Source organism: Nicotiana attenuata, unplaced genomic scaffold, assembly GCF_001879085.1.
Source record: "Nicotiana attenuata strain UT unplaced genomic scaffold, NIATTr2, whole genome shotgun sequence".
In the NCBI taxonomy this organism is placed as follows: Eukaryota; Viridiplantae; Streptophyta; class Magnoliopsida; order Solanales; family Solanaceae; genus Nicotiana; species Nicotiana attenuata.
This window is the reverse complement of record NW_017671891.1, coordinates 60,327-204,505: the sequence shown is the minus strand read 5'-3', so window position 1 is coordinate 204,505 and position 144,179 is coordinate 60,327. Positions and strand designations below refer to the sequence as shown.

The following is a 144,179-nucleotide window of genomic DNA, read 5'->3' as shown; positions in this document are numbered from 1 at the left end:
GGTTTTGATTTTTTCGATTTTGATTTATCGATTTTGGGGGCTTATCGATTCGGTTATCGATTACACCAATAAGAAAATTTGCGGGATTCCACGGAAAGTATATCGCTATAAACGCGCCTAACTAATATGGACAAAAAGAAACTAAAATAAGACGAACACCATTTATAATATAAAAATTGTGTCAACAAGCACATGCAACAAAACTAAAGTAAGGGATCAAATGTATGCCACCAACACTCCAACGGCATAAAAAAACAAAACAAAACAAAACACATCATCACGGCTAATTCTGTTTTCCATTAATTTGAACTTCATTCCCTTGATCTTTAAATATGATCATTCCTTAAATGTGGTAGAGGAAATAATAGGGTAAGGGACTTAGGGTAAAGGAAAGGGTATAGATTAGGGAAAATAATATTGTATAGCCGCTTTCAAAATAGTAGCGGAATATATATACATTCTGTATGTTATATTAATCTACACAAATAGGTAATTACTCATTTAACAAGTGTCTACAGTCTAGGGGTGTGCATTCGATTTATCGATTCGATTTTGACCCTTATCGATAATTACTTATCGATTATCGATTTGTACATATGCTTATCGTTATCGTTTCAATAAGGTTTCGATTTTTTCGATTTTGATTTATCGATTTTGGGGGCTTATCGATTCGGTTATCGATTACACCAATAAGAAAATTTGCGGGATTCCACGGAAAGTATATCGCTATAAACGCGCCTAACTAATATGGACAAAAAGAAACTAAAATAAGACGAACACCATTTATAATATAAAAATTGTGTCAACAAGCACACGCAACAAAACTAAAGTAAGGGATCAAATGTATGCCACCAACACTCCAACGGTATAAAAAAACAAAACAAAACAAAACACATCATCACGGCTAATTCTGTTTTCCATTAATTTGAACTTCATTCCCTTGATCTTTAAATATGATCATTCCTTAAATGTGGTAGAGGAAATAATAGGGTAAGGGACTTAGGGTAAAGGAAAGGGTATAGATTAGGGAAAATAATATTGTATAGCCGCTTTCAAAATAGTAGCGGAATATATATACATTCTGTATGTTATATTAATCTACACAAATAGGTAATTACTCATTTAACAAGTGTCTACAGTCTAGGGGTGTGCATTCGATTTATCGATTCGATTTTGACCCTTATCGATAATTACTTATCGATTATCGATTTGTACATATGCTTATCGTTATCGTTTCAATAAGGTTTCGATTTTTTCGATTTCGATTTCGATAACAAATAATCGATTCGATTTATCGATAAACCGATTCGAATGCACAACCCTAGTTCCAGTAGTCTGGGAGTTCGCTGATGTGTTTCCTTCTGATCTTCCTGGCATGCCACCGGATCGCGATATTGATTTCTGTGTTGATTTGGCTCCAGGCACCCAACCTATATCTATTCCACCGTACCGTATGGCTCCGAAAGAGTTGAAGGAGTTGAAGGAGCAGCTTGAGGAGTTGCTAGCAATGGGGTTTGTTAGGCCAGTGTATCACCTTGGGGTGCACCAGTGTTATTTGTGAAGAAGAAGGATGGGACTATGCAGATGTGCATTGACTACCGCCAGTTGAACAAGTCTACCATCAAGAATAAGTACCCGTTGCCGCGCATTGATGATTTTTTCGACCAGTTGCAGGGTGCTAGGGTGTTCTCTAAGATCGACTTGAGGTTAGGGTACCATCAGTTGAAGATTCGGGACTTGGATGTTCCGAAGACTGCATTTCGGATGAGATATGGCCATTATGAGTTTCTGGTGATGTCCTTTGGCTTGACTAATGCCCCAACATCATTTATGGACTTGATGAACAGAGTGTTCAGGCCTTATATTGATTCCTTTGTCATCGTCTTAATTGACGACATCTTGATATACTCCCGTAGCCTGGGGGAGCACGAGCAACATTTGAGAGTAGTGCTTCCACCTTGCGAGAGCAGAAGCTATATGCTAAGTTCTCCAAGTGTGAGTTCTGGCTAGAGTCAGTGGCATTCTTGGGGCATATTGTGTCAGGAGAGGGTATTAAGGTGGATCCGAAGAAGATTGAGGCAGTTCAGAGTTGGCCACGTCCTACTTCAGTAACCGAGATCAGGAGTTTCCTGGGGTTAGCAGGTTATTACAGGCGATTCGTGCAGGGTTTTTCATCTATTGCATCATCTCTGACCAGATTGACCCAGAAGGGTGCTCCTTTCCGTTGGTCCGATGATTGTGAGACGAGATTTCAGAAGCTCAAGACAACTTTGACTACAACACCAGTTCTTGTGTTGCCTTCCGGTTCAGGGATGTATACGGTATATTGCGACGCTTCACGCATTGGCTTGGGTTGTGTATTGATGCAGGAGGGGCGAGTTATTGCATATGCCTCCCGTCAGCTGAAGATTCATGAGAAAAATTATCTTGTGCACGATCTGGAGTTGGCGGCGATTGCCCATGCTCTTAAGATGTGGAGGCATTATCTGTATGGGGTGTCATGTGAGGTTTATACTGATCATTGCAGCTTGCAGCATCTGTTCAAGCAGAGGGATCTCAATTTTGAGGCAGCATAGATGGCTTGAGTTACTGAAGGATTATGACATCACCATTCTTTATCATCTGGGCAAGGCAAATGTGGTCGCGGATGCCTTAAGCAGGAAAGCAGAGAGTATGGGTATCTTGGAATTCATTCCAGCGGAGGAGAGGCCACTAGCTTTAGACATTCAGTCCTTGGCTAACAGACTTGTGAGGTTGGATATTTTAGAGCCCAGCCGAGTCCTTGCGTGTGTTGATGCCCAGTCTTCATTATTGGGGGAGATCATGGCCCGGCAGTTCGATGATCCGCATTTGGCAGTTCTTAGAGAGACGGTGCTACAGGGTAGTACCAAGGAGGTTTCTATTGGCGAGGATGGTGTCCTGCGACTCCATGGTCGCCTATGTGTTCCTAATGTCGATGGCTTGAGGGAGAGGATTCTAGCGGAGGCACATAGTTCGCGGTATTCTATACACCCAGGTGCTAAGAAGATGTATCGTGACCTGAGGCAGCACTATTGGTGGCGACGGATGAAGAAGGACATAGTGGTTTATGTGGCGAAGTGTTTGAATTTCCAGTAGGTCAAGTATGAGCACCAGAGGCCAGGCGGCCTACTTCAGCAGATGCCCATTCCTGAGTGGAAGTGGGAGCGCATCACTATGGACTTCGTAGTGGGATTGCCCCGGACCTTGCAGAAGTTTGATGTAGTGTGGGTCATTGTTGACAGGTTGACCAAGTCGGCACACTTTATTTCGATTGTGACTACTTACTCTTCAGAGAGGTTGGCTCAGATTTACATTCAGGAGATAGTCCGGTTGCACGGTGTGCCTATTTCCATCATATCAGATAGAGGCCCTCAGTTCACTTCCCATTTCTGGAGAGCCGTTCAGAGTGAGTTGGGGACCCGCGTGGAGCTCAGTACAACATTTCACCCTCAGACCGACGGGTAGTCAGAGTGGACAGTTCAGATTCTGGAGGACATGCTTAGGGCATGTGTGATTGACATTGGAGGACAGTGGGATCAGTTCCTGCCTTTGGCCGAATTTGCTTACAACAATAGTTATCAGTCCAGCATTGAGATGGCCCCTTATACGGTCGGCGATGTTGTTCTCCAATCGGGTAGTTTGAGCCCGGAGAGGCTAAGTTGTATGGTACAGATCTGGTGAAAGATGCCTTGGTGAAGGTGAAGCTAATTCAAGAAAGACTTCGCACGGCACAGTCCAGATAGAAGAGTTACGCGGATCAGAAGGCGCGTGATCTATCATTCATGGTCGGCGAGAAGGTTCTCTTGAAAGTCTCGCCAATGAAGGGTGTCATGAGGTTCGGGAAGAAGGGCAAGTTGAGCCCAAGGTTTATTGGCCCATTTGAGGTGTTGAAGCGAGCTGGGGAAGTGGCATATGAGCTTGCTTTACCTCCCACCTTATCGGGAGTCCATCCAGTTTTTCACGTGTCTATGCTTCGGAGGTATCATGCCGACTGGTCCCATGTGTTAGATTTCAACACAATTCAGCTAGACGAGAGATTGAGCTACGAGGAGGAGCCAGTTGCCATTGTTGATAGGTAGGAGCGCCAGTTGAGGTCCAAGAGGGTTACTGCGGTAAAGGTCCAGTGGAGGGGCCAACCAGTCGAGGAGGCGACCTGGGAGTCCGAGGAGGACATGCGGAGCAGATATCCACACTTATTCGGAACTTCAGGTATGAATCTAAACCCGTTCGAGGACAAACGTTTGTTTAAGAGGTGGAGGATGTAACGACCTGACTGGTCGTTTCGCTTTTTAGAACCCGTTCCCCTAAATTGGACTTCCTGCGCTTGCCTTAGCTAATTTACGACCTGCGGGGATGGTTGGTTCGGAATTTGGAGAAGTTTGGGTTGAAAAAAGCACACTTGATTCTTTAAGATTTTCTTAAAAGGCTAAATTTGACTTTGGTCAACATTTTTAGTAAACGGACCCGGACTCGTGATTTGACGGTGCCGGAGGGTCCGTAGGAAAATATGGGACCTGGGCGTATGCCCGGAATCGAATTCCGAGGTCCCTAGTTCGAGTAATGAATTATTATTAGAAATTGTTAAAACTGAAATTCTAAGGATTTAGTGAAATTTGATAATGCTTGATCATATTGGTATCGGGCCCGTATATTGGTTCCGGAGCACGGTACAGGTCTAAAATAACATTTAAGATTTGCCCGCAAAATTTGGTGTCAATCCGAGTAGTTTAAGCACGTTTCGGCACGTTAGAAGTGAATTAAGAACTTGAAGTTCATAAGTTTGATTCAATTGGTTTTAGGGGGTGATTCTTAGATTTAGCGTTGTTTTGGGCGTTCCGAAGGTTCGAGTGAGTCCGTTTCATGATTTCAAACTTGTCGGTATGTTCGGGCGGGGCCTGGGAGCCCCGAGCGTCAATCAGACGAGGCTCGAGTGAAGTTGGAAAATTTGGGAAGCGCTGAAGCTTCAGGTTGCTCTCACAACCGCACCTGCGGTTGGTCAGCCGCAGGTGCGAGACTGCAGAAGCGGTAGCTCTCTCGCAGATGCGGCCAAGGCAGGCAGCCAAAACCGCAGAAGCGGCTCCTTAGCCGTAGAAGCGCCTACGCAGAAGCGGCTTCAAGACCGCAGAAGCGGTCCCAGCTCGCTTGGCCAATTCCGCAGATACGGCCTTCCTCTCGCAGTAGCGGGACCGCAGATGCGGAAATCACTGAAGCAGTGAACTTCATTTAATACGGGCTCTAAGTCATTTTGGCCATTTTTCACTCACCCATTGGGCGGTTTTGGGAGCTTTTGAGAGGGGATTTCCACATAGCATCTTGAGGTAAGTTCATCCTCCTTATTTCTAAGTTTAATACTTGAGTTTTGGGTAGATTAACACACCAATATTAGGAGAAATCAAGGGGTTAGAGAAAAACCTAGGGTTTTGATGAAACTTAAATTTTACCACGAAATTGGTTATGGAATGGAGTAGAAATCATATATTATTGATCCTTAGGTTATAGAGAACAAATTCCTTCAAAATATTTTGGAATCCGGGTACGTGGCCCGGGGTCGGATTTTAGGAAACTTGTGTTAAGGGTTGGGGAATTACTTTAGTAATTAAAATGCGTACTCTTGAGCTTGTATTGACTAGTTCCTACTTCGTTTAATTAGTTTCGGATCGTGCGGTTCCAAATTGATGGTTTGAGCACGTTCTTGGTATTGGAAGTACGCTTTGTAGCGAGGTGAGTCTCCTATCTAACCTTGTAAGAGGGAATTGTCCCCATAGGTGTAATAATTGAATAATTTTCCACTAAATGCGGGGGCTACGTACATACTAGGTGACGAGAGTCCGTGCGTAGCTACTATTATGCTTAAGTCCGGGTAGTTTAGGACCCAAAACATGCTTTATGTGATGATCCTGTGACTCTATTATTAATTTGGGGATTTCTTAAATCATGTTGAATGTGATAGATGGCTCTAATAAGAAGAACATCTTTTCTTGGCCCTTAAAAGAGAAATTTGATATTTTCGTGAGTAATTGCTCTCCTGACATATATTCTTGTCTGTCTGTTGTTGTGTTTAAATACATTTGACCACGTCGTATGGATGATTCGCGAGCGGGGTAATAGATGCATTTATGGTTCGCGTCGTTCGACCCTCCGGCAGTGCACACTTTATTTTTATGTTGGATCAGGCCGTACGACCTCGGTACTACTTGCGTATGCTTATTGATTGGTATATTGCTGTGGACGGAACTTTGTTATATGCCCTGAAATGTAAATGGTTAACTATGATATCATCTAGTAAAGGACCAGTTGCCTCATGCTGTATATTGTTAATCATTGTGCTATTCATGCTTAGTATATCGCTTATCATATTATTTGACCCTAGTAAGTGTCATGTCGACCTCTCGTCTCTACTTCTTCGAGATTAGACAGGATACTTACTGGGTACATATTGTTTATGTACTCATACTACACTTCTGTATTTACTTGTACAGGATCTGAGGCAGGTACCTCTGGTTACCAGGCTGGTGCATACCCTTGATCCGGCAGAGATTCCACGGTGAGCTGCTCCCTTCCTATGCCGTTCAACAGCCCGATGGAGTCTTTTCTTTACTTTTGGCTGTCTACTCTAGTTCAGACAGTAGGATTGTGTTATTCTTTTATATATTCTACTAGTTGCCCACACACTTGTAACACCAGGTCTTGGAACACACATTAGTAGACATTTCTTTTGGGAATTGTATAATTATTTTGGTACATTGCTGATTATCACTTGTTTTTTACTTCAAGTTTAGAAATTGTGGTACTTATTTTGGTAAAGTAAAATGAACACTTATTGATTTTTTCTGCGTTGGCTTGCCTGACAATGGTGTTGAGCGCCATCACGACCTATAATGAAAATTGGATCATGACAATCATGATCCAAGTTCTCCCTCCGTGAACTGTCATGACGGCATCTAGTCTCTACGACTAGGTAAGCCTAACAATTTGCGGAAAAAGGAAATAAAAATACGAAACTAGCAATTTACGGGTAACATAATGAAGAAGTTTAAAATGCCGCTCGGCATATACAATATCACTCTCTCAAACTGAACAAAACACTCCCAAAATTCGGAATCTCATGAATCACAAGCTAAAGAAATACACAGTGTTCTAACTCCAGAAGTCTAAGGCAAAGTAAATACAAGAAGTCTATAACTATGGCTGAGCAGAAGAACCTGGATCTGCACACGAAAAACATGTGCAGGAAAGGGCGTGAGTACACCACGGCGGTACCCAATAAGTGCCAAGCCTAACCTCGGCCGAGTAGTGACGAGGAAGGTCAGTGCCCTACTGGTTATATAAATATAATAAGGTAAAATAATGTGAAATGAGACAATATAATTAAAGGTGCTAGCAGTCAATAAAGATTAAATCACAGAAAGAAATAAACTCAATACACAGAGATAGCAACAGGGGATCTTCCAGGATAACGTCCCGTAGTCCCAAACGTAAATGAACAGAGGATCTTCCGGGATACCGTCCCGTAGTCCAAATCGTAAATGTGTAGAGGGGGATCTCCCGGAATACCGTCCCGTAGTCCCAAATATAAATGTGCAGAGGGATCTCCCGGAATACCGATCCGTAGTCCCAAAGTAAACAGGCATGGGGATCTCCCGGAATACCGTTCTGTAGTCCCAAAGTAAATGCGCAACCAAATCAATTTGCACAATAGTCTCAGCCAGGACGTGTACAATTCTAATCAATTTAGCATCAAAGAAACAGGTAATTCCTACCCTAAACATGCTATACATTATCCAAGTAAACAGTTTAAAACAGATAAGACAGTTAAGGCACGTAGACTGCTTTCCTAAGCTAAGCAGGAGACTACATGAACTAGTATTCTCAGTTAAAGGAAAAACACAGATATTTACTTAATGAAAACGGGAATTTTCAACAATTAGCACATGTACGCACTCGTCACCTCACGTACAAGGCATTCATATAAAAATCCTAAGGGGAGTTCCCCCACGCAAGGTTAGGCAAGCCAATTACCTCGAACCAAGCTCAATCAATCCGAAATCACGCTCTTGCCACGAGTATCCAACTCCGAGTGGCCCAAATCTAATCAAATCAATTTCATAATGTAAATATAACTTCAAACAACGAGTTTAGCTAAAGGAATCGAAGTTAAGGTAAGAAAATAGAAAAACGCCCAAAAATCCTCCCCGGGCCCACATCTCGGAATCAGGTAAAAATTACGGATTATGAACACCCATTCACTCACGAGTTCATTCGTACAAAAATCATCCCAATCCGACGTCAAATTCTTACTCAAAACTCAGATTTTCCATTGGGGAACTTTTTCCCCCAATTCCAAACTTCTACCCTCAAATTCAAAATCTCTCAAGAAATCGCCTTCAACCGAGCTCAAAATCGATTTTTAGAAGTTATGAACTCAAACCCTCGATTTCACTCTTTTCTGCCCAGCGATTTCCGCTTCTGCGAGGGGACAACCACACCTGCCGTCCCGCTTCTGCGGCTCAGCCTCCGCACCTGCGGAATTTCATTAAGCCTCCAGATTCCACACCTGCGCCCCTTTACTCGCAGATGCGGTTCTGCTTCTGCGGTCCTTGAGCCGCATCTGCGACAATAGATCTCCAAGCCTCAGTCCGCATCTGTGGTTGCCTAACAGCTTCTACGACACCGCACCTGCGGTCCAAATTCTGCAGGTGCGAAACCAACAGGTTCAACAAGCTCAGAAAATTGCCTAAGTCCAAATTCAATTCCGTTAAGCATCCGAAACTCACCCGAGGCCCCCAGGACCTCAACCAAACATGCCAACCAATCCTAAAACATGATACAAACTTAGTCGAACCCTCATATCACATCAAACAACGCTAAAACCACGAATCACCCTCCAATCCAAGCCTAAAGAAACTTGAAATCTCAAGAATGCCGAAATCAACCAAACCGTCCGATTGACCCCAAATTTTACACCCAAGTCACATTCAACCCTACGGAACTATCCCAACTTTCGAAATCAGATTCCGACCCCGATATATAAATTTTACTATCGGTCCGGAAACTTAAAAAATTTAACTTTCGGCATTTCAAGCCTAAATAAGCTACGGACTTCCAAAACACAATCCGAACACGCCCATAAGCCCGAAATCACCCAACGGAGCTAACAGAATCGACGAAATTCCATTCTGAGACCGTCTTCACACCGTTCGACTACGATCCAAATTCTAAAGCTTAAGCTTTCATTTAGGGACTAAGTGTCCCAAAACACTCCAAAACTCAAAACGAATCATCCCGAAAAATCATAATAGCAGAAATAAACACGGGGGAAGCAGTTAATAGGGGATCGGGGCGTTAATTCTCAAAACGACCGGCCGGGTCGTTACAATGTCGTTTCATAATGTATCGTATCATATTGTATTGTATTGTATTGTTTGATGAATACAACATTTGGATAGATTGCATCGTTTGTCGTTGTTTGATAATGTTACGCACCAACAATATGAAGAACAAAATTGCAATATTACTTAGAAAAAATAAGATACATAAAGAATTATTATATAAAAACGCAGGATAAATGGTAAAATATGATTATTTAATAATTAAAAAGGGCAAGATGAGAGGAAAAAGCAACGCAACTATGCCACCACACCAACTTCGTCGTTACATAAAGTGGCATTTTTCGTCACTACATAACGATGAATTTGACGATACTATACAATAAAATTAAAGTAACAATCAAAACAAATATTGTATTTAAAGAAATAATACGATACAATAATAGGTAACAAATCATCCAAACAAGCTGTTAGGATACAAGGAGTAAAATTAATTTAAAGGGAAATTTGCACTTTTACTCCCTCAAATATTAACAAATTATAATTTTGGTCATTGTAAGAACATTTAACATTCAATTAATTAACATATAATTTTGATGGCCCTACTTTTGAATCCTCACAAATATCATGAATTATATGCCATTACATCATTTGACTAGCCATATCGGATGTTAAGTTTGGATTATTATTCCATATTTGATGATAATATTGTTCTAAAAATAGTCAATTGTAACATATTTTCATATTTAAAGGGACCGACAAACACTTCAAATAAATTGAAGGTTAAAGGTTTTTGTTTTATATCACAAGGACCAAAATAACCGAGGCACCAAAAGTGATATAATTCCTAAATTAGAAGGTACTTCCTTCGTCTCAGTTTATATGCATAATTCCTTTTTAGTCTATCCCAAAAATACCTTTCTATATTTAAAAATAGTTTATTTTTAAAATTCTCATTTTACCCACAATATAATGATTTATATGCATACAAATATTTAAATTATTTCAGATCATAAATTTGAAAAGTATTTATTTCCTTTTAAAATTTCGTACTTAATCAAACAAAACCACGTTAGGACAGAGGAAATACAAAAATGTACTTCCTTTGTTCCAAAAGAGTAAAGTTATTTGAAATGCGATGATCAGATTTCCTGAATTTCAATTTTAACTTGAATATTGTTTTTTTATTTTTAAAATAAGATTAAGACAATTAAACTTTATGAAAAATTATTATAAATCAATTTCTTATATCTCAAAGTATTTTAAACATTGATGAAAAAGTTGTAGTAAAAGAAAAAATTGTCCAACTTTTTAAATAGGAATTATGAGAAGTGGAGCTAGCTTATAGTGTGCGGATTCGGTCGAACCTAATCACTTTTGCTTAAATATTGTATTACTAGAAAGTTCATTTAATATGTATAAATATTTAATTGCGAATCCAATAACTACGACAACTTCGAGTTATGTGACAAATTCAAAACCCATATACTTCAAATTCTGGCTTCGCCTCTAGGCATAATATCATATAACGTAAAGCATAGGAATTATCAGGTAGTAAGCATTTTTATTTTTACATTAAATGATTGAATTAAAAAAATTAGAATTTTCTTTTTTTGACAAAAAAGATGTCTCTAGTAACTGATTGGATAACTAAAATATAAAAATGAAAACAGGTATTAAAAAATTGAAAGACTAAAGCATCCTAAGAAAGCAAGGATTTTTTATTATTTTAAAGCAAAATTTTAGAGGTCAAGCACGTTGTGACGACGTGCTTTATCCTTTAGTTCCCTTCCAAACAAGATTGCTAATAATATTTTAATTTCACTTTAACCAATAATTTATTATACATTGATCTTCTAGGTAAGCAAAAACTAATTAATTACGTGGTTTTTTTTGGTTAACAAGGGAAGTCGCGGTCGTTATCTTTCGAGTGCGCACATGGTAAATCCCGCTTCTGTATATTAACCCGTAAACCACACAAGACGGTAAATCACAGTAAGCAAACCCCGTACGACGGACTGACCAAAAAGGTATGCAAGTAGATTTCGAACCCTAGATCTCCGATTTGGGAAGTACCATGCTCAACCAACTAGATCACCCGGAAGGGTAACTAACAACTTGTTTGGATTGTTGTTGCCTATCGTTTCATAATGTATTAATTGTATTGTTTGAAGAATACAACATTTGAATAGATTGTATCGTTTGCCGTCGTTTCATGATGTCACGCACCAACAATATGAAGAATAAACTTGCAACATTATTAAGAAAAAATAAGATACACAATAGAATTATTATATAAAAAAGTAGGGTAAATGATAAAATGTGATTATCTAATAATAAAAAATGGCAAAATGAGAGAAAATAGCAAGAAAACAATATCACCACACCAAATCCATCGTTATATAAAATGACATTTTTCATCGTTACGAAATAATAAATTTACCGATAAGATACAATAAAATTTAAAGTACTCCCTCCGTTCCAGTTTATGTGAACCTATTTTCTTTTTGGTCCGCTCCAAAAAGAATGAACCCTTTCTAAATTTGGAAATAATTTAGCTTGAACTTACGATTCTGCCCTTAATGAGAAGCTTTTATAACCACACAAATACTATGGGCCCCTTTTTGACTTGTTTAGGACCACAAATTCCAAAAGTCTTCATTTTCCCTTAAACCCCGTGCCCAGTCAAACAGGTTCACATAAATTGGAACAGAGGGAGTAATAGTTAAAACAAATATCGTATTTAAAGTAACAATACGATACAATACAATAAGTAACAACTATCCAAACAAACTGTAATTAATTAACTATCCAGCTGAAATATTTTAATACAATATGAGCAAGATATGTAAAAACCAAAAAAAAATTAGAATCCTAAGATACAAAACATGGGACCCACTTTCTACCTCCAGGGAGTGGACCCCATGATTTTTGCAGAAGGACCACATAATGTTAGAAAAAAATAAACACAGAAATTAGAAATTACTAGAAAAATATGAAGAATTGAGAATAGTTTGTGTCCCTTTCTCTCTTTCTTCTTCACATCTTTGTCCACCGAAATAGCATAAGCAGCACACTATGCTCTTCTTCTTCTTCTTTCTCTTTGAGAATCTGAAACCATTATTTACTTGTAAATTTATACAAAGTTTTGAGCTTTAGATCCTTCATTGTATCTCAGTTGCTTTTGCAGGTAAAAATGTCTTCTTTTTCTATTTCATATTTTCAAGATTTGCTTGTTTTGTTTAGCTTTCAACTTTTTGTTCATAGTTTTGGACACCCTTTTGCTTAATCTTTAGTGGGGTCTCTTTAGTTAACCTTCTTTGCATTCATTTCTATGTTTTTTTTTAGCATTATTTATTATTGTGTGAATTTATGTGCTTTTAGATTTGTACTGAAACTTGCAAGTTTTAATTTTGGTTCCTTCTAATGGGAAAGTAATGTTTACTTGCTAAAGTTTTTGCATTTAGTTCTTTTGGATTTTTTGATAATTTGCTTTTCTTGTTGTTTTCTTCATTTTTGTGGGGTTGGTCGTTTTTTTATTTTCATTTTCTCTTGTAGAAATGGTGGAAGTTGAACAATAAATTACTATATTGAACCTATTTTTGTTAAAAGTTGTAATCTTGTTCTTATTCTGAGGATTTTGATGTACTTCAATTATAATGGATCTGTGCTATTAAACTGAATGTATCTTAAAAGCTGAGTAATCACACGCGGAGCCAGGATTTGAAGTTTACGGGTTCTGAATTTGCCATCGAACTCATAGCTCCTCTTAGTTACTGATTTAGCAATTAAATATTTATACATATTTATGGATATTTTTTAGTACAAATACAAGGTATAAGCAAAAGCTACTGCCGATGCTCTGGCTCCGCCCTGTGGCTGAGTTAGGCTTCTAAGAACAGTTTGAAAGTTGATTAAAAGTTAATGTATTCACTGCCTAAGAGTTCTTTGAGAAATCTAAAACTCTGTTAAGTATTTAACAACATCCATTACTTTATTTATCTGACTATGATAGGAATGATAATAAAAGTATATTCAAGTTCTTGACCGAGCGTCTATAGTTCTGTTCTCTGTTAAATGAAATGCTTGATATTCATCCATCCAAGTATCCTCATGTTTTATACCTCTTCTGTGTGTTTATTCTTGACATTTGTTTTCGCTATGATTATGATTATTTAAGGAATACAATAGCTGGTATTTTACTTATTTTATAATAGGATTTAACTATCACTACAGGTTGAATAGTAGATTGAAATTAGAAATTTGGATTGCTTTGAGTGAAGGCTGAAGCTCATGTACGGTTGTAAAGGTTGTTGCTAGTTGAATGATGGTTCAGCTTAGACTTTCAAAATTACTCCTTTTACCTTCTGATTGTTGAGTGCTTGTTGGTTGTTCGATCAGTTCAAAGCGATGGGTTCATTTGCTGGTAGTTGTGAAATAATTGAGGCCAAAGATGAGCTGGATTTTTTCCAACATTCTGAAAGGTCTCGTCGAGTACAAGAACAGGACAGAAAGCAGAAGCCTCCTTTGGCTAGAAAAGGACCTAATAAATTCTTAGAAGATGATATCAATCAGCTTTTTGAATCTATCAATCTGAGATCATCAAAGAGTCTGGATTTGTCAGATCAAGTAATAAGAAGAGATGCCTCAAAAAGGCCAATGAAGGGTGGCGGATCTCATTCTCCAGGAATAGGATTTTCAGAGCCAGTCTCTTTAAAGCAGGCATTACGAGGTTTGTGCATTTCGCAGGCGGCAGAAATGGCCGCGACGAAGCGGTTATCCAAGCCACCGGGTTTACAAGATGAAAGCACATCAGGAATATTCGACAAAGTGGCCCATTACCGCCAAGAATCATATGTTAAATCAGCAAACCATAGTCCCCATTCTTCGCCACGACTTGTCGTTAAGCCAACCATCTCAATGCGCCAAAATCACAGAATAGTGCCAGCAGAAAGCACGTCTAACTCTTCCCAGTGGACGGCGCATCAGTACATTGGAGAGCCCAAGCTACAGTCACCAGGTCAAAGCACCCTTTGTTCTCCTAAATATATTAGTAAAAGGACTATTAAAAGTGCAGAATCCATTGCCAAGCAAAATGAGAGAATATTGACGCAAGGAAATGTTCCGAACTCAAGTAAAAAGGTTTCTCAACAGCTTACAGAAGCCAAGTTGACGTCACCAAACCAAACTGCTTTATCTTCGACTACACTTGTTGATAAACCAGTCATTATTTGTGCGGAGTCAACTGTGCGGCGAAAAGAGAAGATGGTTCCAGCAGAAAGCACGTCAACCACTTCGCAAAAGGATAATGCATCTGCTTTGAAGCATCGTGATATTAAATCTGTTCGAACTGTGTTAATTGAGGAAGAAGCCGAAATTTCAGCAACATCCTCATCTTCATTTACCTCTGGTAATGATGCATTGGGTTCTGGACCAAAAAGTTTGCAACATAATTCTAATAAAAGTGTGGTTACATCATTTAGGATAGCAAACAAAGCAGCTCCTAAGCTGAGACTGAAAGCCAGGTTACAAAACGTGTCTTCATCTAGTGCCACGAGAAGCAACAAGGAGTCTAAATCAAACAAAAGCAACTCTCATGCTGTAAAGCCAACAGCAAAACCAGCAGTCAAGAACAAGACCCTTGTCAAGAAAGTGAAACCGGAAACAACAGTAACATCTGGTACTTTTAACCTGACCTATGAAGTAAATGGTCCAGTGGAATCACCGAACCAAGAACTTATCTGCCAGAAATGTCAGTGTTCTCTCAAGAATGCGGTAAACGAGTCTAGTAAGACACCTGCAACTCAAGGTTCTGGATGTACAACCACTGAAGCCCGTGAAAATGGAAGTAACTGTCATACTACTAAACTCAACAAGCCGTCAAAGTCTAGAGAGCAAGGGGACTTTTCACAGAGCTCAAAGAGTAGTATTGGTGATTACAGTTGTAGCACAACGATCAGTGATGAGAGCAATCTAAGTGGGTCTAGTACTGGGAATAGGCCACACATGTCTAAAGATGGCAGGTGGGCGGCTATAAATCAGGTGCGGAAACATCACGGATTCGTAGGGTTGAGTCATTTCAATTTATTGAAGAAGCTTGGTTGTGGAGACATCGGCACAGTGTATCTTGCTGAACTGCTGGAAACTAACTGCTTGTTTGCAATAAAAGTTATGGATAATGAATTTTTGGCAAGAAGGAGAAAAATGCCCAGAGCCCAAACTGAAAGAGAGATTTTGAGAATGCTAGATCACCCTTTTCTACCAACACTCTATGCGCAGTTTACATCTGACAATTTATCATGCTTAGTTATGGAGTTTTGTCCAGGTGGTGATTTGCATGTCCTCAGGCAGAAGCAGCCGGAAAGATATTTTCCTGAACCAGCAGCACGGTATGATATGCTCCAAATTAATAAATTTTACTAAAAACTACTATTATAAAGCTTTGGTAGGAAAAGGTTTATTGTTTGATGAAGTGGTAGAACAGGTTTATTTTCAACATAAACATAACATATGTGCATTTGCGAGGGGTGGTAAATTGTATAAACTAGTCTGAATTTTTTTCTGGAATAAGTGGAGGGGGAGGAATAAGAGAGCTTTTGAAGGGTTGATAATATATTTTACATGTGAGGAGTAGCCTCATGTCTCTAGTTTCTTTTTGGTGCACCAGCGAGGTTCTTGTTTGTATAGCGATTGGTTGACTTTTTGTAGAGAACCATATTTTTGTCTTGGTTTCTCTACTTTTCGTATACTACTTGTATACGGGGATTTCTCCAACATTGACAAAACTACTTACCTTATAAATTTTTCTGTGGTTTAGGCGTTTAGCCTTACAATGTGTAGAGGCTTATTCACACGGCAAATTCTTTATTTGATGGCCAGTGTCTTTTGTTAGGTATATCGTCCTAGACCACCCCCCAAACCAAAAAAGGAGAAAGAAAAAGGTGAAAGTTGAACTCCACATTTCCTCCAAAAAAAGATAAAAAAGGAAAGAAGAATGAAGATTAAGAATTCGTTTGATCGGTAATTATTTAACTTCTCTTAGATGTGTGTATTTAGTTTATCTGTAGTGAATCCTAGTTAATTGATTAATGTAGCGATGCTGTGTCAAAATCCAAAATCTAGGTTCTGCAGAAGTTAGATCACTAACTTTTTGGGGATGCTATATTAATTTGACATGGAAAGAGAGAACTTTCGGACTGTTATTTTTAAAATTGTCCCCGTCAATGACACTGTCTTTAAACAAAGTGGAAGGAGTATTGTCAACATCAACGTGCCAATACTCATTTCCTATATGGCAGGACAAGCATAAACTTCTTTCTTCTATTGACCATGTAGGCATGTACTTCTCAAAGTTAACATTCTCCATCTATTTGGATAAGTGACTTAACATCTGTCCTTTCTGTAAAATATGTTGTTGGCGGCCAGATAGATCAATCTACTGATGTGTTCGTCTGTCAATTTTGTTAATCTTTTGGTTTCCACGTTCCTCTATCTAGTCATCAGTGAGTACTTTCTAACTCATGGTAATTGCAGGTTTTATGTCGCTGAAGTTCTCCTTGCTTTGGAGTATCTGCATATGCTAGGAGTTGTATACCGGGATTTGAAACCAGAAAACATACTGGTCCGAGAAGATGGTCATATCATGCTTACTGATTTTGATCTCTCACTCAGATGTTCAGTTAATCCGACTCTTCTAAAATCATCTTCACTCGGGGTGGAGGCTCCTCGGATGTCTGGTCCATGCGCGGGTTCTAACTGCATCGATCCATTTTGTTCTGGACCGTCATGTCAAGTTTCTTGCTTTAGCCCAAGAATTTTACCTGCCACCGCACGAGCAAGAAAGCTAAAAGCGGAAGCTGCATCCTTTAGCAGATCACTGCCTCAGCTTGTGGTAGAGCCAACAGAAGCACGGTCCAACTCATTTGTTGGTACACATGAATATTTGGCTCCTGAGATAATTAAAGGCGAGGGACACGGGAGTGCTGTTGATTGGTGGACCCTAGGTGTTTTTCTTTACGAGCTTCTATATGGGAAGACACCATTTAAAGGTGCTGGAAATGAAGAAACTTTGGCCAATGTTGTCATGCAAAACCTCAGATTTCCCGATAGTCCGATGGTTAGTTTTCAGGCGAGGGATCTAATCAGAGGGCTTCTTGTGAAGGAGCCTGAGAATCGATTGGGAACGGGAACAGGAGCTGCTGAGATTAAGCGACACCCCTTCTTCGACGGCCTGAACTGGGCATTGATAAGATGTGCTATTCCACCTCAAGTACCTGATCTTTGTGACAATATTGGATTTGCAAAACCAGCTTTTCAGGAGAAGAACAAAATGTTTTTAGAGTATAATTCCAAAGAGCATTTAGAATTTGAGCTGTTCTAGTGAAGCTCTGTCTCTCTCTGTGGTTTGGACTTTGGATGTATCCTCTGCATCCACCCCTTGTAATTAAATGTCATATAAAATGCTCAAAACATGGAAATTTTCATCTGTATTACAAGAATGAAAGTTACATAGCATCCCAACTAATGTTTCTTGTCTTGCAACTAAATTTTATGCTTTATTAATTTTGTCAATTTGAAGTAAGGCAACTTTATGATTGTAGCCAAGACAAGAATGTCATGAATGGTGCTAGCAACCTGAAGCTAATGCTTTTCTTATCTCAAGTTGACATTTTATTGGTAGAAATAGAAAAAAGTATCTACGATTGTAGTGATATAAACAAGAATACTCATTTGAGTCACATGAACATGTATATACAAATTACTGGTTCTGTTCTGGAATCAAAACAAAAACTAAGCTCCGAATAAGTTAGTGTCAGTTATATAAATCTTCACTGATCATATTTCTTTATTTAAATTTATCTTAGACCAACACTAACAAAATAAAAATAAGAAAGTACTAAAAGTTCTCTATGAGAAGTGTTGAGAAGTGTAATTAAGAGCACATACGCATCCCTAAACTAAATAGATACTCGACTCCAATTCTAGCTCTCTGAGAATTCGATCCTGACCCAAAATCGGGTAAAAGCTATTGCGACCCTCTCTTGCTACTTTTTAGTAGTGCGGAGTTGGCAGCGATCACTTTTTGGCGCCGTTGCCGGGGAGCTAACGATTTTGGCTATCTACTTAGTTAGGTTTGTGTATTGTTCTTCTTTCCTTCTTTGTTACTAATTTGTGTGTGTGAATACTTCAGGTACCAAATGGCTTTAAATGCTAATGACCCTCTTGGAAACGTGCTTGCGGGGGAGGAGGTAGATGACATTGGACAAGACGAGGTGCCTCTTGTACCTCCCGGACCACGACGAGGTCGCCAGGCCAATGCTAATGAAAACGTTCCAGATCCTCCTCCGCCACCTCCAAGAGCGGTTCTTCGAGTGCTCCCGAACCAAGGCTATGCAAGTGCTATTGTCCCACCCAGAATCCGGGCGGGCAATTTTCAGATAACCAATGTGATGTTGACCTTACTTGAGCAGCGTGTGTATTTCACCGGCGCTGCGGATCAAAATGCCTACAAACATCTCAAGGGGTTCGTGGATACATGTTGGGATAGCAAGCAGACGAATGTGTCCGAGGATGCTCTTAGGTTGAGGCTTTTCCCCTTTTCACTTCGGGGGAAAGCATCGGATTGGCTCGAGAGACTCCCCAACCATTCCATCACTACTTGGGATGAGTTGGCTGATAAGTTTATTGCTAAATTTTTCTCACCTGGGCACATGGAGGCACTTCGAGATGAGATATTGGCCTTCAAGCAAGAGCCCACGGAACCTTTGCATGAGATTTGGGAGCAGTATAGAACGATGGTGAAGGAATGCCCCAATAATGACATGACGGAGAATATGTTGCAACAAACTTTCTACCGGGGCATCAACACTACAAATCAATGCATAGTGAATCAACTTGCTGGGGGTAATTTTATGAAATTGACGTATGATGAAGCTTGTGCCGTTCTTGATGATATGGCGGATACATCCTCCGCATGGCAAAGTAGGGCCAATGTTCCTCAAGGTGACCCTACGGTTATTCATTTGCATAAAGAATTACATGACCGTGGGCAAGCTATAGCGGAGTTGACAACTACTATGAACCAATTGGCTAAGGCACAGTTGCAACAAGTCCAAAATCCTCGCCAAGTGAATGCCATGTAAGGTGTTAATATGCTTGTCAACAAGAGAAGGCAAAGAAGACAACACAACCAAGGGAATGCTGAGCAATTTGATAATGATTGTGATGGGTTTCAAAATGATGGCTATGATGAACAGAGTGAAGAGGTTCAATATGTGAATAACTATCAAGGCCAACGGGATAACTCTTCAAACCAACAACAGTGGCGACCCCAGGGCAATCAACAACAAAACAGTGGTAATTGGGGGAACAACAACCAAAACAACAACTGGGGCAATCAGAACAACCATCAAGGCAACCAAGGGAATTGGAATGGTAATAACAACAATTGGGGCAACAATAACAATCAAGGTGGATGGAACAATGGGAACCAAGGAAACCGGGGGCAAGGCTTTCAAAGGCCCCCAATGTACCAACAACCGAACAATCCACCCCCTTTCCCTTCTCAAGGTGCTAGTTCTTCCAACAATGATATGGGTAGAATTGAAATTATGTTCGAACAAATGATGAAGAAGAATGCGGATTCGGATGCACAGTTGGCTTCCCACAATACCTCTATCAGAAACTTGGAGGTGCAAATAGGCCAAATGTCTCAATCATTGAATACTCGCCCGAAGGGTGCTCTACCAAGTGATACGGTAGTGAACCCAAAGGGTGGGAACAACCATATTATGGCGGTTACAACAAGAAGTGGGAGAGGTGGTGATGTGAATGCCTCGAAACAAAAGCAAGTTGTTGAAGATGATTTTGAGTTGCAAGAAGATGCGGTTCCTTTGGTAGTTGAAGATGTGGTTGATGACAATGTGAACAATGAAGTGAGGATTGACATTAATGAAACCGAGGTGGAAACTCAAGAGGCCGTGAACCCGTCTAGGGAGCACGTAATTGACATGCCGGAGCCGGTTGTGCCAAAAGCCAAGGCACCTTTGCCTAGGCCACCTCCCCCCTATCCTCAAAGGCTAGCCAAGCAGAAAAGTGAGAATCAATTCAAAAAGTTCATTGACATGATGAAGAGCTTATCCATCAACGTGCCTTTGGTGGAGGCTTTGGAGCAAATGCCTGGTTATGCTAAATTCATGAAGGATTTGGTTACAAAGAAAAGATCAATGGACTGTGAAACTATCAAGATGACCCACCAAGTTAGTGCTATAGTACATTCAATGGCACCGAAATTAGAGGATTTTGGTGCTTTCACTATCCCGTGCACTATTGGTACTGTAGACTTTGCCAAAGCTTTATGTAATCTTGGGGCAAGCATCAACTTAATGCCCTTCTCAGTTTTCAAGACTTTGGGTATTGGGCCTCCGAGGCCAACTTCCATGCGATTGCAAATGGCAGATCGATCTATGAAGCGACCATTGGGTATTGTTGATGATGTGCTCGTCCGGGTGGACAAATTCATCTTGCCAGCTGATTTTGTGATATTGGATTGTGAGGTAGATTATGAGGTCCCGATCATATTAGGGAGACCTTTCCTTGCTACGGGAAAGGCTCTAGTTGATGTGGAAGCATGGGAACTCACTTTCAGGGTAGGTGATGAAAAGGTAGTCTTTCATGTGTGTAAGTCAATGGAGCAGCCCAATTGTACCGAAGTGTGCTCATTTATGGATTTGGTCACGACTGTGATAATTGATGACACAAGTGCAATGATTAATGTTGAGGATCCTTCGAGGCCGTGTTGTTGAATCTTGATGCCAATGATGATGCGGGCAGAGTGGAGTGTGTCAATGCTTTACATGGGATGGGCTCTTATTCCTATGAGCCTTGAAAATTATCTTTGGATCTTGAAAACCGGAAAACTCCACCAACAAAACCTTCAATTGAGGAACCCCCGTGTTGGAGTTGAAGCCATTACCTCCACACCTCAGGTATGAATTCTTGGGCTCTAATTCAACTCTACCAATTATTCTTTCCTCTTGTCTTACTAACATACAGGTTGATGCCACATTGGCGGTGCTTCAAAGGCGAAAAAGGGCAATTGGATGGACTTGGCCGACATTCGGGGAATACGCCTCGCATTCTGCATGCACAAAATCATTTTGTAGGATGATGCAACACCCTCCTTGGAGCATCAAAGAAGATTGAACGAGGCAATGCAAGAGGTGTTGAAGAAAGAAGTGATAAAATGGTTGGATGCCGGGGTTGTGTACCCTATTTCCGATAGCTCGTGGACTTCTCTGGTGCAATGTGTATCGAAGAAGGGTGGGATGACTGTGGTGACAAATGAAAACAATAAACTTATTCCCGCTCGGACCGTTACCGGATGGAGGGTATGCATGGACTACCGGAAGCTAAACAAGGTGACCCGCAAGGATCATTTCCCTTTGCCATTCCTTGACCAAATGCTTGATCGCTTTGCGGGGCGTGCCTTTTATTGCTTTTTGGATGGATATTTGGGGTATAATCAAATCTTAATTGCTCCGGAGGACCAAGAGAAGACCACCTTTACTTGTCCATATGGCACCTTTGCTTTCTCTCAGATGCCGTTCGGGTTGTGCAATGCTCCGACGATATTCCAACGATGCATGATGGCTATTTTCACCGATATGGTGGAAGACATTTTGGAGGTCTTTATGGATGATTTTAGTGTGGTTGGTGATTCCTTTGAAGAGTTTTTGGGAAATTTGGATAGAGTTTTGGCCCGGTGTGAAGACACCAACCTTGTGCTAAATTGGGAAAAATGCCACTTCATGGTTGAAGAGGGCATAGTGTTGGGCCATAAAATTTCAAAGCATGGGATTGAAGCCGACAAAGCCAAGATAGATGTGATCTCAAGGCTTCCTCCCCCCACTTCTGTCAAGGGGGTGAGGAGTTTTCTTGGGTATGCGGGGTTCTACCGGCGATTTATCAAGGACTTTTCGAAGGTAGTGAATCCTCTTTGCAAGTTGCTAGAAAAAGATACCAAGTTTGTGTTCGATGAGAGATGTATGGAAGCATTTGAGCTTCTCAAGCTTAAGTTGACCACTACCCCGATCATTACCGCACCCAATTAGAGCTTGCCTCTCGAGCTCATGTGCGACGCGAGTGATGTTACGGTTGGGGCAGTTTTGGGTCAAAGAGTGAACAAAATGTTTCATCCAGTGTACTATGCGAGCAAGACTATGAATGAGGCTCAAAGGAACTACACGGTGACTGAGAAGGAATTATTGGCTATTGTGTTCGCCATGGAAAAATTTTGGCCATATCTTATGGGAGCCAAAGTCATTGTGCACACTGATCATGCAGCTCTTAGATATTTGATGACAAAGAAAGACTGTCTTATTACTTCAAGAGTTTGATTTGGAGATATTAGACCGGAAAGGTAGTGAAAACCAAGTGGCGGGTCATTTGTCCCGCTTGGAGGAGGAAGGTAGGCTGTGTGATGGCCTAGAGATCAACGATACATTCCCCGATGAGCAACTACTTTCTGTGTCGATGTGTGATATGCCATGGTTTGCGGACATTGCTAATTTCCTTGTGACTGGCATCATCCCGTGTGAGCTCTCTTCTAACCAAAGGAAGAAGCTCAAACGGGATAGTTTAGACTTCTATTGGGACGAGCCATACTTGTTCAAGATTTGCACCGACGGAGTCATCCGGAGGTGTGTACCTGAGGAGGAGCAATTTAGCATTCTAGAGGCTTGTCATTCCTCCCCCTATGGTGGCCATCATGGAGGGGCGAGGACGGCTTCGAAAGTTCTGAGTTGTGGTTTTTATTGGCCAACCTTGTTCAAAGATGCAAGTGATCTAGTAAAAAGGTGTGATCAATGTCAACGAGTGGGCGGGATTTCCAAGAAAGATGAGATGCCTCTAAACACCATTCTCGAAATTGATATCTTTGATGTATGGGGTATCGATTTTATGGGCCCTTTTGTAAGCTCGTGTGGAAATATCTACATTCTTGTAGCGGTTGATTATGTCTCAATTGGTTGAGGCCGTGGCCTTGCCCAACAATGAAGCTAGGAGTGTGGTGGCATTTCTGAAGTAGAGCATTTTCACAAGGTTTGGTACGCCTCGGGCAATTATTAGTGATGGAGGATCGCATTTTTGCAATAGAGCTTTTGATGCCTTGCTTTCCAAGTATGGTGTCAACCACAAAGTGTCTACGCCTTATAATCCTCAAGTAAGTGGCCAGGTTGAAGTGTCTAACAGGGAGATCAAGAGCATTTTGTCCAAAACCGTCAATGCCCAATAGGACCGATTGGTCTAAAATGTTAGATGATGCTCTATGGGCTTACTGGGCCGCTTACAAGACTCCAATTGGTATGTCTCCGTACCGGTTGGTGTTTGGGAAAGCATGTCATTTACCAGTGGAGTTGGAGCATAAGGCCATGTGGGCCTTGAAGAGGTTGAATCTTGATTGGGACATAGCTGCTAATCTTCGGGTGGAGCAACTCAATGAGCTTGATGAATTTAGGTTCCATGCCTACTTTAGTTCATCCCTGTATAAGGATAAAATGAAATACCTTCATGACAAATACACTCGGGGCAAAGAGTTCAAGGTGGGAGATTTGGTGCTCTTATTCAATTCTCGTCTAAGGTTGTTCCCGGGAAAGCTGAAGTCAAAGTGGAGCGGACCATTTGAAGTAGTGTGTAACCCCGTTTGGTGCTCTTGATTTGAAGAACAAAAGTGGGGAAGTCTTTAGAGTGAATGGGCATAAAGTAAAGCATTATTTGGGGAAGTTTGATGATAGCCATGTGGTGGCTCTTGTGCATTTCAAATGATTGGATGGTAACATGCGTCGTGCCGCGACGTTAAATCAGGTACTTCTTGGGAGGCAACCCATGTGTTTTTCTTCTTGTTTTTATTTGATTTTCATTGTAGTGTAGGATTGATTTTTGGGCTAACTGGTTGTGAGATGTTACAGGATTGAGTTGATGCAGTGCAAGACATAATTGACAAAATGCACAGGTCTCTGAAGTTTACAGTGTGGCCGCACTGGTAAAGGGTGATGTTAGGACTCTCTGAAGTTTGCCACCTCGACCGCAGTTGATTTATTGCGTTCTGCGGTGGACCACTGCGATCGCGGTCCATTTTGTGTGGACCGCAGTGGATTGCTAATTTGAACTGAAACAAAACAGCCCTGTGCGGACCGCGGTCCATTTTGTGCGGTCCGCACTGGTAGGTGAGAATGGGCCCCAGGGCTTTTCTATAAATAGACCCTGAGGGCCTCTTTTTACTCTTTTCGCAAACTTGAAACTCAGAGAGTATAATCACTGTTCACTACCCTCACGTGCTCGTAATTACTCGTTGGAACTTATTTGCTTCAATTCATCTCATAATCTGGTACCATAATCCCCTTTTTTCTTGTTTAATTTTGTCAATTTCATTTAATTTTCGTTTTTCTTACCTTCTATTTCTTCTCCCTCTCGTACTTTCTTAATTGTTAAGTTAGGTTAGTTTAAATTTTGAGTCATGTGGAATTAGTTAGCTTAATGGACTGGGTAATCACTTAGCAACACTTATTAGGTGCNATGGGAGACCTTTGTGTGTAGCAGGTTGGACCCCACGACACATGACCAGACCCTTCTTCTTCCTCGGGCTGTGCTGGTGGCTTCTATCATGGCAGGGTACCCCATTACTGTGGGGAATGTGATGTCGAGGATTATCTCCATCGTGGGTGCGGAGCATGACCGGAACTATCCCTTCCCCAGCACCCTCACTATGTACTTCCGGGACTTGAAAGTGGACAAGAAGCCCTTCGATGTCAAAGTCAAAGCGAAGGCTTCTTTTTCCTGGTATAGCATGTAGGGGGATGACAACCCCCAGAGCAAGAGTTTTAAGGGTACAGCTACTACTACAATTGGCCAGTCTGAAGAGCCAGTCGTAGTAGTGGCTCCTGCTGAGCCTACCTCCACTTCCACAGCTGTCCCTCCTGGTCCATCCACTTCTACAGCCATTCCTGTTGGCCCATCCACCTCAGCAGGCCCGGAGATTCCATCTTCCCGGGCCTATCCTATTACTGCCCACAGACTGAGCCAGGCACTATTGAGTATCAACAACTGGATGCAGACGGCCTCATCCAAGTTGTCCATTTTGACCACCACCGTTGAGGCTCAGTCGACTCCTCCAGCTCTGCAGGTTCCACAGTCAATAGAGGATGCACTCAAGGAGATACTTGACAACCAGAAGAAGATCCTTGACACTCAGGCAGCGCTCTCCAAGGCAGTTGATTCACATAGCAAGGCTCTCAAGGAGCTTGCTAAGGAGCATAGGAAGCCGAGGAAGACACGGGCCTCCAAGGAGTCCGTGAAGGAGTTGCGTGCAGATGTAGACAGGATGAAGGCAGATCATCTGCCTTTAGACTTATTGCTCCAGGACCCAGCACCAGCAGTTCATCCACAACCGGAGCAGTCTTAGAGGCCTCCCAAGAGGAGGAGGGTGATTCCCAGAGCAGACTCAGATGCAGTCATCCAGTTGGCCGACCCTACGGAGGCTTCCTCCAGTCAGCCACCGGATGTATCTCAAGAGCCTGTCCAGGTTCAGGCCCAGGTCCCAGCATCAGAGCAGCAGGCCACAGGGAACCAGTCTGAGGTTCCCAAGCACATTGAGGACCCAGGGACCACTCAGGAACCTACGTAGACAGACAGGCCTTAAGGAGTCTTCTATATCCTTTCCCTCTCTCTTTTTGTTGCTTTTTTTAGACTAGTTGGCATTGGGGACAATGCCAGCTTTCATGTGAGGGGGTAGGCCCTACTTTTTGCTTGATGGATACATTCGGATGACTGTATATATTTTTGATATATTTCTGTGCTTTCTTTATCTTTTTATCTTTGGTCTGTATATAATTTTGATATTTCGTTACATTTATCGCATTTTGATTTCACTTTGGTCTGTATATAAAGTTACATCTCATTGTATATATTCATCCCATCCATTGTATATTGAAATTCCTTCTTGTATATATTCATTCTATTTTCCGCAAAATTTTTCGTTTTTAGCTTTTTATTTGTGATTCGTAGCTTTTCGTTTTTGAAATTTGCAATGAGCCTTTGGTTTTTTTAATGCCACGGTTCATTCCAAAGGTGGAGGGTTGTGTGAACCGGGTGGCTCTTCCCAATGATAGATGGCATGACAACCTTCTTAAGGGTTTGAGTCCGTTTTTCTTTTTGTTTTTAGTAATTAGTAGTTAAGGGTGCCTCAAGCAAAGCTTCACTTGGGCCTAGCACATTTGCCTTTGATCTTATGGTCAAAAATAAATTGTTGTGTTTAGGATGGTGAAAGTCGTGACCTTGAGACTCTTGTGTTGGCCAATAATCATCAAGTGGTTTTTCGGGACCATCGTGAGCTTAAATCTTATCTAAGGTCGTTGTGGGCCCCCGACTCTATGTCTTTAGCAATCTCTTAGCTTGGTGGTGAGTAATTGAATTACAAGTCCAAGTCCCGAGCCATTGGTCTAGAACTTGCCCTGAATGTTTGTTGAGGCGAAATCCTAGGTGAATTTTGACTTGAGACATGATTATAGGCTCTCCTTGATCCAAATGATAGTTTGAACAATTCCATAACCTACCAGTGATATGATCCATAGTTGACCCCTTTGAGCCTTAGACCTTTTTGTTTCATGAACCATGATACAAGCCTATACCCGTTCTAAAAGATACCCTCTCTTGGCACCCGATCGTTCCTTTAGCACATGGAAAAAGTATAAGTTTGGGGGGGGGGGAGAGACGAGGATTGCAACAAAGTGGTTAAATGGCACAAAAATGAAGAAAAGGAAAGGCAATGAAGAAGAAAGAAAAGCAAAAAGACAAAAAGAATGTTCAATGTGAAAAAGAATAAAAAGGGATTCAAGAAAAGCAAAGAATGAAAGGTGTGGAAACTTGAAAAAGGAGAAAATGTGTGAAATGCCTAAAAAAGAGTGACAACGTGTCTCTCTAACCCCTTAGAAAGAAGTGAAAATGACTCAAAGAGTCAAGTGAATGGATGCCAAATGAATCAAAAGAAGTGCTTAAGGGAAGATGAAACCCACTTAGACCAAAACATTTCCTACCCTGAACCGAAAGCCTTCGCAATGTCTCCACAAAAGCCCTATATGCTCTTGAGTTGAATGAAGCCTACATTAGTGGATACTCACATAAGGGGCAAGCATATGGTACCTAGAGCCGGACTTGTGACTTTTTCTTGAGAGAGATGAGTGAATTCCCATTATTCTCATTCTGAGTGCCACTATCTTAAAGGTGAGGATTGCTTAGGGAAAGTTGAGGATGTGTGAGTTTGGGTTCCACAATGACCGAAGTAATTGAAAGAGTTCTTTGATGTGTTGAGTCAACTCTTGATGCTCTTGTGTCGCACTCTATCCATGGTGTTTTTCAAAGAGTGAATATTGTTAATGGTTCATTTGTATTGAGGGCAATTGTTAGTCCCAATTGATGCTAGTTAAGGTAACTTTAGGATAGCTGAAAATTTCTTGGATTTTTCCTTAAGGGGTGGGTCTTATTTTGTTTGCTTGAGGACAAGCAAAAGCTTAAGTTTGGGGGAGTTGATAACTAGGGAATTTGACGCATTTTATACTCCTTCTTGCTTATGCTTTGATCAAATATTCTTACAAAATAGTCCCAAAAAGGCTACAAGTTGTGCTTGATTGCAGGTTTGATCAACAAAAGTGACAAAATGTCAAATATCGGCTCAAAAGGAGTGAAACTTGCACAAGTACCAAAAACAAGGCAATCTCATGCAGAACAGTCCCAGTGCGGTCGCACACCACTTTGTGCGGTCCGCACTGGAAGATTCAGAGAGCTGATTTCCAGGCTTCAAGGCAGTTCGGCCGCACCCCATTTTGTGCGGTCCGCACTGAAGGCACCGCGGCCGCAGTCCATTCTCTGCGGTCCGCGGTGTGAAGATTCAGAGAGATCACTTTTTAGAGTTTTAAGCCATTGCGGTCCGCGGTCAACTTTGTGCGGACCGCACTAGAAGCCTCCGCGGTCGCGGTCCATTCTATGCGGTCCGCGGAGTCCAAGTTCAGAGAGATCAATTTTGAAGGCCAAAGCCTAGTGCGGACCACGGTCCATTTTGTGCGGTCCGCACTAACCCCGTAGGGGCAATTTTGTCCAGATTTCTCAGCTTAGTATAAGTAGATTCTTTTTCCATTTTTAGGGTATCAGATATTGTATTACGTAAGCTGCGCTCGTGGGTCGACTTTTCTTAGCTATTTTGGGCACTTTTACGTAGTTTTAATCACAGAATCTTTGTATTTACTTTAGTAATTAATTAATATGTCTTTCTCTTCATCTATTTCTCTGATTTTCTCTTCAAGCATGAGTAGCTAGACCCACTAGCTAGGGTTGTGGCTCAACCCTAGTGTGGGTAATTGATGGGTGTTGTAATTTAAGGTTAGATTGACTATGGGTGTTTGTTATTTGGGTCAATTTTATGGTTTAATTTATGAATTAGTGGTTGCAAACACTAGTTTGTGCTAAGTTGACTTGAGCTCTTTTTGAGAAAGAGAGCCTAAGTCTTCAAAAATTGACTCAACAAGGAATTGGGATGGACTCAAGAGATTTGATAGTCCCAATTAAAGGGTTAAACCTCGAGAGAGTAATACCCGACTTGAACCCTAGTTGCTTGGACAAATATGCATACCCAATTGGTCTTGAGAAAGTCAATTGGACAAAATCACTCTTTCTACCGAGAGGTGTAGAGTGGGTAGTATCGAGCAACGGTTATAACATATTCCCCAATCATGTCAATCGTGCCTTGGATGCAAGTACCCGTCAATTGGCCACCTAGGTAAAAGTCCCAACCCCAGTGCCTTTTAAACCATTAGATACAACTTGCAATATTTAACTCTTAGCTTAATTTACTATTTGTAGTTTGTTGAAAGTAGAATTATAAAGAAAATCCCAAAAATGTTGAGAAGTGTAATTAAGAGCACATACGCATTCCTAAACTAGATAGATACTCGACTCCAATTCTAGTTCTCTGAGGATTCGATCCCGACCCAAAATCGGGTAAAAGCTATTGCGACCCTCTCTTGCTACTTTTTAGTAGCGCGGAGTTGGCAGCGACCACTCACCCCAATGTGTGCGGGTGGAGGTGTAATCATAATCGCAACACCATTATGTGCGCGACATAGCATCCGATCTCGGCCTGAACGGCTAAGCCGTCTCACCACAATGCCGTGTGGGTCGACATTATATTCCGCTAGCAATCATCTTATCCCAATTAAGGGAAATAATTTCATCACATCAATACATGAATTTACCCATCAATCACTCCTACACCGGCACGTGTAGTTTCGGGGTTAGATTGTTTCCACCTACCCTTCCTCAATGACTAAAAGTACTCCCAAAAATATTTTTGATTTTCATACAAGGGAAACAGAAATACAATTGCATTTACCTCATAACCTTTCACACCGTATATAGCTTCATTGGTTTCGACCACTTACAACATCATTATTTTATTGGCTCTCTTGGCCATACATATGATTCTTCATTTGTGGCACGATGGCCGTATTTCAGATTCCACACTTTCATATTTTTAACTTTCAAGGATCATCATCATAAACATCAACATATACAATATTCCGAAAATCACAACTTTAAGTTCATTAGTAATGAAGGTTTTAAACACAACAGTTTCCTTTCCAAAGAAATGGAGCAAGATGGTTAGCAATCGAAGCACAAGTTAAAATCATAAAAAAGTGACACACCATTTATTCTTGAAATACTTTTCCTCAAAAGGGCAATGCAAAATTTCAACTCATGAATATGTAAGAGCTTAAGACACATTGTAAATACTTACAAAGCATAGCATTAGTTAAAACAACCACATTTGGGCATGACTTGAGTACATAAGCTTTTAGGCAGATCTATTTTCGAAGTCAATTTGGAACAGTTGGATCAAGGCTCATTTCATAACCTTTCTCACATCATTCATTTCATTGGCACCATTCGCCACAAATATAGCTTTCATTATTGGCACGGTGGCAACACTTTATATCTTCAACCCACTTCTTTCACTTTCCAATATCTATATAGGTTATCAACATCAAGGCATTTCAAATCAAGACTTTAGGTACACATATGAGCAATTAAGAGTCTTAAGCACATCGAGTTTTTCTCACACAATTTGGCATCATAATTTTATTTGAAACACGACACAAAGCCATAACATTTTAATACACATATCATTCTTGAACACATTCCTGAAGGATAACATAATGTGATAGGAGCATTCAGAATGCGTTTTGAATACAACTTTCGACACTCTGTTTACTCGGGATAATCGAATTTATTAGGAACAACTAGGAATATGGAATTAGGAACACTAGCCAACCATAATTGGAACTTACGGAAACATCATGGAATTCAATTCTAAGAGAGTAGTTTAGTCAACATACCTTACTTGAGCTTTTCTTAGATTACTACACGTCCCAATACTCTTAGCAATTTTCCTCTATAGGAAGATAGCGAAAATCGGATAATAATTAGATGGATTCTCATGACATAAGTTCTTGGAAATTTTGTCAAACACCTACTATGCAAAATCATCTACAAAGCTCTACAACGACAACACCTTCCTCCCTCAACCAATTTCAATAAGAAACCACCCAAAATTGTTCAACAACCCCACATACTACTTCCTAATGTCATATGCATGGCCTATCTCTAAACCACAACATACGTAAATCCATAACTTCTTGCATAAAACTTAGGAGAGTGACTTACCCGGATAGATGATGGTTTAGGGAGTGGCTTCCATGATTCTTGAAGATTTTGGGCAAGATTGGATGAATAAAATTGCTAGGGTTTCTCCCTCTCTGTCTAAGATACTCTCACTTCTCTCTGAAAAAAATAAGATTTTATCTTGTAAAATGACCCCTCTAAGGCCTTATATCAAAATAGGGCCAGATAAGAAAATTTCAAAAAATGACCCCCCGAAGTCAATTATGTGGTAGCAGAATCGATATGTGGCTAGCAGAATAGATATGTGGGCAGCTGAATCGATTATGTGGCAAGTAGAATAGATATGTGGCTAGCAGAATGGTTATGGGGCCAACAGAATGGTTATGTGACCAGAAGAATAGTTTTTAAAATTTGCCCATTTTTCTGTTCCACTCCGCGACGGATCTGCGGTCCGCGGAGTGATTCGGCAGTCGCATAATTGATCGCAGAAATGCCATTTTTTGCAACAATTTACCTCTAACTCCCTAATGCATTGTACAACCCAAAAAGTCCGTACCGTGTCTCGTTTTCTAAAATACTCAAAACTATTATCCTACCTTGGCACCACGAAACCTTAAATTCTTTGCCAGAACTTTACGGGGCCTTACAGCCGGGGCCCATGCAGAAGGCGAGGGGTATAGCACAAAAAATGGGAATCGGGAGGAATTGCAGATTTATGGTCTTAAAACGCCAAAAAATAAGAAACGGTCATTGAGAGACAGTGACTATTATTCCTTAGGTCATTTTTATGGGGCCGGTAAAATTTTAGGCAATCCGGGTCAGGTTGTTCGGGCCCATGCGGAAGGCGTGGGCTATAGGATACGAAAATCTAGGAATCAGGCAGAATTCTAGTTTACGGTCATGGGGAGGAGGTGACTATTGTTCTTTATGTAGTTTTTGATGGTCCGGCAAAATTTTAGGCGATCCGGGTGCGGTCATCTGGACCCATGTAGATGGGGTGGGCTATTGCACACGAAAATTAGGGAATCGGGTAGAATTCCTGTTTTATGGCCCTCAAAACTCTAAAAAAATGAGCAACCGTCATGGCGAGGCGGTGACTATTGTTCTTTAAGTCATTTTTGACTGGACGACAAAATATTAGGCGATCCGGTCCGGTCGCCTAGGCACATGCAGAAGGCGTGGGATATAACACACGAAAATCTAGGAATCAGGTGAAATTTCAATTTTATGGCCCTAAAACGCCAAAAAGGATGAATGATCATAGCGAGACAGTGACTATTGTTCCTTAGGTATTTTTGCCGGGCCGGTACAATTTTAGGCAATCCAGGTCCGATCGCCCGGGCTAATGCAGAAGGAAGGCTTGGGATATAGCACAAAAAATTCTGAAAATCGGACAAAATTCCAGTATTAGGGCCCTAAAACAGCAAAAGACGAGTAACGATTATGGTGAGACGATGACTATTGTTTCTTAGGTCATTATTGCTGGCCGACAATTTTTAGGAGATCCGGGTCTGGTCGCCTGGACCCATGAAGAAGACGTGGGCTATAACACACAAAAACATGGGAATGGGGTGAAATTCCAGTTTGAGGATCCAAAATGCGAAAAGAGGAATGGTCATGGCGAGGCGGTAACTATTGTTTCTTAGGTCGTTTTTATGGGCGGTAATATTATAGGCGTTCTGGGTCCGGTCGCCCGGGCTTATGCAGAAGGAAGGACATTAGAATACGAAAATCTGAAAATCAGTCGGAATTCTAGTTTTTTGGCCCTAACGCCAAAAAATGAGTAACAGTCATGGTGAGGCGGTAACTGTGACGAAATGTTAGGTGATCCGGGTCCCGATGCCTAGGCCCATGCGTAAATCGTGGGCTATAGCTCATAAAAATATGGGAATCGGGCGAAATTCCAGATTTTTAGCCTGAAAATACTAAAAAATGAGTAAAGGTCATGGTGAGGCGGTAACTATTATTCCTAAGATCGTTTTTGATGGGCCGACAAAATTTTAGGCGATCCGGGTCCGGTCACCTGGGCCCATACAGAATGCGTGGGGAATAGCATATGAAAATCTAGGAATCGGGGGAAATTCTAGTTTTATGGCCCTAAAATAGAAAAAAAGAGTAACGGTCATGGCGAGGCGGTGTTTATTGTTCCTTAGGTCATTTTTGATGGTCTAGCAAAATTTTAGGCGATCCGGGTTCGATCATCCGGGCCCATGCAGAAACATGTGCTATAGCACACGAAAATCTAGAAAACGGGTGGAATTCTAATTTACGTTCATGGAGAGGAGATGACTATTGTTCCTTATGTCGTTTTGATGGTCCAAATAATTTTTAGGCGATCCGGGTCCGGTCACTCGGACCCATGCAGTTGGTGTGGGCTAGTGCACACGAAAATCACAGAATCTGGCAAAATTCTAATTTTATGGCCCTAAAACTCAAAAAAAACGAGCAACTGCCATGGTGAGGTGGTGACTATTGTTCCTTAAATCATTTTTAATGGGTCGGAAAAATAGTAGGCGATCCGGGTCTGGTCTCCAACGCCCATGCAGAAGGCGTGTGATATAACACACGAAAATCTAAGAATCAGGTCAAATTTTAATTTTATGCCCCTAAAATTGCAAAAATGAAGAACGATCATAGTGAGACAGTAACTATTGTTCCTTGGTCATTTTTGGTGGGCCGGTAAAATTTTAGGCGATCCAGGTCCAATCTCCCGGGCACATGTAGAAGGAGTGGGATATAGCACATTGAAATCTCTAAATCGGGCAGAATTCCAGTTTATGGCCCTAAAATACCCAAAACCGACTAACAGTCATGGCGAGGAGATGACTATTGTTCCTTAGGATGTTTTTGCTGGTCCGACAAAATTTTGGGCGACCCGAATCTGGTCGTCCGGACCCATGCAGAAGGCGTGGGCTATAGCACACAAAAATCTAGGAATGGGCGAAATTTCAGTTTTATGGCCCAAAAACGCCAAAAAAGAGGAATGGTCATGGCGAGGCAGTGACTATTATTTTTTAGGTCGTTTGTGATGGGCCGATAATATTTTAGGCCCGGTAACCGGGCTATGCAGAAGGCGTATGGCGCATGAGCATCTGGGAATCAAACGGAATTTTAGTTTTATGGCCCTAACGCCAAAAAATGAGTAAGGGTCATGGTGAGGCAGTGACTATTATTCCTTCGGTCATTTTTAATGGGTTGACAAAATTTTAAGCGAATCGGTCCGGTCACCTGGGCCCAAGCAGAAGGCACGGGGAATAGCATACGAAAATATGAGAATCGGGCGAAATTCAGTTTTATGACCCTAAAACGGCAAAAATAAGTAACGATCATAGCGATGCGGTGTGTATTGTTCTTTAGGTAGTCTTGATGGTCCAAAATATTTTTAGGCAATCTGGGTCCGGTCGCCCGGGGCCATGCAGCAGGCACGTGCTATAGCACACGAAAATATGGGAATCGGGTGGAATTGCAGTTTTATGGCCCTAAAACGCCAAAAAAATAAGAACAGTCATGGCGAGATGGTGACTATTGACCTTAGGTCATTTTTGATGGGCCAAAATAATTTAAGGTGATCCAGGTCCGATCGCTTGGGACCATACTGAAGGCATGTGTTATAGCACACGACAATCTGAAAATCGGGCGAAATTCCAGTTTTAAAGCCTAAAACGCCAAAAAATGAGTAACGGTCATGGCAAGACAGTGATTATTTTTCCTCAAGTCGTTTTTGCTGGGCTAGCAAAAGCTTAGGCAATCCGGGCCAGGTCACCCGGGCCTACGTAGAAGGCATGGGCTATAACACAAAAAAGTTTGAGAATCGAGCGAAATTCTAGTTTTATGGCCCTAAAATACCAAAAAACAAGTAACGGTCATGGCGATGCGGTGACTATTGTTCCATAGGTCATTTTTGATGGGTTGAAAAATTTTAGGCGATTCGGGTCAGGTCGCCCGGGCCCATGCAAAAGGCGTGGGCTATAGCATACGAAAACTTAGAAATTGGGCGGAATTCGACTTTTATGCCCCTAAAACGCCAAATATGCGATGCAGTTACAATTATTCCTTAGATCGTTTTCAATGGGCCAGCAAATTTTTAGGCGATCCGGTCCGGTCGCCCGGGCCCATGCAGAAGGTGTGGGCTATAGCACACGATAATGTGAGAATCTGGCGGAATTCCAGTTTTATGGCCCAAAAATGCCAAAAAAGAGGAATGGTCATGGCGAGATGGTGACTATTGTTTCTTAGATCGTTTTTGATGGGCCGGTAATACTTTAGGCGATCCGAGTTTGGTCGCCCAGGCTTATGCAGAAGGCGTGGGCTATAACACACAAAAAATTAGGAATCAGGAGGAATTCCAGCATTGTGGCCCTAAAATGTCAAAACACGACTAACGGTCATGGAAAGGCAGTGACTATTATTCCTTAGGTTATTTTTGGTGGGCCGACAAGATTTTTGGCGATCTGGGTCCGGTCGCTGGGGCCCATGCAGAAGGTGTGGGCTATAACACTTGAAAAATATGAGAATCGGGTGGAATTTCAATTTTATGGCACTAAAAAGCCAAAAACGAGTAACGATCATGGCAGGGTGGTGACTATTGCTCCTTAGGTCATTTTTTATGGTCCGGTAAAATTTAATGCGATCGGAGTCTGGTCGCCCGGGCCTATATAGAAGGCGTGGACTATAACACATGAAAAATTTGGGTATAGAGCGGAATTTCAGTTTTATGGCCCTAAAACGCCAAATATCGAGTAACGATCACGACAATACGATGACTATTGATCTTTAGATCATTTTTGATGGGCCGACAAAGTCTTGAGCAATTCAGGTCTGATCGCTTGGGCCCATGCAGAAGGCATGGGCTACAGCACACGAAAATCTGGAGATCGGGTGAAATTCCTATTTTATGACCCTAAAACGCAAAGAAATGAGGAACGATCGTGGCAAGGTTGTAACTATTGTTCCTTAAGTCATTTTTTCTAGGACGACAAAAGCTTAGGCGATCTGGGTTCGGTCGCCCAGGTCCATGCAGAAGGTGTGGGCTATGGCACATGAAAATTTGAGAATCGGGCAGAATTCTAATATTATGGCTCTAAAACGCCAAAAACGAGCAACGATCATGGAAAGGCAATGACAGTTGTTTCCTAGGTCATTTTTGATGGGCACGACAAAATTTCAGGCGATCCGTATCCTATCGCCCAGGCCCATGCAGAAGGAGTGGGCTATAGCACACGAAAATCTAGGAATCTAGGAGAATTCCAGTTTTATGGCCCTAAAATGCTAAAAAATGAGTAACGATTACGGGGACTATTTTTTCTTAGGTCATTTTTGCTGGGCCAGCAAAATTTTGGGCGATCTAGGTCTGGTCACCCAGACCCATGCAGAAGGCGTGGGCTATAGCACACGAAAATTCGGGAATGGAGCAAAATTCCAGGTTATGGCCCAAAAAGGCCAAAAAAGAGGAATGGTTATGACGAGGCGATGACAATTGTTTCTTAGGTCGGTTTCTATGGGCCGGTAATATTTTAGGCGATCCGGGTCCGGTTGCCCGGGCCCATGCAGAAGGCATATCATAAAAAAATCAGAGAATCGGGCAAAATTTCAGTTTATGGCCCCTACGCAAAAAAAACGAGTAATGGTCATGGCGAGACGGTAACTATTATTCCTTAGGTCATTTTTGAAGGGATGTCAAAATGTTAGTCGATCCGGATTTGGTCACCAGGGCCCATGCAGAAGGCGTGGGCTATAACTCACAAAAATAGGGGAATAGGGTGAAATTCAAGTTTCTCAGCCTAAAAATGCTAAAAAATGAGTACGGTCATGACGAGGCGGTGACTATTGTTCCTTAGGTCGTTTTTATAGGTCGGAAAAATTTAGGCGATCCAGGTCTGGTCGCCTGGGCCTATACACAATGTGTGTGGAATAGCATACGACAATTTGAGAATCAGGCGGAATTCTAGTTTTATGGCCCTAAAATGGCAAAAACGAGTAACGGTCATGGCGATGCAGTGTTTATTGTTCCTTAGTCGTTTTTGATGGACCGACAAAATTTTAGGCGTTCCGGGTCCGATCGCTTGGGCCTATGCAGAAAGTGTGTGCTATAGCACACAAAAATTTGAGAACCGCGGAATTGCGATTTTATTGCCCTAAAATGCCAAAACATGAGGAACAGTAATGGCGAGGCGGTGACTTGTTCCTTAGGCCGTTTTTGATGGGCCAAAATAATTTAAGGCGGTCTGGGTCCGATAGCCCGGACCCATGTTGAAGGCATGGGCTATACCACACGAAAATCTGAGAATCGGGCGGAGTTTCAGTTTTATAGCCTAGAATGCCAAAAAATGAGTAACGTCATGGCGAGGCAGTGATTATTGTTCCTTAAGTTGTTTTTGCTAGGCTGGCAAAAGCTTAGGCGATCCAGGTCTAGTCGCCCGAGCCCATGTAGAAGGCGTAACACATGAAAATTTGGGAATCGGGCGGAATTCTAATTTTATGGCCCTAAACGCCAATAAATGAGTAACGGTCATGGCGAGATGGTGACTAATGTTCCTTACGTCTATTTTGATGAGACGACAAATTATTAGGCAATCCGGGTCCGGTTGGCCAGGTCCATGCTGAAGGCGTGGGCTATCACACACGAAAATTCGAGAATCGGGCAGAATTTCAGTATTTTAGCCATAGAGCGCCGAAAAACGAGTAACGGTCATGGCGGTGGCTATTGTTCCTTAAGTTATTTTTGATGGGCCGAAAAATTTTAGGCGATCTGGGTCCGGTCGCCCGGGCCCGTGCAGAAGGCGTGTGCTATAGCACACATAAATTTGGAAATCAGAATTCCACTTTGATGGCCCTAAAACGCCAAAAAAGAGCAAGGGTCATGGCGAGACAGTGACAACCTTAGGTTGTTTTTAATGGGCTAACAAAATTTTAGGTGATCCGGGTCCGGTCACCCGGGCGCATGCAGAAGGTGTGGGCTATAACACACGATAATCTGGGAATCGGGCGAAGTTCCAGTTATATGGCCAAAAAATGCAAAAAAAGAGGAATAGTCACGGCGAGGTGATGAATATTGTTTCTTAGTTCGTTTTTGATGGGCCGGTAATATTTTAGGCGATCCGGGTCCGATCATCCGGGCCCATGCAGAAGGCGTAGGCTGTAGCACATGATGGGAGTCAGGCGGAATTCCTGTTTTATGGCCCTAAAATGCCAAAACATGACTAACGGTCATGGAGAGACAGCGACTGTTAATCCTTAGGTAGTATTTTATGAGCCGACAACACTTTTGGCGATGTGGGTCCGGTCGCCCTAGACCATGCAGAAGGCGTGGTCAATAGCATATGAAAATCTAGAAATCAGGCGGAATTCCAGTTTTATGGCCCTAAAAGACAAAAAACGAGTAACGATCATGGGAGGTGGTGACTATTGCTCCTTAGGTCGTTTTTGATAGTCCAGTAAAATTTTAGGCGATCCAAGTTTGGGTGCCAGGGCCCATGCAGAAGGCGTGGGCTATAACACACGAAAACATGTGAATCGGGCGGAATTTCAATTTTATGGCCCTAAAACGCCAGAAAATGATTAACTATCATGGAAATGGCGGTGACTATTGTTCTTTAGGTTGTTTTTGATGGGTCTATAAAATTTTAAGCGATTCGGGTCCGGTCGCCCGGCCCATACAGAAGGCGTAGTGCACGAAAATTTGGGAATCAGGCGGAATTCTAGTTTCATTGCCTAAAACGCCAAAGGTCATGGCAAGGCGGTGATAATTTTTCCCTAGGTCATTTTTGATGGGCACGACAAAAATTTAGGCGATCCGTGTCCAGTCGCCCGGGCCCATATAGAAGGCGTGGGCTACAGCAAATGAAAATCTAAGAATCGGGCAAAATTCCAGTTTTATGGCCCTAAAACGCCAAAAAATGAGTAACAATCATGGCAAGGCAGTGACTATTTTTTCTTAGGATTTTTTAGTGGGCCGATAAAATTTTAGGCGATTCGAGTCTGGTAGCTCGGGCTCATGCAGAAGGTGTTGAATATAACACAAAAAAATATGAGAATCGGGCAGAATTTCAGTTTTATTGCCCTAAAATTCTAAAAATGAGTAACAGTCATGTCGAGGCGGTGACTATAGTTCCTTATGCCGTTTTGGATGGTCCGATAATATTTTAAGCGATTCGGGTCCGATCGCTCGTGCCCATGTAGAAGACATGGGCTATAGCACACGAAAATTTGGGAATCGTGTGGAATTCTAATTTTATGGTTCTAATACGCCAAAAAACGAGTAAAGGTCATGGTGAGGCGGTGACTATTGTTCCTTTAGTCGTTTTTCTGGGTTGGAAAATTTTAGGCGATCTAGGTCTGGTCGCACGGACCTTTGTAGAAGGCGTGGGCTGTAGAATACGAAATTTGAAATATGGGCGAAATTCTAAATTTATGGCGCTAACGCCAAAATATGAGTGACGGTCATGGTGAAGCGGTGACTATTGTTCCTTAGATTTTTTTGATGGGTAGAAAATTTTTAGGGCGATCCGGGTCCGATCGTCCGGGCCAATGCAGAAGGCATGTGTTATAGCATACGGAAATATGGGAATCGGGCGGAATTCCATTTTTATGGCCATAAAACGCTAAAAAACGAATAACGGTCATGGCGAGGTGGTGTTTATTGTTCCTTAGGTAGTTTTTGATGATCCAAATTTTTTTTAGGCGATCCGGGTCCAGTCGCTCGGGCCCATGCAGAAGGCACGTGCTAGCATACGAAAATTTGGAAATTGGGCGGAATTCCAGTTTTATGGCCCTAAACGCCAAAAAACGAGGAACGATCGTGGCGAGACGGTAACTATTATTCCTTAGGTCGCTTTTGATGGTCCGACAAAATTTTAGGGGTCCAGGTCCAGTCGCCCGGGCCCATGCAGATGACGTGGGCTATAATACATGAAAATTTGTGAATCGAGCATAATTCCAGTTTTATGACCCTAAAACACCATAAAGAGCAACAATCATGGTGATACGGTGAGATTTGTTCCTTAGATCATTTTTGATGGGCCAACAAAATTTTAGGCGATCCAGGTATCGCTCAAGACCATGCAAAAGGCGTGGGCTATAACACACAAAAATCTAGGAATTAGGAAGAATTTCAGTTTTATGACCCTAAAACGCCAAAAAACGAGGAACGATCATGGCGAAGGGGTAACTATTGTTCCTTAGGTCGGTTTTGATGTCCCGAAAAAATTTTAACCTATCCGATTCCGATCGCCCGGGCCCATGTAGAAGGTGTGGGCTATATACGATAATCTAGGAATTGGGCGGAATTCAAATTTTATGGACCTATAATGCCAAAAATGAGTAACAGTCATGGCTAGACGGTGACTATAGTTCCTTATGTCGTTTTTGCTAGGCCGAAATATTTTAAAGGGATCTGGGTCCAGTCGACCGGGCCCATGCAAAAGGCGTAGGCTACACCCAAAAATCTGGGAATCCGAAATTTTAGTTTTATGACCATAAAACACTAGAAAACGAGTAACAGTCATGGCGAGGCAGTGACTATTGTTCCTTAGGTCGTTGTTGATGGGCCGGAAATTTTTTAGGAGATTCAGGTCCGGTCGCCCGGGTCCATGCAGAAGGCGTAGGGAATAACACACGAAAATCTAGGAATCGGGCGAAATTTTAATTTTATGACCCTAAAACACTAGGAAACGAGTAACGGTCATGGCGAGGTGGTGACTATTGTTCCTTAGGTCATTTTTGATGGGTCAGAATTTTTTAGACGATCCGGGTCAAGTCGCCTAGGCCCATAACACACGTAAATCTAGAAATTGGATAGAATTCCAGTTTACGGTCATGGCGAGGGGGTGACTAATGTTCCTTATGTCGTTTTTGATGGTTTAGAAAAATTTTAGGCGACTCGGGTACGGTCATCCAGACCCATGCAGATGGGGTGGGCTATTGCACCTGAAAATCAGGAATTGGATGGAATTCCAGTTTTATGGCACTAAAATGCAAAAAAATGAGTAACAGTCATGGCGAGGCAGTGACTATTATTCCTTATGTCGTTTTAGCTAGGCCGAAATTTTTTTGAGGGATCCGGGTCCAGTTGTCTGGGCCCATGTAGATGGCGTGGGCGCTAATCAATTTGAATATCTGGGAATCGGGCAAAACTCCAGTTTTATGGCCCTAAAACGTCAAAAAATGAGTAACAGTCATAGTAAGGCAGTGACTATTGTTCATTAGGTTATTTTTGATGAGCCGGTAAATTTTTGGCAATCCGGGTCCGATCGCCCGGGCCCATGCAGAAGGCGTGGCCAATAACACACGAAAATGTGAGAATCAGGCGGAATTCGTGTTTTATGGCCCTAAAACACTAAAAAAATGAGGAGCGGTCATGGCGAGGAAGTGACTATTGTTCCTTTGGTCGTTTTTGATAGTCCGGCAATTAGGCAATCCGGGTCCGGTCGCCTGGGCCCATGCAGATGGCGTAGGCTATAACATACGCAAATTTGGGAATCAGACGGAATTTCAGTTTTATAGCCCTAAAACGCCAAAAAAACGAGCAACGATCATAGCGATCCGGGTCTAGTCGCCCGGGCCCATGCAGATGGCGTGGGTTATATCACACGAAAATCTGGAAATGAGGCGGAATTCCTATTTAATGGTCCTAAAACGCCAAAAAACGAGCAACGCTCATGGCAAGACGGTGACTAATGTTCCTTAGGTTGCTTTTTATGGGCTGACAAAATTTTAGGCGATCCGATCCGGTAACTCGGGCACATGCAGAAGGCATGGGTTATAACACACGAAATTTTGGGAATCGGGCGCAATTTCAGTTTTATGGCCTTAAAACGCCAAAAAGTGAGGAACGATCATGAGGAGACTATGTATATTGTTCCTTAGGTCGGTTTTGATGGGCCGGCAAAATTTTAGGCGATTATATCTACCTTTTCATGTATATTAGTACATGCTTATATTGTCGAGCTTTTTTACTCCAATTGGCCTGAAATTTCGTAGGTTCATACGAAATGTCCTATTGACCAATACTCATTATTTTGCTATGACTTTCAAGTTCATTTTGTGGCGCTTCGGGTCATGCAACACGAATTTATGATTGTGTAGTTTTTTTTTTGAGAGACTCCGATTGGCTTGAATTTTTGTAGGTCTATAGTACGGGTTCATTTTACGGCATCTCGGGGGTCTTGCAACACAAATTTATGACTATATCAACTTTTTTTTGTTTGTATTAATACATGCGAATTTGGTAGAATTTCTTTGACGAACTCAATTTCGATTGAACTTTTGTAGGTCCATAGGAGAATGTCTTCACCACCAGATATTGCATTAAGAGCTTCTATTGCATCAACGGTGGAAATGGAGAGCAGGCTCGGAATATAATAGCTTGACCGCTTAGGCTCTTTGCACCTAAATAAATAGCAGTCACGCAAAAAAATAAGACGCGAAACTTAGAGTCATAGCCTTCTAAGACATGGCGTACTGACCAATACCCCATTGCTTCGCCATGACTTTGAGGTTTATTTTAAGGCATTTCGGGATCATGCAATACGAATTTATGATTATATCGAGTTTTACGTGTATATTAGTACGTTTTAATTTTGTAAAATTTCTTTGACGCACTCCGATTAACTTGAAATTTCGTTGGTCCTTAAGAAACGTCCTAGTAACCAATACTTAGTGTTTTGCCATGACTTTCGGAATTCATTTTATGGCCATGTAACATGAATTTGTTATTGTATCTACTATTGGTGTGTATTAATACATCCTAATTTTTAGAATTTTTTTCACGAACTTCAATTGGCCTAAATTTTTATAGTTCCATAGGAAACATCATAGTGACCAATATATATGGCTTTGCGAAGACTTTCGGGTTCATTTTATGACGTTTCGAGTAATGCAGCACGACCTAGTGAACAATACTCATTGCTTCGCCATGGCTCTGGGTTCATTTTATGGTGTTTCTTGGTCATGCCATACGAATTTATGATTATATCCACTTTTTCGTGTGTATAGTATATGCCGATATTGTAAGATTTTTTTGACAGGCTCCGGTTGACCTGAAATTTGATAAGTCCATAAGAAACAACCTATTAACCAATACTCATTGGTTCGCCATGACTTTCTAGATAAAAATGCAGCATTAATTTGTACAATGTTGATTGGATTTAAGGAGATCTAATCTCTACTTAAAAGTCACCAGTAGTTATACAATGTTTGTTACTTCCTTTTCATATATTGCATATTAATTTGTAATATATCAATCATTAAAGAAATAATCACTGTACTACTCCCCTATTATAATTCTTGCATGTGTCATTTTTACATTATTAATCTTTGTATTACTAATCGCTGCATTAGCAGAATAACCATATTACAAAATTCCTCCGTAAATAATACAATCCTTAATTGGCTGCATAAGGGAAAAAGATATTCACATAACTAATAATCTTTGGTTAATATTTTAAGAAGAAAAAAACTTCGAATTAGTTCAGTGTTTGCTAGGGTATTATATTTTAACTTATGCAGAAATCTATGTATTACTTAATGCAGAACATAATTTGGAATAAGAATACATGGATTGACAATATGTGGATAAAGTATTTAAAGACACAAATGCTCTTAAAGTGGGTGATCCCCACATAGCGTTCCATATATTTATAGAATGCAGCTTGTATCTCTAGCCTAAACTATTCCAGAAGAAAGAGTAGGGGATGAAGCTGGCGTGAAACAAACAGAAACATTTTACCTTTTTAAGGGAGAACATACGCAGCAGGAAAATAGCAAACAATAAATGAAATTCACTTGCAACTGCTGAGAAGTTAGTCAACAACATCAACGGAATTGCTACAAAAAAATTCCCTTCGAAAAACTCAGGTTTTGACTTAATACGTAGGCGACGTATATCTAAGGAAATATTAGGACTAATGGAGATATATAAGGTAAATCACAAGCTGTACAGTTTCTAAGCAATGGAGCATGGTGAAGCTTACTTGTATATGTTTTTTGGCTTATGGGATTTCAGGCCACCACCTACCTACTACTTATAGTACAGGTATAAAAGGGACGCAAGAAGCTGTACAAGTTTCCAGGGTTTTATCTGCTCCTAAAAACTTTCTAGCACATCTACCAGATAGGCTGATACACATATATACAAGCATTTCTAATGTGAAGATGCAAATTGACTAGTCCTGCTTATTGCCACTCGTACCTTGCGGGTGTTGTGCTATTCTAGCCATGGAAAAGTATAGCTAACTTGAAACGATATTAGTTGGTGATAACATCCTTCACTTTTTTGCTACCATCATTGTTTATTCCTTCACTGCTCACTGCTTCCAAAAGTCGAAGCAGGCATCTGTTGAGGAGACCAGGTGCAAATTCCTTCAGCGCTGGCCACATCAGCAATAGGAGAATATGGTCTAGTCATTTTTGTTTTCACCAATGCCTGAAGATCAGGGGGAAACAATTACACAAACATATATACATGAATAAACAAATATTAGCAGCAATAATCACATGGTTATGCATCTTCCATTATTCAGTAGCCTATTTGAGCTGGAGTCGATCACAAAGTGCACTTAATTTCTTACACAAATCATAAACATATACCTTTGATTGACTTTGTCCATAAACATTTCTTGCTTGCTCGATAGAAGAATAAACTTCAAATGCTTGATTAGATTCACGATGACACTTTATGACACGAACCTGGTCCTTTCCCTCCAGAGAACGACTTTGTAGATACATTATAAGCCGTGAAGGGGGACCATTTGGAAGATCTTTTTTTCCATGAGTCAATTCCATTGTCACCAGGTCTTCCAACAGGACATCCCATAAAACTGAACATGGATCTCTAGCCGGATTAAACTTCTTTTGTGCAATAAGATTTGAAGGTTGCTGCCAATGACAAAGTAGAAACTATTTTCAGTTTGAGGATAAGTGCACAAAACAGTGCAGGAAAAGGGTTCAGATGCGAAAGAATGCTGGGATGAAAAAAGAGTTTTAATCCCTTTTCAATTATTCAACTGATTTGACTTATTCACTTACTTGCAACAGAATAACCCTCCGGTGAGTAACAAGAATTATTCTTCCTTTAGGTAGCATGAAATGGTCTTCATAGGCATCGGTCAAGGCAAACTTCGCACGTACTTTAAAAAGGTCAACCTGGCCAAAAAATGATCCAGATTCTGCTAGTTGCAAGATTGCCTTCACAAAGACGAGAGTAACTCTTAGTTTACACCTGAATGTAAATCTGAACCCACAAATAATGCCATAAAAAGTCACAAGCAAACAGGAGGAGCACGGAAACAGGTACAATATGCGCAAGAAAGACTTCATTCATGTAGTCCGCATAGAAGAAAGTTCAAATCTGGTAGCAACTTTTTTATCTGCATCTTTATGTATATCAATCAACATGCACTACCTCAGTTTCACCTTTTGCATTACCACACTTTTTGTTGGCCTATTCAGAATTTTGGCAAGCTACTCATGAAATATTAGCTCCTACGATACCCATTTACTTTTCCTTTTAATTGGAAGATAATTTGGTTCAGACCCAACAACTATATTTGATGTTTTCTTATAACACAACTCTGAAGCCTATATCACATAATTTAACTTATTCTCATAAATATTTGAACATGGTACTGCAGAAGTGTAGAAAAGAACCATATTCTACCAGGGCTTAAAGCATAAAATGTAACTGAAGAGTTTATTTTAGCGAAGAAAGGCTGAATGGAAAATTAAAATATACATGTAATGCAAGAAAAAATAATGGGAAAATACATAGTTTATACCTAAAACTTATCCCAAAAAGTCAGTTACATCCCATGAGAGGTGATGTAGCCAAGAAATTGTTTTCACCTTACTGAAGGCGTGCGAGAAGCGAAAAAATGTTGAAAACTCATCAAATTGTGCATATGTCATTTTCATTGGACGTTACAACTAATTATACTTAATTAGTTGCGTCAAGTGTAACAAAAACCTTTTTACTTTTTAGTTTATTTTTCTTATTCTTTCTCTTTTTATTCTTTCTTTTCTTTCGTTCTCTTTTTCCTTTTCTTCTTTCGGTTTCTTCCATTTCCCCTGGAGCTGAGCCGCACATCTTCTCCCTACCACTTTCAAACCTCTTTTCATTTACAAAAAGAAGGAACAAAGAAAAATCAATTCTTCTTCTTTCCAGGACACTCACAAAGTTTAGGTGTGTAAGTGACTTTCCCGGACAAGTTTAGGGTGCAAAATACGTAATTTCCCAAAAAATAAAGAACTACAGAAAGCAAATAACAATTATAAGGACAAAGGAATAAAAGCAACTAAAATGAAATATATAAAGTAAAAATTGTTGAAGACATAAATAAAAGTGTGTTCTCTCTAACAGCTTAAGCATTTAGATGAGATGGTCACACACTTCCACAAAGATCATGTCAATCGGGTAAAACAACAATTTCTGATTTTTGATTCAAAAGCAAAGATGTAATTTTTGAATTTTTTAAATCATATCAAGTTAAACAGCCACTTAAGGTTTTTGATTTAGATGCAAAGATGTAATCTGAAATTTTTAATTCAGCTCTAGTGACTAGTTTTCTCATACTAAATTTCTAATTTACTATTTCTGGTGACCAACATACTCATTCATAACATTTCCTTAATAATTATTCTCACTTTGATCTATTTTTTTTGGTGTCACCCTCTTTAAGACAACGCTTATGAAGCACCAGGCAAGCAATGTAACTTAGGGATAAAGCACGTGCAACCGAGCTTGCAAAAAATTGCTTCCTTTCTTGAATTTATGGTCATGGATAGAAAATCCTTTCTACTTCCCCAATGCATATGATACTCTTTCTATTTTAGGACATTCTAAAATTTTGACAGTACAACATTGATGATATTAGGTTGTACAACTTTCAAGAATTTCATGAAATTGAATTTTTTCAAGTTTCAATGTATTTTTTTCTCGATCAAAGTAATTTTTCAATGCTACAAATAAATACACAAGTGAGTTAGCATCTTAAATTTTGTGTTCAATCATATGGAGACGCATAAAATGGGACAGAGGCAATATAAAGTTCTCTTTAGAAAAAGTTCTCTGGTTCTTTAAGAAGATTACTCGAATTACATGGACAGTAGTGACAAATATACTATAAGTTGACACTTTGTCAGAGTAACTGCAGAATAACCAGAAACTTAAAGCTCGGAACTTAATCAGTTGATCATATGCAAACCCCCCAGGAAAAATATTTAGTTATGCTTGCATTTCCCCTATTAACACAATTATGAATTTCTGGTTTGCACTAGAAATAAGGCTTGAAGAGACCGCTACTAGCAATGCACTTCTTGCTTGCACTAGAAATAAGGCTTAAAGAGATGGAAATAAAATGTGTTTAATTTTGAAAAATATTTCTTCTGTTACTTGTTCCCTGTTGAGAAAATGACGTTGACTTTACGACTGTTATTTGACTCTTATACCATGGCTTTAGAGAAATCTCAGCAGTATGTCTTAGCTTACTTCTTACCTTTTGCTATGGCAAAATTTGTACAACACGAAGCTTCAGACTGCTATATTGAGAACCACCAATTAGTTGGACAGAAAACTATCACAACCCAAGCCCATAGCACGTATTGTCCGTTTTGGGCCTAGGCCCGCACGGATTTGTCTTTTGGGCTACGCCACATCGAGCTCCAAAAGCACGCGTACCATGTAAACTTGTGTCATGTCTTATAAAGCTCATCACTTTCCTCTCCCATTCCGATGTGGGATTTGCCTAAGGTGACATGTGCCCCTTCCTTAGAAGCTTGCTAGTCCAGCTCGAACCGCCCTCGTTGGCCCGTCCTCCGTCATGGGCGTCACATTCACCCCCCTTGGGACTCCTCAGCCCCACCATCGTACTGAGGAAGATTCGCATCTGATACCATATTTGTACGACCCAAGCCCATGGTATGTATTGTTGGCTTTCAGCCTAGGGCCCACTCGGATGTCTTTCGGGATACGCCCACATCGAGCCTCAAAAGCATGCATATCATGTGAACCTGTGTCATGCCTTATAAAGCTCTTCACTTTCCTATCCCATTCCGATACGGGAACCCTTCTTCAGAGGCTTGCCAGCCTAGAAGCATGCCAGTCCAGCTCGACCCTTTCTCGTTGGCCCGCCCTCCGTCATGGGCGTCACAAAAACAATCTTGAACTGACAATAGTAGTCATGCCTAAGTCTCTCTCATGAATCTTAATGTGCATTACACCAAAAATGCCATACGTTCTCTGCTCTACAATGGTTTGACCATTGGAAGGACCTATCATCCACCATACTTCCAAGTTCAGGGTACTATTCCTACTCTCTCAGTTAAGACTTACATTACGGGTACTATTCCTATTTATATGCTTCAAATATTTGGTACTTTTTCCTTATTCAATCTTATGATCGAGTATATTGGCAAGTCAAGTAGCAGGAAAGAAAGGAAGCAAGGGTCTTTAGTAGCTTGTCCCACTTAATGTGTAGCATATTGCTGTTATGAATCTCATGTTCAAGCATATTAGAATGTCATAAAGTAGGAAAGAAAAGGAAAGCAAGGGACACTCCAGCAAAGTAGACCAAGTTCTCTACCTGTCCTTGTGATTTATACTCATCATAGGGTCGAACAAGATTATCACCACTTATCACTCGAGGCAGCCTCCTTCGAAGGAGTTGATCTTCAGAAGCAATAGCAGATGCTATTTTCATTCTCATAGCATTGGCACCTTCAGTTGTTTTTGACAAAAGATCCAAGACACCACTAACAGGTTGAGCAGCAGCACCAATTAACCCTTTCCCCACACCCTGTACGAAACCCTCAACTCCTGAAGCTTTGGCACCTTCCAAGGGTTTGGTTAAAATTCCAGTGACACCTCGAAAGAGACCCTTTGCAAATGCTCCTCCACCTTCTCTAATAACATCACCAAAGTCCTCCACACCTTTGCTCTCCTGAAACAAAAGAATAGGCCAGAGAGAATGAATATCAACCAGAACTAAATTTCCACAATAACAACAACAACAACAACCCAGTGTATTCCACAACATAATAGTAATGTAACATTTTAGGAGGGACATTAACATTTCCTGGAAGTGTTACAATGTCAATAAAGATGAAGACATGCACATTATAGAAAAAGGTAAAGTTAAAGACTAACAGTTTCTAAATTTCAGTCAATTTAATATGACTTGTAAATTATTGGTCGAATCACATTAATTGCTATTCAGTAGCATTGAAAGATTAAAGAAGTTTGACAGAGGAAAACCATATAAAAAGATTCCTGCTCAATAACATGTTAATTCTTAGTGCACCATCCCACATGATTTCAATTGTAGCATTTTCTTGTTCCCAGGCATCCCTGTTTTTTTGCGGCACAACATGCACATCATAGATAAGGTAAAAACAAAGATTTATGTTTTATAAATTTTAGCAATTTTACATGACTTGTAATCAATCATCAAATCACATTAATTGCTATGTTTTTGTTCCCATTGAGCCGAGGGTCTATCAGAAACAACCTCCTTCCCCACACAAGGTAGGAATAAGGTCTGCGTACACACTACCCTCCTAGACCCCACTTGTGGGATTACAATGGGTATGTTGTTGTTGTTTAACTGGACAGTGAAAACATTAAAGAAGTTCGGCGTCTTGATAATCGAGCAGAGTCACCTTTTACTTTAGTCCATTCAGATGTTTGGGGTCCTAGTCGATTCAGTTCTACCTTGGGATTCCGCTACTTTGTCAGTTTCATTGATGATTATTCCAGGTGCACTTGGATATTTTTGATGAAAAATCGATCTGAGTTGCTTTCTATCTTCCAGACCTTCCACGCTGAAATTCAATATCAATTTGGGGTTTCTATCCGCACATTTCGTAGTGATAATGCCCTAGAGTATTTGTCTTCCCCATTTCAGCAGTTTATGAACTCCCATGGGATTATTCATCAAACATCTTGTCCGTACACATCCCAACAAAATGGGGTAGCTGAAAGAAAGAATAGACATCTTATTGAAACTGCTCGTACCCTACTCATACAAGCTCATGTTCCGCTGCGTTTTTGGGGGATGCAGTTCTTACATCTAGTTATCTTATTAATCGTATGCCATTTTCAGCTATCCAGAATCAAGTTCCATTCTCTATCCTGTTTCCCCACTTACCTTTTGTTCTCTCTTCTGCCCCGTGTCTTTGGGAGTACGTGTTTTGTTCATGACCTTACTCCAGGAAAAGATAAGTTAGCTCCTCGTGCTCTTAAGTGCATATTTCTAGGTTACTCGAGAACGCAAAAAGGATATCGATGTTATTCTCCTGACCTTCAGCGATTTCTTATGTCTGCTGATGTTACCTTCTTTGAAACCCAATCATACTTCACAGGTCCAGTTAATCACTTAGATATTTCTGAGATGCTACCAGTTCCTTCTTTTGGAGATTCAGTCACTATCTCCCATTCATCTTCCTCCATAGCTCCACCACTTACAGTTCCAGTTGTAGCGCCACCACCGAGTCCAGTTCCACAACTATAGCTCCAGTGTCACCACCTAGTCCAGTTCAACCTTCTATAGCTCTACCACTCCTGACTTATCATCGTTGTCCGCGCCCAACATCAGGCCCAGCTGATTCACGTCCTGGACCTGACCTTGATAATATTGCGGACTTGTCTCCTCTTAATCAACCGATTGCACTACGAAAAGGTATACGGTCCACACTTAATCATAATCCTCACTATGTCGGTTTAAGTTACCATCGTCTGTCATCATCCCATTGTGCATATGTGTCATCTTTGTCCTCTGTTTCCATCCCTAAGTCTGCAGGTGAAGCACTGTCTCATCCCGGATGGCGACAGGCTATGATTGACGAGATGTCTGCTTTACATACGAGTGGTACTTGAGAGCTTGTTCCTCTTCTTTCGGGTAAATCGACTGTTGGTTGTCGTTGGGTGTATGCAGTCAAAGTTGGTCCAGATGGCCAGGTTGATCGACTTAAGGCTCCTCTTGTTGCCAAAGGGTATACTCAGATATTTGGACTCGATTATAGTGATACTTTCTCTCCCGTGGCTAAAATTGCATCAGTCCGCCTTTTTCAATCCATGGCTGTTGTTCGCCATTGGCCTCTCTATCAGTTGGACATTAAGAATGTTTTTCTTCACGATGACCTTGAGGATGAGGTTTATATGGAGCAACCACCTGGTTTTGTTGCTCAGGGGGAGTCTAGTGGCCTTGTATGTCGGTTGCGCCGGTCCCTCTATGGTCTAAAGCAGTCTCCTCGAGCCTGGTTTGTTAAGTTCAACACAGTTATTTAGGAGTTTGGCATGACTCGTAGTGAAGCTGATCACTCTGAATTTTATCGACATTCTGCTTCAAATCTCTGTATTTATCTGGTCGTTTATGTTGACGACATTGTTATTACCGGCAATGATCAGGATGGTATTAGTAAGTTGAAGCAACATCTCTTTCAGCACTTTCAGACTAAGGATCTGGGCAGATTAAAGTATTTTCTGGGTATTGAGGCCGCTAAGTCTAGCTCAGGTATTGTGATCTCACAAAGGAAGTATGCCTTAGATATTCTTGAGGAGACAGGAATGGCAGGTTGTAGACCTGTTGACACTCCGATGGATCCGAATTCTAAACTTCTACCAGGACAGGGGGAGCCTCTTATCGATCCTGCAAGATATAGGCGGTTGGTTGGTAAATTAAATTACCTCACAGTGACTAGACCTGACATTTCCTTTCCTGTGAGTGTTGTGAGTCAGTTTATGGATTCTCCCTGTGATAGTCATTGGGATGCAGTTGTCCGCATTCTTCGGTATATAAAATCAGCTCCAGGCAAAGGCTTATTGTTTGAGGATCGAGGCCATGAGCAGATCGTTGGATACTCAGATGCTAATTGGGCAGGATCACCTTCTGATAGACGTTCTACGTCTGGATATTGTGTCTTAGTAGGAGGAAATTTGGGGTCTTGGAAGAGCAAGAAACAGAATGTGGTTGCTCGGTTTAGTGCAGAAGCAGAATATCGAGCAATGGCTATGGCGACATGTGAGCTAATTTGGATCAAACAGTTGCTCAGGGAGTTGAAATTTGGTGATATTAGTCAGATGGGACTTGTGTGTGATAATCAAGCTGCTCTTCATATTGCGTCAAATCTAGTGTTCCATGAGAGAACTAAACGCATCGAAATTGACTGTCACTTTGTTAGAGAAAAGATACTCTCGGGAGATATTGCTACAAAATTTGTGAAGTCGAATGATCAGCTTACTGATATTTTCACCAAGCCCCTCACTGGTCCTCGTATTAGTTATATATGTAACAAGCTCGGTACATATGATTTATATGCACCAGCTTGAGGGGGAGCGTTATTTTGATAGTTAAATAGTAGTAAATAACCCTAATCCCATATGTATTAGGAGTAGTATATATATATATATATTGTATCATTGTCAATATTAATTAATAATATTTTCTCCCGTGCATTCTCACAATACTTATTGCTGTTCAAGAGAGAAAGTTCCATGCATCTTTAGCAAATTTCAGAAAGGAAAGACACAAAAATAGAAAAAAGATGAGAGAAAAGTTAGACATTGATGAACCTGTTTCTGTCGGCTTTGAATAAATTTCTTATCCATTGATAACGCAGCAACACCTTTACTCATGTGTCCAAGTGCGCTACTGGCATTGCCTAATATATCAAGACCAGACAGTAGCTGGAGAGGTTGGCTAAGAAGATCCTTCTTAATGTTCGCGATAGCACTACCAATCATAACACTATGCCTCATGCATACATTTTCCACAAATCTTTGGTTTATCCGGACCTGATATAATATGGAAAAAAAACCACACAATCAGATTCAACTTAACAGCTAAGGTACAAAAGGGAGCCCAAAGATGACATGGCCACTAAGTTAAGAAACAATCCATACATGATGGTCCTAGTATTGAGAACAAAAAGAAATGACAACCATGCTAGCTGAACATTGAAGTGGTTGGTGATCATGACTGAATTGTTACCAAGCGATTCATTCAAGCAAAGTAAATACATGAGCACATGAAACTCTTCTTGATTGCAGACTGCATATACGAAAAGGTGCAGGTTTCTAATAAGAGAATTACCAAAGGTCCTAGCACTTAGAGAGGTCTCTCTCGTTTAGTAGTTTTTTTTGTATAAGTTAGAGAGGTCCATCTTTATAAGTAGTTTTAAGCTACCTCAATAAGTGCATTAAGTTTCCTGATTGTAGATCCAGTGCTACTAAATGACCCCCAGAATTATAACCCCTAAAAACAGCAAACAAAAATTCAAATCTGAGTTGAAGCACCAGAAAGTGCTTACAGTCATATTTTCAGTGTTTCCGAGCGCAGTCATCAGACTAGCCCAAAACCCTAGAACACCCACTGGCCTTTGTGTTGGGGACATGATCATAGAAACCTTCAGGCGGACCTCGGATATGTTGAGAACACTGTCAATAAGAAAAGGCCTTTTATAATAAAAGCTTAGGACATTTCAGAAACTAAATAATAGCATAATAAACGTGATCCTTTACCCAATCTGTATTATGGGATCAACAGAGACTGAAGTAGTTTCTGTATTGTACAATCGACTTAGATTGGTTTGCTGAATCATCCCATGCAGTCGCCAAATTATTGGTTCATGAATCTTAATTAGAAAGGCAGAATTTTCAGGTCCCTGAAAGAAATGTGCCCCCATGATATTAGCAATACTAAGCATAGCAGAAATGAATAGAAGAGAGCAGTCTTTTCATAAAAGAGGAATGGGCTCATCTACTAACTTGGAAACCTATGTATGGATATACACATAGATCTAATGATCCATTAGATTGCTGCGTCAGTGAAAATTTCAAAACATAATCGTTCTCTTGTCCAACTCTCTGCGGCCTGAAGAGTACTGGGGTTGGAGTTAAAGGCAATTGATTGTCCACTTGAATACCCCTCATTCTTACTTTTAACCTGAATAATAAAATTTCAGATCTGTTAAATCAGTAACTTCATAGATAAATAATATAAGTTTAAACAGGAGTAAAATAGTATAGCATCCATCGCCTATATAGAAGGCACAAATATATTATTACCGGCTGACTCCAGACCCCAATCCTGTTGAATATGAGAGTACAAGATTCTGGACTGACAGATATAATATCTCTTCTGGTGTATGATCAATAACTGATAATCCAAGCTCTCCGACCTCAACTATGAAATGGAATTCACTTTCTGTGTTAGAAAGTGTTTGCTGAGACACAGAACTAGTTCCAGAAGAGGGTAATAAAGAAGGACTTCTATTCAAAATAGCGTAGGTTGAACTTTCAGGCATCCAATCACTGATTTTGACTACATTAACTTTCTCTTCTTTTTGGATAATGACATGTAAAGCTTTCTCAGGTCCTCCAGAGACATGGATGGGCTGATGATCACATATCTCATCAATATTATAAATCAGTGATGCTGCAGGATCAGATCCATCAATCAAGACCTCCAACAATCGTCTTCGACCAAGATCTTCCCAAGAAAAGGAAGCCGAGGCATTGGGAGGAAGAAATTTCCATGAATTATTAGCACCATCCACTTGCCGGAAACGTATAGGAAAAAACAATGAGCGGTTTTCAACCCTGTGAACACAAACTGTCAGTAATTTGGTAGAGAAGGTCATGACAGAATATTCCAAGTTGATAATTTTAATGACAGATACTGAAAGTAAAGAGAGATAAAATGTTGGAAGAAGTGCGAATGGTCAATTCTAACAGTCCTATATCCTGCCAGCCATTCCATAAATGACAATGGAACTTATGTGATCTGAAAAAAGGAGAAACAGCAAGACCCAAAAGAATAACATGTCTCCTCATCCCAATGAATAATTAACTCATGAAATTTAAGAGCATAATGAATGAAGCAGCACCGAGGTGACTGATAGCATTACTTAGAAGAATAGAAAGAGATGTTAAAAAGAACGACCATGGAGACTTGGGATCTAGAGCAGGTCTGATGAGGATAACTAAGCTGACACGCCGGCGTTGGCTGCAGGCACAACAGGATGGTGCCTTACCGCACTGCAGGCAGACATAACCTCTATATCAGTCACAATGAATGGGCTCCTTTTTATTTTCTCAATTGCTTTCACTGCAGGTATATGATCGGGACGACGGCTCTTCTAATCCATAGCTACCACTTCTATATCTCCAGTTCTAGAGTTGAAAGCATTTGCTCCATATTTTTACTCTAAACCAGATGACTAATTCTTTTTTCTTTTCTTTTTTTTTTTTTTTTTTTTGTGCATATTAACCAAAAACTATTACAGAGGCCGATTTAATAAAAATGACAGTTAAAGCAGCAGAAATAATCGGACCCAAACAGGGCATCAAAAGCTATTGTTTGCTGTAAAAAAGGATAAGCAAAAGATAACATAAGAACATCTATTGAGATGAAACTGAGATCATCCAACCAAATATATCTACGTTCCCCAAGAAGAGGAGGAAAAAAAAGAGAGACAAGCTTTACCAGCCTTAGTATCTCTATCCACTGGAGATATTCTATCTCAAGCTTACAAAAGAGGATTTTCTAGCTCATCCAATATCAATGGTATTTAAGAACACTATCATAGCGACACCAAACATGCGGTGCTATTCTCACTAGAATGAAGTAATGACAACACAAACACCTCAAACAGGATAAATTAATGACTCAAGAATTAAATGTCAAAACTCCAGAGAGAAGAAGCATCAGAATGGAAGGATGTGATAACAGTCAAACCTGTAAGGACTGGTGAAGGAATTGGGACGAAGTATGACTTCATAGCGTGAACTTTTTGTTCCGCTCCTCACTTCAACCTTGAGATGCATTAGGTTATCAGTGATCTGATCTTTCAAGCAAATACACATAACACCTTCACTATCAACACTAAATGGTGCACTCCAATCATATCCATCAAGCCGCAACTGAGAAAGAGAAATAAGAATGAAATAACAGATTAACTTTTGTATTGAGGGAGACTATGAATAACAGCAAAGCGAATGTTGATTATATACCAACCTTTAAAAGTTCCACTTTAGTAGACTGCCATGAAAAATGTTTTGGAGGATCTGAAGGATGAATCCATTCCACTGACTGAGAATCACACTGACGCAGGCACACACTACATCCAACCCTATTGATAAATAAGCTATGTGGTTGAAAATGGACGACCTGCAGATGGAACACTCATTCAGTATTAAATAGTCATCTCAGTCGTTTCTTGCATTTGACATCTTCAAGAATCAGATACTTCAGAATACATGGATATTACATGTTTCGACTCAGCCAGTAAGTACGGATATAAAAATACTTCCTGTGCACATCCTTCAAAGACTATCATTTCTTCACAATATTTCTCTTTTTCTCTTGATGTCACGACTCCTAACAACTTGGTACCAAGAGTAACTTTCGTATCATCCTGATGGTTCAAAGCTTGCTACTCTGTAAGTTGGGAGTTAGGAATTTTCTAATATGATGCCTATTGTTGAGAAAATTTCACCGAAAGAAAATTTTCTACTCATATGTTGTCTTTTCCAGACCTGTAAAGCCAAGTCCTACTTTTAACATAGCTTTTCTTTGACCTTTTCGTGACTTTAATTTAATACCCGAATGAACGAGGGCTAACATATCATTTTCTTTTAATCAATCCATAGTTATACTAATATACAGTTATACACAAACCTGGTGTTTGGCAAATGGGCTAGACATGTCATAGTCGTATGAGGTAACAGCTGAAATGTTTTGGACTTACCAAACATCATGATAAAACCTTAAAAGCTTTAGGAAGATGGCCATTTCTTATGTTTTTAAATAGCATTTTATATTTCTCTTTCTGTCCGCTTTGGGTAAGTAGGGATCTCACACTCAATACTCAAGCCAGGTATTCCCTACTAGATCTGGCTGAGGAAAATTTTTTCCTCTCTATTTCTTAACGAGATTATTTTCATTTTATTAAAATTGAAGCTCATAGAAGGAGGAGAAGAAGTGACCAAGTGACAAAATGTCATACGTGGTAGGATTAGCCAGCTAGTAGAAGAGGCCTACATGCTGTAAATATATCTGTATTATTGTAAAAGCACGAATGTTAAACACCAAATGTGCATGACGAAGATATCCCTGAAAAGTTGATTGACTTTTATGTCCTTAAAAGATAAATTACTTCTTCAAAAGATAATTCTATATTGGATAAAATTGTATATTTACAACTTTGCACGAATCATGGACTTCTAATCCTAATTAAGTTCCTATGTTTTCGTTATTTGAGTTATTATGTCCTACTTATTATTGAAGTCCTAAACTCATACACCTACATCTACAACCTTTGGCCAACGATTGATTATTTCAAAAATTCAAAAGGGTAGGAATAGATATTATGACAAAGAATTTTACCAGATGAGGGATAAGTCACTGAAATAGAATCTCATTGGAAGAAAATACATATCAAAAGTTGTAGTTGTAATAATAGCCTATAAAACAAAAACGCTAACTAAATTGCCTACTGCCACTTTCTCTCCTTAAATTAAATTGGCCACTCACCTCTTTTTTGACCATAATGTTCTATTCACATTATGCTGGCAAGAATTCAGCATAAATTCAAATTCCTTTTAAGGGGACAAATCTACATAGCTAACCCTCAAACAAATACCAATCATTGAATCCTATGTCAATTTGCTGCTTCATTCTGCACTCCAGCTTCTCGTCTGCATGTATTGCTTTTACAGATGTTAGATGTTAAAACTTTGCGTATTTATTTCAAGATTTCTTTTTTAAGTCTGAAGGCTTTTTATCTATTTTTGTTGTTCTTTGCATAAAGATGGTTTTAGAAGAAAAAAAAAACTAATCTACTGTTTCTTGTGTTTATAATTTTGTTTTGGTTCGTGTTACTATTGCTTAAAGATGATTTTCAGAAAAATATTAATCAACTATGTTTTGTTATTTATATTTTTCCTTTTGTTTATATACATTGATGGTTTAAATTGTATAAAGCTGAGAAATTCGATTTTACATGTGAGGTTTTTATTATACCCTTTAAAGATGATTAATATTTATTTCCACAATAATCACAAAGTGGACAATATTGGCATCAGGATTCAGTTGTAGTTGTAATACAATCCTTGAAGAAAATAATGTTAAATAATTTTGTTACTCAAAGGTTCTCCTATGTGGCAATTTTTGTTGACAGGCGTGCATGCTGCAGAGTAATAAGATCGCAGGCTGTTTGAAGAACAACCTAACACAAACTATGTCTCCCACTTTATTGCATTCTTTTAACTTATTTTACAACTTTAATTGTACAACTTTGTAATTAGAATATTTAATTCCATTTTGTGCTTAGGATCGAAAATTTTATTGATGAGTTGGTTAAATTAATTAATTTTAGGAAACTGATTATTGAACTTTAAAAATTATATCTATAATTCCTATGGAGTTGAAAGTTTGTTATTTAAAGTACGCGTTTTGTGATATTGATATACGATATTCGTGCAACGCACGAACATGGACACTAGTATTAATAGAAATGCATTTACTTGATGTAGTCGTATATCAAGTGCATGATACTTGACTACTCAAATAAGCTCCTATATCCATACGGGAAAGCTCCCTCAACTCTCCAATCAAAGAAGTCCTTTTTCTCTTATTTTGTTCTGTTTCTCTTTTTGTTCATCAGCTTAGTGTATAGAACTTCATAAGCTTGAAACGCGTACCAATAAGTTCATCATCTGGGCACAACAGATGATGCAGATATACAGTTACTCCTAGAACTTACACCTTTATAAGAGTCTCATGCCAATAAACTTAAACCAATTGTTTTACTTCTGGTTCTAAAGAATCATCTTACCTTTTTGAGCTCCAATATGGACTTCCTATTCATTCAAATTATTCTATCCATATGATAGATAAGATATCCATAATGTGGGACAATTTCTTATGTATTTCTTTAGCAATCCATCATCATTGGATCCTATGATCTCTCCATTCTCTAATTCTATTTTTCTCATTGCTCTGCAGACAGGTTTTGTTACTTGTAGTCTACCTTTATTCTCAGTGTCATATAATCTCCTTGTACCCTTGTAATTCTTTTGTTGCTTCATTATAAACTGTTCTTCTCCATAACTCAGCAGTTGGAGCTGGTGAAATTAGTTTCATGAAAGATCAGATGCTTGCCATCAGAGAAATTCAGAGATCTGTTTGGATAAACCTGATCACAGTTGATGCTGGCAATTTTCTTTGAACTTCTATTCCTATGGCTTTTATTTAGAAATTAAAATATTTTCTACTAGAAAAAAATCATGGAGGGTTTATGGGATAATTATTATGGCTTTTATTTAGAAGTTAAAATCCTCTCTACTAGAAAAAAAATCATGGAGAGTTTGTGGGCTGATTACTTAGAGGCTCTCTCAAGTAGCTGAGGGATCATTTAGCAGCCAAACATCTTTCTTCTTTGACAATGTAATGCTAGAAAATAAAGTGTATCATGGATTTCCACTGAGTGACATCTGAAAGATCAAAACTCTGTTTTCTGGAAGGTCTAGGAAAAGCAAGAAGAAATTAGGAATTATAACATTAAATGCAACATCAGAACACGTATAGAAGCAGATTATGACAGAATGATTTTGAAGAATATGTTGCAACTTCCAAGACTTCAGTTTTAATTCACATCCAATAATTTTGCCTATGATTTTATTATTGAATATACGTATTCCGTGAGAGGACTAAACCACATTGAAGCCCTTCTCTAAAAGAAAAATTCATCAAGAACTTTGAACTTCGCATAGAATTTCTAGACTGGTTTCCTTATATGATTGGGCAAGCTGAAATACATTTGTGACAAAGTTGGTTAAATGACATGCATTTTGAAAACAATTTGGCAGGACAAATAACCTGCAGTCTATTCACCACTAAGCACCACTCAACATGACAAGGAGTAACGACAATTAAGAATACCTTTGTTCTGTCTGAAGTCATGCGCAGTACCACTGCAAGCTTGTAATAAAATCCATCCGCACCAAAGGCCTTGACGTCAACACGTTGCTGCAGGAAAGCCAAGTTTAATGAGAGTCGTAATTTTAGCCATTGTGAATCACCCAAAATTTATCCATGTTACCTTCTTTTCCAGCTCAAGAAGAGATATCCCAGAACTGAAATTCTCAGAATTTTGAAGAGCCACAGCAATGCCCACCCGTGATGAAAGATAGGCATCATTACGCGATGAAAACAGCATGACACCACCGCGGCCAACATAGTGTTGTGGAGAAAGCATGCTGGGTGTTGGACTGGAATCTTCAATAACTTCAAGTACTTGAATGTTTTTCCTTGCACCTATCTGTCTACTGAGCACTGAAGTAGGGGGAGTTTTCAATGCTAGTTTAGCTGATTTAACAGCTCTGGAAAGTGAAAGTGAATCTACATCTGAACTTTCCAATGGCTCAATTTCCACAACTTGATAAGCCAAAAACAAGAATGAGTCATTGCTAATCCAATATGGAACAAAGAACCGTATGGTTTTAGGAGCAGCAGTAGTTCCTCCTATGTCACGTTCAACACTAATCCGCAACCTCCTGTACAAGGCATGATTCCATACAGTGAGAATGCACGGGAGAAAAATCTATTTATTAACAATGATACAATGAGCCCTATATATAATACATATTCTACTCTACTACATATAGGATTATGACATATTTTACTTCTATTACATATAGGACAAGTTTTTTTATTTACACATAACCATCTAACACTCCCCCTCAAGCCGGTGCATACAAATCATATGTACCGAGCTTGTTACATATGTAACTAATACAAGGACCAGTGAGGGACTTGGTGAAAATATCTGCAAGCTGATCACTAGTCATTCCAAACACCTGGATAGCACATGCTGAACTTACCAAACCAGACTCGAGGAGACTGCTCTAGACCATAAAGTGACCAGAGCAAGCGACATACAAGGCCATTAGACTCCCCATGAGCAACAAAACCATGTTGATAAACAGAAGTTGGCCGAAAAATCGCCGGAGAAATTTGAAAATAGTGACACTAAGCCGAAATCCACACTAAAAAATAGGTTGTAAAACACCACCAAAAAACACAAACTTTTTCTGAAAATTACTGTTCACGCTGGAAAATCACTGTTCACGCCGGAAAAAGTGCACAGTTCACGCCGGAAAAAATAGAAGTTGTCGGAATTTTATGTAATTTATATGGGTAGGCTCGGAATCACTGGACGAGTAAGTTGTCCTGAACAAGTTTTGTCAAAAGTGGCTGGAATGGCTCACACGCGCCGGAAAAGTTATTGTAGCCCGCCGGAAAATTCCAAACTTCTCGGAATCCGTAGGAAATTGTACTGGTGGAATCGGAATCACCCACGAAACAACTGTCCTAAAGAAATTTTTGAAAATCTTGGCTGGAAAGCGCTCCACAAGCCGGCGCGTGTGTCATACGTGCTCGACGGCCCTAGTTCTGGCGGCGCGTGGAGGCGCGTGAGGGACTTTCTGCCGAAGCGATTGGTTGGAGTTTTGACGCCTGACTTTTCCGAAGATGGTAGTGTTGGTTTTCGCACAACACTTACCAGTGGGGAGATAACGCAACTCAATCTTGAGTCGTCAACTGGAAAGATGCACGGTGACTGACTTTTTTGTTCCGATGGGATTGGGATTTTTGGGGTTTCGTCGCACAAGGGTTTCGAATCTAATGGGGGTACTGGTATATGCACAGTACTACCGTAACAGTGATGAACCCTGGGAACAAGACGAAGTTGCCGGAAAATTGCACGGCGAAGAGATCTTTCTTCCCGAATGTCGCTGGAATGACGCACAACAATAATTTTCTCACTAAAGCTCCGATACCATGTGAGAATGCACGGGAGAAAAATCTATTCATAAACAATGATACAATAAGCCCTATATATATATAATATATATTCTACTCCTTCTACATATGGGACTAGGATTATTTACACATAACTATCTAACACATACAAACTAGTATCACATAGTCTCCACAAACAGATAATTACAGAGAAAAATTATGGTGTGCCGTGTGTGAGCGCGCGTGCGCATAGGAGCACATACAAACGCACAAAGAGACCTATTTTCCACTTGGCGTAGAAACATAACTTTTTCAGTATAAATTAATTTATGTAAGAAATGCAGCTCTTGTGTGATGAAGTGGAGGCTCACTTCCAGTGTCTTGTGTGATGAAGTGGAGGCTCACTTCCAGTGTCTTGTGTGATAAGAATGTGCCGCTGAAACTTAAAGGTAAGTTCTACAAGGTAGTAGTTAGACCGACTATGTTGTATGGAGCAGAGTGTTGGCTTGTCAAGAACTATCATGTCCAGAATAAGAAAGTAGTTAAGATGAGGATGTTAAGATAGATGTGTGGGCACACCATGTTAGATAAGATAATGAACGAAGTTATTCAGGATAAGGTAAGAGTGGCCCCTGTGGAGGATAAGATGCGGAAGGCGAGGTTGAGATGGTTTGGACATGTTAAGAGGAGAAGTATAGAAGCCCAATTAGAAGGTGTGAGAGGTTAGCCCTGTAAGTATCAGGACGGGTAGAGGTAGGCCTAAGAAGTCTTGGGGAAAGGTGATTAGGCGGGACATGGCGCAGCTGGAATTGACTGAAGGCATGACCCTAGATAGGAGGGTGTGGAGGTCGAAGATTAGGGTACAAGGCTAGTAGGTAGTCGAGCGTTTCTCTTTGTCTTACTCAGTTTGCTAGCGTTAGTGTTAGCATGATATCCTTTTACTCATAGATTGCTATTACTACCTAGAGTCTAACTGCTTTTTTTAGCTTCGGTCTTATTATCTTGGTGTTGCCATTACTTTTTTTTCATCCTTTTTCCTGCCGAGGGTCTATAGGAAACAACCTCTCTACGCTTTCAGGATAGGGGTAAGGCTGCATACACCTTATTCTCCTTAGACCCCACTTGTGGGAAATCACTGAATTTGTTGTTGTTGTTTTAAAAAATGCAGCTCTTGTGTAATGGAAAGACTGAGGTCTACCTTGGTAACTCCTGAAACAAGATTGAAAACCACCAAATGGAACTAGCTTCTACCGGTTCACCCATCTCCCACTCAGAGGAAGAGAAAGGGAGGAAACCGAAAGGCACAAGATTACCACACAGGCACCTTACATGCGATAAGTGAGAAGCACATTGATAAAACTTCTCGTCAGACTACTAAGATCATATGCGAATTATTTTTCTTAAAGGTCATTAGGAGAACAGGAAATCTCATTGACAACTACTGATTTAGATTAGTCATTTGATAGTGCAAGGAATGTCAAACCGGACTTCTCCGTCTGACTAAATTGCATGGATGTGTATCGCATATGATAGTATCGAGAATGAAGAAAGAACATTTTCTCATTCAAACCCAAAAATTTTAATAAACATAGACAATACATTTCAAACTTTTGCTGTCATAGAGTTAGCATCCCATATTGGTTGAGGGAATGAGTTGTAGTCTCCTTATATAGTCTCGGGCAATCCTCAACTCATGAGCTAGCTTTTGAGGCTAAAGTAGCCCAATGTCCATTTCCTAAATAATTTTCAAAACAAGGAAAATCACTACTTTGTAGGCTCTTTTGATTCTAGGCCAGAATTTTTTCTTTTGCTTAACAACAATAATACTAAGAATAATAATAACAATATTATTATTATCATTATTAATAGTAATTCAAAGCAGTTACTAATAAGACTAGAAAAGAGTAGTTTAAATTTATTGTTGTCCTTACTTTGCTTTCTGCCTATATAGTTTTGCATTAGGGTGGGTGTTATGCTTTGCACGTCTTTGATAAAATTGTTAGTGGGCCTTGTATTTTATGAAAGAATTTGCCACAGAGTTTATCCAATGGGAATAATTTGACAGAGCACCATGCTAAACTTTCTATCTATTTATTTTGTTGTCAATAGATTTCTCGCTGCATCCTATAGTGAATGAAGTATTATTATAATTGCTACAGTGTATATTTATTTTACACAAAGCATTAATATAGCCAAACCCCAACTTACTCCGGTTTGACGTATAATTAATCGATTGATGTATTTATTTGTTTGTTTCTTTCAATTATTTATCTAAGCTCTATATTGATGGCAATTTTTGCTGGTGGCCAACTTTGAACACCAAAAAAAAAAAATACAGTGAGGATGTTGCTCAATGAGCCACTTCTTGGTGAATATACTTCTACGTCAAGCAATACAAACCTTTTCCTTTGTTGGTGAACCATAGAAAATGAAGAAGCATGATTGTTACTCGTAAGATCCAAGATGAGTACGGGGTCCTGTTTGCATAAAGGAAAAAAGCTGATCAGAGCAGGTCTACAAACAAAAATCTTTTCTTGCAATGTAAAAATGCTATGTACATGTGTGTGTCTGTGTGGGGACACCCATATGATATCGAGAAGCATAAATATGCAAATATTTACTCCAGGAACAACTACCTTTTCCATAATCCAACCACCTTGAACAAATAACATCAGATATATAGGATTGCGCACATCCGCAGAATATATGTGCACGGTCTCCCGGGATGACATAAAACCCCGATGTCGCTCTACAGTGTTGCCATCTTTCAATTTTTCCCAGATCGTGAAGTCAGCTCCACAAGGAAGCCGATTCTCCAATTTCAAGGGAGAACTAATTGATAGTTTCCAATCATAAACTGGGGCATTAAGCTCTGTGTGAAGAACAGAGGCATCTGTACCAACACAGAGCCAAAGCTGTTTACCACTGCCACCAGGACAACATAAAAGTAGATCCATTTTCTCAAGCTGGTTTAGCTTCAATGCAGAAATAGGTATTTTGTTTCCCTGCCTTACAGTATTTTGTCGAGAAAGTGCACTGCTTTCGATAGATGTTTGGTCCTTACCCAAGCCAAAGACAGAGCCCACAGCAATAGGACGACCCCACGAATAAGGAGTCTGAGAAAAACCAAGGCATGGACGAACTTGTAAACAGTGGTTAGAGTCCTTGGACATGCATCTCCAAGGTAAGATAGCCGAAGAACCAGGATTAGTAACAATGTGATCTGTGTTATTTGCACCCCTCTCCTTAACTTGCTGCCTTGTACGAGTCCAACGTCTTCGACGAACAGTATTGTGACCTGATTTTGTGCTACACTTGGAAGAATTCGGTGGCCACTTCAAGGTTTGAAAATCAGGTCCATATGCCCATCCATCAATGTCAACAAACTGAGATTTGTCAACCGTCCAAGACGATATCCATTTCCATCCAGGAGGCAGGGTAGGTTCAAAAAAGTCCTTCACAATAAAAGAGGAAAGGTCAACAAAAGCTAATCAACATCAACTATTTTAAAAGCAGAAGTCGGGTAATACCCACATTTGAGGAATAGGCATAATCCCTAGTGCTCCACCGCCCTGGGTCATTTCCACCAGAAACTGGATGATTGCGTTGATTCTCAAAAATCTCCTCAACAAATATGCTATAATTTCTACCTTCTGAAGATAGATCCTGAGTAATCATGGACTCATGACATGACGAAATGTCCAATGTGATATCTGAATCATTCGTAACTGTAGCAAGTGCCCGGAAAATTATGTGCTTTTTTCCATTTTTGGTGACAACCTCTAAAGCCACAAAATCATCTCCCAATGTTTTGGTGACCACTGATAGCGGTAGGAAGGAGCGGATGCTCTCCCATGGACCTTTAGGTGTAAGTCCTACCCAAAACCCTGTATCACTAGCACCACTCTTTTCTCCCTCGTCATTTTCGAAGTTTAATACCATTTTCTTCTCAAAGTAAGACGTTGAGACAAAAAGGCAGCCACAAGAATTTGTCTCATTACTGTTAAGTTGGCCCTGGAAATCATATTGATATGAGCACAAAAAGATGTAATATTGTCACAGTAAAATTTCCAACATTACAGAAACAGAAAAGAACCAAGATGAAAGACGCGGCAGTGCAACTAACCCTTCTTCTTAGAGGATAACATCCAAAGTTTTCAACGTCAGACACTTGATGCAGCATTCTGAGTGAAGCAACCTTCTTTAGAATACTTGGACCATGTGCAACGGAAAAGGACGATGCGCCAACAACCTCACCTGCATTGACATTATGCAACGACAAATTTTGGAATCAATTAATCAAACGAATACAATTTAATAAAACCAAACTCCAGCCTTGCTGATCTGTTTTTAGAGGAAGTCAAATAACTCTATAACTTCTCTGAGACCAAGAACTGATATTGATAAGAGATGGAGTAGAATGAGGGAGGCTAAGGCACTGAAGTGATAAAACTAACTAATAAAAGAAAAGTAAAACTCCAAATCACGAGACTAAGAAATTTGAAGTTCCGCAAACTACAGCATTTATGATTAACAATCCTTCAGAACAGAAGAAACTTCCTTCATTTTTTTATTTTTTATTTTTATTTTTTTATTTTTGGAGATGGAAGAAACTTCCTTCATTTTCAATTAAGCTATAGCTAAACAAAATTGCAAAGAAAAGCTTTTTCCCTTCCAATTTCCATATGAAAATCGGAAAGCTGTAACAGTGACTAATCTCTTTGGCATGCATTCTGAGACAGAAAATGGAAATACAAACCAAGAGATACACCATTTATGTAACTGAAAGTATAATATCAATACGGGGAGAAAATTTCAGAATGTAATTTATCATTTTCCTTAACAAATAAATAGATTAGGAGTTTATAAGGAAGAACAATATGCTTTAAAGCACCAAGTTACCTTTTCCGGCCTTTGCAGAAAGGTTTGTCACCTCCACTTCCAGCTTTGCCAGCCCCTATAAGAAAATGGAAGGTTGATTGCAAGAATGGAAAATGCTTATTGGATGTGCTGAAAGGAATGTAATGCTCCTAGTAACTGTAAGATTGAGAATGTTTCCAAGTAGGCGAATGTCTTCATGTAAACATGTTATTCATGGGAAGCAGATTTTTGGCCATTCGTTTAAGAGTTAAGACTACCTCATGGTGTTCAAGAATAGCCTTAAAAGACATCCAAAGATATGGGGAAGCTCTACTGATACTGACATACATATCCTCCATACTCATTTACTGACACGTTCTCGCCCTTCTACTCTTATTTCTTTTTCATTACAAAGTTTATGCAAATGGGAAAAAAAGAGTGCCTACAAGTATACATCTCTCTTAATACTTTCAGCCAATTACCTTCAAAGGAACTTCAAATATGAAGAGTTCATTCCATTTAGCGGTGCCTTCATCCACGTTATTTTTTCTAGTAATTAGTGGCTTCACACATTTGGTCCTTGCACTCTGAGGAAAAAGCTTTTGTTGATTTGAATCCTGATTCTCCACAACCAAGCGCAAAGCGCAGAAGAAGTTATGTCTATTGCCGTCATCATTGACAGGCAGACCCTGTTAGAGAGAGAAATAAAATGAGAACCTCATAAGCAACTAAGGTTCAATGACAGCAAACCCCACTAATAGAAATCAGTATATCAACAACCTTGGCTTCAACTATCTGAACAGCAGCATAACGTCGAGGTTCCCTTGACTCATTGGCAACATTTGATCTGTCAGAATGCCTTGTAGGTGGAATCCATACAGAAACAGAATTATCAGGAGGTAGTAACTCAAATACGTCTGAGTTTTGCTCAACTTTTTTCAGGTACATGTCACACCCAAGTTTATTTTCGACCACCACCGTCCGAAAATCGTCGTCATCCAGTGCCACAAAACTAGTATTATCTTGATGTGCATTCCCAGAACGAGCTTCCTGCAGAAGCAAGAAACAATCAGAAACATACCAACAGTAACTGAAGTGTATCTTGAGCATCACACAATCACCTTAATCTTAATTGCTTTCTTTTCCAGTTCTCTCTGCTTTCGCCATGACTCGACAGCTTGCCCCAATACATCAAGATTTGCTGCACTCAGATTTATGTTCAAAATGCTGGTTGCAGCAACTCTTACCCTTGTACCAACTCTTGAAGGCGGATGTAAATTGGTCTCATAAGTCTCAAACCTGCAAAATGAAGAATAACAGATGTGGTAAAGCAGCAACAACAGAAGAAAATGAGTCAACATACTAACAAATGACAATGGGTGAATGGTGAAAGATATTACTTAAATATTCCATCAAAAGGCTCAACAAGTGGCTCCCACGCTTCTAATTGCGTGTTGAAGGTGGAAGCAGCCATTGAAGAAATGAGAACAGCATTCATTGCCTCTAGTCGCCCATGTGTTGCAAGCTTAATATTAGTAATTGTTGCATCAAAAAGAGGTGTTACCTGAAAATACATAAATGCACAAATATATAGCCAAAAACGAAGAAAAATCATATAAGCTAACAGAGTTTCTGAGGTCTACAGACCATTCCGCATAAGCTGTCCAATAGAGTCACAGAAAAGCATCTGATTTTCATGTCAGCTGTTATGTTGTCCCTTGTCTTTGGCTTCACTGAATCACCAAGAGTAAATGCCAATCTACTGGAAGGTTTTTTCAGATCAGAGCGTGCAAGGAAAGTGCAAGCCTGTAATGCAGTACAGAACTATTGTGTGGTCAAGGAATGTAAACAGCAGGCCAAGGAAGTATAAGCCACTCTGGATTCACACATTCCAGGGGAAGATAGAGCAACAATGCAGCAGATACTACAATTGAGGATGATTAAGATAAAATAATAAAAGGGCACATCCAGAAGGTAGTAACTCTGACCTGATTGTCAACTTTCCAAATGCTCCAGCACTGAGAAGCTCTGGAGCCTGAAGATCTTGAAATGGGCATCTCAAGAACATTAGCTTGACTAACAAGATCCATCCTTGGGCAGCAAAAATAATCCAGATCAGGTGCTTCATTGCTACGTGTCACTACACAACCCAAAGCAGCATAACCAGGAGGAGCAACAGGGTACCAGAAGAAAGCTTCCTCCAGTCCCTTGCCCGCAATATGAGCAACTTTTGTAAATTGCACAGGCTTTGCAGAAAGTTCAGGGTTGTCAGCCTTAAAGATTATACCAAGGGGAGGTGGTTCTAAGCTGAAGCAAAGGAATGATCCCACATGTCAAACAAGATGTACTGGTGTAAAGCAGGCAAAGTAGAATCAAGGAAAGCAAAATAAACAACTAACCCTTCGGTAATACAGTCACCCAGTACTGCATAACAAGGACGTCTTATAGGTCTCCATATAGAGACTGCAGGGCGAAGATCACTACCCCTGTCCCACCAGATCCGCTCAAAGTTTGGAGTTGAAATATAACAAGAGGTCGCTTTAGAAATCGATCTGATAATGTCCCATCCTGATGAAGTTGCACTCTGTTTACTTGTCTGGAGATGCAGGTGCTCGCTCTCACTAGTTAAATCTACAGTAGGTACTTTTAAGGAAGAATTATACCAACTCGAGCTCAGAAGAAGAAGATTATTCAGATCAAAACAACAGCTTTTATGAGGATGACTACTAGATGGATGGGCATAGAATGACCCAAGAGCATTATCCAAACGCCAAATACCGAAACCTGATGTGAATGCAGTATTAGCAGCAATGCTAAAGATACATTCCAAAAGCATCGTTGATGTTACCAAATCAGAACGTATGCAATGAACTATGTGATTAGGAGGTGGTTGTGCTCCTATATGAGCAACACAACCCATTGTGACATATCCAGGCGGTGCAATAGGCAGCCAAAGAGAACAATCATCAGCATCTTGTACCTTCTCAGATCCTTGAATATCAGAAAATAAACCTATCAGCCTGAAACCAAGGGGCTTCCTAACACGCCCATATGTATTGCTCACAGCGACAACAGCTTGTGATGGAGGATTTGGTCTGACATGAGTGAAATGATCATGCATTAGGCAAGACATTTAGATTCTTCAAGCAAAAAAGAAACATAATTATTGCTTCTATGTCCAATAACATGTTCTTCGGAAAGACAACAATACCCGAACTTATATGGAACAAGAATACCGAGGAAAAACTACGTCAACCAAAAAGCTACTACGTTTCATAAAGGTGTTAAAGTCCAAATAATGACAGTTGAACTGAAATTGAGCTTGCAATGACTACAAAGATACTTCAGAGCATATGGATGGAGGAAACACCGAATAAACAAAATTTACGGTTTACAACCATACATCTTGCTGAAGGTTCATTGTTTGATCCTAGACTACAAGCAATGGAAAACAAGAAGCAAAATTAAGCACCTCGGTGAAGAATGCAATGCTCTAACTCTAAAAAACAAGCCTTGTCAACAATTGTTTTATGCATATCACCAGCAAAATAAAGTTCCAATTTTTACTTCAGCTGTTTATTGTAAGCATGGTAGTATACTTCTGGTGCAAAAAGAAAATTCCTAACAGTTCTAAACAGGATCATTTAATCTGATCAATCTTCTGATGTAACAACAGATACAAGGCTGTATTACTTGCCTATAGCTATTGGGGCCTCTGAGATGCTATTATGCAGTACCACCAGCAACAACAACAACCCAGTGAATTCCCACAAGTATGCAGTACCATCAGCATGATATTTAAAAGAATAGAATAAATACTACATAAGTTTTTCATTTCAGTTAATGAAAGTTGTAAAATTGGGTATGAAGCGTCACTCAGTACAATAACAAGCAACATGATATGCACCATTATACAAATGTTGTAGGGTTTCACTGACAGCTAAAACCCTAATTATATTGAATTATATCAGTGCTCTTTGGAGCAGGGGAAAATATTATCCCTGAAATCATAGCATTACCAATCCTATATCAACTCGCCCGGATGAAATGAAAGCATCAAACTGACGTCTTCCACTAAAAGATTAACAAAGAATCAGGTACCAACAGTATGAAAATATTGCATTTGAAATTCGCAAACAAAGTAGGAGAAATTTCGAATTAATCACACACTTTATGGATCTTCTAACCTTGATGTGACACAATCTCCGAGAATAACATAGTTCGACGGTGCTCTGGGCCTCCAGAATGTAAGGTTGTTAAGACGCCCATGTTCTGCGCAAGTGCAATAGAATCAAACGTCCAGATGAATAACAGAACAGATTAACAACAATAAATTTATAAGACATGGAAAAAAGAAATACCTTTGGGACAAACCCAAATTCTGTCAAACTGAGTACAAGGCAACAGGGGATCAGCACTCCCAAAATGTAAAGCAGTGGTTGCCTGACTCTGCAAATTGAGTAGAAGGGAGACAACACCAAGAGATAGGTGGGCACATATATCCGTTGACAATAAAGATATATTCGTTTTATCCTTCACAGAAGTATATCCTCCAGATATATCAACTGGGTCAATAATAATAAGACCAGAACCAGCCTCAACAGTTAAATCCTTTACAAGTCCCCGGATCCATGTATCATTTTCTTTAGCTGCATACCTGTTGCACCAAATCTATAAATATCTGGAAAATGAAATATAATAACTGGGAAACAACGGTAGCTTTCAGTGACAAGCATCTTACATGAAGTTAAGGTCCATTTTCGCCCGGAGGAGCTTCTCACAATGAGCAAAGTCATCCAAAGATGATTTACTACTATCATAAAATGTGAATTCAGGAGAGACAACCTGGGAAAGGCAATGTAGCAATCAATCAACTATGCCTCAATCTAGAAAAAAAACCTAGATATTAAGAAACAGAATGATATTGTTTAAGAACTGACCAAAAGCTGGTGAGCAGTAACAATCACAACTAGAATACAAGAAAGAAGTTGGAAGAAAAAAGAGAAGGAAACATATATGCAACAAAAAAAATAGAAGAAGAGGAAGAAGAAGAACAATAAGTATTTCTGATCATCATGAAGTTACCAGAAATTTGATGCAGTGGGTATAACTCTGCAAATGAAATCAACGGAATACAACGACGACAACAATTACGCCTTAGTCTCAAACAAGTTGGGGTCAGCTCACCTCATATCGTCATCATTACCAAAATAAAATAAAAGTGAAAGTGTGTGTGTGTCTATATATATGTATATATGGATCTTTCTCTTCCATTGTGCCCTATCTTTAGCTAAGTCTGCAATGATTCCAAGGATTTGTAGGTCTTTCGAGACTAGTTCCTTCCATGTGATTTTAGGTCTAACCCATCCTTTTTTAACGCCTTCCATCACCATAGTTTCACACCTACGGACCGGTGCTGAACATAACCAACCATCTCAAGAAAAATGAAATCAACGGAATGCCAAGATAACAAGTTGAAGAAGTAAAATCAGTGTTCCTACTTATGAAATACCCAACAGGTAGAGTGTTTGTAGGGAATTAAATGACATCAGCTTTCAACTATCCAGCCACAACAATGAACTGCTTATGACCGAAGGTGAGGAAAAAAAGATGGAAAACTTTTTAAGCATGTTACTAAATGTTGCGGTCTGAAAGCTTCTTCAACAACACTACCTCCATACCATATTACTTGCCTTAACTTTCCAGTGGTTCAAACTCAAGTCGCTTCACAATCTTGAGTTTGACCGGGCATGTTAGATATTGAATCCCTCATCTGAACATTGCCCCGTCACTGATCCAGAAAGTCTTTTTCTTCATGCTATCAGACTCCCTCCTTTGACAATTGAATTCCTGTCATTGTTCCAAGGGAACACAATTTCTCCTCATGAATTCAGGATAGAACAATTATCCCGTTATTTTTCCTCATGGTGCGACAGAGAGGTTTGGTACTAATTACTCTGACTTGACTTTTCAGTGATTTAAAAATCACTTTGAGTTAGGGGGAGCGTGTTGTAAGTCAAGAATTAATGACATCATTTCTATTATGACAGTTGAGTCCAGCCAACTTGCATGCACCTCAACAGATCCACGAGGTAGTCTACTGCAGCCCACAAGCGCAGGTGCTGGATAATATTGTAACACGAAGATGGAGCAGATGGGCTCAAACTGAATGTTGTAGCTGGACTTTAAACCTAGTATCTTCATGATGTTACTTCTATCCCTCTATCACTCAAACACCCCATTGCCGACTAGCATAAATAATATCATGTGTCTAGATTTATTTAACTTAATATTTGAATATTGAGAACATTATTCTGCAGAATATTATGCATTATAGCAGAATATTTAGTTTGCTAGAATTAGAGAATAACTACATATTATATTGTACTAACTTAAGACTAAGGAATAATTCCTATACATTGTTAGTCAAGCAAGTCATTAAGAAGTTTTTTCCTCTTCTCTCTCCTTTCACAATTCAGTATAAACATAAAATGATGATGGGCCTTGTCACTTCATATGACCAAATAAGAGAATAACTACATATTATATTATACTACCTTAAGAGTTTAGACGAAGGAACACTTAAGCAAGTCATTAAGAGGTCTTTTCTCTTCTCTCTCCTTTCACATTACAGAAGAAGCAAAACAGCAAATTTAAGATCAATGGAGTATCTGGTTATCAGAAAAGATCTATGGAATATCTTCTACCTCCATTTTCCAGAAATAAGATCGATTATAACCATGAAACAACACTTGATAGAGTCGGAGTTCCCGTAATAAATGCAATCAAGACAATAACGAGAATGGAAGAAAAGACTCAGTTTTCAGGTGGTAGGTCTAAAAGATAGAAAATGCTGGGTTTGTTTTATTTTATTGTTTTGTTGTTAGGCACCCAATTGTATTCAGCTTCCACTAATAAAATAAAATTATATCCCAAAGTATAACTGGAAATATATAAACAAAGGTTAACATTGTAATATCATGACCACAATTTACATATGAAGAAACACAAAAATATATAATAGATCACAGAGAGAATTTTAAATCAATTCAATATTGATTTACCTGAGCCTCGAAACTGAAGCTTTGTATCTTACTAGATCCATTAGGGTCAAAATCGGAAGCATCTGAATTATATAACAATTCTTCCATGGACTTCATACCATTTTCATCATTGTCAGAATTACTGTCAGAAAACATTACGTCGACACCATCCTCTTGGCAGACCAAATAGCTGCTTTCGTTGCTCAGGTAAGTATATCTCCTTAAAAGCAAACCATTCTGCATAATAAACAAATTAAGGGCACGACATCATTTTCAAAAGACTAGGAGCTTTTCTATGACCAGGAAGGATGATCATCCACGTTGGCACTCACAAAGGCAACAAGCCAACTAATAAAAAAATATTAAAGTGTATAGAAATGAAAAAAATATAAAAGGGACAAAGGAATGGATAAGAAAAGAGAGGGGAAAAAAGCAGAAATTCTAGAACAAGATGTACAATGGGTAAAAGAACAGAACATGGCAACTAAGGACCGTCTCTCATAACAATAATGCTTTTAATTTTAGTATATTGTAGGAGCACCTATAATTTTCCAGTAATCAATTAGTACATGGATACTCTTATACAAATTCGCGTCTTTTTGTATACTTCTCCACTTTAGTTACACCTTATTTCCGGGGTTCCCGCATCATATCAATAAGTTATAAGCTTACATCAGGAAAAAATAAGAAAGCATCACAAAGGTTTTTATGCCCAAAAGTGTCAGCTTATTCTCTGGGGATCAGGGAAGGAGATACACATTATTGCTTTCTTGCAAAAGAACAACAAGATACACCAGAAACTATTGAGAATATCCCCTTCACAATCAAGATAGCACAGATGGTACAGCAGTTGCTGAGTAAGGATGCTCTCTAAATTGGCATTTTCTAAGGTAGAGTTGTTAGTACCTCAATTTTCACATTCACAAATCTCAGCCTCTTGCCACGTCCAATAATGATGATATGTTGAATTCCTGATGAATGGATCCCTTTCACTTCCACCTTATCGGTCAGGCGTATTGTTTTTCCACAACCATCATACGTGTACTCATCAATCCCTACGGCATCCGCAACTAGCTGTCTATTGGGAGATAATAATACTAGATCCTCTTTCTGCTCGTAAAGAGGAGCAGAGAGTATTATGCTGTTGTTTTTGCTAATAGGATCATTCTTGGGATCCATGATCTCCTCTCTACCAGTTAGCGCTCCCAAAGATGGCACAAAATACTCACAAACAGATAGTAGAAAGTCTGGTACAACAAGAATGCGAGGCTGCTGTATCCGAAGAACAAATGATTGAGATGACAATCTCCATCTGCAGTCCATCACAAACATTGTTGAAGTTGGAAATCCAACATCAGTTTCAGGAGAGTTCTGTGAATGAGCATCAATGCACGACCCAAGCATCAGCCTCATTTCAGGCTTTGTATCTGGGCGAATATCTAAAATAGAGAACTTTGGGATAGTTATGTAAAGGTCCGCCTCACATAATGATGTCATTCGGTACGACACCCAAAGACCTTCAAGCTGCAAAGACAGTGAAGAGCGCAATAAGGTAAAATCCGACATGGATACAAAATGACCAAACCACAACTTGCAACTGAAAAAAAATGAGAGAGAGAGAAAGGGGGAGAAGAAAGAAGCAAAATGTCAGACTGAGCTCAAATACAATGTCCAGACTGTACATATCATAATTTAGTATCACATACACAACCACTCACCGCAACATGAGCCAAGCATGACCCCGCATGAGTGTCATTCCACAACTCCAGCAAGGCATAGCCCACTTCCACAGCCATTATGGTAACCGTTCGTGATAGGAGTATTTGACTGTTCAAGTTCACTTTATCAGCTAGCAATTTTATTGTATCTTTTGAAGCAGATGTGCGGCTGCGGAAACTAGGTGGAAGTGTTGGGTTCTCAGAGAAATTCATGTAGAAACAATCAAGAATGACATTATATTCTTTATCTGACATCACACCGTGTAACAAACCAACCTGTTTGAAATCCAAAACAAACACTAAGACTTATAACATAAGGAATCAAACATCATGTTCAAAACCCTAAAAAAGTACTACTTATTAAAATTTTAAAAAAAAATCTAAAATAATGGAAAACTGACTTGTAAATAAAATATAACAAGCTAAGGCAAAATATAATGAGCCGCAAATAAATATGAGTCATAGAAAAAATAATATAACAGCATACGATCGAAAAAATATTATATTACACATAAAGCAATATGAAACCATGAATAGGAAGGTTACTGACAGACAACCACCTTTACTTCCAGAACAAACGTAGGGACCTTCCTGAAAACATCTCGCAAACTGCGCCGAACATAAACATGAATATCTCTGCCTTCACGTATCATTGGTTTGCCTATACATCCGTTGATCCCCACGGCCATGTTAATCCCCAAAATCTGAAATGTTACAGAGGATTTTAGAAAGTGCTATGTTTTATTCCAGGATTGTTAAAAGCAGAAATCAAGTACCTCTGCATCAAGAATATCGAGATGGACAGCTGAAGGATCTTTTTCGGGGAACCCAAACCAACAAAATTCATTTTGGACACGCAGATGGCCAAGATCAAGTTGCATGAAACTGCACATGAAGGAAACATATTTGTCTTCGCAAATTAATCGAAATGAACTGCACTAGAAAACAAATGGCACAAGTGCTAAAGCCTAGAGAAGTGAAGACCTTTGTACTTGAATTCAAGTATGCAAAGAAATTGCTAAAAACCTTTGGCTTACAAAGTGAGAAACATATGATCAAGAAAATAGATAGGGAAAAAATCGAGGGAAAGAGCAAGCAGTAGTATGTAGAACATAGTGGCAATGGTCAGTAAGGAAAAAGAGATTCAATTTATCCAACATCAAAACATGTTTGCATATTTTTGACATGAAACTTCTTGGTTCTGTCTTATTCGAGAATATGCACATACAATTAGGCATTAGCTAGTCGGTTACATGATAGAGATAGCAACATCTCAGGTTATTCAGGACGCATGGAAATAGCGGGTGAGAAGAGATGGTTTGTTTTCCGTAAAGTCATTTCATTATAAGCTTTTAGTGAGGGAATGGTTGCTTTTCCACATTTATCGGTTTGGGTTCCCAGGGCACCAAGGAAGGCGTGTTTTTTCACTTGATTTGCAGCTAGGGGAGTTATATTGACAGTTGAAAGTTCAAGGAAAAGGTGGATTACGTTAAGAAAATGGACCTCGGACCAAACTCAACCCTAAAAGCTAGCTCGTGAGGTAAGGATCGTCCAAGACAATAAAAAAGTACAAACAACGAAGCCCTCAACCAATGTGAGACTCTTAATAGTCCCCTGCATGCCTCGACCTGTCAACTACAACGTGGATAACATCAGATGGGGGCCGAACATTAAGAAATACAATAACGGGATGAATCTGGCTCTGATACCATGTTAAGAAAATGGACCTTGGGCTAACTCAACCACAAAAAATAGCTCTGAGGTGAGGGTGGCTTAAGAGCATATAAGAAGACAAACAACACATCCTTCAACCAATGTGAGACTCTTAACAGAGTACATATGTCAATTGGTGCTTCATCTGCAAATGTTCAGGTGAAGATATTGACCACCTTGTAATACATTGTTCGGTAGTAACTCGCTTGTAGTATGAGATGTTCAGATGGTTCAAGATGCAATGGGCGTTATCGAGCACAGTGAAAGAGTGACTCTCCTGCCGGAAATCTAGAAGAACGAAGAGAAGTCAAAGAGCTTAGGGTTTTGTCCTACCAATACTTATGTGGATCTTGTGGAAGGAAAGAAATAGGAGATCTTTTGATGTGATAGAGAACCACTATGTAACATTTCAGAAATACCCTCTCAATCCTAGTTTCTTTTTGAATCCATGAAGTTCTACTGTGTATAGAAGATAGAATGTCGTCTCTTGAGATTCATCTTATGTTGTAGATTCCCTACTTTTCAGAATACTGCTCGTATATTGGAGATGGATAAGCATGATTTTGCCCATGAAATAAATCATCACACCAATGATCCAACCAACTGGCACAGATCAATAGACTTCTTTTCGAGATTTCCCATATTTATAAAAATTATTTACCTTATAAAAAATGATAGAGAGAGCATAAGGCAACCAAGAGCAGTGAAGAATCAAAATACAGGAAATGGGCAAAGAAAAGGAGTGATCTTAAGAAGAAAGGCTAATAAAGGAGCAAGAGGTAAAAATATGTGCATAAGTTGTGAGCCATTATCCATGCCCCACTGACCCACGATATAATCTGGATTATCCTAAACAAAAAAAACAATTGTGAAAACCTTCTCGCATACCAAGGCGTTCCCAACTGAAAGCCAGAACCTTCAGGCATACTTTCTGTTGATTAGCGTGACTCAAGGAGATTTGATTTGGGAGTGTTGATTAGCATGATTTCAGGAGATCTGATTAAATTTAGGAGATTTGATTTTATTTGATTTGATAGTTGGATTGATTGTATAGATTTATTTCAATTCCTTAATTAGCACTAGGAGCTTTGTATAAATTTCCTTGCTCATGGGATGTAAACACATACAGAAATATAAGAAGCCTTTCATCTTCTCAAAATCTACATGGTATCAGAGTCATTTCTGCCTTTTTAGGTGAGTTATCTCCCTCGCAGCACTAGGGTTCCGTTTTTATCAAAGAGGTCGAGTTTTCTTTCTCTTGGTGGCTGTCTGCAACACAAACTCCCTCTGGTCAGTTTTGTTTTTGGAATTTGCTTTTCTATTAGGTTCGCTCGAGACAGATTTGGTTTCCAGTGAGGCAGATTATTTTTGAGCAATTTTCTTCAGATTTTATTCTGATTAGGAAAAGATATGGAGACATTCAAGGAGACGATTTCTGGAGAAATCTTGTCTTCGGATGAAATTCAGCTTCTCCATTGCCTCCTAGCCAAACTTGACTCACCTAATGTTTGCCACATCCAATCATGTGCAATGAGGTACTGCCTTTGATGCTCACTTTAATTCTTGGATTGTTGATTCTGGTGCAAATAGACACATGACAGGCTGTTCTAAAGGCATTCAAAACTATTCTCCATGTCCCAAAGGCAGTGTTATTAAAAGCGCTCGCTTCTCGCTTTAAGCGCTGAAGCGACGCGAGGCGCAGGCTATTGCTTTTCTGCTACAAAAGCAACTCACATTTAAAAAGCGCACGCTTTAACCGCTTAAGCGAGAAGCGCCTCGAAGGAAAAAGCGGAAAAAAGCGTGCTTAAGCGAGCAAAAGGCGCTAGGGATTTTTTTTTAAAAATTTTGGCAAATAAACCATCTGTTAACAAATAAACATACGCTCTTCTGCTGCTCCAACTCCAGCGACGATGACTGTTGCTCCAACGACTTCTTCTCCAGTTCTCGGTAAGTTTCTTCAACGACTTCTTCTTTTCTTCTTCTTCTGTCTCTTTTTCTTTCTATTTTTTCACTTTCTATTGCTCTGTTCTACACATCTAATTTATGTATGTTCTTCTACCCTATTTTTTTCTTCTTCTTTCAATTTTTTTCACTTTTTAAGCGCTGATTTTGTGCCCTAAACGACTTCTTCTTCTTCTGTTCTACTTTGTGCTCTGTTTTCTGCTTTATCATCTGCTTTATGCTCTGTTTTCTAGTTCGTGTGAATTAACTGTTATGTTTTTTTTTTGGTTGTTGATTGTAGTAAATTTAATTTGATTATTCAATGGCATCTATTATTTGCTTCTTGATTCAAGAATTGAAACATTTACTTAATATGTTATTTTTAATGAGTTCTTAGCCATTTATCTATGCCTATTTTATTTTTTTATTTATGCGTTAAATTGCGCTTCACATGAAAAAAGCGCGCGCTGCGCTTCGCGCTTCTCGCTTCGGTGAAGCGAGGCCTCGCTTTTTTGCGCTTAACGCTTTCCAAAACACTACCCAAAGGAGATAATGTTAAAATAGTTATTCGTTCTTTGACACCTATCTCTGTAACAGGTTCTGTTGTTTGTACTCCTAATATCAAACTATCATCCGTGCTCCATGTCCCTGAGTTCCCTGTCAATCTTTTATCTGCTAGTGTCATCACCAAAGCGCTAAACTGTAAAATCGAGTTCTTTTCCGAGCATTGTATTTTTCAGAGGAAAAATGATTGGCAGTGGTAGATTGCCTGATGACTTGTATATATTAGATGGAATTCAAAACTCTGATCAAGCCTTTTATAGGAAAAGGATATCAACCAAGAAATAATACATTAGCATAGACGGTTGGGACACCCATCATTCTTTGATTTTTTTTTTTTTTGAAAAGGTAACATATCTATTATACTAATTAAATCATCAGCACAAAAATTGTGGTGGGAGCCAAAATGTACATCATGTAGAACTTAGGCAAAAACCAAAAGTGTAACATCCTTGTTCTTCTCACAAGGAGCCTAAGACTTCTATGATTGAATCATGGTCATCAATATATTCTAATTTACACCAATAACTAAAAAGAAGAGTACAATTCATCTTAATCTTCTGTGTAGAGCTGCTTGTATCTTCAAAGCATCTTGCATTCCTCTCCTTCCATACTGTCCACCAAATAGCTGCTGGGACAAATTTTCATCTGTCTTTGTTAGAGGAATTTCCCCCTGTATTCCAACTTTCCAGAAGTTCAAAGGTTCTTCCTGGCATTGTCCACCTAATACCCCTTAGGCTGATGAACAATTCCCACAACTGTCTGGTCACTCTACAATGTAGAAACAGATGGCCAATTGTCACTGCATCTTGTCCACATAAATAGCATCTAGAACAAATTGGCAATCCTCTTTTCCTAAGATTTTCCTGAGTAAGTACTGCTTCATTAGCCACCAACCAAGTAAAGCATGCCACTTTGAATGGTATTTTAACTTTCCATGTGTTTCGAAGGCCATAAACTGTTTTGAGGCACCTAATTCAATCTTTGTAGGCTGAACTTACTGTATAACTTCCACTGCTGTGCTTCTTCCATGAAAGAGTGTCTTCCCCCTCTTGCAATCCTCTGCCTTGATCCAAGGTGTTATAGAATTCTGCAATTCTAGGCGGTTCCCAATCTTGAAGACTTTTGAATGTTAAGTTCCATCCTTGAATCCCCCATGCATCCTTCACTGTAGCTCTTTGTCGATGATTCAATGTAAAAATGTCGGGGAATAAAACCTTCAAGCTTCCTATTCCAAGCCAGTTATCCTCCCATAATAATATTTTCCTTCCATCCCTCACATTAAAATTCAGTTTGGATGAAAGACTTGGCCACAGGTTCCTAATTGATCTCCATAAACTGGTTCCAAAAGGATTTTTCACCTCCCTAGTCATCCAGAAGCCTTCTTTTCCATACTTCGCTTTTATCACCCTTCCCCATAGTGTTTTCTCTTCCCTTGTAAACCTCCACAACCACTTCATTAATAGACATTTGTTTTGCCTTCTCAGATTTTTGATTCCCAAACCCCCTTCTTGTTTACTAATGGTCAACTTTTTCCATTTAACTAAGTGAAATCCTTTCTTCTCTTTATTACCATGCCATAGGAAATTCCTTCTCATGACTTCCATTCTCCTTTCTACACTTGCAGGTAAAGGGAATAGGGACATCATGTAGGTTGGGAGAGCGTCTAATACAGAGTTAATAAGAACTAGTCTACCTCCCAAAGAAATGTATTGTGCTTTCCATCTGGCTAACTTTTTCTCACATCTATATCCCGATTTGTTTTCAAGGACTCTGGTTTGAATCTTTGTTTTGTGATGAGTGTGAATATGCCAAGCATACTAGAAACTCTTATCCTGTGAGTGATAATAGAGGCACAACTCCGTTTATGACTACTCATTCCGATGTATGGGGTCCTACCCAAACTGTTTCTTTGTCTAGTAGCCAATGATTTGTTACTTTCATTAATTGTTGCACTAAGATGACTTGGATATATTTGTTAAAAGTCAAAAGTGAAGTTTTCTCTTGTTTTCGGTCATTTCATAAGATGATTTATACTCGGTTTGATGCCAAAATAAAGATTTTGAGCTGACAACGGCAACGAATACATGGATAAAAGATTTGGTGCTTATTTGGAGTCAATGGCATAGTCCATGAGACTAGTTGATCTTCATGAGGAGATGGCCTGATTGAAGAAGTTGTTGGCACATGAATTTGAGATCAAGGATGTAGGAAAATTGCAGTACTTCTTGGGAATTGAGGTTGCTAGATCCAAAAGAGGAATCTTTATTTCTCAAAGGAAGTATATTCTGGATTTCTTGAAAGAAACTGGTATGACAGGTTGCAGACCCGTAGAATCGCCCATTGAAAGCAATCACAAGTTACAAAGCGGAGTTGGAGAATCAGTTGATAAAGAGAGATATCAGAGGTTGGTTGGAAGACTAATTTATCTCTCCCTTACTAGACCACACATAGCCTATTCAGTTAGCCTGGTGAGTCAGTTCATGCATGATCCTCGAGATCCTCATATGCAAGCTGTCTTTCACATTTTGCGGTATCTGAAGTCTGCTCCAGGGAAAGGTCTAGTTTTCTCCAAACATGATCACCTCCAAATAGAAGCCGTTACAGACGCGGATTGGGCTGGATCTCTAGATGACAGAAGATCAACATCCGGTTATTGCACACTTGTAGGAGGAAACTTGGTTACTTGAAGAAGAAAGAAGCAAAGTGTAGTTGCTAGATCAAGTGCGGAGGAAGAATATAGAGCTATGGCCCAGGGTGGTTACGAACTGCTTTCGCTACAAAAGCTACTACTGGAATTGAAACTGTATGAAAAGGGAAAAATTTCCTTGTACTGTGACAAAAAGGCTGCCATCAGTATAGCCCATAATCCAGTCCAACATGACCGAACAAAGCATGTGGAAATTGATCGACACTTCATCAAAGAAAAAGTTACAACTGGTGTCTTGAGTTTGCTTCATGTACCATCGAAAAAACAGCTAGCTGATGTGTTTACTAAAGGTCTCAACATGCGAACTTTCCATACTTTGAGTTGCAAGTTGGGCATGTGCGACATCTTTGCACCAACTTAAGGGGGAGTGTTGGTTAGCATGACTCCAGGAGATTTGATTTAGGAGTGTTGATTAGCATGATTTCACGAGATATGATTATATTTAGGAGATCTGAGTTTATTTGCTTTGATTTGATAGCTGGATTGATTGTATAGATTTGCTTTATTTCCTTGATTAGCGTTAGGAGCTTTGTATAAATTTCCTTGCTCATGGGATGTAAACACATACAGAAATATAAGAATGCCTTTTCTTCTCAAAATCTACACCTTCCTAATTTTTTTGGGTTTTAGTAGTGCAAGATTATGGGCGCTACTAAGCCTTTCTTAACTTTTTCAGAAGACCAATTGATTCGAGTGGAGCTTTTGCCAGATAAACCCAGCAATGCGGAAAGAGAAAACGGCAGAACACTAAAAGATCATCCTCCACAATCGCCCAATTATCATTTCTTGCAGCTCATCAGATCATTGGGTTAAGCACGGTTCAATTAGCTTAAGTACTCCAGGAATTAGTGATAAGGTGGTATATTGTCAGAGGTGTAAGCAAAAACTCTGAACTCCAAAAGCACAACTATATACGTGCACTTACAAAACAGCATAGCATCATGTAATGAAGTCACTGTAAGAGTCCTAATTATCAGAGGTTCCCACCTGAGCTTTGGTTCATTGGTAAGAGCATTGGAGTAATATGTGGGTTAGGCGCATGTCATGAGCTCCAAAGTTTTGCAGACATAAAGCCTAGTATTTAAGTGAAGAAAAGTAGAGAGACAGGCCCATTATCCACCGAGTGTTGAACCGTGCGCTGGCTGACCCCCGGGGATTTCTCGATTATCGAAAAAAAAGAGTCCAAGCTATTGCACCAAATAACTTCCTACTTCAATATGAGGCATCTCATTTTCAGGGGAAAAACTACTCTTAACTGAAAATTGCATAATGCAGACAAACAACCGTTTGACTAGCAAAATAGCTGGAAGATGACATTCAGTGTCCTAGTTTCCAGGAAAGACAAAACTCTAAATTGACAAATGCATAATGTAGACAAGCTAAAAAGATAATAGGTTAATGACTGACTCTTCGCTTCTGGAATTCCTTGGGACAATTATTAAGGGAGTATCGAGTGAAAGGTCCAGCTTTATTGCAGAGGCTCCATCAACCTCATATTTTTGAATCAACCATTCAATCCCTCCCACTTTATCAACGAGTTTAATAGCTTCCTCAGTATGGGGAGTGGCAAGCTCCATGAAGTACGCAGTAATCTGCAGAATAAAAAGGCATGAATCTCTGAGTTCCTATAACAATCCAAAATTTTCATGCAGACATACATACCGCAAAAATATCCCTTCGATTGACGAAACAAAACCTAGTATAATATAGAGAAGAAAAACCTAACAACTCTTATCATCTATCAGACATCCATCCACTAGGAAGGTCCAGCAATGCATGATGTCTAATTCTGCTATCATTCATAATGTTCTGACTTAGAAAACTTAAGGAACAAAAAACTGATCTAGCGCTTTCCAGGTCCATGTGGAAGTGCATGTTCACCTCCAAAAAAAAATTATTACGTTCTTTTGTATTGTACTGAACGAAATCATACCACACAGTTGACAGTGAGAATACCCACTAGTTATAATTAGAGCAATGCATCAAGAAATGCTAAGTCACAAAGAAGGCAAATGGAAAGAGCAAGTTTTATATGTTAAAGAAATAAAACGCTTACCTCTTGAACAAACCTATAAAGGAAAACTATACGAACTGCTGAAAGTCGACCCCGCAAGCTGTAGTCATATCCTTCATAATCGTCATCTTCTGTACTATGAGACTTAAATACAAACTGATGCAAAGGAAAAATCATCTTAGTACAAAGAAATCGAAATATCTGTTACAAACAACATACCCAGTGTGGTCCCATAAGTGGGGCTAAAGAGATTAAAACAGGTAGCTACGACAGAACCCCAATTAATCGCATATTCCATATGTGTGCGTGTGTGTGTATAAGAAACAACAACAACAACAACCCAGTAAAATCCCACTAGTGGGGTCTGGGGAGGGTAGTGTGTGCGCAAACCTTACCCCTACCCCGAAGAAGTAGGGAGGCTGTTTCCGAAAGATGTGTGTGTATAAGAAAATATGAGAAAATTGGACAACTGACTCCCATCCATAAAAAGGTGGCGGCTTGAAAATTCTGTTCAGAGAAATAGCTGAATACCTGAATGAGTGATTCAGCCCCTTGATTACGAATATCACATAGCCAACCCCATCGCTGGTCGGAACCAAGTGTTAGATCACATAGTCTGAAGTTTCCAAGGGTGCCTTCTATGGAAGTAGAACTTGGATGAACCTTGTCAGATATAAAAGTAAAATATCAGGACAAAAAACATAAAGGCATAAATTCTAAAACTGCGATCATATGGGTGGGAATCCAACAAGAATATGTCTGAATGGCCAAGTAAAATTCAAAAGAGAGAAAAAGCAATATGGATTTAGCATCATGCAAGGGTCCCACCTTAATATCCAGCAGAAAACTTTCTTGCACAAACATAGCAAGCTGAGAACCATCCTCCTTATTGAGGAACACTGTAACACTGTCAACATTCATGTTTAGAATAAACACAACACGGTCTTTTCCACGACCAAGCAACCCTTTGACATGTGTATGGCCGTGTTCTTCTGTTTTCTCTTTGTTCAATGAAGATTCATCTGGATCTTTCGGGAGATCTTCACTATTTAACATGTTATTTCCTGAACTCAGATCAAAGCCAAAATCGATCAAAGCAACAAGAGTAGGTCTGTTGCAAAAGAATTCCAGCTTGGACATACTAACACTCATCTGAAATTTTTCAAAGGGAAAAGCAACAGGTAAGTGTATCTCTCCGGCTTTTGTTCCTTCAAGAAAGCTATATTCAAGTCAAGTATGCTACCTGCGTATCTATGCCATCATAATCAGGAGAATCAGGAGTCCTTGTTATAAATGTTAGAGACACAAAATCAGAGTCATCAGACCCCAATGCCTCATAGAAAATATCACCAAGAACACTTCTTCCCCTCAATAGCTCCTTCTCAGGGGTAGTAGCTTCAGCAGAATCTGTAAAGGATAAGAAATCTGGCAAGGCATCCTTGAAAATATCATCCTCTTCTATTACCATCAAAGGTAGCTCTTTCCCATGAGGTTCCAAGGGGTCAGGACAGCTGGCAGCACCATGATCCATCAAAACAGAGCAAGCCAGATATTGGTGACCCGAACATAAAGAACGTTGAAGTTCATCCTTAATTTTCAAGGAGTGCAGTTTCATCTTTACTGTCAAGTCACCTTCAGAATGCAATACACGCACCTGGTAAAGAATATAACTCCATTTAATGTTTAATTTTTAAAACAACGATGCATAGTAGCTGATGAATTTCAGTTTAACTATCACTAATTAAAGCTAAATTGTGAAAGGAGTTTCACAAGACAGCATTTGAAACTAAATTGTTAACAGTGTTCTTGATTCCACATGCATTTAACAATCTGTACATAGAAAAGGGTTATCGTCTACATGAACATGAGTAAAGTTCACAATGCTAAAATCCCTCCTGACTGCATAACCTGCAGAATATGGTCTGTCAGACATGCAAGAACCAAAGAGCTATTGCAGTTACATGGCAAGCCCTTGTTCCCTTTAAATTCTTGAGTAAGTTCCACGCCGAGATACAAATTTGAAATTTATAAAGAAGACTAATACTGTTATAACAATATGCAGAAATGTTTACAAAATTGTCCTTCATAGCTTTACAAAATAAAAGGCTTAGATGTGAGCTTGTTGGCATTAGATAATCAAACTTGTAACTTCTCCTCATGATGCTTATCCTATAGCATTAACAGAATACCACGTTGATATTTCAAGATCAGAACATCATTTCAATCTACAAGGTTGAGAATATTTCACGGTTCATTGAATTCACTAACAGGATCTCAAATCTGCAAAACCTTTTACCAACCCTTCCTTTCCTATCAATATTCAATATTACGGTAATTCAATCGACAACCAAAGTCATGTATCAACAATTTTCCTATAACTTATTGTCCAAATACAGGGAAGCAAGCATTCAGTCAAACACCAGACAGCTGAAATACAAATCTCGTACAAATGTACGACAAAGCACAGTAAGGAGATTATGAACACACAGATTTGACTATTACTATGTTGTTGGTAACATCTTTTATATAAAGATTAATTAGACGCATATCCATACGAAGTTCTGAGTGCGTGCATCTGTAGGCATATCCATAAAATGTGTGTCTCTCTCTTAGTGTGTACGTGTTAGAAATTATGTAAATAAGTATAGTCCCACGTGGAATAGGACTAGAGTATGTATTGTGTATAGTTATAAATAGGGGTCATAGTATATAGTTAACACATCAATAATATATATTTTTCCCTCATTTCTCACATGGTATCAGAGCCACCGTGAAAGATTCGTCGCTATGCAAAAATACCAGCGATTCCGGGAAGAAAAAATCAATTAATTGAAAAACATTTATCTGTCGATGTTGTGCAAAAGCCAACACCACCACGAGGTAGATCAGCTTCCAGCGACCAACCCGTAAAAAGTTTATCTGTCATGACAAACGTCCTTCATGACAGTTTGGTCGTCCAGCGATTCCGGACCTACACATACTATTTTCTTTTTTTGAGAAGGTAACAAGTTTTGTACGTATATTGACTGCATTAAAGGAAACAGTCACAAAATGGTATAGGAAGATCCAGATTCCTGTATTATAAGGTTCCCAAATCTTCAATAACGAATTCTGGATCTTCCAAATACTCTTGTTTACACCAAAAATGAAAAGGACTAAACATCTCATTATCAATTTCTGCCTTTCTGGATGGTGCTTCTTGTGTCTTCAAAACATCTTTGATTCTCTCTAACCAAACTGTCCACCAAATGCAGGGTGGGACAATCTTCCATCTCTCTTTCTGGTTGGGGGAAGTACCATGTTTGCTCCAGCATCTTACAACATTCAGTATACCCCTAGGCATTACCCACATGATCCCTTTTAGATAAATGAAAATCCTCCATATTTGCTATGTGATCTTGCAGTGTAAAAAAAGATAGTTGATTGTCTCGGTTTCTTCACCACATAGCTAGCATTTGGAGCATAGTGGAGAGCCCCTCCTAACGAGATTGTCCTATGTCAAAACTGATTTTGTAGCCAACACTACAATACGATAAACAGAATAAAACCATATCGAGGTCCTAATTGTACGACTTTGGTAGCCATGTAAAGCAGACAACTTTGAAGGGAATTTTGACTTTCCAAATTAGTTTCCATAGCCAGGAACCAATCTGGTTGTCAGCTAGGTTGAATTCCTTGTATGCTGATTTGACCGTGAAGTTTCCTTTCTTGTTCCCTTGTCATAAGATACAATCTTCAGAGAAAGTTATTCCTTTGAACTGATTCAATGTGTTGTAGAATTCTGTTATCCTTGCAACTTTCCAGTCATTAAGAAGTCTTCTATAGCTGAGGTTCAATGTACCAACCTTGAGTTGACCATATCTCTCCAACAGTAGCTCCTTGTTGAAGTTCAAGTTGTAGATCTCAGGGTATAGCTCCTTCAGTGTGGTTTGACCAAGAAAGTTGTCTTCCCAAAGGAAGTTTTAGGCCATTACCTATTCTGGACTTGGCTTTGTTTCTGAACCTTGGCCACAAGTTCCCGATAGACTTCCAGAGGCCTACCCCATTGTCCAATTTCCTTCTACTCCATATTTTCTTTTGATTACTTCCTTTCAAAGTGAGGTTTCATTAGAAGCATATCTCCAAGGCCACTTCATCATCAAGCTCTGATTTTGTATTCTCAGATTCCTGATTCCTAACTTCCTTTCATTTTTGCTCATTGTTAAAGTATACCATTTGACCAAATGAATTTTTGTTGTTGTCACTATTGCCCTCTCACGGAAAGTTTCTTCTCATTGCATCTATTCTTTTGACCACGTTAGCAAGGATGGGAAAAAGAGACATCATATAAGTAAGTAAAGCATCAAGTACATTGTTGATCAAGATTAGCCTACCTCCTAAAAATAAGTATTGACTTTTCAAGTTGACAAGCTTCTTTTCACATTTCTCCAGGACCTTATTCCAAATCCCCTTTGACTTTCTCTCCCAAAGGCATACCCAAATAAGTAGCAGGTAGTTCCCTATCTTCCCTCCTAAGATATTAGCCAGTTCTTAAAATCCATTAATCTCATTAACTGGACAGAGGTGGCTCTTGCTTCAGTTAATGTGCAACCCAAAAATAGCTTCAAATAAAATGAAGATCACCCTCATCATCTTCAGTTGTTCTATGTCAGCATCACAGAACACCAGTGTGTCATCTGCATATTATAGGTGTGTAATTTCCAGGTGGCAATCTGCCCTGTGAGACACATTGAAAACCTTGATCCAGTTATTTGTTTGAGCAATTTTCAACATGTCATTTAGGCCTTCCATTGCAATAATGAATAGGAAAGGAGACAGAGGATCACCCTGCCTTAGCCCTCCTTGTGATGCGAAAAACTAGCTTTCCAAGGATAGAGAATCTTACTGTGCTTATGCAGAACTTGATCCAGTTTAGTAGAAGTCCAAGCAGAAAGTTCCAATTTAGATGATCAAATGCCTTCTGGATGTCTAGATTGCAAAGTATTCATGATTTCTTGCTTTTAATTGTAGCATCTATACACTCATTAGCAATGAGAATGGCATCCAAAATTTGTCCACCTTTGATAAAGGCCATCTGTTGAGTGTCTACCAGTTTGTGCACGACTTTCTTGAGTCTCTCAGCCAGTAGCTTTGAGATAATTTTGTAGATACTACCTATAAAACTTATAGATCTGCAATCTTTCAGTTCTTTTTCACAGAGAAGTCATCAAGGCCAGGAGCTTTGTGTCCGACGCATGCTTGGACACTGCTCCAGATTTCTTGAGCTTCAAATGGACTCTGTGGCATATGATTTTCTTCTGCGGTGATTGTGGGGCATACTCTGAGGTTGCCTTGAGGTCTCCATTCTTCTGCTTCTATTCGATATTGGCAAGGTTCCTCACAGATTGTCCTTCTATTTCTAGTTGGCCGATGTTGTTTTGCCTCCTGTGAGCATTAGTTGTTTTGTGGAAGAACTTAGTATTCTTATCTCCTTGTTTCAACCATGTCGCCCTGGATTTTTGCCTCCATGCCGCTTCTTAATGTCTAGCAATTTCCTCAAACTCCACATAAACTGCAGCTTTGGTGAGTACCTCCTCCTCATTTAAGTTCCTGTAATCTTGAATCTAATCTAGCTCAGACAATTGGGTGGTAATACCGAGCTTCTGCATCCAGGTTCCCTTGAATAGTTTTACTCTAATTTCTAAGTTTGTCTTTCAAGGCTTTCAGTTTGAAGGCTAGGATGTAGTCAGGTCTTCCTTCAATGTAATTGAGTTCCACCCGTCTTTAACTCTGTCTTTGAACCCCTGTCTTCAACCACATTTTCAAATTTGAAATAAGTGTAAATTGGCTCCTAGTTCCCACATTGTAGTAAAAGTGGGGTGTGATCAGAAGTAGCCCTGTGAAGAGTCGATTGTTTTATGTTTCTAAAGCCCTCATCCCAGTCTTCGGAGATCAAAAATCTGTCTAGTCTAGCTGCGGTATTATGTCTGACTCCTCTCCTCCAAATGAATCTTCCTCCAAACAATTGTAAGTCCACCAAGCTCATATCTTCAATGAATTCAGAGATATCATTCATTGATCTAGTGAATCCGGTACAATCTTTTTTTATGAAGGGAATCGAACTGTGTTGAAATCCCCCCAAATGACCCAAGGACCAGAGAACAAGCCCCTAGCTGCACCATCTTCCCACCAAACCTCTTCTTTTCCCTGTCTATCATTTGGGGCATAAATACTGGTTAAGTGCCAACTAAAATCCTATAGTGAATTTGCAAGAAATAGGAAAGGACTCCAAGCTGCTGATTTCCCCTTCCCAAATCTTGTTATCCCACATAATTAAGATGCCTCCCCCGGTTTCACTAGCTTCCAACTGTGCAAATTTCCCCCATCTGTTTGCCCAAAATCTTTTACAATACCCTTGATGTCTCCTTCTAATTTGGATTCTTGAAAGCAATATATATTAGCTTTCCAGGTGTAATGCAACTCTTGATCATTCTTCTCTTCATTGCCTTGTTTAAACCTCTTACATTCCATGATATAATGTTGACTTTCATTCATCTTTATTGATAAGGAAACCCCCTGCTTCTGGTGTCGTTATATCCAACCTTTTGAGCTCCTTAGAATACTTTGGTTTTGGAGTTGATTACACCATCAAATTTGTGTCGCCCTTGTTTGTTTGCCTTTTATGATCAATCTTCATGAATAACTGTAGGCCTCCTTTTCACATCCTTTGAAGTCTACACCAAATTCTTTGCTTAGTTTGATGATGTTCCGGTGAATCCAGATAGGATTATCGAATTCGAGGTCCTTCTCAACTACTTGGTTATGAATATTCAGTGGTTCTACCTCTTCAATTGCGCAGGTCGTTTCTTCCCCTGCTATGATGATCTGCATGTTGTTACAGTTATGTATGTCGATCGAGGAACTTGCTAATTCTTTGGCATAATTAGTGTTGTTTTCTTCGTTGCATGCATTATTTAAGGTTTCTATGTTTATCTCTTATTTTGTTGTTTTGATCGTGTCCTCCAGATTTGGTTCTGTATGGTGGGTTGCATATTGTAGAAAGATAGGAGAAGAAGGAGAGTTAGCAGCTATTTCTTCAACCAGTGGGTTAGGCCTCATGTCTGATTTAAGACCATTAGTGGACTTGTCCTCCATGAGGCTTTGGGCCAAAATCTGGGCCCAAATTCTTCTTTAATTTGAATTGGGGCCTTCTAATTAAAGGATCAGAAGAAGGGCCAGCCTCCTCACCTGCCAGAACATGTGTGACCTTTATATCATTAGACATAGGATGTACTTCCTTAGAACAACCCACGTGCCCCATCCAATGGCAAAAGCCTTGAGTCCCTCCTCTGCAATTGTAGGTTGCTCTATTATCCGCTGGTCCATATCTTTCTCCAAACTACCATTGACGGCACAAAATCTCACCGGAGCTTCGCACTAAATATGAATTGAGAATATAATCCATGCATGCTTTATGTCGACCAACTTCGGGATTAAATCTCCGTTACCTCTCACCAGCAACCTCGTTCATTTCAGATGATTTTTGAGTTCCGTTTCTTCTTGAGTCTGAATCCAACCGCCACAGAAGTCTCCTACTTCTATGAAAACTTTCTAAGACCATAGGTGTAAAGGCAGTCCCACTAGCCTAATCCAGGTTTTGCAAATGTCATCACATCTTGAGATGGAGCCCACTTTTGAAGACCACCATTGAAGAAGAAACTTGTGGAGTTTCCAGTACCAGACTCCCTTCAGGATGTGTTCTGCAATTTTCTCCGAAGAGGAAGCAATTATAGCCCATCTCATAGATATTGACTCCGTATGAATGCTTCCAAGTGCTACTAGCCCATTGACAAATTTCTGAAAGAGTGGGAGTGTCAGAGATCCCAAAAGGTAGACTACCCACCAGCCTCCTTGAAAGGAGTTCGGTTTGAGAAGAGCTGAGTCCTTCCGAGATGCTGATAACACCACATTTTTCCTGAGTATTGGCTTTATTTATTTCTCTAGTAGTCCATTTATTTCTTCTGATTGTTTCTGTGTAAAGAAACCATCAACTGTCTTCCCGGGAATAAATGTAACTGCCTTTTACGCTTTGAAATTAATGAATTGAGATCTTAAAAGCAATGTCCATCCGCCCCGTATTGAATGCCAATTCTGGTATAATAATAACTGATCTTCTCCTGCCCGGAGCCTTGCCTTGCAAGCCAATAGTATTGATATAGCGACCATATTTGTTGTAATTTCTCAAGCAGAACTTACCTTGGAATTTCCATCGTCTTATGAAGCTTCCTTTTATTTTCGGAACTTCCTTGATGGCATAACATAGCCATTCCATCGTATTTTGGCTGGAAAAGGTTCTTGTGATCATATTACGACTTCGTTCTATCCAGTTGTACCATGTTCTGCCCTTGATTCATCCCTCGTAATATCATATGATTTGAAACCCACAGCAAAATATAACTTATTTTGATCCATTACCACTAAGAAATTTGGTTGACGTTGCCGGCGAAAACCCTTTGAAGGTGGTGGAGCTAGCTGGAAAAGTTAGGAGATATTAACCTCGGGAAAGGTGCCTGGGAGCATTTTTTTGTGATGGCTCTCAGTCATTTTTTTATTCCGATTCGCAAATTTTCCGTCAGCTACAGTGATTTTTCGGCAGAAACATTGTTTCCTTTACCTGTTTCATCAAGAAACCGTTGATTGTTTTAGTTGGCGATATTTTGCTAGGACCTCTCTTCAATCCAACGATATCTTCGGGATTTGATGCATATTGTTCTAAAAATACGAGTTCTGGAAATTCAAGCTTCATGATTACTTCGGAGCCCTTAATGGGAAGTTCAAACTATTTAGCTTCTGCTTCCTCTACTTAGTTGTAGTATAAGGATCAAGATGTTCAAGATCACTTAACCAAAAAGGCTAGTGAGTGAGATGAAAAAACCAAAGCACTTTGGAAAAAGAACGACGTTCAACTATGTTGCATCATGTGGCGATTTATTGATTCCAAGTTGATGCCCTGTTTCCTCTACTCAAGAAATGTCATTTAGTTTGAGAAAAGGCTCGTTGATGTGATATCGCGAATGACAAATTTAAGAAACGGGAACGGGATATGTCTACTTATTCGGACTAAGTACAAGCAGTCTTGGAGAAAGTTGAGAAGTTGATGCCCGTTTCTGCTAGTATTGAAAAGCAACAAGAGCAACGACAGAAGATGTTCCTAGTTCTTAGACTCGCTGGACTTCCTAATGACCTTGATTCAGTACACGACCAGATTTTGGCTAGTCCTACCGTTGATGCATTATTCTCTCGATTACTTCGTCTTACTGTAGCACCCGGTCACCCGGTGATCTTATCACAGACATCTAACTGGTGCGATGAACGTGAGTCTAGTGGTCTTGTATGTCGATTGCGTCAGTCACTCTATGGTCTATAACAGTCACCTCGAGCCTGATTTTGTAAGTTCAACACAATTATTCAGGAGTTTGGCATGACTCATAGTGAAGCTAATTACTCTGTGTTTTATAGGCATTCTGCTTCAAATCGCTGTATTTATATGGTGGTTTATGTTGGCGATATTGTTATTACCAGCAATGGTCAGGATAGTATTACTAAGTAGAAGCAATATCTCTTTCAGCACTTTCAGACTAAGGATCCGGGCAGGTTAAAGTATTTTTCAGGTATTGAAGTCGCTCGATCTAGGTCAGGTATTGTGATCTCACAACGGAGGTATGCGTTAGACATGAATGACATGTCGCAGACCCGTTGACACTCCTATGGATTCGAGTTCTAAATTTCTGCCAGGATAGGGGGAGCCGTTTAGCGATCATACAAAACATAGGCGGTTGGTTGGTAAGTTAAATTACCTCACAATGACTAGACCTGACATTCCTTTCCTATGAGTGTTATGAGTCAGTTTATGGATTCTTCCTATGATAGTCACTGGAATGCAGTTGTCTGCATTCTTTGGTATATAAAATCAGGCCTAGACAAAAGATTATTGTTCGAGTATCGAGGCCATGAGCAAATCATTACATACTCATATGTTAATTGGGCAGGATCACATTCTCATAGACGTTCTACGCTAGATATTGTGTTTAGTCGGAGAAAATTTGGTGTCTTAGAAGAGCAAAAAACAGAATGTGGTCAATCAATCTAGTGCAGAAGCAGAATATTGAGCAATTGTTATGGCAACATTGAGCTAGTTTGGATCAAACAGTTGCTCAAGGAGTCGAAATTTGGTGAAATCAGCCAAATGGAACTTGTGTGTGATAACCAGGATGCTCTTCATATTGCATCAAATTCAGTGTTCCATGAGACAACTAAATACATTGAGATTGACTGTCACATTGTTTGAGAAAAGATACTCTCAAAAATATTGCTACAAAGTTTGTGAAGTCGAATAAACAGCTTGAAGATATTTTCACCAAGTCCCTCACTGGTCCTCATATTAGCTACATATGTAACAAGCTCGATACATATGATTTGTATGCACCGGCTTGAAGGAGAGTGTTAGATAGCTATGTAAATAAGTATAGTTCCACATGGAATAAGAGTAAAGTATCTATTGTGTATAGTTATAAATAGGGCACATTGTATTATAGTTAACATTAAAGGCATGCATGATACTCTTGATTGTCAAGACAGGTTTAGCTTTTTATTAGTTATAATTTTGGAATTGCCTTGGTGATTGACACGGCATATTCAAGGGAGGTACGATGGTGAATGTTATTTGCAGATGATAGAGTATTGATCGACGAGACATGCAGCGGAGTTAACGATAAACTAGAGGTTTGGAGACAGACCTTAGATTTCAAAGGTTTCAGGTTGAGCAAGACTAAAACAGAATACATGGAGTGCAAATTTAGTGACGCGTCATATGAGTCGGATGTGGAAGTGAAGATTAATACACAGGTCATCCCCAAGAGAGAAAGTTTCAAGTATCTTGGGTTAATAACCCAAGAAATGGGAAGATCGACGAAGATGTCACACATCGTATTGGAGCAGGGCGTGTGGTGTCCTATGTGATAAGAATGTGCCACCACGACTTAAAGATAAGTTTTATAGACTGATTATTAGACCAACTATGATGTATGTGGCAGAGTGTTGGCCAGTCAAGAACTCACGCGTTCAGAAGAAGAAAGTAGCGAAAATAAGGGTGCTTAGATAGATGTGTGGGCATAGTAGAAGAGGCCGCCATAGTGGACAAAATGCGGAAGCGAAGCTGAGATGGTTCGCACATGTAGAGAGGAGGAGCACAAATGCCCCTGTGCATGTAGAGAGGATGAGCACAAATGCCCCTCCTTTAAGGAGAGGTAGAGGAGGACCGAGAAAAAATTAGGGAGAGGTGATTAGACAGGACATGGCACATCTTCAGCTCAACGAGGACATGACCCTAGATAGGAGAACATGGAGGTCGAGGATTAGCGAAGGTTAGTAGGTAGTTAGGCAATTTCTCTTTTTCGAGGAGAGCATGGTTCTAGTTTAAAGCACCCTTTGTCAGTATCATCACTATTTCATTTTTGCTGTCAATACTTCTTTTCTCTTCATGATAGTATTTTACTCATGTATTTTTTAAACCTGTTTTGGAAACACTTTTCTTGAGTCGAGGGTCTATCGGAAACAGCCTCTCCACCTCCCACAAGGTAGGGGTAAGGTCTACGTACACCCACCCTCCCCAGACTCCACTTGTGGGATCACATTGGGTATATTGTCTTTGTTGTTGTTGTTGTTGTTGTGGTAGTAGGTGCACATCAGTTAACTGCTTAATTGGTGCTACCTCATAGCCAGAGGGATTAAGAAGTCATATCTCATAATCTATGGGATTAGGGAGAATGATATGTTTGATGCTAGACAACTGAGTCTCTGTTTAAACTCAAAGCAGTACTACAACCCAACTATTCAAATATGTGCAAATAAAGCACAACCTTTCAGAATAAGAACACACTATTCTTTTTTTTGCCTGGTTAATTGCTCTTACAGTCCACTTGTATGATGGGGTCTCCACCGCCACGCGCAGTATAAAAAGCTTAGTTCCACCCCCTTATGTGATTGATAAGTATACTAGATGTTAAGAATTTTAATAATATGGTATCAACACTATAATTATGCCTTAAACTTCGAAGATATTATTATGAAATAGTTGGAAAAAACTTATTGTGTGTGATTTTCCAATTCAGCATATTTGTAGAAGGAACTTAAATATGTAAGCTTGAGGGAATCATCAAGCTAATCAAGCTGAGCATTCCAAAAAACTCTTCCTCTCTTTTCTTTCTTCGTGGAAATTATTACGCACTCCATGTTAGCACATGTTTTGGAAAATGTTTTTCAATGTAAATTGTTAATAGTTTATTTTGACAAAAAAGAAAGACAGATTAAATATAAGAATAGGTGAAAATGGCTGAAAAGTAAAAAATGAAGTTTAGCAGAAAGATTGTTTTAAACTTGATTGCTAGTCAAGCTACTAATGAAACTTGGAAACAATTTTATAAAGTGTGCAAGACTAAATGAGTTGGGTAGTTAAGAGATAAAAAAGTTGACAGGGCAGTCACCATTTTAATAGTGTAGATACTTGTGTAGCTAGGGCTATAAATCGGTCAAGCACTTCAGAAGAAAATATGTATCTTCTTGACCCCTTAACTTGTCGAACCAAGTAGAAATTGAGCTTCAATTTCTATTCAAATATCCAAAAAAAAACTGGCTAAAACACCTCAGCATTTCGCAAACCTTTCAATTTACTTTCTAATTTTTTCCTCCAGAAACAATACTACATGAGCAGTATTTAACTTACGAGAAAGGAACTTCACAACACGTCATAGGTCATCTTGCTTGACCAATTGAAGATTTAATCAAAGAACAGAAAATGAGTTTTCACATACATTGACGTAGGAAAGGCAAAGTCCTTCATGAATTAAGTACAAGGGAGCAAAATCTATTGTGCTCATGCCATGCATCAAAGGACAACTGTTCATACAATCCCCCCTCCAACCCCCAAACTTTATTAAGAAATATATATTTTTAGCCGCTCCCAAAAATAATATCCAACAAAATGTATTATTTTTATATATGTGCATTATATGCAAAAATTATACATTTTTTTTTTTTTTGAGAAGGTAAAGTGTCCAGTATATTCAAAAAATCATCAGCACAAACTTTGTGCTGGAAGCCAAAATAGGCAATTACAATATGGAAAAGCAAAAATATTGTCCTTGTTCTTCTTACAAGGAACTCAAAACATCTAGGATTGAATCAGGATCCTCTACATATTCTGATTTACAGGATCCTCTACATATTCTGATTTACACCAAAAACAAAAAAGAAGAATACACTTCATCTTAATCTTTTGTAGATAGTTGGTTGTATCTTCAAAGCATCTCAGGTTCCTTTCTTTCATACACTTGCCGGCTAACGAATGCAATTAGTACCAGCCAGTTTTGTATTTTGCGCAACTTTATTTCTCCTATTGATGCATATTTTTCTTTTGATAGGTCCCGAGTACTGCCATCCATGGCAGATAATTTACTTGATCAAATCCTACACAGAATCTAAATACATACTCCCTCTGTTCCAGTTTAGTGAACCTATTTCTTTTTTGGTTAGTTCCAAAAAGAATGACCGTTTTCTAAATTTGGTAACAATTTAGCTTAAACTTACAATTCTACCCTTAATGAGAAGCTTTTATAACCACACAAATACTCCGGGGCCCTTTTTGACTTGTTTAGGACCACAAATTACAAAAGTCATTCATTTTTTTCTTAAACTGTGTGCCCAATCAAACAGGTTCACATAAATTGGAACGGAGGGAGTACAACATAATAAAGATAACCAACTAGAAACTGTACTAAAGTATAGGAAGTAAGAAAAACCTTTCCACCAGCAGCAAGAACATCAAGCAGTAGTGTCTCGTCAAGTCTCTCTGCAAGATCATCTACAGCCTGCAAATTTGATGGGAAACAAAATTGAAGAAACATAAGTCTTTGTACACCAACTAAAATCATCACAAGGCAAAAGAACCAAGTAAAGCAAAATACTTCCACGAAATCTGGACAAAATAAAGATTAGCAGGGACGACAATCCCGACAACCAACCTTTACATATAATGACAATTTCATCTCAATCAGTGTTCCATTAAGAACAAGCTCAGCTGCCCTCGGATTTACAGCTCGAGGTTCAGCAATTTCCATTACACCGTCACTTAGTTCTCCCAGTATGTTCATCGGAGGAGGAGCCTAAACCCAAAGACATGTAAAAAGGTACTGAGTTTAAGGTGGTTACAGGAAGTTAGACAAAGAAGAAACAGAAAACCAATAGACACTATTTGTATATCATACAGAAGCTCGATAAGTGGCTTTTGTAAGTTCTCTCAGCCAAGTAGCCTTCGTCTCCTCATCACGGAACTCTATTATCATGGTGCTAGAGGACTCCAGAACCTAATGAAGAAAAGTAAAACACATGGAAGAACAAAAAAGCACTTGGACTCATGATGTAATGAGGAGAGTAAAATACATAGCAGAAAGAAAAAAAGAAACACATTGGTTGTGGTACCACAAAATTTACAATAATTTGGAATAGATGAGAAAGAGCCATGTTACTCATCCTGTACATGCAGGAACAATCAGGGTTTAAGGACTAATGTAGCCACATCCACTAGGTTAGCCAATAGCTAAACTACCAAGGCTTGGTTGCGATCATGGAAAGAACCCTTGCTTGTCCATGATATAAGGTACTTCAGCTCTCCTTTATGGCAATCCCAACATCATATCTGCTTTCATTTTAAGGGAAGTTTTTAATACTTTAAAAGTTCCAAGGGACCATTTATATAGTTCTCAAACTAACAATATATGTATGTATGATCTCCCAGGTTCTCCCAACAAAAAGAAAACCATCATGTTTTCAACTTTTTTCCTAACAAAGTGTATCCAAACCCCAAAGTAGGTAATTTTTTAATTATAATTGACCTGAAAAGCTTGTGTGTTAAGCCCTGACCCTGCTCTCCTAGTATTCGTACTGATCTAGGCCCGTGCTGATAAATCCTTTTCTTTGTCTTATTGATTTGTTTACCATTTCCCTCATTCGTCATTTTCTTGGAGATTGAAGAGCCACGATTCTGGTGCAATGATTCTTTTCTTCTATGAACGTGTATATAAACTCGTGCTCCCTTCATTTCTTTACACATAACTCCTTTTTTTCTTGGTGTAGAGACTAGAGGGGTCTCGAAACAAAACAACCATTGCCCAAACATTTTCTCAGACTTCCAAATTGCGTAAACCAATTTCCATTGAATTATAGGATTTTCTTCAAAGATGGTTTTCCTTGCAAAAGATCTCTCTTTAGAATACTTGATTGTTTAATAGTAAAATGTTCCTTTCTCTGAGAACTCCCATCGGGCAATAGGTTACGCGTTGTCTTACTCTTAATAGGTTACACGCTGTCTTACTCTATTATTTTAGGCATAGTGTCTATGCACCTTTAGTCTCCATATTTTCTTCTTGATTTCCCCACCTTCCAACCTTTCTTCCTCCTATACTGCATTTTCATAAGTATGTGCAAACTCATGCATTTTAACAAGCGCACGCATGGTCATCTATGCGTGGGGACAGGATTTCAATGAGGAGACTTGCATACCTTCTGCAGATCCATTCCTCTGGCGCTGATGCCGATACAGGAAAAGGTACCTCCGATATTTGCAGGAGGAATTTCAAGTACTTGCTTACCAGCCATGCTATAGGGTTCACCACATCAAAAACAGGTTCAAGACAACTTCCATATCAAGGAGGTGAAAGAAACAAAGCAGAGGATAAAAGTATGACGACAAATATGAAAAATCTTAAATACGCACCTTGAGCATCTAAGATAATTGTGGGACAGCTCAGAGTCCAATGCATAAAGATATAAACCAGATAACACAAGATAACATGGTTGCCATGAAGCAACTGAGTAGCCAATCCCCTAAATCAAGAAAACAAAGTAAAGTTAACAATATTAAGCCATTGTTGATTCATATAGTGGCTGCAATTCACACAACACCTACATACCCTCCAAACAAGGATCCGAGCCTCAATTGCAAGATCAGGAGGATACCAAGGGGCATATTCTGGTGGGAGATTTTCAATAGCAGGCTGCTCAGTATCTGGCATTGCTCGGTATATTATGTCTAACAACTCCATCAGCCTGCGATATCTCACTGGCGAAAAGTGAAGGCCAAAATTGGGAACTTGAACAGAAACACGCATTGACGGATGGCCGGGATGAGGCACCTTAATCTTCAACCAAAAAAAAAAAAAAGATAAACAGTAACAAATTCAGCAAGCACAAGAACAAAACATCAGAACCCAACTTCTAATTAAACACTAGAGATCATGACATTAAAACAAAAGAAACTACTTCACTACTTTGTACCTGATCCACAATAACAGCCATTCCACACTTATCAACAAGAGAGCATAAGTTCTTGGCATCTTCCAGGTTATGATATGCCGAAGGCTGACATGACAAACTGCAAGCCTGATCATCAGAACCGCAATCTGTAAAAGAAGCTGCTATGTCCCTTCCGGAGATATAAAAACGAGAATACAAACTTTGGTTCTGATCACCCAGTAGGCCATCACCCTATATCCAAGACACGTATGTTAATAGGTTAGGTGAAGTATTTTTTTTTCGATAAGGTAAATTATATTAATTAAAAGGGAGAAAACTCCCGTATACAAGAAGTATACCAAAAAGTATATAAAAACAACTTAACTTCTTGAACATTACATACCTTGGTATGTAAAGTAAAATGACCCAAATCCAAAAGAAGATGGCTATCACATTGGGAGGAGCCACGTGGTCTAACAGGAACTCTAACTTTTGGAGCATCGAGATCAATGTCAAGGGCAAATCTGAGAAATGAAGTTATCAGCACCAAAGCATAATCCAGTCCAAGATGCAAAAACCCAAGAAGCAAGAAACTAAATCATAAGAACCGAATTGTCAGTCACATGCAGTGTTATTAAAAGCCATTGTTTCATCGTTTAAACCGATGTACCAAGGGGTCATTGCTTCACGCATGAAGCTATGCACTTCGGAGAAGTGTGCGCTTCAAAGAGTAACGTCCAAATTGATCCCAACGAGAAGCGGTCGATTCTTTGAATTTGAGGAGTTGGATTAATATCACCATTATCGCAAATGGAATCCCAAAATTACTTATTTTAATTGCAAGTTGATTATTATAGTACTAAATTCTTATAGGTCTGGTACTCTTTAATTTTCCATAACTCTTTATTGGCAAAGTAATAAAACTTGATTAAAAAAAAAGGACAAACACGCCCGTATAAAAGAAAGTATACCAAAAAGTCGAAAATCTTACAAAAAAGGATGTGGTATTCTACTAATGACACCCAATCTTCAATACATATAGGAACCTCGTCGGTGTACTAAAAAAAAATAAGGGACAAGAGGTTATTCCTCAAGTGTACATAATCATTCTACTCCATCAAAAGCCTCATATTTCTCTCCTCCATACGATCCACATGAGAGCTAGAGGGGAAACATCCCATGACCTCATTCTTCTCTTCCGTCTTTAAAAGGTCCAGCTAAACATTATTTTTTTAGTACTGCCTGGCATCACTTTAGAATTCCAAACAATCTAAAAATCTCCCGCCGCGAACAAGTTAGTATCGGACAATTTAAAAGGATGGTAAATCATATTCCTAAGCTTTTACCCATGAAGCACCACACAAGTCATCTTCTCCTTTCCTCAAATTATTTGTAGTCAAGAACACCCGCCTCGAAAAAGGCCAAGAATAAACACACATTTCTCCATACCTAGGGGATCCATATTGAGATATGTTGAAAAGCCGACTCCTCCCTAATAAGAAGCTTTTCATAATAGGATTTAACAGAAGAGACACCATTATCTATTGTCCTACAGCTCCATACATGGCTAAAATGTGTAATTTTTATTTGTCAAGCAATTCGACCAAGCTTTGAAATTTTGTAACCTCCCAATCTTGTATGTTCCCCTTAAATATTAAATCTTAATCCACTTCTCCCATTGTAGACGACTAGACATTGTATCAGTTGGACTGTCATCTCCTTTTGACATGAGATTCTATACATGTTTTGAGATGTGATTCTCAAAATATTGTACCCGCACACCTATGCGCCCAAACCACTCCCCTCCGAAAGGCATTATCTTATACCCCAACTCTCAATAACCACTTTCCAAGAATGTCTTGTTAAAAACCCTTAAATCTTTAATCCCAAGTCCACCACAACACTGTGGCCTGGTGACAGTATCCCAATTTACGAAGTGACACTTCCCTGTGATGATGACGGTAGCGTGTAACGATGACATATGTGGGGCCTCTTTTCTACCCTATCTATCATAAGGTTCCAAATTGCTTAGTCCTTGTTAGATCCTCCTAGTGGTAAACCAAGATAGGCCGTATGAAGAGCCCCAGCATCGCAATTTAACACATGTGGTATGACCTCAATATTCTCCACCTCACCAACTGGAACGATCCCGCATTTATCCTAACTTGTGAGTTTCACTTCTCTCTTTTTGCTTCAAGATCCATGGAAATTGTCAGCTTTTTGCACCTTTCGATTTTATAGACACCAGTAACATGTCCCTTCTATTATGGATTTCTGCAACTTGCTTTTGAACTAGTAAAAGATCTAAACAGAAGAGAAGCCTACTAGTTGCCAATGCAGTTTAGAGGCCCAGTTGAATATTCACTTAGGGAGTATTTAAGGAGCTCTATGTTGCAAGACTTGAGTTCACAATCCACATAAATGAATAGAGAATTATTTCACTTTCATGGAAGCATGCTTTGGAAACCACGTGAAACTTCTTCAATTGTACATTTTCTTTGTCAATAGGGTGACTTGGTCTACAAAATGGAAAAATGAATGAGAAACGGCTGACTAAAGATGGGTGTTTGATGACTAATCACTTTTAAGGTTCATGTATATTACACCTCAAGGAATAACCAAATTATATCTGGTTGTGATAACTATTTTGTGGATCAATCACTTGTCAGGTTAAATCAAATAAAAAAATCGTAGCAGCAACTTGACTATCATAGATCCAGAACTGCAACACAAGCCTCCTAAGATTTTAGAATGACAGTTTCATACGAAGAAAGGGAGATTTCTTGAGAGTTCAGTACTCTGATTATTCGCACTATTGTGAATGTACGGCCAACTAGATGAATGCTCATTCCTTCAAATTTATAGATTTTCTTCACAATTGTATTCATGAAAGAGCACGCAACTTAGCGAATTAAGGCTTAACATTTGATAAGTCCTATTAAATTGTGAAAGACAACTATAGGAGAGAAACAACATGACCTCCCACCATAATTCTAAGGACCTCTCCTGTCAACATCATTTCTAGTTGACCATAGAAGAACCTTCAGAATTCCTAGTGCCAGTTAGTAATGGGGTTAAATAGGAAAAAAGAATCGAATTAGTTCGGCAGGTTTTCCCTCAAATTCTTTTAGTCTTCTCGTTCAACTCTGCCTTTGCTTTCTTCTTATTTTCTAGTCTCTGCTACTTCTCCTCTTCTTTTTATATTAAAAACAACACTTCCCAAACTCCTCTACCCAGGAGTCAAAGAAAGAACAGCTTTTACCATTTTGGTCCCTTGGTGACACCAAGCCACCAAACTTCATGGCTAGAGGTGGAGTGCTCCTTCCACTAGGCTATCCTCCCTTGTCTTTTACTTTCAGTTACATGTTAATCAGAAGTGCAAAAGTTGCTTCAAAATATGGTAAATTATTTAAAATTCAAAAAGAAGAAGAAAAACACCGCGAAAAGAATAAACTAGTCAAAGTTGTGGAACTTAGAACAACAATAAGTAATATGCCTCCAATCCCAAACGAGTCGGGATCGGCTATATGAATCCTCACTTGTTTCTTTAAGCTTACTCATATCAGCATCATACCAAAACAAAATAAAAGCGAAAACGATATACATACACACACAAAAAAAAAAAAAAAAAAAAAACATATATTATGAAATGCTTAGACTCAGACCCTTTTGTTAGAGAAAAATTCCGAGCTGGTAAGCAAGACAAAGCAAGTCATCATGGGAAAACGCTCTCAATGGCCATAGACCTGAATGGTTGGAGTGTGCAGGATCAATCCTGAAACTTTCTTCCATTATATAAGGAATCCTCTTGGTTGGTCGAAGCTAGAAGACGGCTAGACGAACTGCTATTTTGCATAGGGGAAGTAAGATAGGCTAGATGCTTTTACAATCTCTCTCACTCTCTCTCTATATATATATATACATACAATAATAATAATAATAGATGTTCTCTAACAGTCTCAAACCTATTCTCAACAAGTACAAGATTTAGGAAAATAGTTTTATTTTTTCTTAAAACTAAATGTTAAGTTGTTCAAATATTCCAAGAGACATTTCCAATACTCTCTTTCAATTCTTTTTCTAATACATAAAGTACATTTCAGAGACTCTAACAAGTTTCTTTAGCATTTCTGATATTTAAGAATCTAAAATCTTTACATATAATCAGGCAGAACAGTTACTTTATTTGATCGTGTAAAAGAAATAGATGCCTAAACCCTTCACCGGTCCAGCCAATGGTGGCCTTTCAATAATAATATAATAAGTAAAAGAAAGAGATAATAAAAGCAAAGAGGAAGACGGAAACAAAGAGAAAGTGGAGAATGGGGATAAACGGCACTGCCTAAAATTTCCCAACTAATTCAATGGTATGTCTATGTTCAACTAGAAGAAAAGTCTTTGCATTTTACTTATCAAGATTCTAATCTAGGAGTAAGGTTAGTGTAGTGAACCCAAAAAGGAATTTTTGGTTTTATAACAACCCCTAACTATTTGGTCAACAAGGAGCCCAAATGAAATGTTATTTCCAACTTATGGAAAAGACCAACATCTTTTTGATCACGTGTCACTGTAATTTTCCCCTAGCTCCACTACGTAGTGATCTCTTGCTTATTGTTCTCATCAAACTCATTATGCACACAAGAGCTGCAGATATTCTTTGAATTCCACAAATGCTAAAGCCTAGCACCTACTTGAGATTTTAACTCAATCAACAGTGCCTAAATCTCGCAAATCAATTGGAATTTGCCACATCCTCTGTTTATTCCACTAAATTGAGGTCCATTAAATTACGATACTAAGGGGTTTGTTTGGTTCCAGAGATTAAGGGGAAAAAAACATAAAATATACGATGCTTGTTGGAGGGATTAGGGAACATAATCCCCACATAACTAATACAGAGGTTGATTTGCCTATCAGAAAATATAATCACTGTATGACGAATGCAACATTTAGTTGGTGAATTAATTAATACTTGTATTAATTAATATGGGAAGCTGAGGATTATGTTATGCAAGATAGAAGGTTGAATAAGAGTACGCATACTAGCAATTACAAAGATTAAAGTATTCAAAGACAAAAATGTCCTTAAAGTAATCCCTGCATAACATTCTGCATATCATAATTCAGCAAATAACAATCCCCGAAATACTATTCACCTTATAACAATGCTTTACTATAATTCACCATATATACTATTGACAAGCACTGCACTGTAATCTTTTGCATAACTAGTATGTGAACCTAATGTCCCTAGATAAGTTGTCTTTTAAAACAAATTAAGGATTCTCCAAAATAGGATTCTCTAATCTCAGTTATCCCTACACAGATATATAAGACTTCAACGTAAACATGTTCCTAACACAAATGGACCTAATGGGAGTGTCATAAAAATAACAACAAAGCACAACTAGTTGATATCAGAATCCTTTGCTTCTATTTATCGTGTTCTTAACTAAGTTCATATTAGCACAGAGATATTTTAGGTCGTAAGAGACAACATTCCTTGATGTGACATTAGGTCTTAGTGTCAATTTCCATCCCCTTAAATCATCATTTTGGTCACACCTATGGACCAGTACACGCGAAGGTCGAGTAGGACATGGTTAAACCATCGAAGAACTTTCATTTTCTCTTTTATGTGTGCTATCATGCGGACATTTTTTTGTTAAGGTAATAATTTTTATTTAAATAGGGCAAAGAAATAGCTCGTATACAAGGAGTATATCAAAAAGTAGAAAACCTACAATAAGAAATGATTTTCTACTAACACCACCCGATCATCTATATAAACAGGAACTTCATGGGTGCACCAAAAAGAGATAAGGGATAAGAGACTACTACTCCTCAGGCTACTCCTCAATTGTACAAAATTCATCTCTACCCCCTCAAAAGCCCTTCTATTTCTTTCTCTCCAAACCACCCACACATGAGTGCTAATGGAGAAACACTCCACGCCCTACGTCTTCTCCTTCCTCTACAGCCATTCCAACTAAACAATACCTCTTTTAGAGTGCCTGGTATCACCCAAAGTATACCAGACCATTTCATGATTTCCCACCATAATCTAAAAGCTACCAGAAAGTGTACTAGGAGATGGTCGACGTCTTCACCTGAACCCTCGTGCATAAAGCACCAACTAACATAAGTAACCTTTCTCAGTACTTTAGAGACCCAAATCGAACTATATGAGAAGGCAACCTCCTCCCAAGTAGAAGCTTTCTTTATTAAGACTGTATAGAGCTTTATTTTTGAAGCAAATCAAATAGGTATTGAAACTGTCACCTCCCAATCTTGGAAGTTCCTCCTAAACCCCAAGTCCCAAAAAGCTTATCCATCTTGTAGTCTCCGGACTCATTGGACTGACAAATTCTTCTAACAAGAAATACTGTAGATGTTTGAGAAAGTAAACCTCAAAATGTTATCCTCACACCACCTATGCCCCCAACAACATATGCTCCTTCCATCCCCTACCCTGAATGACACATTGGCACTAAACTTTTCTCATTCCTTCATATTCTTCGATAAACCGCATCCATAGGGTATGGTGACATTTTTAGTTATCCAACCCCCTTCCATCCCTATATATTTCCCCTATCACCTATCATGTGAACATTACATTTGTCAACTCTCGAACAACCGCAGAAAAATATTAACATAACGCAATTTCATCTATTGGATGTGTTGAGCCTTAGAGACCCAACATTCACTCTCATATAATATTGCTAGTTGTTCTAAATTTTGTCATCAATCAAGGCAAAATCAAATAAAGAAAACAAACGACACTATATAAGTTACCCGAACTTCTTGAATTCATAACCATAAGGCTAGATCCAAAGCGCACCAAGTTATTCAGAGTTTCAGACAACTGACATCATAGGAAGGCTTAAGCTTCAAACTATTTTTGCCAGGAAACATATATGATATCAGATATGCTTTTAACCCTATCACTCAGAATGTTAAATGCCAAAAAAGAATAATGCATAGCCCTCATGTATCAGGCACCAGATTTCTTTATATTAGAGTGAGGAAATAATGGCAAAATCAAAAAGCAAATTAAGCAACCTGCTTTGCTTCTCGAGTACCATTTGAAATTGCTCCTGCGCTCTGCGGGTCATCTTTTCAATTTTATTCTGCATTAGCAACAATAGCTTCATTAACAAAATGTTAACATTAGTATGGCAGTAAAAATGATATTCAGGATATTCAAAAAAATCACCTGTAACACAGTTGCAGTTTCTAATGCTACAGTAGGGCTAACAGCATTGCTCCTTTTCATAAATTCTAAAAACCGGTCATAGGTTTCCCTGAAAACCTGTCAAGTAATTTTGAAAGACAAAGTGATTTCAGATTTGTTTGATATTCAGATGCAATACCAAAAACACAAATCAAAGAACCAGAAAAAATCTTGACATGAGAACCGACACAATTGCCTATGCAACATTGTGAATTAGACATGGAATCCAACACATAATTATTATATTGGGTGCAGTTTATTTTTTTAGGACAAGTATGTCCCTAAACTGAGCACAACTGTCCTATTCTGGAAAGCAAAGGCATAACAAATAGGTCGAAATAATTTTGACAAGTATATAAGATTCTTAGTGTAACTAAAACAAAAGCTCTAGAAAAAACCCTGAGGCCCAAGGCGATCATAGCTTTGTTGGGGAAGTGGCTGTGAAGATTTGGGGTAGAAGAGCATGCTCTATGGAGGGAGGTCATAGTAGAAAAGTACGATTTCACGGGAGGGGGTTGGAGGACCAAGGCAATCACAGCACATTTTGGGTGTGGCATGTGGAGGAGCATCATGAAGAATTGGAAGCCTTCAATGGCAACATCACTTATAGGGTGGGAGATGGAAGGAGAATCAGCTTTTGGAATCATAGGTGGTATGGAGAGGATACTCTGAGGGTCTCTTTCCCCCACGTCTTCAGAGTTTCAAACCAGAAGGAATTGATGGTTCAACAGATTCGTAAGGAGCTTGAAGAGGGGGGTAGTATGGGACCTCTCATTTAGAAGGAACATGCAAGATTGGGAGATTGCGGAGCTCCAAGATTTGTTGGCACTGCTATATGGGCAAGACAAGCCCCAACCATCTTGTGATTCTTGGAGATGGGGGTTGCCTGGTGATGGCTTGTTCACCGTAAAGTCCTTTTACCAGAGTATGTTAGTGAGAGAGGAGGCCACTTTTCCATACTCCTCAATCTGGATTCGTAAGGCGCCCACGAAGGTGTGCTTTTTTGCATGGCTAGCGGCGAGGGGAGTGATCTTGACCGCTGAAAATCTGCGAAAGAGAGGAACTACACTTGTTAGTTGGTGCTACATGCGTAAAAGCTCAGGGAAAGAAGTTGATCATCTTTTGTTGCATTGCCTTGTGTCCTCGGGTTTGTGGAGGGCAGTCCTAAATCTCTTTGGTGTTCAATGGGTGATGTCAAGCACTGTAAAGGAAATGTTATATAGCCAGGCCGGTTTCCGTAGAAGAAGAAAGCAAAAGGCGTGGAAGTTCGCCCCGTTAGCTCTCATGTGGATAGTTTGGGGGAGAGAAATAGGAGAGCTTTTAAGGGGATTGAGTCTCCTTTTTCACCTCTTAAGAATAGTCTTTTATCTTTGATCGCTTTTTGGTGCACTCATATAGCCCCTCTTGTATAGAACATTGGGCGTCATTTGTAGAGAATCATGTTCCGATGTAAATTCTCTACTTTTTGGAATACTTCTTGTATACGGGAGTTTTCTCCGTTTTGATTAATACAATTTACCTTATCAAAAAAAAAAACAACAACCCTGAGGCCACGAACATTAGAAATTGACCTTAACTCAATGATGATAGCGAAGACAGAATTAACCATAACCGTTCCTTCCATCTCAGATCTGATAAGAATCCTAATTGGAGAAGAAGACGAATCCCATTTGAAGAAGAAAAGAACCTAAATGCCGGTGCTCTCCTGACACCATACTGATATTTCTGAGGATTCTATGCTTTTCCTCCTCCCCGTCCTTTTTTTCCCCCACTTCTGCTGCACCAGGATATTTTTACCAGTTCTCAGCTTTTCTATTACTGCTGGTTGCTGCAAATTGTTTTCCTCCTATGCTGCATTATGATGCATTGGTTTTTTGAGCTATGTTTTGCAGTGTGCTTGTTTGGTATTTGGTGCCAATTTGATGATTTATTTAAGATCTATGGATCACAAGATAGATTAAAATGTTTTTTCCCCCACTTCTGCTGCACCAGGATATTTTTACCAGTTCTCAGCTTTTCTATTACTGCTGGTTGCTGCAAATTGTTTTCCTCCTATGCTGCATTATGATGCATTGGTTTTTTGAGCTATGTTTTGCAGTGTGCTTGTTTGGTATTTGGTGCCAATTTGATGATTTATTTAAGATCTATGGATCACAAGATAGATTAAAATGTTTTTTTAGTTGTTGTGGCAGCTAACTATGTTGCTCGGATACGGGTGGGAATCTAGAAGTCAGATAGGTCATCATCTAAATATTAGGATCCGGGGATACTGATAGGAGTACAGGTCGGGGGAATTGAGATACGACCAATAAATGTATAATAAGACGTATATAAGTTATATTTTGATTGAAGTAAAAAAAAGAATTATTAATGTTTGCGCAAAAAAGCATGCACGTGTACAAAAAGAATACCAAAAGGTAGAAAACCTACAAATTTATTACGACATATATAAGTATATTTCGATAATTAATTGAAGTTATTGAGCCAAAAGTAATATAATGAAATTCTAAGCAGTTAGTATTTTGTTCCTAAGATATCTCATATGACAGCAAAGCCTTCTCACACTTAACATAAATATGAATGACATAAATCCAAAAATCAAACCAAATATCTAATCAACCTATACTTCTTGGCCATAGGTGTAGTCAAAGCAAGGTAAATTGACCAAATCATGTGTGGATCCCACACCCACACTCAAATATCTGATCAACACGGGTGCGGCAAGGATTTTGAAGGATCCGAGCAACATAAGCAAGTTACTATTATTTTTTAGGGGTATTTTATTGGTTCACACAAAATAAATTACATACATCAAGTATAATGTTTGTGCCCAAATAACATCAAGTACCCCTAACTTAAGAAATTTCCTGTACCCTTAAACTTCATTTATGCATATGTACCCGACACAAACCTATATCTGGACTGTTTAGATAGCTGGTAGATTTTTGTAGTTATGAGTGTATTAAATTTCAGGGAACAGAAATCCATCATTCGGATCAATATAAAAACATTTCAAAATAGACACGTAAGACAGTGTCCTTCCAAGTCAACTTTCATAATGTTCTGATTGAGGGCATTTTCAATGATATTAATATACCTATCTCAATCTGGAGATGACGGGAAAAACTCAGTTTAACGAATGAGACAAAGGGATTCATCATATACTGTTTGTTCAAAAGCACTATTGCTCCATCGGCCACGCTATTACTATTAAAAGGCAGCCCGGTGCACTAAGATCCCGCTATGTTCGGGGTCCGCGAAAGGGCCGGACCACAAAGGTCTATTGTACGCAGCCTTTTCTTGCATTTTTGCAAGAGGCTATTTCCACAGCTCGAACCCGTGACCTCCTGGTCACATGGCAGCAACTTTACCAGTTACGCCAAGGCTCCCCTTCGGCCACGCTATTACTATTGCAAAACTAAAATTCCTTTTTTCCTTCCCAAACAATACTTATTAATATATCAAGGTAAACTCAAAAGAAAAAGCACCTAAAGGCTAATACCACCAATATCCAAAGAATACACAAGATCCCTCTCTGTCTTTTAATATGTTAAGATTCCTTCATCACTTGCATAACGACTTAAGAGCCATAGCTTCACGAGATTTACAATTTAAACACCAATAGTATCAATTTTCAGAAAGAGGTTCCGTATAAAATGAAGAAACTAGCCCAATGTAAAGCCAAGGTGGTTCAGATTCAGTGATTGAGATACATGCTACTACGGTTTTGACTTTAAAGAAGCATGAGATTATACAACATACAAGGTGGAGAACATAGAACAGATCACTGAGATCCACAGGTGTAACTAGGATTACTTCCTACAACTTACTTAGAATAAGAGTTGGCTGAGACCCTTAAAGATTCTGCAGTACAGAAACCAGCAATTGAAAGGGTAGAGGAAAAACTAGCAGAACGATAAAAGAGATTTATCTAAAGGGGGAAAAGAATATTATGAAGAGTACATTATCCAGCATCTTTACCGACTCCTTATGCTATTTATGCTACCTACTAATGTGGAAGAAAATACGAGAACCTCTATGGGATAAAAGAGGAGGTGAAGAAATAGCATCTCATAAACTGGATGTGGCAAAATCACCCATAAAGGGCTTGCGGGTCATAGATATTAAGGTTTTCAATAGTGCCCTGTTGAACAAATGGATTTGGAGATTTGGGTTGGAGGACATACAAGGCTTTATGGAGAATGGTCACCATCGACATGTTTGGGGCGTATCAGAGAGGTTGGAGGAAACTTTCAAATACCTGGACCATATGGGGTAGCCTTGTGGAGAAGCTTCATTAAGATGTGGGCTACTTTTCACAGACATGTCTAGTTTACAGTGGGAGATGATACTAGAGTCAGCCTTTGGAGAAAGAGGTTATGTGGAGATGCCTCCTTATGCAATGCATTCCCTGTCATATTCAGGGAGCAGGAAGGAGGAATTCTGTGGGACTTCAAAATTCTGAAGAAATTTGCAGGTTTGAGAGATGGAAGAATTTCAGAGCTACTTGGGTTACTCAACAAGTAAAGAATCTCAATCATGAACAACTATAATTCAAGATGACAGGGAGAAAGATTGATCTGAATGATCATCCATCCAAGATTACTATGAAGGGAGGTGACAAACATCTCTTACCTCTCAGTGCTGATTCCAAAAACACCAACCAAAACGGCTTCTTTGCCTGGCCAACAGCTTGTGAAGCTACCACAAAGCCGGAGAACTTGAGAAAAAGATATATACGCTAGTTGGTATTTCATGTGCATGGGGGTTAGAGGATGTTAATTCTTTACTACATTCCGAAATTAGGTGTATAATGTAGAACATCTTGTATGTGGGAATTTCACTTTACTATTAATAAAACTACTTAGTTTATAGGAAAAGATAAGATGGACTAAAGTGCATTAAAGGAGGCTAATACTGTCGAATAATGGACCATCTCCAACAAAAGATGAAACAATATAGTGGCTAAGAAAGGTCTCAATTGGGCTGCCAAACAATAATAAGTCCCTGCTGCCCCCAACGACAAGTAAAACAAACAATAAAATACAAATAAAAGCGAGGAGGGGCAGGCATCCACATCTACATCCTTATCCATTCTTCTTTATCTAGACACAGAGAGTTCATTAAGAGAATGGGAGCTTTGGAGCAACGGTAAATTTGTCTCCGTGTGACCTATAGGTCACGGGTTCGAGCAGTGGAAGCAGCTACTAGTGCTTGCATTAGGTTAGGCTGTCTACGTCACACCCCTGGGGGTGCAGCCCTTTCCCAAACCTTGCATGAACGCGGGATGCCTTGTGCACTGGGCTGCCCTTTTAGAGAGTTCATTAGGAGGAAAACCGTCAAGCTTCTGAATTATAAAGTATGTTATAGAAAGACAACCCAAGCAGGAATCCTACAACATTCATGCTCCTTTAACACACATCCAATCAAACGAAATCCTGATCACAAGTCACAAAAAACATTCCAACTAAAACCACTTAACCTTTACCATCATTAGTATCCTGCAATTCTAGGGGGACATATAAAAAGGACCCCTAAATTTTGAAACCGCATTTATTAATTAAACTTTGGGCATGAAATCTCAAAAGTTTAAATATATTGAACTTAATAATACTCCCTTCATTTCGATTTATGTGTTCCTATTTGACTGGGCACGGAATTTAAGAAAGAAAAGAAGACTTTTGAAACTTATGGGCTTAGACATGCCATAATATTTGTGTGGCAATAAAGCCTTGTCATTAAGCGTAAAATGGGGAAGTTTAAGTAAAATTATTTCCAAATTTAGAAAAGAGACATTCTATTTGGAATGGACTACAAAAGAAACAGGGTCATATATGCCAACATTTCAAAATCAGTCAACTTGCAAAATTTCTCGATAAAGTTAATACTAAACAAACAGATACTTTCACATGCATCTGATGATCTGAACAAACAGGCAGGAAAGGAAATCATAACCACATACTGTAACATCACAAGACGAGATTCTTGCAGATAGACGCCAGTCAACATTTTCCCCAGAAGGTGCTTGTATGAAACTAGCTTGCAGAGCATTCACCTTCTGCTCGCTAATGACACTCTGCACAGAAATACTTCCCTTAATCAGTCAACTACACCCATATGTATAGCAAAAAACAAATATATCAACAGTTACGTATCCATTCAGAATTATTTGGTGTCAGCTATATGGATCGTCTATATTCATTCCACTGTATTCAGGTTCGGGTGTGCTTAGATGGGCACGTCGCAACGACTAATGATAGTTAAGTTTATAGCACAAACACAGATTACAGCAACTCATCTGGGGTTCACGGATTTAGGAAATGAAAAGAAATGAATTTCATTTCAATCGAATTGACTATCTATTTCTCCTTTTCCAATATGCCTAACTGAATACCTAAAACAAGAAAATGCATAACCAAAAACAAGAATATATTCCATGCTAATATTTCAACAAAGAGACTAACCCTAAACCATTTTAGATCAAACACGAAAGCTATAAACAAAAACACACACCATAGAAAAATGTACACGTGCAGATTCATGCTCAGTCAAGCCATGATACTAGCACCCAAGTATGGCCTACTGCTCAAGCTGACACAGATCATGGGAGACCATGGTTCAGATCCCAGCAGCGACAAAGACAATAGATGAATTCTTCCTATTTGTCCGAGCCTTAGTGGACAATGTTACCCAATACATGTGTTGGTCGAAGATAGTAGGTAATCGGTGGAGTAATCAAAGAGTGCGCCAGACATCACCATTACAAAAAAAACATGATTCTATATGCAAAAGGTTAACATCTTTTCACAAAACTTCGTAACACCAATTATAGGATCATCTGACATTAAAAATAATAATAAAGAGAAAAATCCACGAAAAGAGGAACAGAAAAGCAACTTGAAAAGCAACTATCTCCAGATATTATCAGCTGAAATATTCTAATTACATCATATCTTAAATGAAAAGGCTATACAGAGAGACCTTATGGACTGTAATATAGTTTCACAGATAAAGTTGATTATGACCATTCAGAAAGATAACATTCAAATAAGCACACACCTGGGCAAGTGAACCCTCAGGAGCAGATAATCCATAAAATTTCAGCGTCACGTCGCAGTGGGAGTTTCGATGCTTTAATTTTGTAGACACACAAAGATTTTCAAATCTACCGCAAACAATCTCTGTGTGATCTATATCAATTATCCGTGCAGCTGCCCTACTGATAGAAACATTTAACAAATACTGGATCATATTCTCTTTTCCATACTGCAGCACCAGTTCTTCATCTGGCTGGTAACTTAGTAGTTTATTGATTGCCTGCCATTCCTCCCGGGTCAATTGGTCCTCCAGTGTATTAGCATCTTCAGAAGTATCCCCTGCAGACACATCTGCAGTAGCTGTACTCCTAAGGTAACAAGGAAAAAAAGGACAAAAATCTAAAATGTGACAAAGATAGCTAAGTTAAGAGCAACAAATAAGGAATTTCAGAAAAATAAAAGATAAAATATAAAATAGTTTGAGACAGATCAATGGATAATTTATGACAAACCATCTAAAAGAAAACCAGCTTCTCTTTTTAAGCATCCTTTGTTCAGCTGCCTCCTTTGATTTCAAAGATTCAACTTTTGCATGAGCAAGAAACCTAGAAGACAGTCCACCAAATTAAAAAAATGTCATCATTAATTGAAGTGAATACGATCTAGAAACAACATGAAGTTTCAGAGCATTCAAGGATATAACAATGTGGTGAAAAGAAGAGGTCTGAAAGAAGGCAAGGATTCAGGGGCCAGAGAACTGATCTTAGGGTTGTACATCAAAAACCAATAATTTGGAATGGGATATCACCATTGACACCAAAATTATTCCATTTTAAGAAACTCCTCTAGTATAAATATGCAAGTTTCTTTTAACGTTTGATAGCAATTTAACAATATATCTGAAAAAGAATCAACTTTGAAATCTCGATAGTCAACTCTAGGATAAGAATGGAGATTTGCAACTCTAGGAAAAGACATGCAACTCTCTCCAATCTGAAATCACCTTTCTATCAACCACATACCACAAGCACAGCTCTTTAAACCTCAATCTCAAGGATAACGCAAAGAAATGATAGCTCACTTTAATAGTTTGATTTACATAGCAACTTAAACATAGGACACGCCGACCTGAAATATATATACAAGCTTCAACTGAGAAACGAGATCATGGAAAGAAGAGAACGAGCATGGACTATAATATCACTGTCACCTATTCAGACATCAAGAAGGAAATAAACTGCTTCCGAAGTGACAGAGCTTTTTCGTGCAACATCGCGTACTTCATGTTTTCGTACATTTTGTAGCATGTACGTAATTCCAACTTATGTAAATGGCTACTTGTTCTCTTTTGAGATATTATGCTTTTACGTGAAGTTTTGTTATGACAGTGTACACGCATAAGGGAATTACATTCTGTTGCTATCAATAAAACCTTAATCTGAAACCCAACCACCCCCCAAAAAATTATGGAAAAAGAAAAAACAAGACAAAGAAACATTATCGTGTACTGCCTAGCTAAGCCCCCCCAAAACCCACATCAGCTTAGTGACAATTTTACAGGAAAAAGGGAAAGCATTAACAAGAGTCAAGATGAAGAGGTTAATCACCAGCTATTTCAATATCAAGAAACATGAAAAAACGTACAGGTAATAAGAACAAACATTATGTAACCCACCTCCATAACAAAATAACCTTAGGATCAAGATCTTTCTCAATGTTTCTGATCTCTGAGCTATCAATATTCGGCAGCTGTTGCAATGAATCAGAATATAATTGTACATAACGCCGACGAAGATGACATAGGGCTTGAATTTGTTCCCAGGAGAATCTATAGCTGCAAAAGGGCACAACCAAACAATTTCTTTTGGTGAATGAAACATGAACAATATATCCAACAGATCAAAATAATTCACTTAAAGACAGCAAAATCTTAGCAAAGATGGTGTCAAAAGCATTTCTTTGTGTTATCCTTTCTTCGAATGATCATCAGATACAATCAAGATGGTGTCAAAAGCATTCAGTATATAAATGTATATAGGGTCATCGTATTTCAGCCTTTCCTATTTTACCATTAACATTTATATTCTCCCCCTCCCCATTTATATTCTCCCCCTCCCCATAGTCGTCTCTGGTGCCTTTCATAATTCTTCTACTATCTCTTTTTCTTTGTATGTTGCATTTGCCATAAGCGTTACGTCAATTATCAGGGGAAGGGGTACAAAATCTGTATAATAGCCATCTATTTATCTCGTCATATATAGCAGTCTAGGGGTGTACTTATGCCTTTTTCATTTGATTTCTCAAACAATTTTAAAAGATCTTCTCCTGAATTTGCAAGTCTACTTGTTTATTGTCTTCCTGCCACTATCTCATTCAATTATTCCTATGTTTGGTGATATGTCCATTGTCCAGGTAGACAATCAGATATACAAAGTTGCAGAAAAGCATTTGAACAAAGGTTGCTAAAGCAGGAGTTAAATGGTATGAGGAGAGGAAAGGACAACATGGTGGCAATCTATAGAGCTGTGAATTTTTTTTATTTTTTTGGCTGCTATACTTGGAGACAGAAGTACAAGAGGCCTACCAGTTGAGGCCTGAGGGTCAATAAATATCACTGTCTCGCCTAGATTTTTACTTTATGTAAAGAGGGGGACAACTTTAAGAAAAAGTTGGATAGAAGTACATCCAAAAGATAACTTTACAGTGAAAGGTAAAGAACTAAGAAACTCAGCCAACGCTTCCGGCTCTAAAACATTTGCTGAGGTTATGTTGCACCAAAAATTAAGCAAAAATATACATTTGTGCTTTAGATTAAATACATTGTCCTTTTTAGTTATCACCTAGATTTTCACTTTACAAGATAAATTTCCACCCACACTTCACAAAGCCCCAATCCAGGCTGAAACACCAAAAGAAAAGATGTTTAAATCATTTATGATCACCAGCTACACATCTGGATCCGTTTCTGTTTAACTCTTAGTACAAGTTTTTAGATGCTGAACCACAGAATGCTAACTCATGTCCTTGGAAGAACATATGGAGATCAAAGTCACCACTTAAAGTGGCTTGTTTTGAGCCACAGGATAACCTCCAAAAAAAAAGGTGTCAACTCTGTAACAGGTGCCATCTTTGTGGAAAAAATCCAGAAATCATTAACCATTTGTTCTTGCATATCCTATTGTTTCACAATTATGGAATTTATTTCTGAATAAGCTGGGAAGTAAATGGACAATGCCTGAAGATGCAACTGATTAGATGAGAAGTTGGCATAGAACAGACATGCCAAAAGAAGAACAGAAATGGTGGATAAATATCCTCGCCATTACATGGTGGACTATTTGGAAAGAGCGAAATACAAGATGCTTAGCTCTATGCAGAGATATAAGACAACTGTATACTTTTGTCTTCTTTTTGGTTTAAAGAGGATTTGATTTGATTAGTGATGCAGAATCTCTACTAGACACACTCGTGCTGATTTCATGTGAAACTGGATCATTCCGTAATAATTTCAAGCAAAATTCGTGCAACATTTATAATACTTACCCTTTTCTCAAAAATATCATTTAAGAACACCAAACACTTACCACATTTTCCTCTGCTGCAATCCTGCACGAGCGGCATACCGCCACCAACTACTGACATCCTCTGAAACGGGCACCATTGGTCTCAAATGAGAAACTTCAATGTATGTCTTATATCTTGTAATGACCTCCATAAGTCGTATCCAATCATGATATTGAACCTGTAATGGTTGACATTATTTGAACTCAAATCATTGCTAGCAGACAACAACTGAACAATAAAAGTTACTTTCTATTTCTTTCCCCTTCCATTAGATGTTGGGAAAGTAGTCGAGATCCCCTGTTTCACCAAAGCAAACCAAAGAAAGTGTACAAAAAGAAAGAGCTTTAAAGTCAGAACACAACTAAGAAGTTTCTCGAGTACCAGGAAAGTAAAGGGACGAATTTGATGGGATCAAGTCTTACAGATTTCAGTAGCAATTTGAAAAAGGTCATAGGTAGAAAATCCCAGACCTTTCTTCATAGAAATAGTAGGTTTTATAAGCAAGAGAGTAAAAGAGAAGTAGAACAAGAAAATGAAAAGTAATCTCTCCAAGCCAACTTGTTTATTCCTGTCAGGGGCGATTAAAGCAATTACTAGGGATTTAGAGGAAGAATATTATGTCAGCTTTAGGATAAAGATTTAGGAAATTGTAATAAATTTCGATGGTAACAGATAAGGATTGAAGAGGACAGAGAATAGGAACGTGAATAAAGAAACTCAAGAGCACTGTGTTTTAAGATACAAACGAAATAAATAGGTGCTGTAAAACATAGTAAAGGCGCTAGGGCACTGTATGATGCAAGTGTGGTGTCCAAGTGCTTTGATTTTTCATGGATTGCATTTCATTTGGCATTTCTTAAAACAGAACAATTATCACAAATTATTTAGAAAGATTTATCAACAAAACAAGGTGAAAGACTAGCACCTCATTGACGGTCAACGATACGTCACTGATGATCAGAGAAGCCATCTCAAAGGGAACATTAGGATCATTTCTTTCTTGATTTCCCAGACGATGATACTTGAGGACTCCATTAATTGGTGACACCAAGTAGTTGCGATCTTCAGCCCATCCAGATAAGTTTCTACTGTTATTTGAAGGTTCATTAATACCATCTTCAAATATCTGAGCAACGAGAAGAGATTAGAAAGGAATAAAGAGAGAATATCATGGGAGTGGACATGAATCCTATCCAATGGCTAACATGAACATGTAAGTCAGAGGCATATTTTCTAACCACAGTAATACGACAACAGAAAGTAAGAGACAAAATAATAATGTACCTCAATCCATTCTTTTGGAGTAAGATCCTCCCATTTCTTGTCCAACTTCCATGGCTTGCTGTTTGAATCATGGTACATGGCAAGCCTTTCAAGTTGCACCAACTATAAACGAAAAAAAATGCACCCAGTTCAGCTATCATGGTCGTTATTCTTTGAAATACTAAAATACATTTACAGTTGAAAACCAGGAAATCCAACCACTTGTGGTATGTAGCATGCTCCAAGAAAAGTAATCATGAAGCATACTAAGTAGGGAATTCTAATGTCTGCTTTACCAATTACAAGGAACAGTACTATGCTCTCAAATCATAGAACACCAAAACAAGACAAATTTGGTGTAAGAAAATATAAATTTTTATCTTGAATATATTCTAAAATTACTTTTCCAGTATATATATATATATATATATATATATATATATATATATATATATATATATCTTTTTCCCTATTTGTAAGTGAAATTGAAGCTTCAGTGAATAAGCAAAAAAACAAGTCAACCACACTGAAAAAGAAACCAAATTTGTGAGACAGGACTTCACAACCTCACTCAAGATCAATCAATAGAATATCATGGAAGGGATTCACAGCCTCAAACACCCGCAACTCAGAAACACTATAACCAGATCGCAAAGTTTACCCGGAATACAGCTTCAGAAACATGCTATACAAGACCAATTAAGCATGCTATCGAACACCAGAAACAAATTAAGAGGATGTTAATCAGCCAGAAGAACATTATGGACTCATTAACCAAGGAAAGAAAGGTGTGCCAGTTCAAATAGAAGAAAGAAAAATCTACCTTTACTTTGACCACTTAAATAAATTTAGCAATACACAGAAAGCTGGGGTTAGATATACAGAATCGGTGGAATACAAGTATTTAAGTATCCCTATCGTTATCTTTTTCCTTATCAAAAAAAAAAAACAAGTATTTAAGTATCCCAGAAATCACCAAACTTCGACACCTTAGTTTCGTATGTCACTCTTCATGAGTTTGCAGCTCACTTCCCAATTGTATCAACAGGTCCAATTACCGAATCAACCCACTAGATAAGTCTCAAAAAAATCCATTCTTAGATCCACGTCATTCCTAGGCACACTCAAAAATCTTCATCTCCTACTAACTGATTCCGATTGACGGCAATATTGTCACTTCTCTGAAAGATCTCTTAAGTCTTCTTCATTTCGCCAAATGTCGGGCTTACATGCAAAGATAATTGAACTAACTCTAATCTTGTATTTGAATAAGTAATTGCGGGCAATCTATGAAAAAACTCTAGCTACTCTCTTAATGGAATTATGTAATCTACCTCACTGTAAAGCGGGAAAAGGAATAACAATATCCCAAACCAGACACAACATTAGAATGCTCATGCACAACAACGCCAATTATGGCATACAAGTACTTCGTTTCACTCTGACCTTGAAGACAGATTATCACAATTTGGGACCACAAAGTCCATTTTCTTGAACAATCTTTCGCATGAAAAAGAGAACAACTTACCTTACGCAATTTATCCAAAGCGCCACTTGTATCAAATGTCTCATTCCCTTGTTCATCCATCGTAACTGCTGCAAGCTTTGCAAGAGTAACCCCACAAGAAAATGGATGCCCAGGATTGCTAAATTTGTGGCCGCCCATTATATACAAAAGAAAGAAAAACAAAGCAACCTAAGTGAGAAGCCATGAATCAAAGATCACAGTTAAAAAACTAAATAATGGAGATATAATACAATCGACGAAATGGGGAAATTCAGCTCAGGTTAGAAAGACATCAATAACTGACACGAACATACCTGACAGAATCCTCATATCTGACATGGACATTGCTAATTGAAATCTTGAGATTTCCAATTATAGTAGCAATTAATGATCCAAGCCAAGAATTTCCAGCAGGTGGCTGTAAATGAAAAGGGTGACATTAATTTTCCAGGCAACTCAAGACTGCAAGCAGCGAATAACAAGCAAAGGTAAAGAGCTTGCCAATGTAAGTAAATATTACAAAGCAATTGACCAGATGCTGCAGTTGGATACAAATTCAAATAACTAGTCCAAAAGTGAGGACAGAAATGCTATTTTTAGTGTAGATGTTCTTTATGTCTACCACATTCATTTAAAGATGCTAACTATCATACTAGAGAAGCAACCAAGGTGGTGCTCAAAGAATCACTATGACACATAAACAAGGAAAAGGTCAAAACCCTTTGATTTCCTTTGCTTCGGCTCCCACTCTTGAATCTTTCAACATAACTGCTTGAGGAAATCATGATTTGCTAATCTCTCCTTCATTTCAGTTTCCAGCACCACAAAAGCTGTTTGATGATGAGGGCATTAAGCAGGAAATACCAAACATAATGTTGAAGAAGCTCTGCCCTCAGTTTCAGAATATTTCTTCATTGGATTGTGAGTCATGTCGATTTGCAAAACACCATTGCATCTCATTAGGTCCAAGGGTTAATAAGCGAGTTTCGTCAGCTTTTGAGTTAGTTCATTCTGATGTTTGGGACCAGGTCCTGTTGTTTCCAAAACCGAGCATAGGTATTTTGTCACTTTTGTAGATGATTTTTCTCGATGACTTGGATTTACTTTATGAAAAGTCGCTCTAAAGTATTTACTCACTTTTCTGCCTTCTATGCTGAAGTCAAAACTCAATTCACTACGTTGGTGCGTATTTAAGGAGTGATAACACTAAAGAATACATGTCAGAGTTATTTCGGTTCTACATGAGACAACATAGTATACTATATCAGTCATCATGTATTGACACACCTTCTCTCTACAACTTGTTTTATGATTAATCGCACGTCATCTATTATGCTTGGTGGTAATGTACCTTATAGTGTTTTTTTCCCAAGCAAGTTATTATTTCCGGTGGAACCTAAGGTGTTTGGAATTTGGATGCACATGTTATGTTCGAGATGTTCGACCATCTGTTACCAAGTTGGATCCCAAGACATTGAAGTGTATTTTTCTGGGCTATTCTCGCGTTCAGAAGGGGTTTCAATGTTATTCTACTGAACTTGGCAAATATCTAGTGCTGGGTGATGTGGTATTTTCAAAGACTAAACCATTCTTCTATGCACCTCATATTTTTACAATCCCGGGGGAAGATGAGTGGCTAGTATATCAGGTTACCCGTGCTTTGACAGAACAACCAAATGTTCCTCCATCTCCTAGTTCTTTTATTGAGCACCAAATCAACTATTAAGCCTTCAGCACCTGCTCCAACTGCGTTAGCAAGACTCTCAATTGTTCAAGTTTACTAACGGAGGCAAGAGACAAATGATACATGTCCTGCATCAGTTCCTTCGTCATCAGATCCTCCTCCGCCTGATCCACTAGAAAACCTTGACCTTCCTATTGCTCTTTGCAAAGGTACATGTACTTGCAAATCCACATATTCCATTGCTAATTTTGTTTCCTATGACCGTTTATCCTCTACATCTAGAACTATAATTGTTTCTCTAGACTCCATCTCGGTACCTAAAACATTGAAGGGAGCTTTGAATCATCCAGGATGATCTGATGCAATGCTTGAGGAAATATATGCCTTAGAGGATAACCACACGTTGGATTTGGTGAGTTCACCCAGGGGAAAGAAGCCAGTGGGATGTAAGTGGGTCTTTACAGTTAAAGTTAATCCAGATGGTTCCATGGCAAGACTTAAAGCTAGACTTGTGGCTAAAAGGTATGCTCAAACTTATGCGGTGGGTTTTTTTCGACACTTTCTCCCCAGTTGCCAAACTTACTTATGTCTATTTATTTCTCTAGCTGCTTCTGAGAATTGGCCTTTACATCAGTTGGATATCAAGAATGCGTTCCTTCATGGTGATCTTAAGGAGGAAGTGTACATGGAGCAACCATCCAATTTTGTTGCTCGGAGGGTATGGGAAAGTCTGTCATTTGAAGAAGTCTTTGTATGGCTTGAAGCAAAGTCCTCGAGCTTGGTTTGGTGAGTTTAGTGAGGTAGTTCAGGAGTTTGGGATGAAAATGAGCAAGTATGATTATTCAGTCTTCTATCAGCAATCAGCAACGGGAACTACTCTTCTTGTAGTATATGTTGATGACATTCTTATCACAGGAAGTGACTATGTGGGGATTTCTTCCCTCAATCTTTCCTGCACACTAGGTTTCATACAAAGGACTTGCGCATGTTGAAATACTTTTTGGGAGTAGAAGTAAATAGAAGCCAGAAGGGAATTTTTTTTTATCTCAGAGAAAGTATACTCTTGACTTGCTTGCAGAAACTAGAAAGTTGGCAGCTAAACCCTGCAGTACTCCAATGGTTCCTGATGTGCATCTTATGAAAGATGATGATGATCCGGGGAGATACAGGAGGTTAGTTGGAAAATTAAACTACATCACTGTGACTCGTCCAGATATTGCTTTTGCGGTAAGTGTTGTTAGCTAGTTCATGTCCGCACCAATTGTCAAACATTGGTCAACTTTGGAATAGATTTTATGTTACTTGAAAGGAGCTCCTGGACTTGGCATATTATATAGTAATAACGGCCATACTCGTATTGAGTGTTTTGCAGATGGTGCGAGGGCTGGATCCAAAATTGATAAAAGATCCACTACATGCTATTGTGTCTTTGCTAAAGGGAACCTGGTATCATAGAGAAGTAAGAAGCATAGTGTTATATCTCAATCCAGTGCAAAATCTGAGTACAAAGTTATGTCACAGTCTATGTGTGAGATTATGTGGATACATCATCTTTTGACTGAAATTTGGTTGGAGCATCCAATACCAGCAAGACTCTGGTGTGAAAATCAAGATGCCCTCCATATTGCGTCAAATCCGGTGTATCATGAAAGAACTAAGTATATTGAGGTTGATTGCAATTTTATTCGTGAGAAGATTCAGGAGAACTTGATATCCACCGGCTACGTGAAGACAGGAGAGCAACCAGTTGATTTATTCACAAAGGCGTTGAATGGAATTAGAATTGATTACCTTCGTAACAAGCTGGGCATGATCAATATCTATGCTTCAGCTTGAGAGGGAGTGTTATAAAATGAATGTAGAAAAATGAATGTAAACATACTTTATGTAATGTACATAGCTAGCAGAATTATAGGGATTCACTGCAGATTTAAAGGATCTTTTTTTAGGTATTTGTATATATACTTGTTACTTCTTGGGAGATTGCTCCAATTTCTCTATCTTTTACAAGCAATAACAGATTACTTTTTGAAATCAATAGTATATTACTTTATTCAAGGAGGAAACGAACTCCAAAATGGGCCAAATATTACATCCCAAGATACTAATAAAAAGTATTAAGAAACATCACATGACGCATTACTAGCACAAACATATGATGATCAAGTGACATCCATTTATGAAACGGAGATATGCCTAGACACAATTAACGTCGAACAGATTTTATTTAGAAAGATATTATTGCATTGTCTTTGATAGTAGAAGAAATTATCCAAAGTAACTTGAAAAAAGAGAAATGGGAGGAGTGAAACATGAGTATCAACCAATCAAAAATTATTTCAATTTGTAAATAATAGGCAGAGTTTAGAACATACACTTCCCAACTTTGATCTCGATAATGCCTCAAGGGTGGCTGATTCTGCTTCCTGCACGGTACGCATTACAAGGGAAAAGAAATAAGCATCAATGCAAGAAGAAACTATTCAAGAATTAGTTTTTAGAAAGGTGCTATTCAGAAAGAAACTTAGGAACTTAAAGTAGAGCTTAACCACGATGCAGACATTACAAAGCACCTTTTTTATTTTGTTGAGAGGGGGAGGCGGGTAGGTAAATAAAATTTCAAGGACAAAAAGTAGAACCTCTGACGAAAAAATATACCGGGAGAACACCATATAAAATTCTGTCCATCAAAAGTATCCATATCGCCAAGTATTCAGCATAAAACAAGAATATCAAAAGGAATTGCACTGAACCATTCTGATTCCAATCATATAACAGTGAAACATGGAAGGCAATTTCCTTTTTTATGTTCAATCATTTGTGCTTAATTACAAGAATGCTTAGTCCCATAGTTCACCTTACAATCCAACTACTCAGTTCTCACTTATATATCGGTTTGTTCTAATCATAATAATCTGTGAACTTGCACTAATTTGTATCGAAGAATTTCTCATCTGTTATTCTTCCATTCCCATGATATTCCTTAAAAGTCTCAGAATTTTAGACATTTTTGGGCCCAATATACAATGTCAGTTTGCTTTCTAAGGATTTGAATATATAACTGCAAGTGATCCAACCAGCATCCAAATGAATACAGCAACAATTGATTCAATCAATGTTAGAGATTCGTCATTCCAGATAGTTCTTCAATCCTCATTACATTACAATTCTATGCCCTTATCATCCTATAGTGCTCCACCCCCATCTTATCCAATCAGCAGAAAACGATCAAGCTACTTTACAAAACAACATTTAAAATCTGAAAGCTTTTGTACACATCCAACACAGCACAAGAGCTTGAAACGTCAAAAATCGTTCACATTAAAATTTAAAGAAGCCATGGGTGCAAAGACAATCCATCACAATTTTCCTGCGATCACCCAAGCTAGTGGAATCTAAGTGAAGAGTAGCGATTGGTATAGTTAAAGAGACCTAGTGAGCATCACGTTGATGAGAGAATAACCTCTTTCACTTCAGCTATGGGCTTCTCTGTATTGAGGCTGCATCTCACCATGCCTCCAAGATAAATTGATTTGTTGGTTTTTTTTTACTTCATCAAAAAAAAATCTTTAGAATTCCAAAAAATGCCACTTGGAAGGGTTTCCTTATCTCACTTGGGAGGCAACTATTCTCATGCAAGCTTGTAACTCTTTTTTTTCTTTTTCTGCGGGAATAAATACAAACTTACAATTCCACTTAACTCTCCAGTCTCCACTTCATCTCTTACTCTAGTAAGACCCTAAGAAGGTAGCTGTAAAGTATGAAAAAAGAAGAGATGTTGGAAATGAATTGTTCAATTATTCCCTCAAGTATGTTGGTGTTTAAATTATAAGTAATCCTAAAAAGGAAATGATAGTACTTCCTATACCTAATTACACAGTTATAAGGACTCTAAACATCTCCCATATTTACAAGGAATGGTCTCTCGCCATGTCAACAGTAGCAAATAAGACCAAACAGCTAATAAGAGATTTTCTTCAGAGGGATAGGGATGAAGTCAGGGATGGGGGTTATTCCCACAGAAACACAGTTGTGCCTTCCTAAGGAGGAGGGTGAACATGCATTCAGAATTTTATGAACAACTGCATCCCATCATTCAAGTTAAACCATCCCATTGCTTCAGTAATCAAGAGAATGGTTTCTATTTGACCAGTATTATCAGAATGAAGAATAAACATGTAAGTAACAGGTCAAACAATATATATTTAAGAGAAGAAGTCCAACTTAATACGAGTCTTTGACAATAATCAAAAGCATTTGACGAAGTAAATTTGGATAAAAAAGAGTGTTCACCTCTATTTGTTGAAGTTTTGCCTCGAAAAGTTTTTCTCGGTCTTCTTCCTAATGAGAACAAAATGGAAAAAATAAATTGATTTTCTGCACTACTTAAATATGCTTTCTGAACATTAGAGATTTCAAATAATAAAGGTTGCAATGTATCATTGCATCGAATCAACAAATGTTGTGTACTTGCTACCTTAAGAGACCTTCCATCAACAACAGGATGAGCTAAAATGAAGACTCTATCAATAAGAACAATAACAGGCTCCTTGCCAAGACTTTTCCAAGGAACCTATATTCAAACAGAGAAGTGATATTAGAAAGCAAAAACATGACACAGAACAGTCAAGGAAAAAAGGGAGAGCTATACAAGCAAAAAATACGCGCACCTAATTTCTAAATGTTTTTTATACAATCTTGGTGTATATTACCGATACTAGATGAAGGATGGCCCGTGCCAACATGTTAATTACAAAAGAAAAAGGTTTGACAGCGTTTGATTTGGCTTTTTAAGAGCATCCATGTTTTATTTAATTAAAATAGTGTGTGATGGATTACAAGCAAGTTTTATGATTCCCATGCGACGGGAACTCAGTATTTTGTGGGCTTTATTTACTTAGGTGACTTAAAAGAGCTTTCTTACGCTGATCATCTACGGAAAAAGAAATTTTGAAGATGATAACAGGATTGTGACAACTATATACCTTAGTTAATAATCTCACATGATTCAAAGAGTACCTTCTACTTTGTTCTGGGTGTGGGTGTGAGGCTAGTCTGATAGTGTTTTGTCTTAAACTGCTAGTGGTTCATGTTGTGTTCGTACTATTTTACCGTTTTCATAGTACCTTGCCATTGTTACTGGTCATGGTTATTGTTTTTTCCATCTATTTTCTTGTTCTTACGATGCTGGTATAACCTTTCTGGCCTCTGCTGTTGTTACTGATCTATTGTCTCTTTTTGTCTTCTTGAGTCGAGGATCTATCGGAAACAACCTCTCAACCCGTGCGGGGTAGGGGTAAAGTCTGCGTACACACTAGCCTCCCCAAACCCCACTTGTGGGATTTTACTGGATTGTAGTGTTGTTGTTGATTCAAAGAGTACCTTCACTCTGAATACTAAAAGCTATTGCACTTCCCAATTAAGTATTTGAATTAGAAATTAAATTCTTGGAATAAAGAATAATTTAGTACAAACAATGTGGAGGGAAAAACAAAGCCTAGAGAATATAGTAAGGTAGTCTTATTACTAACCATGTTTTGTCTCCTTTATCTCAAATTTCAGAAAGTATAATAGTTTATACAGAACAATTTTTGTTGCAAAATTCATGCATCCATTTCCAAAGAGACCATTTCTCCACATGAATTCAAAAACTCATTTATACTTCTTTAAAGTGTGCACTAACTTTAATGAAGTAAGCACCTATTACTATTTTGGATACTAGCAATAAAAGATTCGAGCAAATATAAATGATGGCTTGATTAGAGGATTATCTGAGGGCAAATATTGTAAAACAGATCAAAATAGGGAAAAAAGAAACTGTTGCAAAATTTACCCTGTAAAATGTACATGAAGCGTCGGACTCAAAGGTTGTTTTATTTTACTAGAAACAAAAGGATAAAGAAGGTAATAAAAGGGGAAAATATGGGCCAAAAGAGACAAAGAATGTCCTTTGATAAAAAGATAAAGCGAAAGGAAGGAAACTCATTAGTAGGTAAAGAAGGTAGTAAAAGGGGAAAAACGGAGGCGGATCTAGGATTTAAGTTTTATGGGTTCAACCTTTAAGGTCTTTAGAATTGAACCCATTGTCTTTTTAAAGTTATGGGTTCATGTTGCTATTTCTTGCAATATTAGTGAATTTTTACACATAAATTTATGCTCCGCGACAAAATTACTGCGTTCAGTTGAACCCGGCGCCGAGACATTGCATCGGCCTCTGGGCCAAAAGAGACAAAGAATGTCCTTTGATAAAAAGATAAAGGGAAAGGAAGGAAACTCATTAGTAGGTAAAATTATTGAAGCTCAATGCACGGCAACGTGATGCGTAGGTGTTGGCAAGCTGCACAACCAAAAGGAGGCGCCGTTCCGCTTATATAGAATACTATTAACTTATCAGAAAGATAAAACAACAAAAAAAGCAAAAAGATATACCAACTTTTTACGTTAGTTTATCAATATATATATACAACAACAACAACCCAGTGTGGTCCCACAAGTGGGGTGTCAACTTTTTGATATATATATATATATATATACACACACACACACCAACTTTTTGATATATCGTGTTACATGTTCCACATTGGTTTGGGAATGGGGTTATTATCCTCTTAAATGGTTTTGGGCATTCCTCACCACATGAGATAGCTTTTCGGGTTAAGTTAGGCTCAAGATCTAGTTTCTTAGCATGGTATCAAAACCATACCCATTGGTTAGCGAATGTTCCATGCTATGTTATCCACGCTCTAACGACCATGTGTGAGCTTGCCGAGGCAATGTTAAATGTCTCACATTGGTGGAAGGAATAGGTTGTTATTTTCCTTATATGATCTTGGGTAATCCTCACCCCATGAGCTAGAGGTTCATTTTTTTAACATATCAAAATGGTATAAAGTAATTCTTAGTTCTAATACCTCGACATATGCTAATATTTCCATGGAATTTTGCATTGACCAAAACAATTGGACACCGCTCAAAGCAGGAACAAAATAAGGACCTCAGTAAGCACAACATTACTGTGATGACAACAAATCAATATATTACAATTAGAGTAAAATTGTGACAAGTTTATGCTTGAGTAGCTACACTAGGTATAACAAGTAAAGCACCTTTGGATAGAACCTATAAGAAGCACTGCATGAGAACTATAAACCACGAAAATCATTAAGACATAAAGTAAATAATTTGTAAAAAAAAAAAAAAAAGATGATTGACTTGCTAGAAAATGGCCAAAAGGTAACTGAAAACAAATCAAGTATCAGGATACCTTAAGAGTTATGGTTCCAACAAAACCAGCTTTGACAGTAACTGGTAATTTCAAGGAATTCAAAGCCTCTGCCTTCAGTTTCAAGTCCTTGAGAACCACATCACCTATAAAAGAATCGAAAGTTTGTAACAGGGGATAACAGCACAAATTTAGGACGCCAAACCTCTTTTTGTTTTTGACAAATGAAGGTGAAATTAGATTGTAACAGGGGATACCAGCACAACTTTAGGACGCCAGCCCCATTTTTTTATGACAAATGAAGGTGAATTTATTTTTAAAAAAAGGAAGGAAACCATGCATTTCAATAGAGCGCAACAAGGATCCCAAAATTCGCAATATTATATAATGGTACACTTGTAACATGGAAATTAGAAACACCTACCTTTTAGACTGAATTTTTCTCATCAAATCAATACACTAATTACTCATCAGAGAAAAAAATCACCAGCCTTTCAGCTTGCAGCTAGTATAACGTGAATAAAGTAATTGAATCGGAGATTTAAAAACCAAATAGGAAATAGAAAAAATATGAATATACCTTTCCATACGCTGATCCTCAATGCCTCTGCCGACAATCCATGGACGTATTCACCAAGATATCTTCGAAGCAAATGCAGAACCTACACCATGTACATAATATTGCTCAACAAAGCTAATATAAAAATAAAAATAAAAATAAATAAGAGGAAAAAGAAGTAACAGCAACGAAACATGACATGAATAAATTGTTTCTCGTACCTTTTCCTTAATTCTGTCAAATACGATTTACTAAAACGCATTATTCTCATAAATTGTTTGGTGCTTATGGTTCTCAATGTTTAATTATCTATTGTTCTTTCAATAAATGAAGGTTCATTTCTCTCATGTTGTAGTCTCAAAGAAAAACACCATCCATTTCTCAAATGTCTAGTAGCCATAAGAAGCAACTACAATTATTTTTGCCATGTTAATGTGATGTTATTATACTCACAAACCTAAGAACGTTGAAGAAGTGCAGTCACTTGAAAAGTTTCCACTTGTTATAATTAAGCGAAATACGATACATTTCTCTCTTGAAAATAAATGAAGGTTTATCACTCTCAAGATGTAGTCTCAAAGGAAAAAGCAACCTTTTCTCAAACATCTAGTAGCCATAAACCAACTAAACAGTTTTCCCGTGGTAAGGTTCTTTTTTTTTTTTTTTTGATAAAGTATACACCAAAAAAAAAAGAGAAAGAAATATACACAAAAAAGAGAACCTCACAACAAAATATGGTTCTTTACAAAAGACACCCAATCTTCTATGCATAAAGGAGTCTCATGGGGTGCACCAAACACAATAAGAGAAAAGAGACTATTCCTCAAATGCACAAAGCCCTCCTCAACTCCATCAAAAGCCCTCCTATTTCTCTCCTTCCAATTGACCCACATTAATGCAAGTGGAGCGACTACCCAGGCTCTGCGTCTTCTTCTCCCCCCTCAAATTTCCAACTAAACATTACTTCTTTAATCGTGCCTGGCATCACCCGTCGAACTCCAAACCAACCCAACACTTCACCCCACAAACGAGATACAACCTGACAATAAGTCTCCTCTTCCCCCGAGCATTTACACATGAAACACCAGCTGACACATATAAGTCTCCTCTTCCTCAGATTCTCAGTCGGTAGAATTACCCCCTCGTAGTTAACCATGCAAAGAAGCATACATTTCCACACCGAATGATAAATTTGCTTCCTCTCCACCCAAAAGTACACTACAGTGGGACTTAACCGAAAAAACACCCTTATTCCTTTCTCCCATCTCCAACCGTCATGGCTATTTTGTAAAGTGATCTACTTGTGGAGCAACTCCATCAATCCCTGAAATTCTACTAACTCCGAATCTCGCAAGTTCCTCCCAAACCTCAAATCCCAATGCATTTCTTCGCCTTGTATCCGTCGTGTGCTTTGAATTGACATCTTCTTTTGGCATGAAATCCTATACATGTTAAGAAAAGTGATTCTCAAAGTGTTGTCTCCGCACCATTTACGTCCCCAAAAACTTGCTCTACTACCATCACCCTCCCTAAAAGATACATTCTCAAAAATTCTTCCTACCCTTTTAAGATATTGGTAAAGTGCTATTATTATAAAGGTAAACCTAAAAATGTCAAGAAATGCAGTCATTAGCAAGGATTTCATCTATTATCACTAAGACTCAAGGCATGGATGTAGTTTCACCAGCTCTTATCTGGATAATACTCCCTCCGGTTCACAATAAGTGACCAATTTGCTTTTAGCACGCCCATTAAGAAAATACTAAGTTCTATACAAAAATACCTACTATGACTAAACTACCCATAATTAAACATTTAATGTGAGGAGTAAGAAAACTTTTTAGGGATATGTACATAGGGGTTATTCTGTAAAAACAAATTGAATTCTTTCTTGATTACATAACTGGACACTTATTTTGAACAAAAATGACAAAAGCAAATTGGTCACTTATTGTGAACCGGAGGGAGTATGGAGAGAGAGGAACAAGATAGCTTTTGAAAGGTCAAGTATAATTTTATACATATAAGGAGTAGCTTTATGTCTCTGTTTCTTTTTGGTGCACCCATGAGGTTCTTGTCTTGTTTGCTGTTTTTTTTAAGGTACAGTTGAAAGATACCCATGAGATTCTTGTTTTGTATAGATGATCGGGTGACTTTCATAAGAACCATAACTTGATTGAGGTTTCTATACATTTTTGTATACTATAGGAATTTTTCCAACATTAATATAATCATTTTCCTTCTTTCAAACTCACTAATTTCATGGAATGCCGCATGGTCTCCATCAACTCTCCTATGATAATACTCCAACAGTGCTGAAAGAAAGCTAAGATGAAATAGAGTGTTAAATTTCAAGCTTTTTTGAACGCACCAACCAATTTGTCTCATGCGTGCTTGGGTATCCATCGAATTCGTTATGCCTTTGATAAGATGAATGATGAGTCCACACGTGTGACCATTTCTAAAAGCTCGTGACCTTCCCCCTTCCGTAGTCACTAATGGCGTAAGTGTTGTCCAATATTAGAACCAGTTGATGAGCCGCATAACTCTCTGCCGCCTTCCGCATCTCCTCCCCTCCAAGGTCCTTCCTGACCACTCCCTCGTTGCCACTCCTATATGGTTAAACTCTATTCCCTAGTTTATGTCTCTAATTAACTTTTTCTTTAAACAAAAGCTCGTAAAACCCCACAATTGCCCCTCTAACTTCCTCTTCCCCCTCGACACCACACCATTTCTTCTAAGGATTCAATGTAGTTCATCCTTCTATTCGCTACAGCTATCCTATGAAAAGAAACTTTGTATTAGCATCCCCTTCCTTAACCACAACGCCCTCAATTTTTGCCTTCAACTAGTCTCTTGTAGAACCACCAACGAGAACAAGGCTAAAACTCTCTTCACGTCCTCTTTCCTAGCGCTCTCTCTTCTATCACTCTCATCTTCTATCACTCTCATCTCTTCCGCTTGCTCAACCTCCCCAACTCATTCATCAGTATTTTTGCCACCTTAGTATTTTTGCCTCCTGCTTTTCCGCTTTCTGAAAATAATATTGGTCGTAGATATTATTGATCATAGATAAATGGCCAAATACATAAGCACCCACTTAAATTTGGCACCATTTTTTTCAATTAGACACCTCAAGTTTCATAATGATCAATTGAACACCCCTACTTAACAGAACGGTGTCTCATGCACAATTGTGTCCGTAAGACCTTGTGCATGAAAGACACTTGTTGCTGACAAACAAATCAACTAACGACATGTGTATTTTTTAAGAAAAAAGGCACTTGCCATTATATTTTTAAAAATTACAATAAGAAAGAAAAAGATTTACCTTATTCCCCTTTCTTCTACTTCACCCTCCCCCCCCCCCCCCATCCCCCATCCCTGTTCTTTTGCTCCCCTACCCGAGTTATGCTTTCCCCTCTTCCTCCAGAGAAGAATCAGGAACTTCGATTGCAAAGTAAGGCTTATTAGATGAGAGGGATTTAAATAGGGTATTGATATCATTTGTGACGAGATCACTGAAGAAAACTTGGAATTCTAAACTTTTGGAATTGGGAAGTATTGGTAGGTACTCCATTACGGCTGTTTGATGTAGACGCAATGCGTTTGACATCAAGCTTTTGAACAAATGACACTTTGACCATTTGCTTTATAGAGTATAAGGATTATTTGAACTGACAAAATATAAAATCGAAAATGAAAATAACGCAGAAATATGAGTTCAGTGGGTAGAAAATCTGTAATACGAGTCCAACATAGAAAATCTATAAAGAGATATCATGTAGAAATTTTCATCACCGTTTTGGTGATAGCTTTTAATAAGAAAGAAGATGGTAGTTCGGGGTCCACATAAAATTCAATTTGATTCTGAAAAAATAAAAAAACATGAGTAACTAGCTCAAATTTAAGTGAAACACGCATAATTTGCCATGTCAATGTGACGTGTCCAAAAGACAATATTTTCAAGTAAAGCTGTTTATCTGGTCACTAACTAAGTTAGAGTTCCTAACTAATAAATCGTGCCACGTTTGAGGAGCTATCTAGGAAATTGGCCTAGATAAATACTAAATGCCCTATAAATAGGGGTGTTCATAAAAACCCGAATAACCGAACCAAACCGAAAACCAAACCGACAAAAAAAAGCCAATACTTTTTAGGTTTGGTTTTGAATTTTAAAAACCGATCAAATTTGGTTTGGTTTTGGTTTTAATAAAAAAATAATAACCAAAAAAAAACCGAACCAAACCGACTATAAAAATAGGTATTTAAAATTATTATTACACCTACATATATGTATTTTTATATAAAGTTTCTAAAATTTTGTCGTAGCCCCACGTGAATTACTCTTACAAAATTCCAATAATTAGGTTTCTTCTTTTAATTATTTGTTATTTTTAGGGTATTTCTTAGGATTTTTATTTAATTGTTTTAGTCATTTTTGTGCATGTTTAAGTTTTATTTAAATTATAAAAAATACAAAAAAATAATCATGCATTGCATTTAAGATTTATTTTTGCATTTTNAAAACCGATTACAAATTTGGTTTAGGTTTTACGGTTTTAATATAAAAATTAATTTCCAAAAAAAACCGAACCAAACCGACTATAAAAATAGGTATTTAAAATTATTATTACACCTACATATATGTATTTTTATATAAAGTTTCTAAAATTTTGTCGTACATATTAGTCATTTGTATTTTTTGTCTAGTTCTTTGCTATTATAATAATCTAATTCTTTGCCTTTACATTCTAGTTTGATTGGTAGTTTTCTTTTGCAAGTACAAGAATTTATTTCATGATAAAAATAATCTATTTTTAATTGAGTACTTAAATTATTCATCACTATTTAATTCAATTATCATCAATATATCTTGGTAAATGATAGATTTCTCAAAGAGCAATTGATTTGATAGAGTTACGTTGAAAATGTAGTCGCCCGAATATGCTTTTGGTAGTGTATGTCTCATATTTAAGAAAAAAACAGATAAATTACCGAAAAAACCGAAAAACCAACAAAGACCGAATCGATAAAAAACCGATATAATTGGTTTGGTTTGGTTCCAATATTTGAAAAACTGACTTACTTGGTTTGGTTTCTTTTTAGGGAAAAACCGACCCAAACCGAACCATGAACACCCCTACCTACAAACATATAACTTTTTTCCTTGAATAGTATTTCAACTCCTTTTTTAAAAGTAAAATAGTACCCTGATACTTTCAGGGTTGATTTTAATGTCATCCTTAAAAATAATATGAAGCAAGCAGTATATTGAATTACATTTCGGTTTAAATAGATATTTATATATCAACATTGTGATGTATGCTTAATCTTAAATTCTTACTAATTTTGATATTAATACCCATTGAAATAGCTTCTCTCTTTATATAAATTACTACCATAGTGACAGTTTGTGTGACATACTAAGATTATCCCACCTGATTTCGGAGTTCATTCCTTTACTACTTTCGCAAAACTTTTGACATGAGTTTGCCATCTTTTTGGTTTTTTATCTCCTTTACGGCTCTTATTTTTTTGGTAATGGCTCTTTCATGTCTATTTTAATGGATTGCACTCCTCTTTAGTGGTAACACCTATCAAAATATCACATTTACCCGTCAAGACAAAACCAAAAGAAGAAATGACCGTACCAGAAAATATTCATATCACAGCCACATCAACCGCATAAAAAATGCAGTAATGCGCTCATCATCAGCATAGTTTGCACAACGTGAAGTTCTCTTCTCTTTAAATAGGTCTTTCAACAATGCATCACGAAGTAAGACAACTCCATTCCCTTTGCATATTTTCGATCTCATTTACAGCATATATTTCCTTTTCCGATAATCCAAATAAGTGTTGTTACTTGACTTCTCAAAGTAGTTAAGCCTAAAACACAACAGCTCTAAGGAAATAGTAGTCCAGTAACTGGCATTAAGAAAAAATCCACTACTTCGAATACACTACTTAGAAAATAGGTCGAATCTAATTCACCACGAGTTTCAAATTTTAATTAAGCCTATTAACTCGATAAAACAATTCAATTACCGAACAATAAATACAGTACAAACATTGAACAGTTTATAACACACAATAAATAGAAAAGGAAAATAAAGTGAGAATGAGAGTTATTTACATGAGCTTCGAACATGATGATGAATCAACGGCGATCTTTCACGGCGGCAGGAACCGAACGCCGATAAAATTAGCGGCGATCACCGTTCAAATGCAAGCTGTTCATTTACAAAGATGTGATGAAACCCTAGCACCTTCTCGAAGATCGACACGTAGCTTTGGAAGTTTTTGGAGTAGAAAAATGGCGAAAGGAAGGGGATTGATGAAAGTATACATAAAAACGCATAAGCGGTCATTTCCAAATACTGTGCATTGCAGGCCGTGCGGTTTTTTTGTAAATGGGTCGGGTTCAGTCGGGTTAAGAGGTTGGGTAACGAACACGCATTTAATGTTCAAATTGGTTTGGGGTGATTCTATAATTACTATAACTCGAAGGTTATCTTTGTAACAATTGAAAATCTCGAGGATTTGACCTTTTCTTGTGTTTAACATTAAAACTAAGACCGCGTTTTTTGAGAAATTCCATTTGCTCGCTGGTACAAGTATGCTATTAGAAAACAATTGCAACTTAAACTTTATTTTCATTATTTGATATTCATCTAATTTAAGAAAAGTGAAGTAAAATTGATAATTAGAAATCCGAACCATTCTTTTATTTAGAGCCCGTTTGGATGGGCTTAATTTAAGTTGCTCAACAATGGTATACCTATCAATTGTCCATGTAAATTTGTTAAGCGGATTTCCATACATATAGTTTGATTCTTTGACTTGTGCAGTTGACACCAAGTAAGTATGAAAATGGCGAAACAGATCTTCAAAATGCGTTATCTCCGCATTGAACATAATGCATTCGACTTGATTTTCCTGCAATAAAATAAAACGCAATTAGGATAATATTATTTTAATTACTATTGGCAAACTTATGAATCCTTTAAAGATCACCTCTTCATCTTGTAAAACCATGAGTTGATACTTTTTTGTTTTCTCTCTATTGTCTCTAGGTCTGCCTTTATCAACTACTTGAACCTTACAGGTCCATTCTTCTGTTTCTGGAGTAATTGCATTGATATTGAACCTTTCTGCCATTTAAATGTAATCTGCAAGTATAACACATCATAATATCATAATGATACATGTAACATTGCCAGAATAACTATAATACAAAATGAAAGAATACAAAAAATGAACAAGTTGTACGTCAAACTTACTGTCAGGAATGATAGTCTGAGTTAAAGAAAGAGTTTTTTCAATAATTTCATCATAAACTATATTATATGTAGAATGATCATCATCGTTTTCAGCTATAATTGGTCTAATTAATACCTTGACACAGTTAGAACCTTTAGCTCGTGCTCATTTTCTTATTATACTTGATGAAAAATACAAACTACTGACTCTGGAGGCATATGATAAATTTGTTTGTGCTGAATTACCAGATCCTAAAAGAAACTCTTCTTTATTTAAGCTCGTTATACAACACATGCTACATGGTCCTTGCGGTCAATTAAATCCAACAAGTCCCTGTATGAAGAAAAAAACGGTCAATGTAAATTCAAGTTTCCAAAAGAGTTTGCTGAACAGACAACTAAAGGAAAAAATTCATACCCTATTTATAAAAGACGAAACACGAGAAAATGTTTGGAAGTTAGAGGACAATTTTTTGATAATTCATGGGTTGTTTCCTACAATCCATTCTTACTTAGTAAATTTAATTGCCGTATAAATATGGAGATTTGCTCTGATATTAAAATTTTTAAGTACATTTACAAATATATTTGCAAGGGACATGATAAAATTGCATTTCATATACATCCTAACGATACGAACATAGAAGTAGATGAAATAAAGGAATATCAATCTGCTAGATGGGTGACACCACCTGAAGCTGCGTGGCGCATATTTGCTTTTCCTATCAGTGAAATGATTCCAAATGTATACCATCTTCAACTCCACCTTGATGGACAACAAATTGTCTCCTTCAAAAATACAGATAATATTAATAGAATTGTAAATAATTCTATGATTAAAAAAACAATGTTAACTGAATTTTTTATAATAAATAGCGAAAACGAAGATGCTATGAATTTGAATTTATTATATCGAGAATTTCCAGAACATATTGTTTGGTCCACAACATATAAAATATGGTCACGTCGCCAACGCGGATTTGCTATTGGTAAAGTTGTAACATGTCATCCAACCGAAGGAGAAAGATACTATCTTAGATTGCTCTTAATGAACGTAAGAGGACCAAAATCGTATAAAGATTTGCGAACTGTAAATGGAGTAACTTGTGACACGTTTAGAGAAGCCGCTGAAAAAGGAGGATTGTTACTTTGCGATAATAATTTAATAGAATGCATCTCAGAAGCAGTAAGTTACCAAATGCCACACAGTTTACAGCACTTATTTGTTGTATTATTAGTTTATTGCAATCCTGTTAATCCAAAAGAGTTGTGGGAAGAGTTTGAATGCCCGATGTCCGAAGATTTCAAAAAATACCCAAATTTTGGAGCATTGTGCATCGATTTGAGTCGTCAGAAGGGCTTGGAAGCCGGTTTTGGAACTTCGGAGCGAGGTGTGTCTCCTTTCTAACCTTGTAAGAGGGAATTGTTCCCATAGGTGAATTAATTGGATATGTGCTTCTATGTGTGGGGTCTACGTACGCACGAAGTGACGAGAATCCGGGTAGTCTAGGACCCAAAAACATTCTTTACTTGTAATAATTGTAACCTTATTGATAGTTTAAATTGCTTTAATTGCATCGAAGTGGTAAATGATTTTCTAAAAGAGTTAAACTTCATTTTCTCGACTTGTAAAAGAGAAATTGATACTTCCTTGAATAATTGTCTCCCCGATGAAGTTTTGATTGACTGTTTGAATGTGTGTTTCTATGTGTACCTGCGTCGCATGTATGATTCGCGAGTGGGGTGATTGTTTATTTATGTTTGACCGCGTCGCATGTATGATACGCGAGCAGGGTAATAGATGCATCTATGGTTCGCGCCATTCGACCATCTGCAAGTGCACCGTTTAAATATTGTTGGATCGGGACGTACGTCCTCGGCATGATTTGCGCATGATTGTATTGCTTGCCTTGATATTTATGAATGAGGATATCGCTTCCCCAAATTGAGAATAAATGTATAAATGATGAAAACTAATTTGGAAATTTCCCTATGGATTGTTTACTTGCTTCATGCTATTGAGTTACAACCATTTTTTATAAAAACCCTCGATTTACTATATTATTGGTATATTATTATTGGACCACTAGTAAGTGTCGAAGTCGACCTCTCGACTCTACTTCTTCGAGATTAGACGGGATACTTATTGAGTACACGTTGCTTTTGTACTCATGCTACACTTGTTGTGCATTTTTGTTGCACAGGCACATGTACCCCTAGCGGCCTAATGGGCATAGCAGCAGGGATGATAAGGAGACTTAGGTGAGTTGCATCTCTCGAGGCGATCCGCAGCCGGCATAGTCTCTTTCAGCGTATAGTATTTACCTTCTGTCCAATTTGTATTCCGGACAATTATTGCACTTCATTTAATTTCCTAAAAATAGTTCATGTAGTTATGACACCGGGTTCTAGGATGATTACGGGATTATTAAATATTAATTTTGTTAAAGACATCATCTTATTTTAATGAATTTCATTATTTATTGTTTAATGCATAAAAGGAATAATTTCAACAAATACTAAAATGGGAATTTAATTAACTTCTTGGTGTTGGCTTGTCTGATAGTGGTGTCCGGCGCCATCACGACCGTTAATGAATTTTGGGTCGTGACAGTCTAAGTGTCAATTACCTTATGTGTGTGTGAGAGAGAGAGAGAGAAAGAGGTATTAATAAAGATTGCATAATAATAGGGCTGTCAAAACTCGCCCTAGAGAAGGCAAGTTTAAACAGTCTAAATGGCTATATTTCTCGCACAAAGAGGACTCCTCTTAGCAAACATGGAGAGGTATAAAGAGAAATTGTGAATATGAGATTTTAATATAAATGAAGAGAAAGAAAGAGACAAAATAACATCATATACTTAAAAGAGAGTACTTGTGGTACATAACATATACACACATAATGCATAAAAAGTAGATAAAATAACAAAGAAGGATGAGAATGATGTTGGATCCACATTTATTATGAGTGGGAGCAAGATAGACATCACATAGAGCAATATCACTATCAATTAGGGTGAAAATACACTAGATATATTAGAATAAGGGTGCATCAAAGATGAGGAAAGTCGTGTATTGACGGAGGAGGCCCATATTAAGCAAAGATGGCAGTCGTACTTTCATAAACTTTTGAATGAAGAGGGGGACGGAAACATCGTGTTAGGGGAATTGGGCACTCAGAGAGTCACCAAGACTTTAGGTATTGTAGGCATATTAAGGTTGAGGAGGTCATGGGAGCGATACGTAAAATGAGTCGGAGCAAAGCGACCGGACCATATGAGATTCCAGTGAATTTTGGAGGTATGCGGGTAGAGCAGGCTTGGAGTGGCTGACTGGGCTGTTAACATTATTTTCAGGACGAAAAGGATGCCAGATGAGTGGAGGTGGAGTATGATGATTCTGTCGTACAAGAACAAAGGTGATATCCGGAATTGTAATAACTATAGGGGTATCAAGTTACTGAGTCATACCATGAAAGTTTGGTAGAGGGTGCTGGAATGAAGGGTAATGAGGGTGGTGTCTATATCTGAAAACCAGTTCGGGTTCATGCCGGGTCGTTCTACTGCGGAAGCTATCCATCCTATCAGGAGGTTGGTGGAACAGTATAGAGATAGGAAAAGGGATTTTGCACATGGTGTTTATTGACCTAGAGAAGGCTTATGACAAGGTCCCTAGGGACGTGCTGTAGAGATGACTGTAGGTGAAAGGTGTGTCGGTAGCTTATATTACGTCGATAAAAGGATATGTATGACGGAGCTAAGACTCGGGTTAGGACTGTGGGAGGTGACTCAGAGCCTTTTCTTGTGGTCATGGGGTTACACCAAGGATCTGTGCTCAACCCGTTCTTATTTTCCCTGGCGATGGACGCACTAACACACCACATTCAAGGGGAGGTGCCATGGTGTATGTTGTTCGCTGATATAGTTATATTTGATGAGACGCGAGGCGGAATTAATGAGCGACTGGAGCTATGGAGGAAGGCCCTGGAGTCTAAATGTTTCAAGCTGAGTAGGAATAAGACGGAATATTTTGGAGTGTAAGTTCAGCGACGTGTCGGGGAAAGTGGACGTGGATGTGAGGCTTGACTTATAAGTCATCCCTAAGAGAGAGAGTTTCAAGGACCTAGGGTCAATTATCCAGGTAGATGAGGAGATCGACAGGGATGTCACGCACCGTATCGGGGTGGTATGGATAAAATAGAGGTTAGCATCGGGAGTCATGTGTGACAAGAATGTGCCACCGAAGGTAAGTTCTATAGAGCGGTGGTTAGACCGACCATGTTGTATGGAGCTGAGTGTTGATCAGTCAAGATTTCACATATCCAGAAGATGAAAGTAGCAGAAATGAGGATATTGAGATGGATGTGCGGGCACAGTAGGATGGATAAGATTTGGAATGAGGATATTCGGGAAAGGGTGGGTGTGGCTCCCTTGGATGACAAGATGCGAGAAGCGAGGCTTATATTGTTCGGGCATGTGCGGAGGAGGAGCCTAAATGCCCCGTTTAGGAGGTGTGAGTGGTTGGCTCTAGCAGGTACGAGAAGAGGTAGAGGGCGGGCTAAGAAGTGTTGGGGCGAGGTGATCAGACAGGACATGGTGCGGCTTCACATTTCCGAGGACATGGCCTTTGATAGGAAGGCGTGGAGGTCGAGCATTAGGGTTGCAGGTTAGGGGGTGGCCGGCCATTTTTCCTCGTTGTGCCGGCTAGTCTGATAGTGTTTTGTCTAGGACTACTAGCGGTTTTTGTTATGTTCCACACTGTTTTTTTTTGCCTTTCCATTTATTTGCTGTCTTTTACGAAGCTGATACTGCTTTTTTGGTTTCTGTTGCTGTTACAGATCTATTATCTATGAGCCGAGGGTCTCTCGAAACAACCTCTTATCCCTCCGAGATAGGGGTAAGATCTGCGTACACTCTACCCTTCCCAGATTCCACTAGTAGGATTCTACTGGGTTGTTATTGTTGTTGTTGTTTATATTAGAATAAGATAATGTCACAAGTTTAGAACTCATGATACATAGTTGTTAACATGTAGTGCGTTTATATATATGAGTAATTGATATAATAATGAGGGCTCAATAACACTAGACACAATGGGTCTGTTCCGTATGAATGAAAATATTTTCACGAAAAATATTTTTTTTAAAATAGTTATCGTAAAATATTTTCCTGAAAAAATAAATGGCTTTCATATTTCTATTTTAGTATTTGATTACTAAGTAAAAAATATTATCTCAAGAGCATTTATATAATAAATATATGCAAACTTTAGGGGGTGGGGGTGCGTTGGGCCGAGGGACAGTTGGGGTTCAAGGGTCGAGGGTCAATGCTCAGGTTCAGGGTCGAGGAGACGGGATCGCAGGTCATTTTTAGGGTTCATGGTGGATAGTGGGGGTCAAGGACTCGGAGGTTGGGGTCAGGTTTAGGTGTAATGCCCCAAAGTTCCGACTAATATTTGCATTCTCAAGTGACCATCTTTATTATGAGGATAGATTTCACTTCGCACTTCCTAAACGTGAATTTGAAAATATAGGAAAGTTGCTTACTCTAGATTGTGTTAATATGTACAATGAAGTTCCATGGTATTTTTGAGTAATTGTTATAATACATAATAGATATATATAATGTTTTGGCCAGCAAATCTTCCATATTATCTAAAGATATTTATAGCCTGTTTGGCCAAGCTGGAGAAATCAGCTTATTTTGAGAAGTGCTTTTTTTAAAAGTGCTTTTGAAAAAAGTACTTTTGGAGAGAAGCAGTTTGTGTTTGACTAATTACTCTGAAAAGCACTTTTGAGCAATAATTTGTGTTTGGCCAAGCTTTTCAGAAAGTGCTTTTAAGTATCAAATTACGAATAAGGACATGAATAGATTTACTTTATAGTTAATATTATAAGTAAATAAATAATCTCAAAAATTTATTATTACATGCAATAATTAAATCTTTTCATTTTATTTAAGTAAAATATGAAAATAAAATTAAAAAGTAATTAATTCTTTTAATATAAGTTAAATATATTAAAAATCATTCAACAAATATAAAAGCATTCACCGCTAAAGTCACTATATATTAGAAAGTTATCCTAAAAATAAGA

The 144,179-nt window shown here is 38.7% G+C and overlaps 2 protein-coding genes across 3 annotated transcripts; one reads left to right on the top strand and one right to left on the bottom strand.

The window, feature by feature from the left end:
* Positions 1-12,330: 12,330 nt before the first annotated feature.
* Positions 12,331-17,871, top strand: LOC109210756 (serine/threonine-protein kinase D6PKL2-like). 2 transcript variants are annotated; one of them, XM_019374218.1, is made up of 3 exons: positions 12,331-12,537; positions 13,749-15,736; positions 16,881-17,871. In XM_019374218.1, exons 2-3 carry the CDS (start codon positions 13,758-13,760, stop codon positions 17,725-17,727), a joined length of 2,826 nt encoding a protein of 941 aa, XP_019229763.1. In that variant the 5' UTR covers positions 12,331-12,537; positions 13,749-13,757; the 3' UTR covers positions 17,728-17,871. The 2 variants fall into 2 exon arrangements, with proteins under 2 accessions (XP_019229763.1, XP_019229762.1); XM_019374217.1 differs by having other exon boundaries at positions 13,584-15,736.
* Positions 17,872-43,779: 25,908 nt separating this feature from the next.
* LOC109210755 lies at positions 43,780-137,227 on the bottom strand. The gene is made up of 63 exons (XM_019374216.1): positions 136,960-137,227; positions 130,842-130,923; positions 130,304-130,407; positions 127,517-127,612; positions 127,333-127,380; positions 125,415-125,465; positions 121,670-121,773; positions 121,377-121,494; positions 119,870-119,971; positions 119,511-119,711; positions 118,606-118,763; positions 116,697-116,855; positions 115,534-115,626; positions 115,044-115,389; positions 113,947-114,060; positions 107,967-108,062; positions 107,813-107,880; positions 101,154-101,274; positions 100,793-101,002; positions 100,429-100,656; positions 100,233-100,342; positions 100,019-100,115; positions 98,725-98,823; positions 98,482-98,622; positions 98,260-98,328; positions 85,668-86,078; positions 85,253-85,576; positions 84,956-85,087; positions 84,467-84,580; positions 83,818-84,002; positions 76,262-76,370; positions 76,046-76,189; positions 75,486-75,761; positions 74,674-75,291; positions 73,789-74,004; positions 71,466-71,569; positions 71,086-71,381; positions 70,912-70,996; positions 69,124-69,819; positions 68,713-69,031; positions 68,372-68,530; positions 68,125-68,288; positions 67,846-68,023; positions 67,505-67,774; positions 67,207-67,413; positions 66,767-66,821; positions 65,991-66,121; positions 65,399-65,878; positions 64,501-65,319; positions 64,265-64,341; positions 60,165-60,618; positions 60,005-60,091; positions 56,078-56,230; positions 55,799-55,983; positions 54,127-54,660; positions 53,827-54,004; positions 53,581-53,723; positions 53,370-53,496; positions 52,633-52,854; positions 48,647-49,003; positions 45,096-45,254; positions 44,658-44,945; positions 43,780-44,493 (listed from the first exon to the last, which is right to left on the bottom strand). Exons 1-63 carry the CDS (start codon positions 136,972-136,974, stop codon positions 44,368-44,370), a joined length of 12,612 nt encoding a protein of 4,203 aa, XP_019229761.1. The 5' UTR covers positions 136,975-137,227; the 3' UTR covers positions 43,780-44,367.
* Positions 137,228-144,179: the final 6,952 nt, after the last annotated feature.

Excerpts from the sequence above, each read along its gene's own strand:
- LOC109210755 (XM_019374216.1), bottom strand. Across the intron at positions 127,613-130,303 it reads TTGGAACCATAACTCTTAAG|GTTCCTTGGAAAAGTCTTGG; the intron begins GTATCCTGATAC and ends GTTTGAATATAG. Across the intron at positions 74,005-74,673 it reads TTGTGAATGTGAAAATTGAG|AATGGTTTGCTTTTAAGGAG; the intron begins GTACTAACAACT and ends TTTATTATGCAG.
- LOC109210756 (XM_019374218.1), top strand. The coding sequence starts at position 13,758 with ATGGGTTCATTTGCTGGTAGTTGTGAAATAATTGAGGCCAAAGATGAG. Across the intron at positions 15,737-16,880 it reads TTTCCTGAACCAGCAGCACG|GTTTTATGTCGCTGAAGTTC; the intron begins GTATGATATGCT and ends TGGTAATTGCAG.